Consider the following 144,179-nt stretch of genomic DNA (forward strand, 5'->3'; position numbering starts at 1 on the left):
ATATACACACACACACACACACACACACACACACAAAAGAACATGCATGTTTCCAATTACATTTTGGTTAAAAAAAAACAGCCTTACAAGCAAATTATAACACTTACAATAATTGGTAATAATATAAAGAGGTCAGCTCTGGGATGAAAAGAATTACCAGTAAACATTATAACAAGTAATGAGGATATTTGGTACCAAAGAATGTGCAGGATACCAAATAAATCGAGGTAGGTATAACATCACATTTCAAGCCATTTCTAACAATAGGATAAGTGGTAATAATTTAGAGTAAAGCTCTGGAGTAGAATAGACCATTATACTGTGTTGCATGATAGACTGCAATGTACCTAGTATAGAAATATAGGCTGCCACACAATCTTATATGTATTTTAAGTGGTGGAAGTACATTTACTCAAGTAGCCTACTGTAGCCTACTTAAGTTAGAATTTTGAGTTACTTGTACTTAGGTATTTCCATTTATGGTACTTTATACTTCTATTCCACTACATTTCAGAGGTAAAAAGTACAGTAAAAAAAAGGTAGCTCCACCAACTACCATATTAAATAATGCATGTTAATAAAAATCCAACAGCGGCGTTACCAACTGGGCAAAGCTCCAGGGCCCCTCACCCTCAGGAACCCTAAAAACACCAGGTTCATTGTGTGTTAGTTGGTTTGTGATCATTTTTGTAATTAAAATTTGGTTTGGAAATATACAGTTGCCTATACCCCTAAAGCACAAGCATCTAAAAATGATATGGGCCTTAAGGCTGGTTCTGGAGTATTACCTGTTTTGTCTACCAGGGGCCCTGTTTTAAAATGAACATGCTGGTCAAGCAAGGGGACAATAATGCCCACAGATAATTTTAGCTACCTAACAGATTAATCAAATTAATTCAAATTCTACTTTTTATTAATAATCTGAACAATTAATCAACTGCTTATTTAGTTCTTACACGTTGGCTACATGCATGCTCACCGACCTTATCAAACATGGAATCCACAAAGTGTGTGTCATCATCAAATAGATTCAAAAACATTCACTCACCAAAACAGATTATCGTCGTAAATAATTAAATACCCTCCATGTCAAATTGCATGCAAGGCCAGGCAAAACAAATTGTGTTTGTTTTTTTCCAGGGAAGACAGACTATCCCAGTAGGGAGCAGGGATGGAGGCTTATTGTGGCTGGAACATGCTGGCTATCCTTCAGCACTCTGGGTAAATGCTGGCAGTGTGACAATAGACCATCTTGAGCTGAGGAGGCTGTCACCTCAGCACTTATCAGGATGTAAATCTTCATGCTCTCTCTCTCTCTCTTAGACACATACACACACACACACACACACACACACACACACAAGAAGGTAACAATTCGGACAGCACACAAAATAAGTGATAGCCCATTCTTTTTCACTATCTCCACATCTGGCCTCTGCTGTGGGAGTGACAGTTCTCTTTAGATATCATCCAGCCTGAGAGCAGATAACAGCCTGTCTGAGTGCTACTTGTTACAGGATGAAGACACCCTCATCACACACACATGCAATCCCCATCTTCATAAATCTATGGTCTAATCTACTCCATCTCTGTAGGCACCACTCCCCTTCTAAGTACCTCCAGTTCACTCTCCGCTGATGAATAGCAATCAAGTGCCGCTTGTAGGTGAAAATATTACACAAACTGATATTTACATTTCAGTCATCATCACAACCCTCATGACAAACTCATGCGATCCCATTCTGTTGCACAGGGACACTTTGAGGTTGCAGAGGTGGCTTTCCTAACCAGCGTGTGTACCTTCTTCCCACTATCCCTCATCAAGGCAGAGCTATTATGTTCATCTCATAGCTTCATTTTTGGAATAGAAGACATGCTCATTGCATGACACTGGTGGCAGGACAGCAAAAAGAAACCACTTCCTAGCTGCATTTCAATGGCTTATCGTGACTTCTTTTAAGTAGTTATACTGTTATCTTGAGGTCTTCAGCTGCATTTAATTTCCATCCAATCAAAGTGCTGATTGCCAGATTCTGATATAGCTAAAATTATTTTGCACAAAGTGTTTACATTATTTGGTGTACCCTCTGTGACGCAGCACTGCACAGATGAAGTATGTGTGCGAGTGTGGATACAACTCCTTCCCCTCATGATCCTCGATCCAGGTAATTGCTAAAGGTATTTGAGTTTTCAACCCTGCCGGTCTTACCATCAAAGCTGTGGTAGACCTCAGAGAAATCCTTGCAGATCCACTTGTTTATTATCAGGAAATTCAATTGCACCTTTAAGAGTGTGTCAGGGAAGGAATGACACACTCAGGCAACATCTAGTGTAAATACAAGTTTATTAGGGATGAAAATGTTTCATGAGAAACAACAGGGAAAAACATTCACAGTACATTTCATCATTTCATCGCCCTAACATGGTGCACTGAAACACTGTCAACTTCAAAAACCCCATTGTTGCTCTGCACAAACATGGTGCCTCTTTACAAAAATACTTTCCTTAAGAAGGCGAAAAAAGATAAGGGGCACATTAGCAAAACTATTAATATTCTTTATCTCCCTTAATTTGATCAATACCTCAAAAACAGCAACAAGCCACAAATGTTAAGCAAACATTTCAATCTAATAGTCCCTAATGACTGCAATTGTGTAAATTGACGTGGAAGAACAATAACTCCTCTTGAGCACCAATGACATCTGCAGCTCTACACTTGCATAACATACAGTCAACTAGCCAGCGGCAAACTGAGGTCTAATGGTTAAAAAACACAATGTGAACACAAAACAGAAGGCAATTGGTCAGGTTTAGGATTAATGAGAGCTGACTGATGGTCTGTTAGACATCCTGTGGTCATTTCAGTCAAGGGTTATTGGTCAGATGAGGGTCCTCTGGAAAGTTATTGGTCGTTATATGGAGAGGTAGGATAGTTGTCATGGTCAATGTATTCGGTCCAAGGACAAAACTATAACAACTAACTTCTTACAGTACTTATTATAGATTTTAAAAGTAATGAAAACTGCTGCCCTGTCACCTCGTGACCTATTGTTCCTCAAACCTGGTACCAGGAAAACTTCTTACTAATTCTAAATCTACTGTATCAGGACCATCAAAACTGTGGAAGGTGAAGTGATTAACAGGATGGCAGCAATCCAACCTTAGTCAAAAATTAAAACCCGATGGACTAGGTTTCTGGTGATATAGTTATTGGTTAGTTAGGTGTAGAGTGGGAGCTACTGTCATTTTGTCAGTGATCTTTCAAGAATTACTTTCAATAATTAAGCGGTTTAACAGCAACCAGTCCATCTATATTTGTGCCCAATCTATCCAGATTGAGTTTAAAAGGGGAAGTTTTGGCACAAGTTTATGTTTATGGCAAAGGAAAAAAAGGGACAAGATTCATTTAGAAATGGATAATAATAACGTTGAACAATTCATGTATTCTGAATGTCATGACTAATTGAATGCAATGTTGCTTTAGACTCTTTACAAAACAGCTAGGTTAACATCTGGCCCTAGTTTACAAACAGTGATCCTTAATTTCCCTCTAGAAAAATAATGAGGACTCACATATTGGAGTGGATGGAGCCACATTCACTTAAAAAAGAAAGAAAAAAAACCACACTCCTTTACCGCAAAGACCAAAGGCTAGTCTCAGAGCACATGTACTGTAGCATCAGTACCACACAGGATGATGTGATGCACCTGGTTCAAAAACATCATAAAATCCATTCAGCTATCAGAGTGTCTGTTTGTGGGAGTAGTTACAGTCTTTACTAGCATTACATGACAGCTGTGGTCTCACACTTAAAAATAAAAAGCTAAGATCCATTTGGTTGATTGCCTTAAATGCTTGATAGACAAGGTTTGAATGGATCTTTAATGTTTTTGGATCCATGTGTGATTGCTGCACTAGAGGCATAGGTGGAGGTCACGAGTGAAAAGAAAAAAAGAAAATAGCTAGAGAAAAACTAGATTTCTAGATTTCTATAGTCAGCTATAGCTTCTAGAATGAGATTTTCTAGGTTTATAATAGTAATTAGACCGATACAAAAATCTCTCAATACCGTAAAAACGGGAACTGAAAGAACTTTACAAAAATGGTGCACTATCCTGCTTTTTTTCTTCTTACTTGTACAGAAAAATAAGGTGCAACATTAGCATTTGGGCGATTAAATCTATCAAAGGGAACAGCAAATTACCTTATAATAATAAAAGGAATCTCTGGAGAAAACGTTGGGGAAAACACCTAACAGTGTGGAAAAACATGAGTGCTTTAGTCTCATATCTCTTTCTTCTGGTTTTCACCTTTATAGCTCAGCTTTTGTTTCTTTTTAATTCCAATTCATCTCAAATTTTCTTTCAACTATTGACTATTTCCTAAAATATCTTAATAGAGAATTTTACAACAACATAATGCATCTACATTTCATTGTTGTTTTACATTAATATAGGTGTCTATAATGAAGATGACACTGTCGGTTGCTGCCCAGATTACACAGACCACATACATTTGTTGACATACCCTTCATTTATTATCTAGAAATAAAAGACATGCCTGTAAATCTGGATCTAACTACATCACTACAGTGGAAGCACTAATAGAAGAACTACAATATCTGCATTGCTTGGATCCTACTGCACAAGGGCTTTTTTTTTTTAAATTTAATTTGTATTTCTTTTATTCATAGATGATAGGAAGGGTGTGCCAAAAACATTTTGAAATCAGCTTTACTTAATTGGCTGAGTCACAATCGGACAAAGATCATCTTAATGTGGAGATATTTTTGGAAAAACTTTCATTGTCTTCGACCTTCCTCGCTCCATGTGTGCTCTAAGTGGAGGTGTCCGCCTTACTGGCTCTGGGACTCGCGGACCTTGGCTTGCAGGGCATCACAAGTCTTCTTGGCGTCGCCTAGCAACATCGCAGTGTTGGGCTTGTAGAAGATGGGGTTGTCAACAGCTGCGTATCCCACACCCAGAGAACGTTTCATTACAACCACCTGGAGTGGGAGGAAATACACACACACACACACACACACACACACACACACACACACACACACACACATTAGCCTCTAATTGGACAATTAGATGTAAAAATACTGAAGAAGCTTTTAAAAATAATTTTAAAATTCTGTTTCAAGCTATGCCAACTTTTCTGAAGTAAAACCAGAAATTCACCCTCATCCCTGGCATTCTCTCCTTCTCAACAACCTCTGTCTATTGACCATGGATCTAGAAATAATGCTGGGATGTTTGCAATTTAACAGCTGCTGTATTAACACATTTACATTGATTAAATAAAAAAATAAAAAATACTGAGCATCAATCAATTAAATTTAATTTAATTGATTAAATTAAATTTAATCAATTAAATTAAATTAGGTTTAATTAAACCTAATTAAATTATAACCTGAAACTCCTTCATAGTTTGTTTTGGACAACATGAATTCAATAAAGATGTTTGATTTCAACAAAAGTCCAAAGTTGTGTATAAAAAAAGTAGTTTGTGTCATGACTCATGTATGCATAACTGGGCACTTAGGAATGACTGTTTAAAAGCATTCGTGTGATTTTTTGTAAAACCCAAATTTTAGTCCTTGTGCGTTTTTATCTGTGCACCTGTAAGTGTGTGTGTGTGTGCATCCACATGAGTGTGTGTGGTTAGGTAGAATGTCCTCTTTGATTTCCCTGGGGGAAAGTGTGTGGAAACAAGTGGGAGCGCTGTATAAATCCCAGATCTCGGAGCGGTGCCAGTGGGATGCTCCGAATGTCGTCATTCCACAGCGACACAGCCACCACTAATGGGATCAGGATGGGACTGCACCTGGAACTGGAAAAATCTGTGTCTATGTATGCGAGCCTGAGTGTGTTTGAGTATGTACTTCTTTAGGTTTGTGTGCGTGTCTTCAAATGGAGGCCCCTCTACGGGTGTGGACTCCAACATTCAGTTGTGGCGATAAAAAGCAGGCCAGTTGTAAAATCTTCCATTCCTCTCCATCTTTTTGGGCTTTAGGACAACATCATTATCACACATGCATGTACCAGATGTCTCACCTGCTTAGACTTCCAGACCTCCAGAACAGGCATACCAGCAATGATAGAGTTAGGATCTTCCTGGGAGGCTGAGTTCACTGTGTCATTGGCACCGATCACCAGGACCAGGTCGGTTTCTGATTGGACACCCAACACATTTAAATCAGATAACAATGCTTTTACCTCATCTTTACGGGATTTATTAGTTTTGGCCTTTGACTCCATGACGTTATATCTTATCCAATCTTTCGCTTATCAACTCAAATTATATCACTTTAGTCTTGTTGTCACTGTCAGGTTACCAGGCAACCAGCGGAGACTCCAGGAAGTCCTAGCCAAGAAATAATTCCACAACCTAATTCCCCATAAAACCACAACTTGTCATTTTGATACTTTGATTTGAGTACAGCTTGAACAAATGATATATAATGTATTCATTTGTGAGCTTTAGCAATGCTGGTCAGCACATTGTTTTTTTTGTTTTTTTTGGACTGAGAGGACTAGCCGTTGTCTCTAGCTGCCAGTCTTTATACTGAGCAGATCACAATCTTGTCATCTAACTCTCGGCAAGAAAGCGAATAAGTCCATTTCCTAAAATGTCAAACTATTCTCTTAAAAAAGGTATACTATGTAACATTTCCACATTAAAAGGTTCTAAAAACGACTAGAACTATGTTATTTATTATTATAATATATCAAATTGTAATTATCCCAAATGTTTTCAACAATGTTAAAACCCAGAGAAGTCTGTAATTTGAATTTAGGTAACGGCCCATTTCTATTACATTTGGTTAGTGTTATCAGAGAAACAAGCTGAGAGAATGTAAGCGGCAGCTTGGCTTCCAGCCCCTCCGCCGACAAGCCAAACAGTGTCGGAGAAACACTGATTTTTAACGTGAAACTGCTTTATTCAGTATTTTTTTTACCAGTTTTTATAACCTGGTCCTTTGGTTTTGGAGAGGAGGGGACCACATTTGGCTCCTGGCAAAAACCTCATGAACAATGAATACTCAAGGAATTCTAACCGGGAGAAGCTGACTGCAATGACGACAATGGTGGTGAAGACAACAAATCCCAGATCCCAGATCCCAAGCTACTTCACAACATCACCAATCTGCGTCTTTTCTTATTGTTTTGATTGAGAGACCCCTAGCGGCAGATAAATGACATATTGTACGTTTAACTTCACTCTCTAAAAAGCTGAAGCAAAATCAAACATGTTGGGTCCCAGTAATTCTGGATGAATCAGTCAAGAAATTGATGGCAGGTACAGTATGTAAAAGACAAGAGAGGACTGGATCTTACCGGCAAAGTCTTCATTAATTTCCTCCATTTCCAGGACAATATCATATGGGACACCCGCTTCAGCCAACAGCACATTGAGCTGACCAGGCATACGGCCAGCCACAGGGTGAATACCAAACCTGTAAAAACAACATTTAATGAGTACTTTAACACGGTCCCTCCTCTAATCATGGAGAGGGGAGATCGGATCAAAATGAATGGAGTCGGGCAGAGAAAGAGACAATAAGATGGAGATTTTTCACAAGTGGAGTTGAGAGACGTTGTGTGATTATAGTCTGGTTACTCACACACTTCCTATTGCACTCCTTGACTATGTATTATTTGTTGAGTGTGTACGCATGTGTGTGACTGGATATACAAAGCTCTCAAACTCAATTAGCCATGTCATGTAATCAGGGTAGGAAATTACCACCAGCCACTGAATTCTGGTGGCTGGCTCTCTCTGACCGATTTGGAGATTTATTTTCTGTTATGTTGGACGAGTTTAGGCTGATTCAGAGTGAAAATGGTCTGTCGGTTCTGGGCCTTATTAGTGACTGTGGCTGCCGATTGAAAAAGTCCTTTTCTGCCCTTCATGTAAATCCATACCATTTACATGCATTAGAGGACAGTGGGAAGTTGCTTTGATCTTGGAGAGGGCAGCGGAAGTGTGTTGTGCTTCCGAACCTCATACGGTCAATAAACTGTAGTGTGTAAGGAAGAGAGTAAAACAGCATATGGTTCATTCAGACGGAGATAGATAGATAGATGCATTAAAATACAGAACAGAGAAAAATTGGAGAGAAAGAGTAAGAAATCAGGGTGAAGAGTTGATTTTCTGACCACCCACTTTCCTCTAATCAAGTACAAATGCTCTAAGTAGCAGCAGCTGCAACAGCCAGGATCAAACGACTGAGGCAGCACAATTACACAAGCTTCCGCTGTACCTTGTCCTTCCTCTACTCTCTTTCGCATTTCCCTTTTTTTTGTTCTTTCTCCACAAACAGGTCTCTTCCTATCTGTCCCATCTTCTTGTCATCAAGCCCAAAACCACTTCTTCTTCTTCCTTCATGGCTCAGCTTATATCTTGTAGTGGGTAAAAATGTGACTTTATTTCCTCCTCTTCTTAATCTACATGTACATCCATCTATACTGTATTATCTATCTACATATATAACTATCTAGCTATTCATCTGTAGAAATTACAGTTGACTGCTTATGAACACGCCTTGTACTACTTGTATTTCACAACTCTGTTTGCCTGAGAAACAGTAGTTACTGTAGTTTATCCCATGGACTGGGTGAATACTCAATTCTGATTGGCTGCAGTGTGTCCCTAAAAAAGTGTCATAGGACACCTACTAAAGGAGTTCAGGTGAAACGGACTATTTACCGTTCTAAATAATGCGTTACATTAAAAGAAAAAGAAAATGTAAATCTGATTTCCAACACTGTGTGGTGCTTCAGTGCAGTGTTGCCAACTTAGTGACTTTGTCGCTAGATTTAGTGACTTTTCAGACCCCCTAAGTAGCTTTTTTTTACCTGACTTTCTTGCCAGCATCTTTAAGCATTTTCACCAACTCAGCGATGGGGTACTGGGCCTTTGCAGCACAGAGTCCATAACCTGAAAGATTAAAACAACAGGTAAGAATTAGCGCCACGATTTACCTGTCCAAGACACATTTGTGATATCTGAGACAAAAACTCATGTTGTTACAGATACATTTTCTGATTTTATAGTAGTAAAATTATGATAGTAAACTATATATCTTCTAAGTCTTGTGAATATGTCACTCTCAGCTCTGGGAAATTGTGATGGGCATTTTTTGCTACATTTGACTGACAAAACGATTTATTGATTAATTGAGAAAATAATCTGAAGACTAGCTAATCGATAATAAAAATAATACCTTTAACTTTACCTAACCTTTACCAACCCAGAAATGGTGTAATATGCTCAACAGCACATAAAACAATGACAAGTATTAACCAAAAGTTACTATGCTAACAGCAACAACGCTAGTATTCGGGGCACAGGGAAAGTAAAAAAAATCCCTTATTATACCACTAAAAAGGCTCAAAATATCACCACACTTCTACGGTAGCATAATGAGGGTCCCTAAATGTTAACCGAAGCATTGAGAACATTGTAAGTGTACAAAAAAAGATAGATTATAAAGACAGTCGCGTTCTCGTATACAGGCGGCCGCCGTCTTGGGAGCTACGGTCTTTCTAAACTATCTTTTTAATAAACTGTCTGTACACTTACAATGTTCTCAACGCTTCGGTTAACATTTACGGACCCTCATTATGCTACCGTTGAAGTGTGGTGATATTTTGAGCCTTTTTAGTGGTATAATAAGCAATTTGTTTTTACTTTACCTGTGCCCCGAATACTAGCTAATCAGCGATCCGCGCTAGCTTGTTTCAAGCTACAAACACATTCGATTAGCATGAAAACATGTCCCAGAGAACGGCCGAGTGGGTACACGTCTGTTATTAACCCCGAGGTTCGTTGTGCGCCAGAATTGTCCTTTAAGGAAAGATTTACCATACTGAGGTGCCCTTAAGTAAAACATTATACATGCTCTGCACTGAGGCTGACCGCCCCTTACTGCAACTTTATTATGGTTTAATGACTATGTTATCGATGCTGTAAGAGTTCCAGATGATGGATTGAACGATAAATAAGACCAAAAAGTACTTCTCAAATATATATGTATTTCAACTAACCACTTTCTCTTACTGTGATACTTTAAATCATAATATTAACATTCAGATTACATTCAGCCTTTTAGAAGGGAACTGGCATTGAATTCTATACACAGTATATGCTTTTTTTCTCCAAGCCTCAGACTTCTTTCATGTTTAATATTGCTAGTGTGTGGGACTTGATTTTTATCAGAGCGTCACACACACAAACACACGTCAAACGGTCCAGTGGTGTTTACTAGCCTTGTCACAACAAACAGTCAGGATCTATCTTGTTACATCCCACCAGTCAAAATGACAAGGTTTCAAACTCAGCATAAAGAAAGGAGGAAAAAAAAACTCTACAAGAAACATTGTTGACTGTCTGCAGTGCAGCTTAAAAATGTAATGGTTTTCACCTTTTTTTTCCTCTCCATCACAGTTATTTCATTACTCGTGCTTCAAATATTCTCTCTGGAGTTTCTCCTGTAAGAAAAACAAGTGGACCTAGGGCATGCGGACATGGGCCAGACGAAGCCAGGAAAACACTTATGTTTATCAGGCAAAGTCTTAACCGTTTCCACAGATGTCAATCAGGCAAAGTGACTGTGACGGCTCCAATTAGGGAGACTGGTCAAAATGGAAAACAAGGGGGCTGACTGAAAGCCTGCGCTGGGTAACAATACTAGTCTGACTGCTCACTACAAGGGCGGAGAGAAGAACCATGCATTTATATGGTATGTGTTCTTAAGTCGATGTCGTTAGCAACAAATACCTGTATACATCAGCTGATGTGATGTGTTAACTTTTAATACATATACTTGTTATGTCACTTTATTGATGTCTGTACAAGAGCATATAAACTTTGCACTAATGTTTGATACAAATGTTGCAACTGCCGAGAGAATTAACAATGTACTGACAGATGTCTTTCAAATCTCTCAATTCATAAAATTACTTTGACTGGTTCTATTATGATTTGTTTCTACTTATTCTTAACCTCATATTTCACTGGTTCATGTTTTTCTATAATCCTCCAAAGAAATGTCTGGCATGTTAATATTGGTCTTGGTGGGGTGGTGTTTGTAGAACATTTTGAAAAAAGGCTAAAAAAGAAAATCATTTTATTTCCGCTCTATCATTTCTTCCACTCCTTCCAACTCAAAATGTCTTTGGTCTGTTTTTGGTTTCAGCTGTCAGACGTGTTCCTCTTTGTCTTCTGTTGGTCTCAAAAAAGGAAAAAAAATGTTTTTTTTGGATGCTGCTACATGGATCACTTATTTTCCACTTGTATTCTCTTCTCAACCATGTGACCACTTTAATCTCTCTAATAAATTAATAAATATCTGTATGTATGTGTGTGTGTGTGTGTGTGTGTGTGTGTCTGTCTGTCTTTGAAATATCTCATAAACCGTTTATTCAATCTACTTCCACTTGGTTTCCTGGGTAGCCAAAGAACTTGGGGTTTGGAATTTGGAGCAGTTTGAACAGCGTTGGATATTGGATAATAATAAACTGTGAATTAAACTACATGACTGCACAATAAAGGTTGAGAAAAAACGGTTCTGGAGAAAGCTACAAGCAACAATACCACAGGCCAAGCAATCGGGCCGTTCCAAACAAGCGCAATTTGAACGGGCACTGTACTAGTTCTTGTAAATTGCAGAGGCTTCCTCTCAAGAGTTCGTTTTTGTATATAAGCACTCAGCACTGTGACTGGAATCACCAATTTGCAGGCTGGATGCCTTTAGTCTGTGTTTACATGTACCCACGTGAGTAAAACAAATCTTTGGAACTTGGACCAGTCTGGCGAGAGGACTGACATGTCACCGGGCCACACAATGATGGTTTGAAGACAGCACCACCAAGGACCATCATAATAGTCCAAGTGGCAGGTTCAGACACGTATTTAAAGTAAAATATTGAAAACATGTAAAAAGAAGAAAAGCTTGTACCTGGAACAAAGTTAGGACCCGTGCTTTAACCCCGAAAAAGGAACTAGAAGCCCATTTTGTACGTAATATTTGAATTGTCAACATAAACCAAGCATACCCTCATTCCATCTCATTTTCCCTTGACCTTGCACATATACGCTGCACTGTAGAATGTCTATTTACCTGGGACTGACGACCACACAGAAACCTAAGAGTGTGTGTGTGTGTGTGTGTGTGTGTGTGTGTGTGTGACCACTCTACCATGACTTGTCAATTAGCCTAGCAAAATGGTGATGCAACATAGGTCAAGAAAGGGTTAAATAAACAGAACACACACTTCGCTTATGCTGAAAAAAAAAAAGACTGGCAAAGTCAAAGTACCATGTTTTTCCACTCACATACAAGCCCTCTGAAGTGTGTGTTCTTGTATTTGTGTGTATTTTGTGTTCTTACCTGGAGTGATGATTATGCTCTGGGCATCTTTAATCATGTCGACGGTCTGATCCACGTTGACCTCCGTGTGTGTCCCCGTGATCTCCATGGGCTTTCCTGTACCGGTGGAAGACGTGCCGTAACCTCCCAAGATCACGTTAGCCAGTGAACGGTTCATGGCCTGAGAGGGAAGAAACATATTCTGGATTTCTTTTTGTTTTTATGATTATATTACCTTTCGTTTTTACGTCATTGACTGCGTACAGCAAAACACAGCAATCAGAGGAAATTTAAAAGGGAAAATTCCTAAAAACACACATTTGTGACCTGAGATTTTAATTATAACAGATACTCTACAGTGGTAAAGTTAGAGTCCCTCCTGGTGGACAGGAGAGGAACAACCACATGAAACTGTCCTGATCTACAAAACGCATCAATTGACAGCAGTTTTGCAGAGATTCGGGGCAGCGGCAGTACAATGCATGTTTTTTTAAACTTGCGCTCCACTTACCACACACATAATATATGACAAAATGGCTCCGGAGGAGCCAATGAGAGCTCCGACAATGGTCAGCAGGTTGTTATTGAGCAGGAAGCCCTCAGCACACAGGGCCCAGCCCGAGTAACTGTTCAGTACGGTGATTACCACCGGCATGTCAGCGCCCCCAATAGCAGCTGTCAAGGTTACACCCTAAAGACGAGAAGAAGAAAACAGGAGAGGCGTTTCATCCACTGCTGTAATCAGATTATCTGTTTAATACAGTGAACGCCACAGCAAAAAAGATCTCTCCCTCCATAACAACTGGAACTTGCTAGCTTAGTGATGTACTGATTTTATTTTTATTTTTTTAAACACAACAATTTTTTTTCCACATGAGGAAAAAACAGCCTTTCCAGCTTCACTTACATTTTTCACAATCAAATTCACTTGTTCTCCATCGCTCTATCATCTGTGCAGGTTTTGTTTAACAAGGGCCAACTGTAGTTATCAAAGCAGCAGTGGTATCCAGGTGCACATCATAGATTGTTCTAGTTGACATACTGTAGCTTTATTTTTAGGAACTTGAGCAAGTGAAAGAACAGACTAACACGCACAAGAGATGATACATTATACTGTACTTTAAAGACTGATTAGAGATCAACTGAAATGATATTCTGCTAACCTCTCTAGGGATGCACTGATCACTTTTTCTGGGACTGACTCCAGTTGCTGATTTTCCAAGCAACACATGTACATATGCAAAGCAAGCAAAAAAATGAAATTGTAACACGTCACTTTTTTTCATCTTCTTTTTACAGTAGTTACATTAGTGTGTGCGTTCCGTTTGCTCTGCCTGGATTCACCTGATTAGAATCTATTTTCGGAATTGGAGATAAACTACCAAGGCCTATCAAGACTACAGTATATCTAATATATCAGTATATCTAATAAATTTTTTCTAGATTAAAAAAATTGCCAAAAAACGTATCACATTTATGTTGTTTTTGCTTCTCATCAAACAGTAAAAACTGATGTGTGAATCACTGATGGCCTGCCCTGATTGTGAAAGTAAACTTTCATGAAACATGTTTTGTCATTATTTAAGTTCTGATTACGATGACTCTGCAGCGATGGTCGGGGCCGAGCATTTTGAGGAGGAAAAGGAAAAAGTGGTGGATGGAGAAGAGAAAGAGGAGAAAAGTGGCAATCAGAGACATTCCTGTTCATCCCGTTGATTATGCCCAAGGAACAGGGCGACTGTTTAAGTGAGGGTTGGTGAGTGGTGCCTACAACACATTCTCACTCTCACTCACTTGGCATCACTTTTTGACTCTCTGGGTCGGAACGTACGTCATACGCGGAGTTTGCGGGGGGGCAGGGGGAGCACTGCCCCCCCCCCCGGCGGCTGAAGCGGGTAATTGCATTGTTTCATGGCATGACCAGATATTTTATAAATATTTTAAATAACACAAAACAACTAAATGGTGGTAGGTAATACATCTGATTTCATATAGGCCTACTGCTTTAGTAAAAAAAATATTTTTTCAGGGCTCTGGCTCTCACCTGAGACCATTGTAGACGCATATGCAGGATGCAAAAAACGAAAATTACCGTTGCACTAGTCTGGACATCTTACCGTGCCAACGTTGTAATAAAGGTTTCCTAAATGCCATGTATATAAATTTGCTGTCAACTTACTAATTGATTGCGCGTTTTGTGTAGATTTGGACTTTTATACGGTTTATTCCACATTGTTTAAACGGAGAAATGGATCTCCTGATCGCTGTGAATTACTGTGAAATCCGTGTCATTGGATTACGGCAAAATACGGATCTTTTTTTCTCAATGTGTCTTAACGTTTTATGGTGTGACTGCGCTTGGTTTCTGCGTTTGGATAGGCATCTCAACAGACTGGAGCTCCAACACTGATTGTTCACGGTTACATTTTAGTTGAATTTAAGTGTGGGGGCAGTTTGCCACCGTCTATCGCATTCCAAGACAGCCGTGCCATGATTGGATTTCATAAGGGCGAGTTGTCAAATTGTTACAATGTAAATAAAATCTTCTTTAAAAATAAACATATGTTTATTTAGCATGTTTGTTTTGTCCATATGTGCTCGTGCGGTGTTCCCCAAGTGGTAGGCCAGGTCTCAGCTTCTACAATGTTTTTTTGCCCCCCCTGGCTCAAATGTCAAACTACTTATGACGTACGTTTAACTGACATGCGGTACGAGTACGGGTTAGGTTTAGGAAAAGATCGTGGGTGGGGTTACAAAATGTACGTTTCAGTGACGCGCGGGACAAGAACGGGACACAAACCCCGGTCTCCTGGGTAAAAGACCTGTGATGATGAAAATTTGTTTAGATTAGATGAAAATATGGGAGGAGATAGGTTTACAAAGTTTTGCAATTTTTGCAAAAAAGTTGAGTGATGGACTTCAAAATTGCTACAAATCGCACTGATTAAGTTTGACATAGGACTGGACTTATGTGCAAAGTTTGATGAGTTATCGTGCATGGGAACATGGATTTCTTAGGAAGATGAAGAAGAAGAATAAGAATACTGGCAATAACAATAGGGTCCACGCAGCTTCGCTATTATAATAATAATAATAACAACAACTTTAATCTTCAATCCGTCAGTGTTTTTATGCATTATTTGATGTGTGTTCGAGTGCGTGCAGATAACTTTTTATGACATGATTAGGGGCTATTTGACTGCTACTGTACACGCAGAGTTAAGATATTTTGATACATCTTCTTTTTTTAATTTCCTTAACATGAAAGTCAAGGAAGTGTGACACTTTTTCAAAAGTTAAGCAAGACTTAACAATGGTGGAGACTAATATAATGAGTCAAATACAAGCAGGAACCTGGCAGTTTTACAAAGTCAAGCCTGTTTGCCACTATGGCTGCCAGACTATTAACAGCTCTCTGCTCAACGCTGACTAAATGTGCAAGAAGCCTCTTATTTTACTTTCTTTTTTTTTGTAAATCCCTTTTGCTTACTTTTTCCTCAGATATTACATCATAATCTCACTTCCAGCAGCATGTTTTATTTTACTCTTTTATGCCTTTTCCAATTTCTGGTGTTTATTGAGGTCAACATTCTTACACGTTCTGTCAGCATGTAAGAAAATTCCAAATCTGCAATATTTAAGTGCCGATATTTCTCTTGACCGGCCCAACTGAGTGCCAAAACAGACCGTAGATATACACACATGCCTCATACCATGACAGCGGAGAGAGCAGAGACTGATCCCAGACAAGTGAGGCCTGTAGTGTAACTGGGATCCAGCATGAAGGGAATCATTCCACCAATACTGCCGGCCATAAGAGTGCCGTTCAGAGCATGACGAGCAGGGAGCATCAGGGGAGCACTGTTCAGAATGCCTGCATGGAGAGAAGAAGTAGGGAGAGAAAATATTTAATACAAACACCCCTAAAAACTGCACGTAAACACTTGTGCCTTGCTAAAACAATTTCACAGCTGATTAATAAATAAATACAACAGCGGAAAAAAAGCTTGTATAGCGTTAGATTTATCCTTCAGCAGCCACCACTTGAGACTTGTCATTAACTGAATGTCATGTTCATGCATAATTTGCCCTCATTAAACACTTGCAGTCAACATGGAAATTAGAGTGTGGCTGCTAGGACTGGTGCCAGCACATGAACCCAATGAACTTCTCTTTTCCCTTCACAGCAGGCAGCAGTGGGCATGAAGCATCATACCTTCTTTTGTTGATAACGGCCAAGCTGACATAAAGGGAATATACTATTAATCCTGTTTTGAGTGAAGTTCACTCACATAAATAAATGCACTATGTTCATTTTATTATGCCTACATATTAAAGTGCAAAAGGAACTGCAGCTCACCTTAAGAAAACTGCTGTGGTTTTTAAAAAAAAAAACAATATAATAAAGAGAAGAGAGATAGACATTGTGGGAGCCAGAGCCAATCCAATTCCCAACAAAGGTTTTTGTAATGTATATCATGTAAAGTAAGCCCTATAAAGAGTCAAATACCAAACACATAATAGGCTACATTCGATGTGCTGTTTAGGCCTTCTCTTTGTCTACCTGTGTCATCAACTGTTTGATGAATGTGCTTTATAACACGATAATAGCATTAATGCAATGATGTCTGTGCATCAGCATACTGGAAGTGTACATGTTTGCTCTGCAGGGAATAATAAGTATATACACGACTGTGCTTCTCTCACCTTGCAGTTTGCCATATGCCACCAAAGAGCCACTGAAAGTGACTCCACCGATGAAGGTGCCAAGGTACGCGACTATCTTAGTGAGGTTGGCCGCAGGGTCTGTGGCGAAGTGCGGGTACTCGATCATGTATTCGGCCACACAGGTGAGCACGGCAGCCAGCCCCACCAAGCTGTGGAAGGCAGCCACCAGCTGGGGCAGGTCGGTGATCTGGATCTTCTTAGCAATGGCCAGGCCTAAAGGGGGGGGAGAGAGGGAGAGAGAGAGAGAGAGAGAGAGATAACAAATAAATAAAGCGCATCGGCCCTGAAAGACCCACACACTAACAACATGCAAATCACAAGCACGTGCACACACACTCAGAGGATTGCTGGGAAGTGGGTCCATCTGAGAAGCCAGGTGTTGCTGATGAGGCCAGTTCGGGGAAATTCCATGTTTGTGAGTGGGCCTACACTTTGTGTGTGTGCATGTCCTGCAGGAAGCCTTGCAATATGTTGCTGTATCTGGCAACGAGCATTACTGTCTGTGTGGATAGTTTAGTCTAAGGTTCTGCTTTGTTACTGGAACAATTAGCATTTAAATGATCAAACTGTTCTGATTGAGCGAGATGAAGTGAGTAATACATTCTGCTGACCATTTCGACAGACCTCCTGAGTCTGGCAGGGAGTTAGTCATGTTGTGTTTGGTGTAAACATCACAGAGATGTCTATGAGCTCTGCACACCTGCTGCTTCATCTGGCCAAGCTTGGAATACATGCACACACACACACGCACACACACACACACACACACACACACACACACACACACACACACACACACACACACACACACACACACACACACACACACACACACACACACACACACGCAATCTGCTGCAAAACAATTCTGCAAGTATTAAGAGTCTAGTATCTGCAAGTCTGCCCTCTCCTTCTTTTGACATAAATACACACAGACTCACCAGCAGTACCACCTACAGCCATGGCTGCACTCATCTGTGCCAGGAGCTCAGGACTCGGTTTGAGGGCACCCAGAGTGGCAATGATCCCCCCTGCGACTCCCATCATACCCAAAGCATTACCCAGACGGGCGGTGGACTGGTTGGAAAGGCCAGCCAGGGCACCAACACAGCACAGACCTGAGCCCAAATACATCATCTGGTAAGAGAAAGAGACAAAAAAAGAGAAAAAGAAAAAGGGGGTCATGGACGAGGACTGATGGGCCACAGGATGAGAAATAGGGACAAATGATTTCCTTGGAATGTCCTGTACTACATCTGGGAAAACACAGGGGGTATGGCATAAACATCCTCTCGCACCTGTTCAATGTTGTATCCAGACTGCAGAGCAGCAGCGTAGCCACCGACAAAGACACCACCAGGAAGCAGATAAAGGTAGTTATGCTCTGGAGGATCAGTGGGACGCTTAAACATGTCCAACATCTTCTTAGTCACCAGGAAACCACCTGGGTGAGACACAGAGAAAATAAAAACTCCTGTACTTACAGTGGCACAACATGAGATGTAAAAGCTGCTTTACAAAAAGGAGTAGTAATATATAAGAAAAACCTTTAAATGATAAAACTAAGTAGGAGTACGGGGTGTTGATGCAGGGATGTAAAAGGTAGGAAGTCGAGGCTCCTGAAGTACATGAAAAAATACTTATTTTTAGACAGCAGGTGTTTTAAAGCCAATAGCTAAAAACGGTTGCCAAGCCCAATAACCAATGTTAGGAATTTAATGAGTCTACTTTATGTCAGAGTAAATATTTCAAGTAGAAAACCTCAAAAGTGTCAAACTGGGACCAGACGGTGTCTCATTGCTTTACAGCAGGAGATCACATTTCCATGTGTATGTCTGCCTTTTTTCCCTGTGGCATGATTGTAGCAACGCGCACACACACATGCACCCATACGTACAAGGGTGAATCAGAGGCTAGCACCTGTTTCTCACCAGTAATTTTAGTCGTAGACTGTCCTAGTTAAAACATGTAACATAATCTGACTAATATTATTTTTGCTGACCAATCTAAGTCAATATATTAATATGGAGGAATGCTCATGTATTTTAACAATGCAAAGCCAGTATCCACTCATTTATTTTGATTATTTTGGGTTTTTTATACCCAGAATGGAAATGTCAGAGCATCGGCCAAAGTGATTAGAATTCTGCCTTAGGGGGCCATGAATGCAACAATTTTAAATGGCAATCAATTTTGTTGTTGAGACATCTACTTCGAAACCACTAATGTCGACCTCATCAAGTCAGGGGATCATTAAAGTAATTAGGACTCATCCGCTGGGAGCCATGAATGACAACCTTTCAAGGCAATCCATCCCATTATTGAGATATTTCAACCGGACAACTAACATTGCCATCAATAGAGCCACGCCATGATTGTGGCCAAACTTAAAGGAGCTGTACTTGAAATACTGAAAAGAAAAGTAGCCTGGGTATGCCTCCACACGCTCTCACAGACTGTTCCCCAACTTGTGAAATACAAAGGTTTTGTCGTGGCACTCTGCGTTTGATACCGATGCACAAGGCACTCACGCGCAGCTGGACCGGCTGCCAAACCAAAGAACAGAGAAACTCGGATTACAACACATACAGTAGCTTGACGCCATTACTGCACTATATCTTTACATAGCAAATATTTGTTTGCTGCTATATTAGTCTTCTGTATGTTGCGTACAGAACCTATCATGTGCCCCTGAAATCCCTAGTCATCCATTATTGCAGTCAAAACCTTTCAACAAAAGACTTACAGCTGGTCCTTTTCTAGCATGGATGTTATTTTATTTGAAATCACTTATAAAATCAGAGTTTTACTGATAACGCTGACGGCCTAGGCAATAACCGGAAAATATGGAATCTGATAGCGCAGATTAAAATTCGGATTGTGAGAAAGTGAACATATTATACTCAAAATATTCAACAGACCCAGGTGTTTTCCATGCATTCCCACATCTTACGGCTTGCAGAGACACAAAGGGAACAAGAAGCTACGGCCAGGGACCTGTTCCTCAAAACAGACCCACAGACTCAAAAATGTCAGGGTTTTATTGGAGCTAAATTTCACCATTGTGTTTTGTCCCTTTCCATGGAATGTTTTTTTCTGTTCCCAGGGGTTTATGGGCAATGTGGTAAACCGCTTAAAAATGTGCGTGTGGAAAGGAACCCATGTAGATGATCAAAAATGAAATTAAACTAGGTATGTCTATAAAGGCTGTGGTATTTTAGCATGCTTTGGTTAAGGGAAATCTAAAAGACTAATAGGTGGTTTGAACAGTAATGCCACAGAGCCTAGAGGGCCCTACATTTGTGGCAGGATTCACAGCCTTGCCTTGAACTTAAGAGATGTTGTGGTGCCCTGCATTGCTCACACATAGAACTTAAAGAAGCGTCAGTGGATTTTAACAAACAGGCTGAACTGATCCATTATGCAAGTTAACTATTCATTGAGTTGCATCAAAGTCTCCCCTGGTGTCTAGCTGTGAGCTAACAGGAGAAATTAAAGTTCATGCCTCAGCCCTGGAAGAACACTCTGTTTCCCAGGCCAATTAGAGAGTGATGAGTAGTATAATGACTTCAGGAACACTGTCATTATAATGGGAATTATTAAGGGTAATAGCAGGGATGAATGTGTGTGGTCCAAGCCAGAGCCACCGACTCTGGACTGAGCAGGTGGGTACAGAGGGCAGCTGCAAAACTTGGTTCGAAAGCATGTTATTGTACAATCAATATAAAACACTTTAATCGTTGCTGTAACTGGCAGGGATCACTGTGAGGTGTCTATGTGCGGGTGACTCACCAGCAATGTTGACCGAGGAGATGAAGGCAGCCAGCACAGCCAGTGTCTCAGCAGTAGTTGTTGGGGTGTAGCCACCTCCCATCAGGGACAGACCACCCACAGCCGTCAGACCTGCAGAACAAGGATATTTTAGTATTCATGAACCTCCACTTTGATTATACAGGACATTGCAACATTTGGTGAAGAAACATTAATTCAGTCATAAAAACAGTTCATATTAACATTATTGTTTAACATCTATAGACAATTTTTTTTCATTCTTCAGAAAACTCAGTCTGCTTTCCACATTGGAAAAAGACAGAAATAGGGAAGATTTGGAGATAAAAGGAGAAGGAGCGAGAAAGAGAGGGAGTGTGTGTTTACCAAAAGAGGCTCAGGAAACCTTGATAACATCAGCCCTGTAATGACTTACAGGCAGTAAGATGCAACACACAGCACCCCGGGAGCCTGCATTCACACGGAATTGTGTTTGAGTACAATTTAGGCTGAGTAGCAGGTAGAGAGTGTGTATGCGTGCATGTTTGTGCTTGAAATCAGTAGTGTTAGTTTGAATTTTAAATGAGGCAAATGCGAAGTTTAACCTTCTAACTAGTCTCCTTTTTTACTCTAACAAAGTCGCAAAGAAACCTGAAACCTGAAAGTGTGTCATGATGCCACTGATCATCAATTTTCTCCACAGGCTAATAATAATTAAGTTTTTTTGGGGCTGGCTCTAAAAGCGAGTCAGTCCTTGTAGAGCCCCATGTTAAAATGTCCAAACTTTACAGCAGAATTAAACATGTTTACAGTCTGGTACAAAAAACGGTAGCTAATTTCTCCGTTCATGACAACTGTATGGGCATGATTTTTTTTATTATAACTCACCGTTTAAATTCTATCAATGCTTGAAGTTATGCATAATTAAGGGCGTGTCACTTTGAGTGACAGGTGGCTGCTGACAACAGGAGACTGTAGGCTTAATTCGGTCTGCCTCAGCTCCATCCGCGCTACACCTCTTTGCCCATTTTTGGATTAGTCTGAGTCCTTTAATATTGGGTGTATCTGATACCGAGTCTAATACCTATATTTCCCTACTATAAATGTAGAACAAATATGTATCTGACACATTGAAATAACAGCTATAGCCTTCTCAATTCGGCACACCTTATTTTTCTTGAGCTACTTGATCAAAAAAAAAAAGAAGGTACAGTTACACCATTTAGGCAGAGATCAAAGGCAAGCCTGGCCACCACAACTAACAGATTAGCCAGAAAGAAAGCCAATAGGCATCAGTGGACACACGCACACGACAACTATGACACATACACACATAGAGATGCTGGGTGGGCCAACGTCCTGTAGGTGTAGGTGTGTGACAAACATCAGCTACCAGGCTACAGGCAGAGTGGGACAGTGAATCAGTGCTCTGAAGTAGATTAAAGCATTTCTAGCAGACACCAGATATAAAGATCTGCCTCAATGAGCCACTGGATATGAGACCAGTGTCTGAAGAATTTTAGATGACCCACCAGTCAGAGTCACTACTGGTTGTAACACTATAATCTCCCCATGAAGAATAGAATATAACTGTCCCTCACTAAATTCCAATATGATTCCCTAATGTCTGCAAGAGAGAGAGAGAGAGAGAGAGAGAGAGAGAGAGAGAGAGAGAGAGAGAGAGAGAGAGAGAGAGAGAGAGAGAGAGAGAGAGAGAGTGTGTGTGTGTGTGTGTGTGTGTGTGTGTGTGTGTGTGTGTGTGTGTGTGTGTGTGTGTGTCTTTACAATGCCTGGCACAACAACAGCGTTCCGTTGGTGTCACTGTTTCCATAACCACAGTTAGTCAGTGACAGAAATAATGAAGAAATATGAAGAAAAAAATACCTCCAACGGGAGACAAGGAGGAAAGGAAAACCGTCAAATTAACTTTAACATGTATTCATTTCTTTCATTCGCAATCTCGTATTCTACTGATATTCAGTGATGATCTCATCAATACAATTAAAGAAATCTCATTTTTGGATGGAATTTGACAAACTTGACAGTGTAACAGAAAATGAACTTTAAGAAGATATAACAGGGCAGATTGTAAAAGGGCACAGACCCAGAGGAACAAGTTAGATTGTGTGAAGACGGTAATGTGAAAACAGGGTATAGGTGTGTGTGCATGAGTAAACGAGCAAAGGACTGCCCTGACCCTCAAAGATCACCGACGGTGTGTTACTGCCTACCCCAGTGTGGGTCTTAAGAGTGATCAAAGCCACAAGAACACACACATGCACTTAGCTCTCTAACCTCTTAACCCCACTGTGTTAAGCTGCAGCCAACAATAAGGACACAATCTTTGTGTCCTTATGTGAATGTTTTATTTGGACTCTGCAGAGACTTGCTGGACCGATATGTGACATGTTTAATTCCTCTAGCTAGGTCTTTATTTGATGTTTAAATGTTTTATGCTTTGTTTGACATATTTTATTACTATTACTTACTACGTGTTAGATTTAATGGTGTTTTGTTACCAAATTTATTCTGTTTCATGTTTCACTCTGGTAGTAAATAATAATAAAGTTACAGTCTCCTCTATTACCTCCAGTTTACTGAATTTAATAAAAGTGTTAGTGTCTATGAGGAAATTGATGCTCTAATGTGTTGTTATTAATCTAAATTTACTCTTATCAAAGTTTGCAATTAAAAATAGTCCAAATCTATCTGAAGTCCGGAAACTTAAACTGGTCATATTGTAATTAATCCAGATGAATATATAAATTTAAGCAAACACGACAAAGGCAACTCCAAGCACTGATGTATTGAAAAATATCCATCATCCCATGTATTGCTATAAAGTTGTGACACTTGATCTTTGCTATAGATTTCAGATCATATCGTTTAACCCTACCTTGTGTCTGTGGCAAGTAGGTGCTGTGTACTGGATTGCATTTTACATAAAGGCGATTGTAAAAGAAACACTGAACACAACTAACCTGAGATAGCGTTGGTGACAGACATGAGTGGGGAGTGCAGAGCAGGAGTGACTCCCCACACTGTGTGGTATCCCACAATGCCAGCCAGACCGAAGGTGGTGACGATCTGAGTGAAGGCAGCGTTGGGAGCTGACAGACCCAGACCCAGCAGGGTGGCAGCGCCTGGTTAAAGAAAAAAAAAAAAAAAAAGAAAGCTACTGTTGAAACTTGAGCGCTTGTATATATGGGGGAAGATTATTATTTTTGTAATAATTTAAAAGCAATTGAGATAAATAACATTTAGTGTACAGTATATTTAGAACTAGAAATTGTTATTCCAGTACAGTGGTCCCCAACCTTTTTAGCTTATTACCCCATAACACAAAGGTAACTTCCACTTTCAAGCCTGTGTCCCAGGTTGAATATATCCATGCAGCGTAAGCCCAAAGAGAAGATAGAAAACTATCCAATACTTCACAAAGAAAGAGACAAAACTAGAAAGTCAGATTAAATATCTAATTTTTGTGTAGCAGAAAGGTTTTTTTTTTCTCCTCTTTCCTTTCCTGTTAGCATCTTTCAACCCCTTTGGTCTAACAGTAGCAGTTTAATTGGATCTAGATTATTTCCCCAACTATAACCACATTTTCTTTGACTGCAAGATGTGGTAGGCACTTGACCACCCATGATGTCCTTATTTCCTTTTATTTCAACAGACAGATATAATGAGCAATTAGTCTGTTACATGCCACCAGTGTCTGGTGTAAGAAAAAAAGTTATCAATATCCTCGAGAGTCAAACAAAAAATTATTAAAATGACTACATTACATGCCACGCTAATAAACAATGTAAGCAGCACGAAGCAAGTTCTCACTTTGACAGCTAACACCAGCAGCTGTGTGGTGGTGGTGTCGAGCACCTAAACAATGTGTGAACCGCATTAACTGCATGTGGCGCACTTACACAGAGCGCTGTGTGGCACCATGGGAACCACTTGCTACAGCAGTACTTCAAACACACACTCAGCGTGACACTATTTTTTACAATGCACACTTCCTGACACTAACAGGGTGTCTGTGTGTGTCACTTCTCACCTCCTGTGCACATTCCAGCAATAACCTTAAAAGCCAATTATTAGCCTATGCTTCACCTTCTGGTGGACCTCAACCTCCCTTAAGACCCATTGTAGACAATAAACAAGAATACAACTTGTAGATGAGCAAAGGTCTCAGATATAGCAGCTTCCTGATTTCTCTACTTCTTAGAAAATCTAAATGTAATGGCACATTCAACTAACCTCCAGTGTACATGCCAGCAGTAGTAAGTGTAGCCCTGAAGGGGGAGATTTGTGAAGCCTTCTCTTTCTGCAATTCCTGGACAGACTTGGGTTTAGGAGGAGCTGCAATCGGCACGTTGTTAGGCTGGGGAGCGGGGAACAGGTTCTGTCCATTCTGGAGGTGACAATAATTAGACAGAAAATGGTATGATGTTAAAAGGAGAAAGGGGAAAAAAGAACAAACAGAAAGCTCAATCAATCTTTCCTAACCACTAATATTAATGGTTCGGCTTGTCTGCAGTTTATTCCCTGATCTCATCACCTGATGGTGTACAATGTCCTCTGTTGCATTTGTAAATCTGTGAAACATTAGACAATGCTGTCAAGATCAAAGTAAGCAAACTAATGATCAGTAAGCACAGTAAGTAATATCTGCATTGCAGCATCATTTATAAGATATGTGACCATTATAGCGATCAGATATGGGTCAAATTATGGAAATATATTAGTTTGCACCAAAATAATGAACACAGCTGGACTTAGATTTATTACAGCAAAGATAGTCTGGCATTGCCAGACCTTCCTCCACACGCTGCAGAGGACAGTCTGGCTAGTCCACACAGCATTCCGGGATGGGAGAAAAACAAGCTATGGTTTACTGGCATGTCTTTAAACCACAATCGTCATGGGTGGCGCTAAGCTCCGCATGGAGCGGCTGCAAAATCGCCTCAGGAAGGAACTTGTTTTGGTGGAACATGTGTACGTTCAAAAGTTGTTAAGTCATGCGAGAGAAAACTCAGATTGGACAGATAGTCTAGCTAGCTGTCTCAATTTACCATGCAAAGATCTGAGGAGCAGTTAACCATAGTCCTCAGAAAACCACCGGAGTTTAAAACCCCAACACAAAGAAAGCGGAAGGAAACGGACATCGGCGAAAATACACTGGAGCAATCCCGGAAGTGGAACGTCGTGGATATAGACTACAGCAAAGATAATATCTCCAAAATATAACAATGATCTATAATATAGACATATACTGTAAATGATGTGGGTCCACCTCACTGAAAAAAAAAAATGGATATTGAAGAAAGGCTGCTACTGATATCCACTTTTTTTTTTTACATTAACACATAAAACAAAAACAAACATTTTGATACAAATCCCTTACATTTGCAGAACAGTGACCCAGATATGTTGACCGGGACATTTAACATTTGAAAAATGAACTTTAAGTTGGTGACACATTGACAGCAAGCTTTTAATTTTAATGAGCTGACAAATACTTGTTTGGAGACATTTTTGTTTTGGAGTAGCAAGACTCAAAGTTGGACAGATTAACTCATAATTAAGTCATTAAAAACAAATCAAAGAATTATCAAAAGCGATAATAAAATTATGCCAATGTTAGAGCAGTATTGAAGAATAGTAGTAGTATTTACTAGTTAACTTATTAGTAGTAATTTACTGCTACATTTAAATTGTCACAATATTAGGAACATTTGAGTCAAATTATCTGAAGATTATCAAGAACCCATTTCTAATTGATTAAATAAATAATTGCAACAATAAATCTAAAGTAAGGCGTATGTAAGAAGCACAATATTTTATATTAGAGGTATCAAAGGTATCTTTTCTATGTCTTCTTTATTCCGTGTGAATGTGGTTGTATCTTTGTTATCATCATTATTATTGATGCCATATTCTTCACTGTTAATACTCAAACATGGATTAAAAGGTTTATGTTTATTGGGACATCACTCTGTTGGCAACTCTAAAAGGTGCTCTGAATAGAAAGTGTAAGAAGAAAAGATTGTGTTTTTAGGGTGACATCTAGTGACAGTGAAAGGGACCTGCGGGACATTTTGAATGATTTTCTCTATGACTGCAAGGATCCTCAGATTTTTGTCTGTGCTGTGTATCAGCTGAGAAATGTGTGTGATATCTCAGCTTTAGACATACATGCATGTTTGTTCGGATGCTGGCCACACTGGATGTCATACCTGCATGACAACAGATCCCCTTATGACGTGATCCATGGTCCCGTAGTCAAACACTTCCTTCACATTGAAGTAAAAGTTGTCCTTGTCTGGGCTGATTGCCCGCATCAACTTAGTGATGTTGTTGGAGTACAGAGTGCTGGACTGTGTCGGCAAACGGCTGGGCAGGTCTGTGTAGCCGATATGGGTCACTCCCTAAAAAAAAAAAGAGAAAAAAAAAAGAAAGAAATATAATAATAATAAATACAAGACAATACTACAACAACATAAACTAAAACACCTTGGCAGTGTTTCCCCTAGGTGGACTACTTAAGCCTGGAGGGTGGGTTTCGCTACCACCACAGCAAATTTAAGACTTTAAAAGTTTCTTTAAATATGTATCAGTTACTTTTCGAAATCCGCATGAACCACTCTTCACATCGGCATTAATTGAATCCACCGCAGAGCACTTCTTTAAAAAGACACTACGCCACTTTTGAAGCAGGTTCGCATGTTACTCACGTTATTTCCTTACAAGCAATGTAGCATTTAAAAGGCTTTTTTTTGTTTGTTTTTACGGAGTCCGGTGCAGTGATCACTCCACATGAAACGCTACATTACATCACTTCCACTTCACGGAGAACAATGAGGGCACAACATCATCACTGATCTGTTTTAACCAAAAATTCTCTGGTCCAGCTCAGCTAAAAACACAACACAGAGTCCGTCAGCACGTTAGCGTCATTCACTAACGTTGTCACACCTGTTTGTAACTGGTAGGCTACCGGCAACGTTTCAACAGATTTAGCAGTTTTGATAGAAATAAATAAATAGATAACACACTCGACTGTCCTGTTGTTACAGATGGGAACTAACCACAAACAGTTTGCTCGTTCATGGACTCACGGCAGTGCATCGCTACAGTACGAATATAGGGGAAATACAATGATTTGGCGTTATTTTTGTACAAGCCCGCCAGGCTTGTACAATTATAGGGGAAACACTGCTTGGTCTTTTTGGTATGGGTGTGAGTATGTGCGCTGACCTTGTGTACTGACAGCTCTCCAGGTACTGTGGTCTCAATGTTTCCTCCAGCCTCAGCAGCCAAGTCCACCACCACTGACCCATCTTTCATGCTCTCTACCATTGGTTTGGTGATCAGGATGGGTGCACGCTTACCTGCAATGTTACAATGGAAACACAGACATCAAGGCATTATACATACTTTCCCAAGAAGTGAAACTTATTCACTACAGCTCCTGTGGATACATGGCCATACAATGTACAAAAACTACTGAAAACACAGTAATGGAACAAATGTGAAACTGTTGTAAAATATTTTTCTGGTAAAGTTATTTTTAATGGTCAATATTCCGTGACTGATGCTTTTTATTTCTAAATTCTCTGACTACCTGCCCAGAATACATGTCTCACATTCTGTAATATTCCAGATATTCCCCGTCCTTTCGTTTGCTTGCCTCGGTATTGTGTCCTTCACTTTTTACATTTGCAGTCAGCGTTTACGCTGTGTGCGAGTCTGTGTTTCAGTGCATACCTGGGATAAGAGCAGTGGTGATGACAATGTCCACATCCTGACACTGTTTGGCAAACAGCTTCATCTCTGCCTCTATGAACTCCTTTGACATTTCCTTGGCATAGCCTCCCTGACCCTCTCCTGACTCCTTAAAGTCCACCTCCAGCGGCTCTGCGCCCAGAGATTTAAACTGCTCCAAAGCTGCAGCTCTGGGAGAGGGGGGATAGGTTATTTCTTAGTCAGGCATAAGGAAAATATCTCTGCATGACTGGTAATGCAGGAATAACATTGTTTGTCCTTAAACTGCACACATAGACATACACAGACCACGGTTGCTGATGGAAAAATTGACAGACTTCTTTATTAAAAAAATGTAAGTCTGTCTGGCATTCAAGCAGTGTTTGTTGCCCCAGGACTGGAATTTTAAGGATTATAATCTACAGCAATCAAATCACGTGGAAATAATATTGTTGTCACTCCTTCATTATCATCATTGTACCAAAACACTTTAACGTGATTGTCTTGATTAGTTTCTTTAAAGGCTTTTAATTAAGAGGGTTTGCTATGATTACATGCACATGCACAGCACATCACATGCTGCCATTGCAGATGTCAATCCGATCTGATTTAACAAATCTGATCATATTAGCAGGTGAACAAGACAATTATGTCATTTAATTCAGCACTTGTGCTCAAATAAAATCTTTGAAAGCCTTTTGCAATTCAGACATACAGTACAATATTAAAAACACACCTGGTATCAAATCCTCTGACAATGGCTCCCATGGCCCTGGCCGAACCAGCTGCTGCCAACCCAGCCACACCACCTCCAATGATCAGAACCTATTCACATTCACATGCATGACATAGTTTGGGATGGCCGGTACAGTGATTTAGCATGTTAAAAATGGCAGACACATTCACCCTTACAGTACAGTACAGTACTTAATACTTCTATTCTTTGCCAATAAAAGAAACGCTAACTACAGAAAACACACACTCATACTACACACCTTTGCAGGTGGCACTTTCCCAGCTGCTGTGATTTGTCCAGTGAAAAAGCGACCAAAGTTGTTTGCTGCCAGCACAACTGCCTTGTATCTAAAATGACAGAGAGGAACACAGAACATGCAAGTAAAACATCAAGCAATATGAATCAATATGTATGAACTGTACATGTTTAAACATGTCTAATTAAAGCTTTAGTGTGTAGTTTTTGTCTCCCCCATGAGAAATTCATATCTATATGTACGCAGTTGTTAGTAGCCACAGAGGACACGGAGGATTAAAAAAACATCATGGACTCTTTAGAAGCGGTAATTATGTTCACTTGAGTTTCTGCGCTGGAAAGTCACCGGACGACACAATCTTCTGAACATAGCCATACTGAGAAATACAGAGATAGTTGTGTGGAGCTGATAGTCTTAATTAGCTTTGTAGCAACTCGTTTGGCAATGGCTTGAATGTAACGGACGTTCATTAATATCAAAAAGTTACGCCCTAAAGCTTTAAGACATGATTGTTAATACAGTATGTGAACACACATAAAAGTACAGTATCTATCTTAGATAGAAAATCACATCAGTGAGTCATTCAAGTAGACACGATTCCTCTTGAAGGCACCGTGTACATACCCTGCGATGTTTGCCATGGAGCTCAGTGCATCGAAACCCTGGGCGATGGTGACTCGGGGCACCTGGTCCATAGCCAGGACGGTGGCCTTCTTCTGGGACAACATGTCCATCAGCTCAGGGTTCTGAGCTGGGTAGATGAAGCTGATTAAAGTGGCGGCGTCCTTCATCATCTCCACCTCATGGACACCCAAGTCAGGGTTGAAAATGGGAGCACGAACCTGGAGAGCAGATATATTGTTTTTAAAAAGATCAGGACAGGGGGAATATGAGAGGGAAAACTAAATATTCCACTAAAAGATGTAACTGTAAAAGAAGCAAAGTGTGAAAGGACATCCAATGCAGATTATGCATGAATCTATCTGCAGTAAATCCACTAACCCTTACCTTATTTACCACCTTCTCCCTCTCTCTCTCTCTAGCCTTAGTGAACTAGCAAACATCCCACCACTCATTCTCCCCCACACTTAAATCCTACCTTAACCAGCACATCAGATGCCAAGACATCTTTAATGTCTTTAATTGTTGCTCCAGCCTGGGCGTACTGTTCATCAGGAAACTTGGAAGGCTCTCCGGCTCCAGACTCCACGACGACGTTGAAGCCCTGTTTGATGAGCGCATGGACACCAGCGGGAGAAAGCGCCACACGACGTTCATTCTGGAAGATTTCTTTGGGTACACCGACTGTGAGTTGTTTGTAGGCAATACCTGCAGAGGCAAAGAGAAACAGTACAGGAGCATATTACATCAGTGACAGCTGTTATAGCCATTCATTTATTCAAAACATTCCAAAACAGATACACAAACAATAAACAGGATACTGTATAGTTATTTTGTTGATTGAATAGATAATTGCAACTATTGCAGCTTTTCTCTTTCACAAGTCGGAGCTCATAATTTAAGAAATAGGAGATCATTTGAGAAAAATATCTAATTATGAACATCTTAACAGCACAGAGGAAAATACTCTCTCAGGCAGACACCTCTGCAGCTCCAAGGACAATCTCCTCAGGAAATGGGCCATGAGCAGAGTTAAAACTGGGTGTACCAAGAATACTGTACTGTATGTGCAATGGCCTTTGTAGGCACACAGACAAGGTCAGTGTCCAGCAACAACAGTAAGAGTCTACAGTCATATTAGTTAGGGGTATTTATCATTTTGGGACCATAAATGTCTCTGTACAAAATGTAATGGCAATCCATCCTATCGGCTTGTTTTTAAGAGAACACAGTCTTGACAAATGTTTAACTGAACAACTGGCATTGCTATCTCTAGAGCCCCAGGCCAGCTTGTCATTATTTAAAGTCAGATAGTAAGATACAGACACAATGTCGTTTTCAATATACAAGTAGAAAGCTTATATTTGCGGTCCAAGAGCAAGGCACCGAACTCCCAACTGTTTGGGGCGCCTTTCAATGGGCAGCCCCCTCCCGTTAATGTATAAGTCCTGTTTGCATGTGTGTGTGTGTGTGTGTGTGTGTATAATAACAGTGTGCAAACATCGAATTTTCCCTCTGGGATTAGTAAAGCATGTCTTCTATAAAAAAGATACAATGATTATGACAAAGACAATGAACTATTATTATTTTCAGCCAGTACATTGTGTGTCGTTTTTAGTATTCAGGTCTAGTGTCCAAGCGACAGGCAGGTCACATGTTGTTTCAGCTCCTATGGAAAATTCCACTGCAGCTCTTTCCCTCCGTCTCCTGGTCTATACATAAACACACAAGGTTCTGACAGGCTGCCTTTCCTCTCACCCTGCTGTGGTGACCCATCCTCTAGTAACCTTTGTTTAACAAAAAGCTCCACAACACAAGACAGCCAAAACACTGGTTGCCAGCTATTTGATTATTACATTTCTATAAACCAAGAGTCACCAAATGCCACTGTATGCACTGTGTGTCCCATTTGTTTCTGCTAACAAAGTCAGCACTCAGGTAGCAATCAGTTGAAGATATACATACATTGTAATGGTAAAAAAAACACCTAAAATGAAATCCACAATGTACCTTTAGGGCCATGCACACAATGTGAAGAAAGAAAACGCATTCCCGTCATTTATTTCAATGAGGGTACTGTACACAGAGGGGTACAACTGATTCTCACTATGCACACCCCCACTAATGCACAGTTGGTGCCCTGTTTTCGGGTCAAATGCCTGGAAAAACACACAGAACTAGGTAGGTAGCATTTGCTAACCAATAAGCATAATTACTGTATTTATGTCATAACAATAGTCCCACAAACAAATAGTACATCTAAGCTGGTAGTGCTCGCAAGATTGAGAATGGCAGTAACAGTTTGTTCATAAAGCACAGTCTCACATGGACACACTGCCTCAGTCTATAGTACTGTATGTCTATAGGCTCCCTAGAGGTCATAGCATAAGCACGTCTGTATCTGCTCTTGGAGCATGTAAGCTAATACTTGTGTGCCCAGAATAGACGCTTCCAGCTGTTTTTGGCGCTAGCTAAACTGCAGGAATGTGGGCATGAACCAGGAGACAAGCACCCCTTAAACACATACATGAACCCAGCTCACACAGACATGAAACACCTGCAACCAGCTGGTACTGACACACACACACACACACACACACACACACACACACACACACACACACACACACACACACACACACACACACACACACACACACACACACACACACACACGCCTTCTGCCAGGTTACTGTGTACAGCGTGAGGGCATGGTAAATGGAGAATAATGCCTGAGGGTGACATTGGGGCTGAAAGTAAATGCAGGTAGTGCCTCTAGAATACATTTTTAAGAGGAGGGTAAAGGAAAGATGTCCTCTGTTTGCTTTTATTTACCTCTACTGGGCCTAAACAGGGGCTTACCTTCTTCAAAACAATTACAATGAAGAAGAATTAAAAAGCAAGAAGCATGACAGTGACAGATTTGTGTCCCCAGTTGCCAAGGCCAGCGAAGCACAATGGTATGAATGAGCATATGCGTCTGTCCACTCTAATGCTGAATTTCTAAGCTCTGTCATTGTTCATGTAATGAGTATGTTGCCACCTGCCATCATGTTGCACCTGATACACAAGTACATGAGAATGCACACAGAAGCTACAGGTGGCATTGCTTTAATGTGGCTCAGTAGTAGTAGTAGTAGTAAACCATGGATCTATAAACCTTCAATAGCTGGGTTAAAGTGTGTTAAAGTTAGAGTCCAAGAGGAGCAAAATGTGCCTGGTATCCATGAAATAAACCATCCCTTTATGATCTCAATTACTTTTAGATAAACACTACCTTGAATACAGACAAGGCTACACCATTGACCTCTGCTGGTGTGACCCCAGTGACACTCAGAGCAGTGGGATATACGTCAGTGTCCTGGGCCTGTGACTACGACAGCTAATCAAAGGTGCAGCCAGATTTGTCCCACATGCTGTGGTCCAAGATGGTTAACCCCACTGGGAACCACATGTGCTCACTCAATTAGAAGCGAAAGGCTGCTGTCGTAGAAGCAAACGCTTGGTCACTGGTTTGACCTGTCTGTTGTTTTTTTACCTCAGTCAAATTTTCCTTCCCACAGTGGCTTACGCCGCTGAAGACAATGGTGTCATCGAGATACGATAACACAATGTCTGGCCCACCGAACATAAAGTCCAAATTCTCATCATCTAGATTTGTTTTTTAGATTGACATATCAGCCATAAAAAAGGAGCTAAGTCATGGGATACGTGGTTATGTAACTGCTCGAACATTCCCAATTTTGTACCTGAGCATTTTCTCTCGAAAGTTAGAAAGAAGTACACTACATGCTGGTTTTTATACTTATTGGTGCCATCATCCCCTTTCAGTTACTATGGAAAATATATAATGTTAGCCAATAAGCCACTAGTAATTGCTGCAACTAATGTAAGAAAAAAAATAATAAAAATAAAAAATAAATAAATACCGTTACCTTTTTCCCAGAGCCCAAGGTGACATAATCAAATTGCTTGCTTTCTCCGATCAACAGTCAAAAACCCCAAAAGAGATTAATTGTACAACGATATAAAACTGAGAAAATTAGTGAATCTTCACAATTGAGAAGCTGGAACCACAGAATATTTGGCATTTTTGATGATTAACGATTATTTTCTTATCAAAACATTTGCCAATCACATAAAGTACAGTAGAGTAAAACTTAAACAATTAAAGTGGTCACTTAAGAGCTACTAACTTATCAGGTTAACTTATTAGCCAGGTGAGCAATCAAAAAAGGAACATTTTAACACATTTCCAGTCTATAGTATCATACTCATCACTTACAGTCATGTGAAAAAATTCACCCATGCTAAAGTTGACTAAAAAGAGGAATAAAAAAAGCATCTTTAGGAAATTGAGCTTAATGCCTTAATTAAAAAAATGAGGAAAAATCCAACCTTTAAGGACACCAATTTTCTTTGTGAATGAATAATGTATCGTAAATGAATAAATGTTCTTCCTTAAAATACAGGGGGCATAAGTAAGTACACCCCTATGTTAGGTGAAATAAGAGCCCTGAACACAACACTCACACAGGCTGCTTGTTTTTCTTTTAGTCTCTTTAAATGGGTTTATGCTAGTCTTAATAATTGGTAAATCGTTCATATAATTTTCTTTTCTAAAAATGTAAAGATTTGCTGCTTAAATTTCATGGATCCAGGATACTATGCATCCTGATAAAGTTCCCTTGGCCTTTGGAATTAAAATAGCCCCACATCATCACATACCCTTCATCATACCTAGAGATTGGCATGGGGTACTTTCCATAAAATCATCTCTCAATGCAAATCAATTTTTATTTCAATTCATTATAAAAATTGAAATACATTCAAATGTATTTATTTACGATACATTATTCATTCACAAAGAAAATTGGTGTCCTTAAAGATTGGATTTTTACTAATTTTTTTAATTAAGGCATGAAGATCAATTTCCTAAAGATGATTTTTTCATTCCTCTTTTTAGTCAACTTAAGCATGGGTGTCCTAATTTGTTCACATGACTGTATATAGGGCAGCATTTCATCTAGAGTTGATGCTAATCTTATTAGGTTATAGTTTGCCAACCAATGCATGCATGTTGCCAATAAATCAAAAGTCCAAAACTTGGTAGGCTATCAGAATATTTAAGTTTCAAATAGTTGTATTTGCTCAAGGACAGCTGGAAAAGATTTAAATGCTCCATCACAACCTCTATGCTTTCTACGTATGTTGTACATATAACATATATGTTGTTATTGACCATTTGTCACACTGTAGAGATTGCAAGATCATGTAACATCAGTGGAGATCTTTGCAACAACATTGTGTTGCTTTCTACTGAAAGAAATCTCAGTTTTCAGGCATTGTCTTAATTGTAATGATGTTACTCTACCATTTGTAAACAAAATGTAAAATTATTATTTGCAGTAACGTAGCATTAGATGGTTTCTGTAAATGGTTCTATTACGTTGTCCATGTCAAATCACAGTGTGTGTGCATCGTGCGTTACCTGGACTGGCACATCGTCCGAGAGCTTGGTGGGTCCTGAAAAAGCGAAGGCCTGATGATTTGATAGCACTGCCGCTCTGCAGCTTTACACAGGAAACACCGCTGAACAAAGGTGCCGAGCAGGTGGCCGCCACAACACGTAGGAGGCTTGCCATGGTGCACACACAACCGACACTCAAACACCAGGAGGAGCTCAACAGGGCAGACAGCACCCCTCCTGGGAAAGAGACAGATGAAAGATAAGGGCACCGGCAGACAGAGAGGGGAGGGGATTATAGGTAAAGAGGAATAACAGGAGGATGAAATTGTGTGAAAGAGAGGGAAAATATCTCTATTCATCATTGTCAGTTTTCAATTTAATTGCAAATACTCTCACATTTGAAAAAGTATGTACTATAAGTTGCGTCCACAAGTTCCACAGAAATATGTCCTACAGTGTCCCCTTGTGCCCTTGTGTAAGTACACACAACCTATGTTTATGCAACAGGTCACACACTTCCCTACATGCATTTACCAAAATCCACACATTTCTGGCTGTTGGAGACCCATTATGAATCTGGCCATGGTATTTGCTCCAATGCAGGCATATGTGCAATTTGGTCCCATTTTCAAGGATTAAAAAAAAAATGCATAATTTACACACCTCTACATTAACATAATGACGAACAGCCTTCTTTAAATTGCAGCCTACTGAATGACTCTGAGGCAGTAAACAGCATGAGGGACAGCGTGTTTACTTTAAAGGCAAACAATGGAACTGGGATAGACTGGTTAGGGTTTAAATTAGAACAGTGCAAAGTAAAGAGGCCATGTTAGTTAAAAGGTGAAAAACAGACATTGATTTAAGAGGGAAACTCAAATTAAAACTGAATTGAAAATAATAAACACCACTCCTCATTAGTGCTGAAACTAGAGCTGAAATGGTGAGTCAATTAATTGAAAATGTTGCATAATAATACATTTTGATAATCGATTAATCATTAAGGTCGTTTATCAAGAAAAAATACCTGTCATTTGCTGGTTCCAGCATCTCTAAAATAAGAATTTAACTTTTAAAAACTAAACAATTAATTGACTAAATTGCAAAACTAGTTTAATCAATTGGTGATAAAAGATAATTGTCAGTTGCAGCCCTGGAAGGCATTTCCCACTCTGCAAATTAGCACAAAGGCCCAATAAAATCTTAAGAGTATGTGAATCAACTAACGCCACTAATGGAGCCTTAGTGGCAGAACTGACCTACTTGGTAGAATGTTATGTAGATGAGTCAAAGGATCAATAAATCATTACATCTAATCAGTATAAGCATAGGCCGCTATCATTTCAAAGCAATGAACCTAGCAATGAATCTAACCCTCTGTCAGCATTTTGAAAGTTTCAAAGTAGGTTGTCAATTATGTCATGTCAATTAGTTTTGAATATTAGTCTGTCAGAAAATAGTGAAAGTGGGTCCAAGTTGATGTCTTAAAATAACTTGTTTTGCTGAACAAAGAAACCAAAACCCAAATATATTTAATTTAAAATCATAAAAAATTAAGCAGCAAATCTTTACATTTTTAGAAAAGAAAATTATATGAACGATTTACCAATTATTAAGACTAGCATAAACCCATTTAAAGAGACTAAAAGAAAAACAAGCAGCCTGTGTGAGTGTTGTGTTCAGGGCTCTTATTTCAAGTCAGAAAAAAACTGATGCTGCCACATCACCAAAAAGTATCGCGGTCTAAAAATATGAATTACACAGATTCAGTTATCATTTTGCCAACACTATAAAGTTGGTTGGCTCATAAAAATGGATGAACACGGCATCATATTGCAAACGCTTGGTGATTTGTCCTGAATGGATTGAACCTGGGTCAGGACTGAACGGCTTTCATAAACATCTGGCTAACGTGTCTTTAACGTCTATGACCCATTAGGTGCTCGGTGACGTTTATAAACACTGTTACCAGACAGTTGTCATTTTGTCTGGGAAATGTAGCCGGGGTCAAAAGCTAACATTTAAGCTAACTTTAGCTGGCAGCTAATACAGATCTGTCTCGTGCATGAAGGCGAAGTATGACTCAAAAAGCCCCCTACACAAGCACAGAATGGCAAACGGAAACAAATGCACAATGAAAAGTGAGAGTGGGAAGGTTAGCGGCAGACAACTCGACTGACCTTTGCAAACAGTCCTAGCTCTGCTCAGCACAGGCGAACTCTCTGTCGACCCGGAAGATGTCTGGTGAAAGCAGCCGACATGAGAGTATTATGGGATCATATGAGAAGATGCATCATAGGATATCCGATGACTTTGTATGTGCTGTCACTGATGAGGCATAACAAAAACATACACATTGAAGCCTACACAACAGTTTACTCATTTATTTAATTAATTGACAGTAACATTAATGTTCAAATGTTGTATTATCACAAACAAATCAGTTACAGTAAAGGCAGTTCATTTAGGCACACGTTTTGTTTAAAAAACTTTGTTGGAAGCATTATGCACGGCGAGTAGATCTCTAAATAGAAAAACCATGCAAATACATATTCGATGATGAAAAAATTGATTAATAAAGCATACAGTATACGTGTATTTTACTATATCAGGAATGACGTCCCAAAACGTACTGAAGATGCAACTCTATATACTTCCACTGAGGAGCGCTCTTTTACCATTGTATATTCAGCATTGCACTGTGGGATACAATTTGGTCTGTCAATCTTTTTTTAGGATCCATTTTCCTTCTACACTAAAGCTTAAAAATATGACTTGCACATGGACTTACATCTGAATATGCCTGTTAAGAGGGCATGGGGCAATGCAACATCCATCCACTCATCCATTATCTATACCATTTTATCCTTTGCACATGGGATTGGATATATCTGTTCACACTGGGTGAGAGATTAACATGTTGACAGGGTCTGATGGTATGGAAATAAAGCAGGACCCACCTTAAACTACTTATTTTTCTTTTTAAATACTTTATTTTCATTTTCTCATAACAGTCACACAATACACTAGACAAAACAGCATAAAAAAAAGCAGAAACAGATGGCGAAAAGAAACAAAGAAACTAAAATACATACATACACACACACACACACACACACACACACACACACACACACACACACACACACACACACACACACCAGAGTATCAGAGTACAAAATCAAAGCTTTCTCAGATTAAGGGCGTGGCATAGCAGCAGTTTATTTTGCCCAGTTGCTAATCCAGGCTTGCAGATATGTACAAACATGTTTGATTACACATTTTCTGGAAATACATTTTCCCTTTTCAATATGTTTTGATATTCCAAAGGAACTACATCTACTGATAGGCCTACAAACAACATACAATGGGCATTTTTCTGGGAACATTTTTGGGGGAGGTATATGCGCCTAAAAGCTTGTTTGATGGAAATTTCTTTGTATTTTTTTAATAGAAGTACAGTAACAGTAACATAATATAATGATAAGTTTATTTTTAACTTTGTTTACCAAAATTGTACACTATGTTAAAACATACTTAAAGTATGTGTTTTTTCTACCTGTACCTTTAGAATAGTCGTCATTTTCTCTTATAATGCACCTGTGATACGCTCCATTTAGTGTACTGGTATGTCCTATAATATTATTGTTAGCTGCCATTAGTTGTAATTGTGTGATTTACAGTATATCCTTTTAACTAAATGTATTATATATGTATACAAATAGATCTTCACTTTGCACAGCATCCCCACCCTAATTCCCTTTTTGAACACCTGGCCCTCATTTTGGGAAGTGTAACTGATGCAGATAATCATACACACACTGTGTGAGATCCAGTGTTTTCAGTCATTTGGACGGTGGTGTGAGGTCACTGGAAAGGGTGCTTTAGACGTCGTTGCGCAGTATGTGTATTCTAAAGCAGTGGTTCTCAAACTTTTTTTCAATAATGTACCCCCTTTGAATTGTGTTTTTAAGCCAAGTACCCCCTGACCAACGCAAAACATTTTTGTTAGCAAAGAAAGTCTATATAAAGAGGAACAATACAGTGTCGGCAGTGATAGATTTACTAAACAACACCAACCTTGTAACTGAAAAATCATTTAAATGCTACATTTCAAATGTTCAGAATCCATCACGTAATTCATTCATTATTATAGCATAATTATTTTAGGAATTATTCATGACATATTTTTAAATGAGCATTTTGCAAAAATCTCACGTACCCTCTGCAGTACTCCAAAGGGAACAAACATTTGAGAAACACTTTTCCAAAGCATCACTTCATTATAAACAGATGTGGGCTAGTAGGATATCTGAACTGTTACTTTCACATGTTTCTGGATGCTTTATAACTTCCATGATACATAATGAAATAGAATATAAGGTCACTGAAGTGGAGCCCATTCTCTCCTCTCCAGCACCATTACACAATGTGTTTGCTGAATTGTCACATGCATGTTGCCTCGTTCCTCCAGTGCTGATGTGCTATAAATGTTTTACTTTTGAGGGACAGATTGCGTTTTTGTATCTGTGCTTGTAGAGACACATAGAAGGTGGTTGGCTTCCTTTTAACTGTAAATCTTGAATATGAGGAACAGGAGCAATGCGTTATTTCTTTATCTTATTATCAGCATATCTATTCACTCTGCACCAGCACATCCCTTCACTTACTGTACAGTACGATATATGAACTGTGTATACATGATATATACTCTCTTTCTCACACACACATACTGATCATCTGGTTCTCTTTATCAGGCTCAGAGAGTGGAATGCATTGTTGTTACGCCTGGTTCTCATTTCAGCGTTTCACCCTGAAGACGGCTCTTCTAATTGCATTGGCTTTGCTTGATTGCTTTTGCTTTTCTTTTTCTCCTATTGTTCTCTCTTCATTTCTTTTTCTTCCTCAGTGATTAAAACTATAAATGTAACCAACACACGTTGTGAGGTCAGGGAGCAGGTGGATGAACATTTCTGATCATAACGCCCCTTAACAGTCATAGTTTTCAGTAATTTCAAAGTGTGTAACACTACCTGTCTGTGTACCTTGCTCTGTTAAGTATATGCATGTGTTTATATCATATCATTCATTGCATATCCATCTTTTATTCTAAAAAAAACTCTCCTCTTTTCCTTGAGGCCATGTGTGCTGTCCATGTTATTTTGAAAATCAAGGATAGAATGAAGACCCTTTACAATTGTCAAATAATGTTGATTGACTGTTGAATGTTGGATTATTGTACATCAGAGGCCATCAAAATTTGGATGTATGGTGACTGACCCTGGCCTTACATAAAAAGGAGTAAACAATAGGATCATGGATCAATCCTATTCCCATTCCCATATGGATTTTATCAGAACTCACTCATCTCACTGCTGCTGTCAACTTCATTTTAGTTTTTGCTTCATGTTTGTGCTCTGAGATTAGATTGTTCCCTTAGTTGTACCCCTATAAAGCTCCACATTTTGGAAATAAGTGATTACTTACTTTAAAAAGGCTGTACATTAAAGAGTTAAGTTTATGGTTCTAAGTTTGTGGAGCCATGTGGTCTTATGATGATAACAGCTGTTTAAAGTGACAATTCTAGGTCTGATTCCTGGTGGGAACTGACAGTACACATGGTTGTGAATAAGTGATAGATTCAGACTTTGGTTAAGATTTTAGTTGGTGGAGCATTTATGGGGCAGTAGTGGGAGGGATGATCACCTTTTTCCTTGCAGAAAGTCTTCAGGGTTAACTCGCCTGCGGGCACATTTGCCACATAAGCCCAACTTTGAACTGGTGTGAACTTTCCTAGACTTGCGGCATCCATTAGCCTGTCTGGGTTATTTATGGTTGAGGAGGCCATTTCCCTTCATTAAAAAGCTTTAACTCCCGTTGAACAAATGGCTTTAAAGTGAACTGCTTTCACTCTAATCTCTCACTTTAACCCCTTTATTCTGTCGATGCTCAGTTTTTCTTGTTTTTTACCCCTCCTCCATGTGCGAGGCAGCCTACAATAGTCAGTGCCAGTCTCTGATGGATGGTGACAAATGTTGAAATAAAAAACACTGTCAAATCTTCACCAGGTGTAATAATGCAAGGAATTTGAAGCAAGCAAGTCTTTTTTTTTTTTAAATGGACAGTAAAGTCACCCCCAGTCAGCTGGGGGACAAAGCAGTACCACACACAAAGTGTGTGTGAGTGTGTGGTGTGAGATTTTGAGAGAGAGAGAGAGAGAGAGAGAGAGAGAGAGAGAGAGAGAGAGAGAGAGAGATTTTTTTCAGCAAGAAAATGCTTTGAAGTCCCAGAAAATTCCAGGAGTTTCCTGTTAACGATCCTGGTGTATAACGTGAACCAGGAGTGTGTGTGTGTGTGTGTGTGTGTGTGTGTGTTTGAAGGAGAGGGAAGTCTCCCCAGTCAGTCTCTCTCTCTGGTGAGAGGGGTTAACATCACTGCAGTCTTTGCTGTCCTTTTACCTTCGAGATTCATGTCAGATTTGGTCCACCTGTTTCTTTTAAGGACACCGAATTCTTCGGCCTTTAATGGGGTTCTGAATTTGGATTCAACATATGGAAATTTCTCAGTTTTGTGCCAGTTGATCTAGAGCTTTTAAACTCCTAAATCACTTTTGAATCCATCTTGTCTGTTTCAGATGCACCACTGATGCCTACGATCTAGCACGAATGCATTTTTTAATCAGAGGGGGATTTGTGGGCCGCTAACCAGTTCCAGCTGATCAACAAACCAACCACTCAACAGTCAGTCAGTAAGGATGTTTCATTTCTATAAGTCACACTTGCCTCTGCTGTTGTTTGCTGCTCTGTGGAGCCTCAGCTACCCAAGTTTGCTTACCGCCTGGCCGGGCATCAGTCGCAGCAAGCCCAAGGATCAGCTGGACCCTAATGTGCGGGACTGGGGAGACTATTCAGACCTGCCTCTGGGGATTGAGCAGGGGTTGGGGTTGGACGAAGAACATGGAGTTGGAGAGTCCTCATCAAGCCTGGCTACGGAGCTGGATTTCCTGGCTGACTTTGCAGGCAAGACAAATGTACTGATCAGCTGATGTATCTACTTGTCTGTTTACCTGATTACAGTACTGTACCTCCACCCCCTTTACTCCACTCCAGGTAAAAAGCGACTGTGGGTGATAACAGCCCCATCACACAATGACCACTACCTTCGTTTGATGGAGAAACAGCTGGAAGACATGGAACAGGTACTGTACTGATTTATTTTACACCCGTTGGAGATTATCTTTCTATTCTGTTTCATTTTCTTTGGGAAATATACAAAGGAATTTCACTAAAAGCAGTCCCCTTTCTATCTGTTCTGTAACTCCTTTTCTTTCTTTCTTTTGTGTCTCTCCCGGACTCTCTCAGAAAGGGCTCAACTGCCGTCTAGCAGAAAGAGACACATTCATCATCACCATCATCCAGAATGCCATGATGGAAGGTCGAATCCAGAAAACAACTCTCCAAGGAGACGCCACAGTGGAGAGCCTGGACCCTGACACAGTTAGCAAACTGCTGCACTACCTGGAGCTCACCAGCCAGGTAAGCTGTTAGTATCTTGACAAGATATAAGCATGTTACAGACATTGAATTATTTATTTTAATTCAATTGACATTTAGTTTTCATACTGTACCAATTGTTTCAGGAGCAAGGGTTCACCATGCTGGTTCTGAAGAAGAACCTTCGGGTCAGTGAGCGCTTCCCCTATGCGGTCCGTGTTGAGGCAGTTTTGGAGCTCATTGATCATTTCCCCATGAGGAAGCTGGAGAAGATGACAAGAAAAGGATCCAATTTGAGGTTCCATTATAACACTAATAGAGAACGGAGGAAGAATTTCACAAGTTCATTTAGTCCACTTTCAATTTTAAATTGGTGCTTTTTGTAGGAAGAATGACCATAATTTCAAAGTTTGGAAAACTATGTTTTTATTTTATTTAGGTGTAAAATCACTAAAAAGAAGGTTGTGATGAAAAGGAAAAAGATGAAGAAGAAGATGGTACTGAGCCCTCAGAGGCAAGGGAATATGACTTCGGTTGTGGCATTACAAAGAAAACCTCCCCTGGACAAAAAAGCTGTCCTGAAGAGTAAAATCCAGGATATACTGAGTGGACGGTCGAGGTTTGTTATCCGTACGGTGCCTGCTGTGGGGTCCACGAAGGGAAAGGCCTCGACCAGTGGTGGCGGAGCCGCTTCTAATGGACAGGAAAGAGTGCACAGTCCTACATCTGTGTCAAAGAGCAATGAAGAAATGAAGAAAGACAGGTGCTATCTTCATATTTATGCTCAATTTTTCAAACAGACGTTAGAGTGCGGATGTTTGATTGATTTTAAACCCTGTTTAGATTTTGTGTTCCCATCTGGTCTGTCGTGCTTCCTCATCCCCTTTTTTTTTAGTGCTGGATGAACATCAAAGTAATTTCTTTTTTCTGTTCTACTGCAGGCCTGACGCCACTGTTGAAGAAGGGAAAAACAGTGAAGATAAAAAAGGGCAAAATGTAAAGGATGCCACACAGGAAAAACAGAGCTCTAAGAAGAAGGGTAAAGGGAAAAAAGGTAGGAAAGGGAACGGAAGAGGGAAAAAGTCCAACAGAGAGGCCAGTGAGAATGATAAAACAGCGCTGAAGAAGTTTTTGGACAGTTTAAAGGGGAAAAGAAGGTTAATGGTGAGAACTTTCTCTTTTTGCATCCTGTTGTCTACATTTTTCTCCCTGTCTTTTATCTCTAATCCTGTTGTACATCCACATTATAAATGCATGCAAAGATGCAAGGACCTTTAAGACATCTGCGCCTCCCTATCATTCATTTGAAGCGATGTATATCTGTGTGTGTTGTCCTGGTACTAGTTGATCTCAACGCCCAGCAGAGATGCAACACTGTACATCCAGCAGAAAGACGACAGCGAGAAACATCACTGTGAACTTGCTATTAGGATGATCACCGTGGCGACCATTGTAGGAGGCGGAAGTGACGCCACGCTCACGCTGCAACACCACCAGCTCGGTATGCAGTATGGAGTGTTTGTACACAAACAAATTTGCATCTAAAACATTTGGTTAGGTTCTCTCTAGTTCATCTCAAGCAGATGTTTTTACACATATAACTACTGTTGGAATATCCTGAACCAAAAGAGGAACACGTAATTATTTAACCAAGGCGTAACCAAAAGCAAATATGTTGCTTCCATAGTTAAAGCAGTGGAGGTTGATTCAATAGGTCTGAAACAGTGAATTTCTTCCCTCTTGTATTTGTTGTAAAAAGAATATCATAATGGTGTTTTTTAAGCTTCATCCTCTTTACTTTACTTCAATTTATTTTCAAAACAAGCAGCTATCGTCTGCTTTGTGATTGTGCTGCCAACATTTGTTATTATATATTATATATATACTTCCAAGAGAGGCAGCAGCTGAACAGCAGCCATTTCAATGGAAAACAAGACTCTACAGCCATGCTAGCGCCTCTGAGGGTGCACTAAAACACACACAGTGGTACTTTGAGCTAAATGATAACACATCTTATTGTGTTATCATGCCAACTTTTGCTAAATTAGCAGGAAACAAACTACAGCTACTACAGCTGAGGCTGATGGGAATGTCGTTTGTTTTGTCGGTATTTGGTCATAAACCAAAGTACTGGAAATCAGACGTGCAATAAATACTGTCCTCCAAGGTTATATGGTTCAAACATTGTTCAGAGGTGGTGATTCAACTTGATAGTGTTTTGTGTCATAGTTATTGTCGTTTATCGTTGGTTATACTGGGTTACATTACACTAAGGTGTCCCCTGGTATTTTGTCTGCACCCTTTATATCCATGCAGACACATTTATTAATTTATTTTGTGTGTTTCAGAGTCGGAGCCTCCACTCAGTGACCAATCAGAACATTTCTCAGATTCAGGCCTGGCCTCTGTGTTGAGAGCAGAGCTCGGCCTGTCGTCCTCTGACCTCTTCTCCATGACCGTCACAGACTACGACATTAAGCCCAATGTATGAGTCTCATCTGCACTTTTTCTCTCTTCTTATATGGATTTGATAAGGGATAAGGGTTTAGTGGTCCTGTTGTTGTCTGTTGTCTATGGTCTGTTGTCTGTCTGTCTATCTGATGAGCTGTATGGTGCAAGATGAATTTCCGAAAGGATCAATAAATGTCTATCTAGACTTGTTTCTCTGTTGTTGTTTTTTTGCCTAATTAGCTTTTATCTTTCCCTTAGAGAGTCTTTGAGGCTCCTCCATCAAGTACTGCTCTGTTCGAGTACATTGACAACTTTCCCTCAAGGCGCTCAGAAAAAGAAAAGGAAAGGAGGAGTCCTCCGTCCTGCTCCAATGGCAAGCAAAAGCCTGGAGCTGAGAATTCACTGCTCAGGTACTGTACTGTAATCCAGTGCTAATTATTACCTAATACTACAACAAGACAAACAACATATGGAGCCTCTTCAGGTATCATGTAACAGTCACATAATACTGACGTATAGACCAACATTTAAACTTAAAGCACTGTTTCTATGGATGTTTAGGTTCATGTCTAAGAGGAGACTGCTGGTCATCTCTGCTCCGTCTGAGGACGACTACTCCTTCCAACAGCAGCATTCTGCTCTCAGTGGACAGGAATGTCACCTGGGTCAGGAACACGCCAAACATACATCTGCTAAACAATAAACCGTCTGTCTGCTCTGTAGTTTTTTGGCGCAATATGAAAATGTTACAACAGAGCCACGTTTCTTCTCTGACATTCAAACCAACACTGTGTTTGCCTTATTTGGCAGAATTACATAATGTACAGAAGTGTATGCATAATTTGTACTATAATATTTTCTTATTTATACTATGAAACACTGTATTATGCAACCTGCACACTGTATTATGCTGCCTCCTGACTACCTGATTTGTGGGTCTTTCTGCAGGCATTCGCCACTTTGCCATGTTGAAGCTGACTGGAACTGGAGACAAAGCGTCAGGAACGGTTGAACTATTTCCCCTTAATGGTGAGTCACAGTAATGTGAGGCAGTGCAGGTACATGGGACTGTGATGGAAACTGTACCTGTATTGTCAATGTTGTGTATATTATTGTAAATATACAGAGACATGCCCAACATTTTTTAATTTAAGGTTAAACTGAGTTGTCTTTTTAAATCCCCTTTTAAGGTGTTTTCTAAAGTGCAACAACTTACTTTTCACCTTGTCACTCTTCCTCCAGGTCGTAGTCAGAGTGAAGTTGAGCCGTTATCCCGTGACATGGTCAACAATCTGAGAGAACAGCTGAAGATCAGTAAGGACTATTTCAGCATGCTGGTTGTGGGGAAGGATAGCGATGTCAAGGCATGGTTCCCATCACCCATGTGGTCCCTGGATAGCATCTATGACCTGGTGGACTCCATGGAGCTACGCCTCCAGGAGGAGAAGCTGCAGAAGAAACTGGGGATCCACTGCCCTGAGGACAGAGGGAGAGGAGGCAGTGAGGGGGGGCATTATCACGGCTATGATGAAGACGGGGCCGAGGAGACGTACTTGTATCACCAGTCAGAGGAATGATGAGAAAGAAGGAGGAAGAAGATTCAGTGGAGTGAAGAAGAGCAACCTGAATTCTTGAGATGACTACGCAAATACATGAACACACAAAAGCAAGTTAATACGTAAACTCATCTTCAGGACTCACAGGTCCAGGACTCACAGACCCACAATTATAAGATGAATATTTTCTGTTAATACGTAATACGTTTGAAAAGCAGTGCAGAACATATTAGAATGTTTCATTCAAGAAAGTCTTAATAAAAGCATATGTGCACCCTTCAACTGATTTTTAGAAAACGTGGTGTTATTGTTTGCTGATTATAGCAACAGTTTGACAAGAAGAAGGTCCATCCAAGGCCGAGCAGATTGTGCTTTTTGGCAACACTTCTGTCCACTCTTTTTCAAACACATTCACAAAAATAGAAAGCCGAACATGTGCTTTTTTTTAAAAGAGCTGCTGTCTTCAGGGTCAGTAAAACAAAGAGTTGTTGATGCTGGATTCGTAACATGCCTCAGGACATCCTTTTATAACAGTTCTTAAAAAAACAACCATTATTTAACCTTCTGCAAAGGCTTTCAGTACTTCACAAAAAACATACCATCAGTGGAACCAAAAACAGTTTTTGGTTTTATACATTTATCTACAAACAAACACACAAACATTATTTTATAATAAGGAGAGTGTGATTCATATAGACATAGACCAGGGGTCAGTAACCTTTACTACCAAAAGAGCCATTTTTGGCCATGAAAATGAAAATGTCAACATTATTAAAAAGGTCTAAATGAGCATTTATAAATATGGTGATGTTTGTTGCCTTTTTTATTACCGGGTCTTTTGACCGTTTGATCCAATTCTTAAAAGCAAAACATTTGCTCTGCTTTGCTTTCTGCACCCGTTCTGAAATCACTCTCTTTCTCTCATCCCCAGCCGGATACTTTTGAGCAAAAGTAGTGTGCTTTTTCTGGAGATTTCTTTCAATGTTACTCTTTTTGGATTTGGAATCCATAGCTAAACTATGGAAACTATTGAGGTTCGTCAAAATTTAGAGGATAAGGCTTTAGACATATACTAATATATACCATATACCATATAGACATATATGACGCACATTTTAGTCCACTGAAATGTTATGTAAATAGAGAATGTAAGAATCATTTTAGGTCTTTAACCATGATAATTGAAAACTGAAATGTCATTGTAAAATAAAATGTTATTCATTTCCAAATGGTTTTTTGTCAAAGCCACAGGGAGCCACTGGAGAGGGGAAAAAGACTTATGTGGCTTCGGAGACAAAGGTTCCAGACCCCTGACATAGACCAATCCAGGGCCCAGTAGAGACAGTAGTGAACAGTCATGACATGGCAGTACTGTAAATATATCCTAAAGCAATGCTAATTAAAAATCCTCAAGATGAGAAGATACGCAGACTCAGTTCAGGGGAAATATATGGGTAAGAAAATGAGCAGCAAACACGACACATGCCTAAATGTGGATGTTAGCATCTGTTAGTGGAACAGCATTTTACAGTAAAATGCAGAAGTCGTAATTGTAGGTTTGGAAACACTCTGTTAGGCAAATAACATCAAAATAACAAGATAACCCGTACATGAACGTATTGATGCTAATGATCACATTTGCATGTTGGTGTAATGTACCTCCCACAGTTCAAATGAATGGCAGCCAGACAGGGTAGACGCAAATTGTGTCACATTACAGATGATGAATGGTGGGGACTGGGGAAAGATCCTGGTGAGTGCCTTCCACCCAGTGCATCCTGGGAGAATCTGCACGCCACAACCTGTTGTGAGCCTTGGTTGGTTTATGTGGGTAAATGTTACTTATTTGTCACCACCTTCTCTCATAACCCTAAACTATACATTTCTGTTACATAGACAGGAAAACAGTCATGTCTAATGGAGCAATGTTTTTACTTTTTAAGTAAAAAAGCTGTTATATAAATTAGGGCTGTCAAACGATTAATTTTTTGTTAACTGCGATTAATCGCTGAATATCTATAGTTAATCACAATTAATCGCATGTTTTATCACATTTCACATATAACAATTCTATTATTTTGCATTTCAGAACTGTTTTTTAAGTACATATTAACAATGGAAAGCAATTCTTACCAGTGTCTCTTGATTGGGGATCAAATAAATGCAAAGAAAGTTACTTTATGAACTTGACTTTAAGATTTGTATTTATTTATTATTTCACCCATTTCGCAAGAGCAGTAGTAATTTTTTTGATTTTTTGTTTCATCCACAGGTCAGCAACTAGCACTCTCCAAAGTAGTGCTTTCCCTGAGCCCGCTAGCATCAACATGAGTCACGTTAACTGTACTATGCTTAGCTCGTAGGTGGTAGCTCGAGCTTGACATGCTTCGGTGATATTTTAATTCGGCTTTACACAATGTGCATATGGCTTTTGACTTGTCTACTGAGCCGTCCGGGAGTTTTGGAAAATAAAAACGGTTGCTGCGGGGCCCCGGTGTTGCTGACTAATCTTTCCGACACACAGTGTTGCAGGCGTACATACTGAGGTCTTCCCGTCAATTAGTCAACAATCCAGGACACGAGGGGGGCATCCACCTGCATCGCTGTCAGTTTGTCACCCAGAAGAACCGGCCTGATGGTGTCAAAAGCACTGGAAAAGTCAAAGAACGTGACCCTCACAGTGTTTGCCTGTTTATCCAGGTGTGTGTACATACGGTTTAGCAGGTAGATGATGTTGTCCTCAACTTCGTCTGGGCTGGTAGGCGAACTGGAGTGGGTCCAGGTGTGGGCTGACCATGGGCCGGAGCTGCTGCAGGATGAGTCTCTCCAGGGTCTTCATAATGTGGGATGTCAGAGCAATCGGTCTGTAGTCCTTGGTGCCACTTGGACGCAGGGACTTTGGCACAGGAACGAGGCAGGACGTCTTCCACAGCACGGGGACCACTTGGAGAGTCAGGCTCATGCTGAAGGACTCCACTCAGCTGGGGGGTACAGGCCTTGACCACCCTGGGGCTCACACCATCAGGGCCTGCAGCTTTCCCTGTGTTGAGTCCTTCTTTTTACCAAGTCAGCTGTGAAGCACATTGTCGTGGTAACCAGTGGAGTTGCTGTTCTGAAGAGGGCAATTAAAGATGATGTCCTTGGGGGGAGGAGTAGGACCGCCACTGGAGGAGGAAGAGCAGATAGGAGGGGGAGGGGGTGTAGTGGTTTGGTCTCTGAGTTGACTCTGGAAGTCGACAGGCTGGGGGGTGCAGTTAAACCTGTTAAAAAACAGGTTCATGCCCTATCGACTCCTTCCTCAATCCCATTGTCAGCTGACCAAAAACCAGTGATGGTTCTCATGCCCTTCCACACCTCTCTTGCATTGTTTTGCTGGAGTTTCCACTCCAGCTTCCTCCTATATTTCTCTTTGGCCTCTCTTATCTTCAGTTTCAGATCCACCTGGATCTTTTTTAGCTCCTCCCTATTACCAGCTCTAAAAGCCCTCTTCTTCCCGTTTAAAATGTCCTCAATGTCCCTTGTTACCGAAAGTATTTAAAGTGTTTAATATGGTTGCTAAGGAACAAGTCCCACAGTGGTTTTTCTGTTGACGTGCCACAGAGTGAGTGGGCATCAGTTGTTGAGCACAGAGGAAAAGTGAAGGGAGTTTGCCAGGTATAGGCAAATTCATGAGATCAAAATACACAGATAACAGAGACTGGGAGACTCGCAGCCCCATTAAAACACACATTCTACCAAGAGAGGAAGTAGTCAAGTAGTCTGCTGATATCACTGACCGAACTGGAGTGTACATCCTCCCCACATACAGACACACACACACACACACACACACACACACACACACACACACACACACACACACTTAATGCTTTGTCACCATCTTTGTCATTCACTTTATCTTGTGCCTTTCTCTCTCTTCGTCTCTTTGACCTCAACAGAAACTCACACAGATACACTGAACAAACACACTCTGCACCACTTACACTGCACCATTTACACCTAGCAGAGGTGCCTGGGATTGCTGTTCTCAGTATGGTGAGTACAACTTAACTGTCAACTAAAAGTATTTAAAAATCACTTTGTAGATATAAGAATTACTCTGGAGTACCTTGGTATGATGTAATGAAAGAAAGCTGGATACTATGAGTATTTTATTTGCAACAACACCTTCAAGTAGCCATTCATTCTTGTACCTATGAAATTGACAGTGTAATTTGTTTGAGCAAGTTACTGCATGTATGATTATTGATTATTATATTAAAATGCATTCAACAGAACTTCACTAAAAAGTCACTGTATCGATTTGTGGGCTTTTATTAATCCTAATATAGTGTTTAAGACACAAGATTATTTTAATTTAATTTTATGATTTTGTTTCATTTCTAAAAACAGAAGCCACCATTTATTGTGTGTATGTGTTTGCGTGTGTGTGTGTGTGTGGTTTTGTGTCATCTACATTGTGTAAGACAACTTTGGCCTCCACTTTTCATCACATAGAAATCATGGTTCCTCTTTGCTTTGACCAGAAGATCTCTTTCTCTCATTCTTTTCTCTGCAAGTCATATTACTTTAAATAGCCTATACTTGTGTTTAATAACTGCATATACAATAGCATTTGAATTAATATTTGCAATAACAGGGGAACTAGCTAAACACCTAACCATCCAGTGGCTAAAGTATTGTTCTCAACATAACAATACTGTGGTTTTAACTTCTCCACATGAATTTACACATAATAAAAGTGCCTGTGCACTAAAACTATGAACTGTATACAGGGTAAACCAACTCTAAACCTGTGCTTATCCAGAATGTACAGTGTGCTGCCTGACACATAGCTGAAACTAATGCAGTCTGCAATAAATCCTATCTAAACACTTTTCACAGCTATACTGTTTCAGAAGACTGAAGTTTATTGTCACTTTGACTGCAGTTTGGGGTTTTGTTTAGATGTGTTGCATTATTCTGAGAGGTCTTACAGGATTTTGACTTGCAACTTCACAAACATTTAGAGAAGTGGTAATTGCAACTGGCAGGACATATTGGGGATTTTTTTGTTCACTGCGATTGACAAACTTTCCTCTGATTTCGTATGCAGCCACATCATGTCAGGCTTTATGATAACACCCTGCGTAATGCCACCACTGCAAAATGTTACTGGCACCATTATAGGAACACTTCAGCCAAAGCCTATGCTTTCAGCACCAGTGGTGAAAGAAGTATTCAGATCCTTTACTTAAGTAAAAGTTAAAAGTACAACTAAAAGCCCTGCATTGAAAATGTTACTTAAGTAAAAGTATGTATCATGAGGGAAAAGTGTTCTAAAAGTATTAAAAGTAAAAGTACTCAATGCAGAAAAATCCAATCAAAACAGTGCTGTCAATCAGCTAAGTGTTTAATCGGCTAACCATTTCAGCTATACTTGTAGGCCTGTATATTGTTGGCTAGTTTAATTTATAATAAAACATTGTATTTTATAAACTACAGTACATGTGTTTTGTGTGCAAAAATCTTAATTTGTAAAGTAACTAGTAACTAAAGCTGGCAGATTAATGTATTGGAGTAAAAAGTACAATATTTCTCTCTGAAATTTAGTGGAGTAGATGTAGAAAGTGGTATGAAAAGAAAAGACTTAAGTAAAGTGCAAGTACCTCAAATCTGTACTTAAGTACACTACTTAGTAAATGTACTTAGTTACATTCCACCACTGTCCAGCACCAAATACGGAACCTTGGTTGGCTTGAAAGGTGGTTGATTTAAAATAAAGGTTGGCAGTGGCCTTCTCAACAACACACACAGTGTCACAGTGGAATAAAAAAATATCAAAACTTCTAAAAACAAATCCTCCAACATCACTCGCTTCTCCATTGACCATTCGTGTGTCCAGTATGCTATAAGATATTTTGGAGCTATAACTAACTGAATAGACGCAGTGCTATATTTTGGATGATGGTTGGATAGATGAGTGGACAGCGGAGAAGTCCAGTCTGCAAAGCTGCAACATGTTCAAACTGTACATTGCTTTTCCAACAATATCTGCTCGTAGTAATGATTCATATTTTTTATGTTTTGGCAAGTTAAGGTTATGAAAAGATAAGTATTTATCTTAAGTATTTCACCAAAACCATAATGCCATATTCTTCTATGCCATATAAGAAGAAAAAAACCCATAATAAACATAATTTTTAGGAGACATGGTCGGTAGAAGACGATATTAGTTATACTAATAAGCTTGACTTGGCTTTTCCATCACTCATTAATGTCATACTGAGATCATTCTAGACAATAACACACAGTAGCTTCTTCTTTTTTCTGGCAACTGAATGGTTTGGTGTACTGTAAGTGTGACTTTTTCTTTTACAATATTCTAACTGGTTTTTGAATATTGAATAAGATCTGACATTCACTGTGGTGTAACATCCCATTTAGCTTCATGCAGTACATTTATACTTTCTGTTGTACCGTCCCCCCCCCCCACCGCTTTCACTGCTCTGCTGTAGGAATAGCATGCTGCTCTTATCTACACTTCCTGGTATGGTGCTGACTCTAGTCAAACCTGCCTCATTATAATAGGTGTGACTGCTGCTTGGTCAGTTCATTGTAGCACACAGCTGCATGACCAAGCTGTTTGAATGCGTCCATGTGTGCCTTAGCCAAAGCAACACAATATATTTCTTATTATAGACTTCTTTTCAGTGTAATAAACAATCAAATTGCAATAATACACTATAAACCATCATTAATATCCCTCCCTCTTCTTCAACAATACCTGACAAAACTACTTTTTGTTCACCTACACTGAAGAATGTGCAAAGCCATCTATTTTATAGTACTTCCTACTTAATGTATTACAATTTGCTTCAAAGTGTTGTTTAACCTTTATCTAACGTTGTCTTTTGAGATATCTTATTTGCTTTTTATTTATACATTTTAATATAATGTGAGGAATGCATTTCATCTATGTATAGGCTACATTATCCAAATAATAGAAATAGTTTCCATAGCATAGAAAATAGCTTTTATTTAGATAAATGAAGGAAATTGTAGATTACAGGACATTCCTTTAGTGGTTTATGAGTGGCCTAGAGAAAAGAGAGAAACAGATACAACTACACACCACACACTGGGTCAATTGGAACCCAATTTGGGTCAATCTAGCACCGATCCAGTACCCATGAGCATAAAAACCACTGGGTCACCGATCACACTCAAAATAAATGACTTTGACCCAGTTTTAGTTATTTACATGATTTCCATTGGGTTATTCAGCCACACCAATATGTGGTTATTTTGACACAGTAACAATGTCATATTTATGTACCATGTGTATGTACTATATACTGTATGGGGAAGCAGTATGTGCTCGCAGCAGCAGATGTGCGCTTCAAATGTTTTTATGTCTATGACATAACATACCCCAAGCAATGTTAATTTGTGTATCTGTACTGTGAATTGGAGCCACTCCAAATTTTTGGAGATTTTCAAATGGGTTCTTTCTTGGCCCATGCTATGGCCTTCCACATGAAAATCAGGCCAGTTTTTCCGTAATTCTGCTGACAAACAGACAAACTCCTTGGAGGAGGTAATAAGTAACCACAGAGGGAGCCGGAGTTACATTAATTGGAAATACCCTGATAGGAAGGTATTTTAAAGTTGTGCAACTCTCTGTTCCTATGTGAACTTTCATGTCAGTCTAAGGATTTGTGAATTTTGTTTGCTTTTATTCCTCTTTTGCTTTGTCAAGCAGTTTCTGTTTCTTTTTTAGGACTTTTGTTTGCTGAAGTCATTTTCCATTCTGGCATGCACAGCACATCCTAATCTTATTTTTAATTCTGATTTTGTATTCTGATTATTAACTCTACTTCTGATCCTCTTCCGTTCTTCCTAGGAAAACAAAGCCGATGTAAAGGCCATGATGGCTCGCTTCCAAGCGAGTGGGGCGAGCATAGACGAGACTTCTTCCACACCGGCTGGACGCATCAAACAACCCCTGCACCCCACCCTCTCCTCCGGCCCGAACATACAGACAAGAAAACCGGTATTGGAGAGCCTCTCAGGCAGTGCGATAAATATTCCTCCAAAACCCACTTTTCTGAAAAATACAGTATCAACTAAAAGTGACACAGAGGCACATGAACCAAACAAAGCTAAAGCCCTGGCTAGCCTGTTTGAAAACCCCCAGGGTGACACCAACACCAGCAAAAAACCTTTCATTGTTAATAAACCCTTGAAGCCACCTTTGCAGGCTCCTGAAGCTAACGGCCCTCTACAGAAGCCCCCTCTCAGCAAGCCCTTCCTGAGCTCCACCACGTCTGACCCCAAACCTGCCTTTCCTAAACCCTCTCCAGCATTCAACTCCAAGCCCAGCTGGGTGAAAAAAGACAGTGGTGGAGGTTTACCACAAAAACGAAGCAGCAGCTTTGTAAAATTAAGGCAGCAAAATGAAGAATCTGCAGGAGCTGGCACTAACACTGCTAACACTCCAACAAACTACACTTTTAAGCCGCCCCCCAACTTCAAGACTGTTCAGAATAACAAGGAGACGGATAGTGGCATGAAAGCAGACGAAGCCAACAAACCGCCCCTCACTGGCACTAACTCAGTCTCTCCTCCAATACCTTTAGCCGGTAAAAAAACTAGCATCAAAAAACCTCCGAAGCCTTCTCCTCAGACTAGCAGCATTATCAGTGATACCACTTCAGGCCCCAAGTGTAACCCCCTCCCCAACAGTTTAGCTTTGGGCCCTGCTCCTGCCAAGCCCAATCGACCCCCCAATGTCAACCTGGAGAGCTTTAGAAGAGGTGCTGTGGCCTCTGATAATGGTAAGTAGGACTTAATTAACAGTATTTTTAGTTTGTTTAATAGTGACACCATAGACGAACAAAACTACTGATTATGATAAGAAGTAACAACCAATTCAGTGAGTGAATATACATATCAGTATTTACACAAATCAGTCCTCACTGTAGTGCAATGCTTTACATAGTCTAATTAATTAAACTATGTTTAACTAATTAAAATGTAGCCTGAAGCCCCACACAAAAATAATAACAACTTCACACTCTCAAAGGTCTCAAAGATGTGTGATCGCACTTTGTGTCACAGCAGGCATTCTTCATTAAGATTCAGCAGAAAAGTTCTTGCTTTTACCTTTGCATGTTACAAAGAGCTCTGTTACATGCGGCCTTTATTGGTATAAAGTATAAAGTATAAATCGAAACCACTACTTCATGAATTGGTAAAGTTTGGGCCTTGAAACTGAACAGATTTCAATCTAAAAAAATAACTGCAGAGTTCTGAACTGTAGAAGACACGTTACTACTGGAATGAACTGTAACACATTTGAAGTTAGAGACACTATGTCCTCTTGCAGTGATAGTGTCATTTGTGAAGACTAGATGCCATTAAGAAGACTGAAGACATACGTTTTGATTTGGTGAATTTAGTGGTTTAACAACCTGATTCTTATGATCATATACATTTTTATAGTCAATATCTGTAGGCTTGATGTAAAGGGAAGTAGAATTATATTCCTGAAACTGTGGAGAACTCTTTGAAACCCAAATTTGACTTTCATAAAATGTACCAGATAATATATATTGACTGAAAAAAAGAAAAAAAGAAAGGTTGCTGATTTATCTGGCTCTAATCTTTTGGATATGTAATTTGCTCTCAGCTCTCTCCTGCAAAATACATATTGACCTGAATAACTAAATCTTACGTAACTGACTAATTAAACACCTTAGCTCTTCCAAATTGAATGAAACATCATGTAATGGTTTACAGAAAAAAAAGAGTCTAAAGTATACATTTTATTGCTTTTTCTCTATAAATCTCCTTTCTATCTAATTTATAACCATTAAGAAGGCAACATACTGAACAAATCACTTTATTCGCTGGAAAATAGAGTTTTAGTAGAGTGATTCTGCCAGCCAGCAGGTACACACATGTGGCCCCACAGGCAGGAACACTTCAACTACATCTGGCTGCATTCACATCATTTGTTTTCCATTTGTTATGATATGTCTTTGGTCCCAATCGATATGCAACAAATACACCAATTCAAACACTGCAAAGGATTTCAACATAATTTCTCTAAACTCTCTGAAAGCTAGTTTTAAAAGATTAAATGGCAGTAAACAGTTTGCAGCTCTTGTTACAGTCAGATAAAAGGGGTTCCTCATACAATATTTTGTTGTATATCCTCTCTGTCACCATCAGTGCTAATTTTGACAGACTTTTTGAATGCGTTTCAGAAGCGTGAAAAGGAATTCACAAGTTTATGTGGTTTCAGTGGCATTAGCAATGCGTCACCTGCAGTTGTTTTGCAGAGTGCACTTTTGGTTATCTGACCAAGCAGCAATACAAACACCTTCTGCTTTTGCATGATAGCTTTAAAAGTCAATTATTCTTAGCATTTTAAGATATGTTCATGTAGCATTTGAATTTGCCTTTTGTACATTCTGTACACAATTTGTGCAAGTTGCACAGAAGTGGCTGTAAAACTGTTACATGCTATAGATAAGACACCAAAGTCACAGAAACACACTTGGTTCCTCTATTTCACCAAGTTCCCTGTCCAGTTTCTCCTTTCTCCTTCCTCCTCGCTATCCGCTCTGACAGCCGAGTTTGTTTTACCACATGAGGAAGTAAGTTCCAGCAAAAAGGCATAGTTTCGAGTGAGAGGCTCGGTTTTTAGACACACACCTGATCTGAATTGATTTTTAGTCAGAGGTAAGGGATGGCTGTTGGCTAAAACGCAGAAGACCAAAAATAACAGTTTGGATGTTGATTTGATTTCTTTACTGTAAACTTTAACCACAGTTTGTGAATTAATTACCGGTACATTCATTCAAGTACAATACTTATTTACAATTTTGAGGTACTTGTACTTGAGTATTTCCATATTTTGCTACTTTATAATAATTCTACTAATTTCTACTTCTTACTCCACTAGTTACTTTGCAGACTGCAAAGTATTAAAATGAAATCATTCAACTGTATATAAAGTAGTTAAAATCAGCTCCACCAGTGGAAAGCTGCTCACACTGTAATGCATCACTGATCATAATTCAATAATATAAGATATAACACTGACAGGGGTGGCATGGTGGTGCAGTGGTTAGCACTGTCACATCACAGAAAGAGGGTTGCAGGTTTGAACTCGCTGGTTGGCTTGGGTCCTTCTGTATGAAATTTGCATGCTCTCTGTGTTTTGCCGTGGTTTCCCCACAGCCCAAAGACATGCAGGTTAGGTTAATTATTGACTCTAAATTGCCTGTAGGTGTGAATGGGAGCATGAATGGTTGTTTTGTGATTAACTGGTCCAGGGTGTACCCCACCTCTCGCCCGATGTCAGCTGGGATTGGCTCCAGCCCCCCTGACTGTGAACAGGATAAACTGTTACATATAATGAATGGATGGATGGATAGATAGATACCACTGACATGCGCCTATTTTGCGCCATTATGAGTATTTCCACTTTTGATTCCCCTTACCCAATTTTTCTGATAATTGATTTGAAACACAGAACGTGTACAGTAATGGAGTATTTTCACACTGTCACATTGTTTGTTGGGGCCTGTCTGACTTGAGGTTTCTTTTTGCATGGGCATCTACGCTAGTTACCCCTCTGGGGATTGATAAAGTTATCTATCCATCTATTTATCTATAGCTACATATACAGTCATTGAAGGGTAAAGACACTTACAGTAAATTGTCTATTTTAACACCATGTGTTTTTGTTACAGGTCCTGGCACCTTTAAGAAACCCATTCTCCCACCTCCTCTGGCCCCTCACCTAAGTAACCATGTGACCCCGACTACCCCTCCGCCAGCACTTCCTAGTCTGCCCCCACAACACCCTGGAGCCATGTAACCCACATTCATGCACACACAAACACAGTTACAAATGTATATACAGTATGTCTTCTGGATAAAGCTTCTCCTGTTAACAAAAGGTAAATCCTGACTGTCCTTTTCAGGATCCAGCAAGATGAGTTCTATGATGATGTTGATGAATTCAAGAGTGCTCCTCCACCTCTACCACCATCTTCAGGTTCAGTAATGTTCACTATTTGATTCATATCTAATCAAATGTGATGTGTCGTGATGTGGCAAGGCGTTTATGTACAGTATTTACCACCACAGGAAGACAGAAAAGGACTGTGTGATGCTGAACATTGTACCAATATTTACATATCAGAAGACACATACATGGAACTATATTAGTCAGTATATCTTGGCTGTGAATAGTCTGTCTTACTGTTACCAACGTTTTACCTACTTTGGGGTGGTTATCTTGGTAATTTGCATATGATATACTATATGGCTAAAACTGTGCAGTTTGTTTTGTAGTTTCTATCAATAGTTGTCAAGACAGTTTAGTTCTCGTTGTGTGAAACTTAAAAACATAAATGTTGTTTTTACATGATTCAGAATGGAGATAAAAAGTTTGAGAAACTCTCTGTGACTGTTACTGAAGTAATAAAAATAGTCAGATATGAAGTACAAGTTGGATCATGATGATCGTAGCTATTCCGCAAGGGTCAAAATATCTTGTAATGTAGATTTGTTGTTTCTCTTTAGGTCACCCAAGTCAGAGGGCAAAGGTGAGACATGCTGATTTACTAACATAAATACAGATTTACATGCAGTTACATGTGCAGGTGCAGACACAATAAGATAAGAACATGCACGTGTGCTCATGAAGACACTAGAGGTGTTCAGCACATTTTCTCCCAATTTCTTTTCAATTTTCAAAGTGAACAACTGACTACTGCAGCACTATTAACCTTATTTAAAAAGCGCTTGTATAGACTAGTTTTGTACTAAACTGAAAGTGACATCTTGGACTACAACTACAACAGACTGAACTGAAGACAATAGCATCAGTGCTGAACTTTGGACCGTATGAATAGTGACGCATTCACTTACTGACATACGTAGCTTAGAGGAAAGAATTAACAAACTGCAGTCAGTGACTACGAATCTTTAATCTTAACCAAACAAAGTCTTTCAATCAGCAAAGTGATTTCCTAATTTCAACCTCTAAAGGAGATGTGACTAATGCATTTAGTGGTGCAGTATGTAGCAGCATGTAGTGAAAACATACAGCAACAGTACAGTAAGTAAATAGCAAGAAAGAAAAGATGAGTACTGTAAATGACAATAACTTTTGTGTGGTAAGTATATGTTAGATTGACCTCAGAACAAAGTATCAGGGATGTGTGAATGACAAATGTTGGATCAGTGCATTTAGGCCCTCTGCAAAGAAACAGCAGTGGAAATTTCCGCCTATGCAATTATAAAGAGGAATACGAAAAATAGAAAAGAATATTGAAGAAAATATGCATTAAAGGGGAACTATGCAGTTTTGTTATCTTAATTTACCTTAACTGAACAGCTTCGGAGTCAATGGAATGGTTAAATGACTTTTTTTCGGGTTGAATGGTGGTCGTCTCGCTCCCCCCTATCGCCTGTGAGAGGAAAAACCACCCTCGCAACTTTGGGCCGGCGAGGCGCCGGCCTCAGCGCCAGGAAGTATTGTGTGATATCAGGTCTCGCGATGTAACAAATTGCTTCACGGCACTGCACACATACGCCCATTCAGGAACCGGCGTACAAGGTAACAATGGAGCTTTTCACACTATCATCATGGCTGAGCCGGCAAAAAAGAAGCAGAAAGTTGGGAAAGTATTGTCGGAGGAACAGAGAAAGAGGAAACGGCAGACTGACCGAGAGCTACCGAATATCTATTCTGAAGCTGTAGGAGGAGCTCTATAGAGAAACCTGGGAGCAAAAAGCGAGAAATCAGTGAAGAAATGGCCAAAACTGCATAGCGCCCCTTTAAATATGTCTTTAAAAAGTTCTGCAGAGGTGAAAAGGATGAAAAAGTATGTAGTGTATGATGTATGAAAATGAACTAATTACTGCTGAACTAATGCTGTTTTTATTCGCGTGTTCTCCGGCCCAGGAGGAAAATGATGGCGATGATGATGACGGAGAGATGTATGAGGATCTTGATGAACGATGGTGAGAGAGTGTTCTTCATTAAATCTTTACCTGTTTATCCAACACACTGATTTCAATATTGTAAGTACATGTTTAACAATTTACTGAGCACCCTCACTCAAGTGTTAGTTTTAATCCCAGTTCAGCTGTGTTCTTGTCTAACTTCACTAACACTACTCTCTGGTGGTTGTTTTGCAACACTACAAGAAGTCATTCATTCTCACTCGCATGTACTTTCAGTTGATGAATTTTAATTTGTGTTTTCTGGTATTGTTTGTGTTTTGCACTTTTGGAAAAGCCCATCTAGTGATGTGCTGCCAGTGTTGGGAAGGATACTTTCAAAACGTATTCCATTACAGAGTACAGAATACATGCCCAAAAATGTAATTTGTAACGTATTCCGTTACGTTACTCAATCTGAGTAACGTATTCTGAATACTTGGATTACTTCCACATTGAATTGCATTTTATAAGTAGGAATGCGGCCATCACATACAGCTTACTAAACAGGCCTATTCTGGTGTGTTCTTCTGTTCCAACTGGTTGAATGTGTACCTAAACAAGCAGATCGATTTTTAGTGAGAATGTAAAGTCACACGTCAACTATAAAATAGGAAGGTGAACAGTAAAACTACAGTAGACGACTACCCTTGGCTAATTAAAAAAAATAACTTACTTTAAGATGCTAAGTAATTTGGACGCTGAAAGGAGGTTGGTTGCTGGCAAGCAGAGGTTGCACTGCACATTTATATTTCGTTCTCCCTGTTCTTTATTTATTGTGAAATGCTGTTTGAATTTCCAAGATAGAAATGCATTCCTGCCCTGGCTCTGTTGTGCTGGTTCCGGCTCCATCTCTACCATCTGTCAGTGATCACGCAAATAGCTAATTTTTTCGTTTTCATATTGGGGCTTCTGGGAAATGCATGGAGTTGCCTTAATTTATTCAGAGAGTGAATAAACTCGTGAAACAGAGAAGTATCGTCATGTAATCCACTGATTTCAACAATGTAACTGTATTCTAAATACCAACTATTTAAATTGTAACTGTAACAGAATACAGTTACTCATAATTTGTTTTCTGAATACGTAACGCTGGTACATGTATTCCGTTACTCCCCAACACTGTGTGCTGCAAATTAGCATAGGCTAAGATACTATGATAAATTCCATTATAAGAAATGATCCCAATTAAATAGATTAACTGGGTATTTTTAAGATAGTGTAGTGTAGTCTTTTGTATTTTGTCATTCAGCCAATCGGTCATGTTGACATTTATTTAGCTGTTCTCTTTCTTAAAAATATGCTGTGTAATCTCAGGAGCCACATCTTGCAAGTGCATTTGTTTATCAATCTGTCACAATTTATAATTTACTGTCTATTATCAACTCTCTCTCGATCCCAAAAGGGAAGAGATTGAACAAAAACAAGAAAAGAAGAAAGAGAAAGACGAGAAGGAGGAGAAAAAACGACTGGAGGCTGAGAAGAAGGAGCAGAAGGAACGTGAGAAGAAGGAACAAGATGCCAGAAAGAAGTTCAAAGTGAGCAAACAAGACTAAATATGAAGCTAGACCCTTAAAAAGTGACAAATATATTGTTCTGTCAAAAGCATGTCATACTGTGGCCGGGTTGACTCAGTGAGTAGAGCAGGCGCACATATACTGAGAGGTTTATTCCTTGACGCAGAGGTCCAGGGGTTCGAATCCGACCTGTGACAATTTCCTGCATCTCTTTCTAACCTAGTTGTTCTATCAATTAAAGGTGGAAACCCCCAACAAAAAAAAAGCATGTCATATAAATAAATGTTACAATCTCTTTTTTTTTGTTGTCTGTGTGCATTTGCATATGTGTTTTTGCATGGCTGTGTGTGTTAGTTGGTTGGTCCCCTGGAAGTCGTCCACCAAGGGAAAGCCCGGTTGGATTGCCGAAGCAGTAAGACTGACCTTGCTCTGAAGCAGGGACAAAGCCTGGACATCATCCGTGTCCAGGGCAACCCAGAGGGAAAATGGTTGGGACGTACGCAGGATGGATCCAGTAAGTTCACACATTTATCATTGTTATTATCATTCATCTTCACTTCTTCATGTTTGCCTTTGCTTCATCTTTCACCTGTCTTCTTCTTTTTGGCCATCACATCCTTCCAGTCCCCTCTGCGACTACAGGATAAGACTTTTATTACATCTCTTATTAAAAACAAAAAAAACATTTATGACAAAGGAAGCTGTTAACTAACAATTAATTGTGGAGAAGGGGTGGGATTAAATACTTCCTTCACTCACTGACCTTTTCTGTTTTCTTTTACATGTTTGAAATAAATTTCAATCAGTCAATCTTGTCCTTATTATCGTTTATTTTTTTATATATTCTCATTTTTTATCAAATAGTCTATATTTGAGCTTCAAACATGCAATAAATCACACTCGACATCCTAACTAAAGACAATAAATCAACTCAATATTTCACTTTGCTCTTTGTTTCTAACAGTTGGTTATGTGAAGACCACGTCAGTGGAAATTGACTTTAACACTCTGAAAAGTCATGCTCAGCAGACATACGACCCTGAGGTATACGATGACATCGACGTGGTGTCTCCTGATAATAGGTACTGATTATACCTGTTTTTTATATTTATATATATATGTGTTATATATGCTAACTCTACATCAGCTAGTTTCACAGATGAGTTGCACTTTTGTAAGAATGGAGACAAGTAAAATCATGGGAGCCACTAGTACCAGATGTGTTTTTTCTCATTATAAACTGCCAATAAAAAAACCCTCAGTTATGCAACACATCCATGTAGACAGTAGTTGGAAATATTTAACCATTGTCCTTGAAAAAAATCTAACATTTCTGTCAGTTTGGTATATTGAATGGCACCCAGTACTACAGTTCTGACATATTCAGGAAGCTTTGTTGTTGCAATGTAAATATCAAATTTCTCTCTCTCTCTCTCTCTCTCTCTCTCTCTCTCTCTCTCTCTCTCTACAGTGGGATGAAAAGACCAGGAGGTATGCGTAAAACCTCACAATAATATTAAGTAATTTCATTAAACTTAGTTACAATCTTTCCCTTCAGTTAATGTCAATGTTGTTTCACGGAGTTAAACATGTCACTAATTACATCATGTATTTGCTGTTGTCCTGTAGTTGTTCTACCCCCGCTACCAGGAGACGAAGGAGAAATATATGATGATGTTATTGATCCAAACCTGGACGTCAGGTGAGAACTTACTTGTTTAAATGGGTAAATTGAATATGAGTACAATATGCTTGTGATGGATACACAGGAAAGTTACCAAAATAAAAAAAGTAAACAGAAAAAGAAATGCAGGTTTTTTTCATCCTTGGTTGGCTCTTTAGTCCAGACTCCAGGTCTTATTCAACGAAGCCTCGTGGCTTCCTGTGGATGTTTGACCGGAACAGACGTCTTGCCAGCACTAAAGAGTAAAATACACTCAGTAGTAAGACTGACCAATCACAGATCTACTGTCCACTCCCTAATCTTTCAGCCGTCACTCCTCCCTTTCAACATTTAAACAATTCCTCTCAGATGAATTTGCTTTTTGATGTTGATTTTCTCCCCAGATCAGATCAAAACCTTCACCTCTTACTGAATAACACCGAAGGATGCTAATAATAATAAATAGCAAACTGAAATCAAAGTGTTGTTTCTATGATTACAATCAGTGCAGCTGATCTATGACTTTACTAATCTTCTCGAGACATTTGCATGACTGTAATTGATGTATGACTGTTGACTTAATCAAAGAATCAGGATACCATCTGCTGCTAACACCCTCAAGTATACTAACTAAAATATTGTGTTGCAATTCATGAATATCATTTCTCATTTGGGCTGCTTTGAATCAACTTTTCATTTTTGATATTGTCATGATATAAATTATGTAAAATTTTGATTTTTCTTCTGTTGTACCAGAGTGCCTCCACCCAGCCAGTTTACTGCAGAGGGGAATTCAGGTATCACTCACTGTTATATGCTACCATGTTTTGAGTGAGAAAAAAAAGTATTATATATATATATATATATATATATATATATATATATATATATATATCCTTTTCTCTAATAAAAGCAAATAGACATATGCTGGTTTAAATTTCCAGACTGACTTTAGGAAAACAAACTCTAAATGAATGCAGAAGTTTTAGTCTTATGCAACTGGCCTTTGGTCATTTATTTACCCAAAACAGTCCTTGGTCCTTAGTTGGCATTGTTAAAGCGAGACTACAGTATGTCACTATTGAAAGAAGACCTAACACATTTTCCCTTTTACAAATAAGAAGTTGAATTCATAAGCAATAAAATACACTCTTGCTCCATACAATACACACAATGGTGTTGCTTTTTTTGGTCTGTCATGACCAGTAGCTCATAATGGCTAATGTATTAGACTTTAGACAGACATTGTTGAACAACTGCCATTACTGAGTCACTTTGTATGACTCTTCTCTGTTTCTGTCATGCTACATTTAAGCTTATACAATTATACTGTCATTGTAGATTGTAGCCACAATGGCTGGTGTTCAGCTAAAGTTACATATTCTCACTTTAAATAATTACACTTTGCATTTGATCTCATAAGTGAAGTTTGTACTTATGGCTTTTATGGCATTATGGCTTGTAAACCTCACTAGCCAAAATGCAAACACACACCTTCTCTTTACATCCTTTACGATCGATTTTTGTAGTCTGATTAAAATGTGTCCCCTCTTAATGTTAGGTGTCTTAAAGTAAAAAAAATTTTTACATCACCGACTTCTTCTTCAACGTGTTATCACAGATCAGCCAGGAGCAGCGATTGATGAGGAGCTATACGACGATATTGACTCTCAAAATGTGCCTCCCCTTCCTCCCATCAGCAGGTACATTTGCATCAATCTTAAAACAAAATAACCTTACAATAACGTCCATTCAGATCCATGTGTTCAAGTGTGTTTTAAAAAATGTCAGACTCAGGAGACATATTGTGGTTGACAAAAACAAATAAAAAAAGTGACCAAAGAATCGTTTGTTTTTGCTCTCCAGCCTTCCACCCCTGAAAGGCAAAAGCAAGACTGAAGAGATGGACTCAAAGAAGCAGAAAAAGTTTGAGAAAGAGGAGAAGGACTTCAGAAAAAAGTTTAAAGTTTGTCGCTCCTTAATGTCTTTAAGCATGTTTATCAGTTACCAGGATCTGCTGAAAAACTTAGAACAGCTCTATAGTGCATATATAGTACAGTTAGTATTTTTCAAATTTAAAAGCTACTGCTTTAAAAGCTAATACTTCAACAACAATTTGAATATAAATTCATTAGGATATTAAGTATAATCATCGTAGTGAATATATGGTCAAACTTAATAACTTTTTTTCATACATTAAAAACTAACATGCCATCATCAACAGGGTTGATTATAAGACTTAGGTGCAGCACCGAGCCGTTTTGGGCAGCACCTAAGTCGAATGAATGTAAAATCAATGTGAGCATCAAAACTAACAACATTTTACTGAGATCTAATGGTTGTAGTTGGTCCCCAGTGGACTTATTTAGCAAGTTTTATCTTTAAACTTTTGAGCGTTATTTATTTATTGTCTCCTCTAGCGTTTCCAATGTTTTTAGACACAGATATGGTGATAATAGTGGTCCAAAATGATGTCAAATTGCATTTTTTTATTTTTTTTATTGAAAAACATCCTTGAGGGATTTACCCTTAAACCCCTTCACCAATATGCACACCCAAGTCTTTCACCAACCCAGGGAAATCTCTGATCAAGAATGTAAAAATAAAATGTATACACAGTCACAATATTGATGATGTAATTCTCTTTCAGTATGAGGGTGGGATAAAGGTGCTGTACCAGGTGACCATCGCCCCAACCCTTACTAACAAGAAGTGGGGTGTGAAGGAGCTTCCGGTCAAAGCAGGAGAGACACTGGACGTCATTGTTAAAGACGTGGATAACAAACTCATCTGTCGGAACGAGGAGGGCAAGTGTGAGTATCTGCTGCTTGTTATGGTTTGTGTTTGCAAAGACAATAAATCAATACATGTGATCAAGGTTTCTACACTAAAGCTTTTTCATTCTTTGCACCACAAAAGTGGACCATCCCAAGTCTAAAATCTGCCTATGTGTATTTTACAGTTGGTTATGTTTCGACCGGCCACATTGTAACGGAGTGAGTACCAAAAACATGTACATGTACACACACACACACACACACACACACACACACACACACACACACACACACACACACACACACACACACACACACACACACACACACACACACACACACACACACACACACACACACACACACACACACAGACTTACCAAAATGCTGTACTGATCGTTTCGTTTTTTGTGTTTACAGCGATGGTGATATCTACGATGATATTGGAGATGGTATGTTTTCAGTGAATCTTTTCATCAGTTCATACAAATATATAATTTGTAAATATCCACACAGTAGACCTAAATCACCATTTATAATAGAGATAACCTTTTTAATCAATGTTATATTTTCTTTTCAGATTGCGTATATGACAACGATTAGAAACATCCTGCACTAGGTGTATTGTTTTACACCGATATTGTTCATGTTATTTATTATGTGTATTGATAATATACATCTGGAGCTGCTTTTTGTTAGCCTGATAATCAGACCAAATTATCATCTTTCCCTTCATTATTTATCAATCAACATTTGAATCTGGAATCAGGCTAGCTTTAATTACTTTGAACAATGTGATCCTTTCAAAATTGTATTTCTTCAAACAACAACAAAACAATTTGATGGGGTTATGTTACTTGCAGCATTTTAACAAAGTGGGAAACATTTGTTAGAACAACAGTATTTGCAAATCTCCACAGCACTGTATTTACATGTTTGCTTCTACTGTGTTTTGCATTTCATAGGAATAGCTACATGTTGTTCATTACTTGCTAATGTCCATGATATGATACTGTATGTACATTGCATTGCTATCTGTAAACTAACTCTGATGCCTTTGCCCCAAGTTTCAACATGTAAACGAAACAACTGTTTCAGTTCCAAACTTCCTCAATAATACTGTACATACAATTATGAAATGCAATTTTAGAGAAAGAAAATGTTTGTTTTTCTCTACACATCTTAGTTTGTAAAAGCATAAATGGTATAGAGAGAGTGCTCCTGTTCTATGAGTATATCTCACAACAACAATTACCATACACAGTTGTGTGATGTTTTTAAACTTGGGTAACTTCTGTGCTGGTGTATGAGATGTGTGAGGATGAAGGAAGACCATTTTAACTGGATTTTTTCCAAGTCAAAAAAAATCAGCAGCAAAGAATTTGCAACTCCTCAATCATGACCTTCTCTGTGCAGTTTCTGTGCAAGAAGAGAATCAGCAGCATCTAGTGGCAGCTATCAGGAACTACAACAATAGCAAACTTCACACTTCAAGTAGTTTAATTTTTGCTGTCAATTTATGGTTATTGATACAACACTATAGAGATAGAGATACGACTTAAGAACAATAAATGGTATACCTACCCAAACTTACTAAGTTTCAACTTACATGAAGCGCTTAAACGATTAGTTGATTACTTTATTGCTCGATCAACAGAAAATAAATCAGCAACAATAATAATGATCAAATAATTGGTTCAGTCACTTTTCAAGCAAAAGTACAAAAAATGTTATGTAAAGGAGTTTTTTTCCTGCTTTTCCATGTTTTCATATCATTGCAAACTGAATCGGTTTTGGACTATTGGACGGACAAAACAAGAAATTTGAATAAAGTGCGATGGATATTTTTTGTAAAAATGTCTTGATTAATTGAGAAAATAATCAGCAGATCATTAATTTCAAAATAATATTTGGTTGGATGTTTAGTTGTTTCCACAGCTTTACCAAAATGAAGTGGTGCCACAGTTGTTGCTTTAGTCCATTGTTTGGAGTTAAAAACAAAGAAGAAAAGAAAAAGCACTGAAAATAATATATATTTCGTAAAAATTACGTTTGGCTAATATGCACCTCCGGTGGTTTTAACTGAAATCCATGATTAGCTAAGTAAAGAAAAGAAGAAAAGAATAAAGACTTCCGCCCGGCCCCCGGCCCCCGGACGTCACTTCCTCGCTTCACCATGGTACCTCCAGTCGCAGTGTCGCCGCTCATCAAGGTAACGTTAATATTAATAACACACATTATTTGACCTGAATATTGTCATTGCTGTGATGTATTACATTTAAAGTGAACACATTCATTTGAAACGAAAGCTTTCATTTTTAGATATGTAGCTATCGGTGGACTGGCCGTTAATGTCAGTTGCTATAGTAGCATGTTAGCTAATGTTTGCTAGCGATGACATTGACAGGCTGTTCAGGTGAACATTCAACAGCAGCGGTAACTTATAATCTGGAGCTTCTGCGTCAGTCTAATGCAAAGTTCGTGATTATCATTAACGTGACTAGCTAGTTGTAGAGCTGCAGTAATTCCAGTGTGTCATTTCATGTTATCTCTCAGCTAGCTAATACTGTTTAAAAGTGAGTCACATGAGATGCAGTGGAGTTCTTAAATATTGTTAAAGAAATTAACTATTTAAAGTTGTTTTGCTGACATGTCTTACTTAGTTAGATTAGCTGGTTAGTAAAAGTTGCTTCACTAGTTAACACGTTTGAATCACTTATTTCAGACGGCCAGGTGGTCTGCTCTGCTGCTAGGCGTGTTCTATGGCAAACAGAGGTTCGGTAAGTTCATGTCTGCGCATGCGCCAGTAGTGTTTGTCAATGTCCAAACTCCAAGGGCAACAGGCAGACAGAAGGGAGGGACTAGTAAAGTTCCTTTCATATACATGTTTTTAATAGTCTTATTTAGTCCAAAAAACATAAACCAGTGCCAGCCCTACATACATACATTAAACAGTCCTTGTATAACTAGTAAAAATAATAAGAAAATCCATCTGTCTGACAAAGCCCTGCTCTGATCTTTAAAGTATATAAAGTATGAAGCTTCTATAATTATACTGTAACTGTACTTCTTTCTACCTTAACGTGTGCTCATGATGCTGGACTCCTCTGTCATTAGGATATTTTGCACACTGCGTAAAGCTACAATAAATGTTCCAGGTTTGTTTTGCAATAATGATTGGTTGTGTTGTTTTTCTTGTTCAGATTACCTAAAGCCCATTGCTGAGGAGGAGAAGAGGGTTGAGGAAGTGGAGAAGAAGGCCAGAGAGGAGCAGGAGCGCATCTACAAACAACTGTCTGAAGGTAAAACAGGACCACACTCTTGGTTCCTTCTATTTAACTGTCTGTCACACAAACATTACTTTTATTGTTGTTTATTCAAATGAGGCATCCCACATTTCAACATTATATCCACAAAATGTTCTATTAACATGTTTTCCCCATTTCTCTCTCCTTTCTGCAGCCAATTCTGACACCATCCTCCAATGAACGGTCTCTGGACCTGTTAAGTTATGTTCCAAACTCAATAAAAACAAAACATATTTTTCATGTAATAATCAGTTATTTGTGTTTTTTTTGTGGGGGTTTATCTTCATACTAAAATAGCAAATCAAAGTAGTTAATCTAATTTAATCAAGAAGGCCTTCTTTAAAACAATTCACTGTGTGTGTGTGTGTGTGTGTGTGTGTGTGTGTGTGTGTGTGTGTTCCAGTAGGAGATTAGCCTGGGGGAAGAGCATGCATGGTTGTAATCCTGGACTAGTTAAGCAGCAAATCCAGGATTGAGGTCAGGGACCAGTAGTAGAAAGTGCAGTGTGGACAGACATGTTTCCTCAATACTCTTGTGTGTTGTGTAATATTGTAACCTTCATTATGTACTCTACATTACCTCATAGCATTATATAGTACATGCTATTGCATTATAATTGTGATGGCCAAGTGGCTGAAAATTAGGTTTTTAAAACATTCCATGTTGCTACATGTAACTCAAACAAAATGAAATTAGTTTTTAATAATTCAAACTAGTTTCCTGTGAGTGTGCTTAGTCAGCGAATAGTGAGTTAAACAGTAATTATTATAAAGTCATTTTAGTTTGTAAGCAAGTTTCAGTAAGGCAGGCAATTAATTCACTCAGTTACCTCATAAAAATACATTTGCTTTATTTGGATCATCATTGTACACATGGAACAAATGAGGCAAGCTTTAAAATACTGACCATGAAGTAAATTGAAGTCTATTTATTTAATTTATTTAGTTAGGGCAATTATTGCCTAATATTACATGGTTATCTCTGATACATTCACTTTCTTTCCATATGTGGAATACTTAAATGAATAAATGGAGGCAAGCATGATTAAAAAACAAATTTCAATCATTTAAGGGGATAAGAAATTAATTGATGACTCATTTGCCAGTGCTTACAAATCACACTACAGAAAATAAGCATCTATGTTTCAACTAGAAAAATATATTTTTTATATTTACAGGGAGGAAGGAAGTATGTACAAGTCATTACAAGAAGCTGTTCTTTTGTCTCAAACAGCTCTGTCTGCAGAATTTGTTATTGCAGATGCCTGATAGACTAGTGGTTTACACGGTTGCCTCACAATAGTCCTGAATCACCAGGTCATTGACCTGATTTTTTTTGTGTGGAGTTTGCATGTTCTCCATGTGTGTGTTCCGTTTCCTCTCACATCAAAACACATTATTGTCAGCTATTATAAATACTATCGTTGCATTCGGACAAGACACAGGCCTCAGAACTGAAAAGTAAAGTTAATCTGATCTGGAACCAACTAATTTCCAGAGTTTTAAAAATGTTCTTATTTAATAAGACATCTTTAAGTGTATATTCATAAAACATAACATTCTCAGCTACTCAGATGTACATATGTACAGTATGAAGGCATCATGAGTAAGCAACTACAGGCTTGTCTGCGGACTGTAAAGCTAAATTTCTAAGCCATCGCCTTAAATATTTATACTTTTTCACAAATATGCATTTTTTACTGTAGCAGTCTCGAGCTTGCCATCTACCTTTGGCTCTGTAATCAAGGTAAACAAACTCTCATTTGTAAATGGTAAGTGACTGGAAGGAGTGAACATGAAATGATCAATTTGAAATATATGTACAGTAGTTCAATTACTGTATAGTTCTATCTACTGATTTTCTAGATTTACATTCTGAAGCCCTACATTAATATTACATTAATGTACAATATGCAGTATGTTTGAAAACAGAGCTCCAAACATGATATCCAATCTCCGGTGACCTGGGCTTTGCAGCAAAGAATTATTACATCCTGTACATGAGTATCACTTCACTACACAGATGTATGTACAAGTTGTATCCTCTCATTTTGCTTTGTTTCAAAACTACATTAAAGAAACGGTCAAAATAAATGTATGTTTGTCCAACAAGCATGCACGCATGCATGCACGTCTGTTTCTGTTGTTCCTCAGAGAAATTTTTTGTCAAGATGTGGGAGTGTCCTGCCTTGTTCTGAATTCATATTTTGGCTCACCTGGATGAAACATTGCTCTTCCTCTTCCTTGTTTAGGTTTTTCATTTCTGATCGGAACCAGTTATTTTGAAGAAATACTACGGAGCTGTGCATTTACTCACACTTATGTCTTCCTGACTTTATTTCATTTTCTTCCTTGGTGGTGAGATGGGCTGGCTGGCTTTGGTGCTCAGGTAATTCTTAAGTTGTCTGCACTTCCACAGTTTTTTGACCTTTTAGCATACAGAGCAGGTCTTGGAGCCTTCACCGGTGTTGTTTGAAGTAGCTGGTAAGACAAAGACATCAAAGAAAAGAGTCAATATATTTGTGGATCTTTAATATTCTGTATAGCAATTAGGCTTGTTTTTGTGTTTTGGCTAACCCAATAACTTTTTAGGTTCAGTGTTCCTGGTACTCCACATAGAATCACACTTAAAAAAGGCCATCAGCTGGTACAACATACCATGCAATAACACGTGAAATAACTGTAAGATTGAGCAAACACCATTGCAGCAGTTCGAATACATTTCAGAGTTGTGCGATAAGTCAAAAGAATCACTGCACCTTTACTGACTTTGGCTGCCTCTTTAGCAGCCTTCTCCTCCTCTAGGGCTTTGAGTGTAGCCTCATACTCTTCTTTTTTAGCATTCCACTCCTTCCTGTTATTTAGGATGCCGTCCAGCATGGGCTGGATTTGTGGGTGGAAGCGAGAAAACTCCTGAGAGGAAAGTGAGTCAAAGAATAGGATAAAAGATTTGGTTAGTGGTTTGTTCACACTTGTTGATGAAAAAAAAGTCAGGAGATTGCTTTTATTTTGTCAGACCTGCAGAAAACCTCCAATTATATACAAATCTATATAAATGATTTGCTTTAGGTAAACTGAAAAGGACCATGTACTGTGTAATTCATCTGTCAAAATGCAACATTAAACATTACCTTGTAGACAAATGTGCAGACGAAGTCAATGAAACCACACTGTAGCTTTGGAAGTTCTGGTGCATGGTTCCTGTCCATCATGGGCTGGTGGGCAGGCAGAAAGGGTTTGAGGCACTCAAAAATATCATGTCGACATCCCGGAAATCAATACTAACAGCAACAGGGAGTAGTTTCTTGTTACTAAACACCTGCCTAACATCAACCATTTTCTTCTGGTTTCTGACAAGATTACATTTTCTTCTGGCGAGTTCATGTTTTTAACATTGCTGTGTTAGGAAGCCTAATGAGCACAATGTCGGAAATGATGGAGTCACTTCAATCAGGGCTCAATCAACACATGATATCTGTGAAGCTGTAGGTTGGTTAAAGATTTTATAATATATTGGGTTCTGTATTTACTGACCCACAACATATGTATCAGTGGCACACCCCTTGCTGCTGCATATGTCGCCACTGGATAGTCCAAAGTTACTAGGTAACAGCAACACAACAAGCAAATATACTACAAAACATATATTTCATATGATAGGGAATGAATCAGCATTTACTTTAATAATTTATTTCCTCATTTTAGTATTTTTTACAGCAAAAATAGCCAAAATGATCAGGTTCCAGCTTTTCCAGTGTGAGCATCTGTTTTATATAATTTTATAAGAAATATTTTTGAGTTTTGGACTGTTTGTCCCATAGAAGTAGACATTGTGATGGATAGCGTTCACTATTTACTGAAATTTCATACACTAAATGATTAATCAAGAAAATAATTGTCCTACCACACCATAGATAGCCTACACTGTTTTCCTTTTCATTTACTCATACTATTACAGTATGTGCTTATATGTGCTGTACATATCCACATTTCCACATGGATAAAAATAAACAGATATTCACTATAACTTTTGTAAACTCACAATAGGTTGTTGCTCCAGAACTGTCCTCTCCAGGTCACCCTGCTCCCAAAACTCTGCTGCTACAGACAAGGCAACCTGAAAGATACACACAGATACACACTCATCTGTTGAAAAAGCAAATCACAAACACTTATTATAATGTATATTTATTAGAATTGTGTGCTTCTCACCCTGCTCTGCACCTCCCAAGGCTTGGTGATAGCTGACAAGTCGCATGCGGTCATCATCATGGCCCTGAAATAGAAAAGATTTACAGAGAAAGAACAACAACAAAGAACTACGTACATGCTTGTTGTACTCACATGACGATTTCTTTTCTGGTTGTTTCTAGAGACATGAAGTCCACCCACTTCTTTTCATCCTCATATGTGTGTGAAAGGTCCACAATCTTCTGGAACATGGTTCTTTTCCTATCAGGGTACGAGGAGAGGAGCTAATTAACTATTTATCAGTATGTATTTTTACAGTGTAAAGTTTCAGAGAACAAGCAAAACAAGTAGAGTGAGAGATTGTGCTGACTTGAAATAAAGAGCCAGGTCAGTGGCGATGATGGCGATGTCCATGAGATGAATCACATGTTCTACCTGTCGCCTGTTAAGGTTCTGGTAGATATTCAGTGACTGCAGATGAGATGAGAGAGATGGGCAGTTAGTGACTGCTGAAATATCTTCCTCGTCACATCCTCCACAGTATAAGTAAGGTGAAGTTATTCTCTAGTTCATTTCTTCTTTCTCACCTCGTCAGCTAAGAGGAACTTTCCAAACTCTAGATGGTGTCGTTCCAAGATGGATGAGCCATGTAGCTTGGCCAGCGGGTTGCCAGATCTGTCGGCATGAATACAAATTCCTTAGATATGACATAACAGAATTAAAGACGATACCAACAACTGTCACTATCAGTTTCAAGTATAAGGCTTCAGTATTGGCATATGGCAGACTTTATGGGTTGTTTAAAGGATTATACCAAAGTGACGGCATGTATTGGCCCAATTCCTACAAATTGTCAAAACATAGTCATGCCATCATTTATTATTATATCCCATCACAATATATTGAACTTTGAAAGACTTGAAACTTGCTTGAAATAGAATGGCTTAAGATGCATTAAAAAGCTTTGAAAAGACATTGAAAAATTACTAACTAATAACTAACATTCATATAGAAAGTGATTTTTTCCGAGCTACACGTGAGGACATGAATGCATCATTAGTATAGACTAATTTATTATACTATTTATGTATGTATATACACATAACTGCATCTTCATTGTAAATATAATAGTTTTCTTACAGCATACAATGATTATTTAGCAGTAGTATGGCACTAAGACACAGCAGTGTTATGATTGTGCCTCTCTGTAGGCAGCTGGTTTTCTGTATACCATGCTATGGATATAGTTTTGCAAAGTGTAGGTGGGGTTATTTTTTCTATAGTTCCCAACAGCACTTACTTGACTTGGTACAAGTTGTTGGTCCCTCTGTGATCAATATCATGCAGGAAGCCTGCAGTTATCATGGCCATTACCTCCAAGTCTGTGTAGTACCGCTTCAGCATTCCCGTCTGAGACACACACAAAGTGGTCAAACAAAGAACATTTTGCAGAACAAACATAATGGTGCTTACAAAAATCTAAATAGTTTCTATTGTAAGTAGAGTAAAAATGAATAGTACCGTTAAGAGTGTGAACATGGTCTGTCCCACGTTAAAGCCATGACGCCAGTTGTGGTAGGTGATCTTTCTGTAGCCTTTATGGACCGAGTACATGAAACGAACCAGCACCTGAGAGGAGAGAATTGCTTAATCACAAAGACTAATCACAAAGTGCTTTATAAAAAAAGAATGTATAATAATGTTGTATGAGTGTGTAGATCACCTCTTGAGGGATCTGGAACTTCTTGACCACCCCAACCTCATAGTACATCTGGATGCCGCACTTCACCAGTTCCATCTCTGTGCAGTTAAAATCCGAAAAGTGGAACTCGTAGATCTCAAACTTCTTAATAAGTTGAGGTAGGTCTTTTTTCTAAGAAGAAACAAAAGCAGTGTAAGATAAAAAAGAGTACACAGCCCATTCATGCCAGTGGCAGTTCTGCTTGAATGTAAGAAAAACTGAGAAATTATGTTCTCGTAACTAAAGTGTAACACTCCCAAATATTGGAATTACTCAAGTCTTCCTCCTCTTTTAAAGAGTTGGTGTTACCTACTGTAGGGGAAAATAAATTATAGATGATTTTCAGTGTTACCAGGATAGCTAGGAGCTCCTCCTCTTCACACTCTCTGGGTTCAAGGCCATAGACATCTCTGGTGTTCTGGGAGAGATGAGAAAAACACTCAAGTTGTAAGTATGGATTGACTAAATAGTGAGCACAAGCAAGTACCGAGGTAGTCATACTGAAAACAAAGTGTAACATGAATGCTGATCCATTTCTGTTGTCGCTAGTTTGAATTTGAAATAACTTCTTTCGAACAAGTGCTGTGATGACAAATCGTAGAAAAGCTTGAATGTGCTAGTGCACACTGGAATTTTTGATAAATCTAAACCTTCTCTGAATATCCAATATTTAAAATGAATTAACAATGAAAACAAAATGATAAGTACTGACCAGGATATTCTGAATCTCATCCTCCCGACATTTGACATGGTAGAGCACCATGTCCTGAGCGATGTCTTTACGATTCTCCAGCTTGTTCATCTTGTCGTAAGTGTCAGTGTTCAAAGCTGACCAGCCCAGGAACTGGGTCAAAGCCTGAGAAACAGGGATCAGTATCAGTACAATATGTAGTAGTAATGTAGTAATGAGGAGGATTCACAGACAAAGTCCAAATTAAAAAAGCTTGGTAGACTTTTCTTAACCACATCATACCAAGATGAACTAAATCAAAGTTTCTAAATTTCAAAACAAGCATTTAATTATGTGATGTAGTTCAGTGGTCAAATACCTCCATGAGCTGCTCATCCTGATCATCAAAAGGCTTTCCATCTTTTCGGTTGTAAAAAGTGGCCACACCAACTATCTCTTCTTTTTTGTTGACGATTGGCAGAGAGAGAACATTTTTTATGGTCCATCCACTGCTGTCGAGTGGCTCTGTCTAAAACATTGGAACAACAAGCAAAATCATTTGATTCATCTCTGAATATACCTGGACTAACTTAGCTCTGGGGAGCTTATTCCCCGGAGTCCTTATGTTTTTTTCGCCCCGCAGTTTTCCTTTGATTAGGGTGGCACCTAAATCATGGTTGCAGCTGTCGCCGTAGTCCTGCTCCGTGCCCTGCTATGCCCTGCTACACCCTGCTACACCCTGCAGTGCCCTGCTATGCCCTGCAGTGCCCTGCTATGCCCTGCTAAGCCCTGCTACGCCCTGCCATGCCCTGCAGTGCCATGCTACGCCATGAACTACAACAACTACTATTTCTAGTCATAGTTCCATTATCTTTATTGTGACTATAATTGCCACTGTTCCTCACACCCCCAACCGGCACCGTCAGACACCGCCTACCAAGAGCCTGGGTCTGTCCGAGGTTTCTCCCTAAAAGGAAGTTTTCCTCATCACTTGAGGTTTCTGCCTAAAAGGGAGTTTTTCCTCGCCACTGTTGCACTAAATGCTGGCTCTTGGGGGAATTACTGAATTGTTGGGTCTTTGTAAATTATAGAGTGTGGTCTAGACCTACTCTATCTGTAAAGTGTCTTGAGATAACTCTTGTTATGATTTGATACTATAAATAAAATTGAATTGAATTTTACCTTTCAGCTGAGTTTAGCTGTCGCTTACCTGGAACTGGAACGTCTCGTCAGCAGCTGCATTCATTATGTTGCAAATCTGAGAAGCAGAGATGAAATCAGATTGATCAAGGTGGAAGATGTGCAAATACATTTATTTGGTTTCTAACGCATTCAACAGCTTGTAGTAATGTAATGGGAAAATAACTCACAAAACCACTCTCAGCAACATAAGTAGGAAGGCCACTACTCAAGGCCCAATGATCTGGAGTCGGATTGCTGTGTGATAGAAGGGCAGGACGACAAGTTAGCAGACATGAGCACAGATTGTGTCCAAACTGTGCTCTGCTCTCTGATGTGTTATTAATGTTTTTAAATTGAGTAACATGGTGCATAAATATACCCATTTTACTTCAAGCCCTGTTCCCCCAAATTACTTACTTACTTATTTAACTATTTTAACTATGGGGGATGTTTTGGTATTTGGTTGTCATATTAATCCATGACCCCATTTTGAATAAATTTTTAGACTAAAGCAAACTGTCAAATGAAAAATAAATGTACTTACGGTATTACTTTGATGTCTTCTTTTCCGTGTAGTATATAGTCAATCACTTTGTAGAAAATTATCTCCTGGAGGAAAAATAAAACACAGAGATTTGGTTTAAAACTGTTAAAACAGGAAAAAAAGACCAAGCAGAGTGTTGATAATAATGTTAGATTCATTAAATAAAAGAATGTACCCTGCCATCAGGAGTGACAGGACCAGAGTAAGGTGCCTGATCGCCCATCAACACTGGCCAAATATCAAAGAACTCCTGGAGGAAGATGGACACAACAATTCAGAGAAACAAATCAGCACCTCATGGTAACAAACACATGGCTACAACACAATGGGATATTACGGGCAAAGACACAGAAAGACACGGTACCTTCTCCTTTGTCATGTCTAGTAAACCGACAGAGTAGCGGTCACAGTTGAGGTAGGCTCGGACTGTGTACAAGGCTTTGTGAAACTGTCGCTCAATGTCTGTCAGCTCTTCAAACACCTTGTTGGCAGACCACAGCAGCAGCTAGGAAACACACACGTGCAGCAGTCAGTTCATGCAGTGTACATGCAGTCATTCTGTATTTGAATAGAGTGTAAAGCCAAACTCTTGAGAGTGACTTCTGTCAGAATATGTGCAGGTCCTTTACCTGTCCTTTACGGGTCTCACAGTTGTGGAGGTAACTCAGGTGGTAGATCTTCAAATTCAAAGTGGCAATTTTCAGATACTTTAAAAAAAGCTAAACGGACAAACAAGTGAAAAGACAGCCATATAAGAAAATGATATGATACAGTGTCTGGACAAAATTTCTGATTAGGTAACATACAAGATTTGACAGAATACAGAATACAACATGTGGGGATGTGGCTCGAAGGTGTTTTTTGCCCCCAACGGCTCCTTCCAGGCAGCGCTGCGACCGCTGCCTCCAAGGCACCTAACCCTAACCTTAACCATAACCCTAACCATAACCACAACCATAACCATTGACTAATTGACTTCAAGGCAGTGCTGCGACCGTTGACTTCAAGGCACCTAACCCTAACCCTAACCATAACCAGTGCCTAATCCTAGTGCCTTCCAGGCAGCGCTGCCTGGAAGGAGCCGTTGGGGGCAAAAAACACCGATAAACGGGGATGTGTGAGGATGTAGGATACAGCGTAATCTTATTCACTGCAAAAAGATAGGCTTTACAGTACATAAAGTTGGGTGCTTTTTAAAAACACAATAAGCCCTTAAAGTGTCCCAACAATCTGGATCACTCAAGCTTTTTGCTCGTTGCAGAAAATAATGAGCAAGTAAGTAAATGTAAGTAAAGCATTTCCATCACAGTGTGGACTTCAGAATCATAATTCAGCCTTATGACAAAACTGAGGCAAATGAAATGTGTGAACTGTGATTTACAGTTGTTCTTTGACAAATCACGGAACGTTGTCGTCATTTTTTCTCCAACCTGCTTTTTCTTTTCATTGTTTCTTCCATTATGTGTTTATATTAGACTTACATCACAAGACTACAAACAGACAAACATGCATTTTTCAAGTTTATTAAAAGGCCATTATGCCAGAGATGTTTGAATATATTTAATGGGTTAATTTAAAAGGTGATGAGGATATTCAGGCAGATAACCCTGGCAAATACAACAACAATGTAAAAATTCATCTTTATACAATCTTTATGAACATTTCCTACTCAAGTGTATATAAATATCTTGATTTCTGCATCATCATTCAGATAATATATGCTACTGAACTTTTATTTATTTACTTTTGCTAATGATATCATACCCTGTCATATAGTTACATGCTGTTAATACAGGCATTAACCTGCTGTAGATCTATAACTGACTTGACCACCTTGATCTTATTTCCATTTTGAAGCTTAGTTTGCTCCTAATTGGGATTAATGACGTATAATGAACACACACTGGTCCCATTCGTAAAGACCTTAATGATCTACCAGTCAGCCCAGAGGGAATTCCCTCCCAACTGTAATGATACACTGATGGCAGTTGTCTTTGAGAGTTATCAACTAAGTTTGAGATAGTCTAAAAGGTTAAAGAAGAGCCACAATCAAAATCTGGCAGAAACAGATTTGGTACAATAGTTTTTGTTGAAGAAACTGTGATTTGGCAAGGCCGCTGACTATATATGTGCTTAGCTGTGTGTGTGTGTGTGTGTGTGTGTGTGTGTGTGTGTGTGTGTGTGTGTGTGTGTGTGTGCGTTTTGTGTATGAGTGTTGGGTTGGGACTCACATCTTCATCTTCAGCAGTGAAATGTGGTCCTGTGGTCTTGTTTAGAGCCATGATCACAGCCACCATGTCTTTGCCATTGAGGATGGGCATAGCCAAAATGTTCCGGGTATTGTATCCTGTGAGATCGTCGACAAATGAGCTGAAGTGCTGGCTCTAAGACACAGAAAATACACATTTTGAGTATATATAAAGTATTCTTGCAGGAATTTCATTACCTGCTTTCATTACTATTACTACATAGTGCATACATTAAAAAAAAATATTTGAAGAAGAAATGTGGTCCAAAATTACAGTTATTGCTCGTATACAGTTAAGTTCTCTAACTTGATATACTGTCATACTTTTCATTTAGTATATTGTAGAGTGTCATACTTTTCATTTAGTATATTGTAGAGTGTCATACTTTTCATTTAGTATATTGTAGAGTGTAGATTCATGAGTAGATTTATTAGAGGTCAATGGTGTCCCTAACCTTCATGATATAATGACATTAATTGCCTTTAAATTAATACTTTATGAAGTAGAATGTCTCTGCTTTTGAATACCAGGTGGTAGGTAGGTACTGTAGTTCTAGGCCTCTAAAGTATTACAATTTGGACTAAAACCAAGACCATCATTGTAACAGTAACCCAGATGACAAATCACTTGACAATAATCCCTTTGGAAAAGTACATACAATCATTATACTGAACTGCAAGATGTTTTTTACATGATTTACAAAAGCAAAATGTCCCACAACCATAAGATTAACCTGCTGTTTCCCACTGCTTGAGGTGATTTCATTATGAAACTACAGTATTTATTTGAACACAACACATATTATGTATGTAGTTTGGTTTGTATGGAGACAGTGTAAAGTAAAGTAGTTTTGATCTGTTTTGGATTCCTGCTGACTGCTGACTAAATGCCAGAGACGTCTAATCCACAGCTAGAGCAGAGGCTGATGGGATCTGGAAATAAATGGATTATGTCTGACAAAGGGATTTATACTCTCACTTGGTCAAGTATAGAGATACGGGTCACTAACTCTTCCTTTACATGTCTGCAGCCATCAGCCAGGTTTTAAGTATAATGCAATTCATGAAAACATATAGATTCAGTAAGGACATGTCTGTTGTCGACACTTTACATTTGTACAATAACAGGCAGCAGTAAAAACATTGACGACCCCCTTGAAAATGAGATGTTTCATCTCTAGGGGTTTATACTGTAATTCAATTTTTAAATAGAAATATAATAATACACCAAAATATTGTTTAGTTGTTTACTTAATAAAACAGAGGAGTGGGTGCTAATGCTACATACACTTTGTTTTACATATAGGCTGCCCAATACAGTGCCTTAACTCCAGTGCATTATTAATAACCACCTAATAAATTAAAGCTGCATTAGAGCATAAAATATTACTTCCAGATTGCATATATTGTATTCAAACTACTAGCTAATTTTCTATAATGGGGAGATGCACAATTCAGTTGTCATGGATGCCATAGCCTCATTGCCTTTTTCAAATATGCACTATGAACACTTGTCCATCTGCAACATGCTATTTTAAGGATTTTAAGGGACGTCATATTACCTTAGCAACATGCTAGCCATCCTTAGTTTTGATCGTCACAGACCCAATTTTTTTAATTGCCCAAAATTGTCCTATAGAACCAGATATATATTAAGGGAAATATACCACAGTATGGAAGGTACTGTATGGCATAGTCTTGCTACAGCTTGTTTTCACTAAGATGTAGATTTACTCTTACATCCTTATTTTTACTTGTCTGCATGTCACATTTAATAATGAATTAATTACGCCCCTCTAACGAAGTACAATGGCGTTCATAAAACATACTTGCTTACTATGAGATTAAGATGTAATTGTTAAGAGAAACATTTAATTATTAGTTAAAACCACGTTGTGTGGGAGTTAAAGATTGAAGGCTGTGGCGCCATCTGGTGGTAGTATCATGAATGGTACTGTGAAAGACGGCAGTGCAGATATGCTCAACATCTGCACCCCATCCAGGTAGAGCTTCATCATTCTAATTTTAGGATTACGGTTTATCGGCGCATTTTTCCCCACTAACCTCTGTGACATCTTTCACATTAACAGTCTTCTTGGTCAGGGCCACGTGGCCGACTATTCCCATGTCCAGCGGATAAACGATCTCAGAGTCGGGTGGCACCACACAGTCCTCCAACTCTGCCTCTGTGTTGACATTGAAGAGCCTTGTGGCAAGCTCTCCAATGCCGTTTCGCTGCCGGTACATAAACAAGCTGCACCGATCTGCGTGGATGAGCGCACTGATTCTCTTCAGGATCTTGAAGACCACCTTTTCCACGTTGATGTTCTCCTGCATGTCTTTGATCAGGTCGTACATGATTTGGCTTTCTTCAACCTTGAAACAGAGCAGAAAATAGTCCCATTTTAGAGAAGATTAGGACCTTCATAATAAGTACAGAAGTTAGCCAGAAGTTACATTGTATATAGATAGATTTATGTGGGGTAACTCATGGCAAGGTGTGGTCAATAGTCTCAACCGGTTCTCTTTTGTTTTTACTGTAATAAACATGTAGTGAAATAGAGATATATATTTACCTGACTGAGCTCCTGGAACTGGCTGAAGTCAATCTGTTTCTCTGGGAGTCCTGATGCCTTTGATATGGAGGCAGCGCTCATCTTCTTGGCAAAGTACTCTTTAGCAAATGCAGGGTTCCCCTTGAGGAACTTTTCCACGTCTTCCTTTTGCACACCCATGGTTCCTTCTTCCTCCTCTTCAACCAAATGTTCCTGTCTTCTCCCTCTTCAGCTCAGTGATGGCGCTCCCACTCGGTCCAACGCTTCCCTGAACAAGCTACTTCCAACTTCTCTAAATAGAAATAAAAGAAAAAAGAATAAGCAAAACAAAGCACCCAGCTCCCAGATTATCCAGTTAATCCCCTTAAGGAAAAAAAGGAGAGAAAAACAAGCAAATCTTACCCAGGTAATACACACAAAGGGGGAAAACAGAAGTGGACACATTCAAATGCAGGTAAAAAATAATCCCCCTGTAAGTGGGATGAGCGGACTGAGTGAGGGAGAGCCCTGAGGAGAAGGCAGAGGGCTGAATCCAAACAATCCATCTGTCATCAGCAGATAGTGCTGAAGGTTAGCAGGGATCTGACTATGCTAAACTTGTCAGCTGATCATCTAGTAACAGATATGTGGGCCAAATTATCCAGCCCCCAGTGTGCTTCAGTACCTTGTAAATCTGCAGACAAGACAGGCTACTGCATGTAAAACACCAATATTACATTTCAACACGATGCTGTTGTGCAACAACATAACCCTCTTTCTTTTCAATGCACTCTTTCATTTTCAATTTAAGGGTTACATCCAATTAGCAAGTCTTTTACACACATGTCAAATGGAAATAACATTGAATAATTTATATGTATGCTTAAATTAAAATGTATATAGCTTTCTTAGTCTTAAATAAATATGCACAAAGACAAGCAAAGCTAAAAATGAAACTAATTAGCAATCAGCAATTACATTATTATAATATGACATATCTAGATAATCTTGGTGCGGTTATATTAACTTAAACCCTACAAGCAGTCAAGAATAACACTTGCCAAGACATCTTAGGCAGGTTTTGTGTACTCTTAAAGACAGAGAAATCAAAATGTAGGAACACCTGTATTTCCGATACATTATATACATATAAATAATAAATAAATAAATACACATAAATTCATATTGAATGATAGAAAGGTATAAGAAACAAATATGTACGTTCATAAGTATTTTTAAATTATTATTATTATTTTATCCTTTGTCTTCCATATTATTTTTTAGTTTGTTATGTATCATCTCCAGTATACTGTTTCTGTCTGTCTCTCTCACACATGCAGGTGTACCTGTACAAACTCTTTAAGTCCTTATTAAACAAGGCCTCCTCTGGCATAAGCCCTATTTAGTTAGGACACTAGCTGATTATCTCAGCACCCCAACTATCTGTCTCTTTCCACATGCAATTTTGTATGCCGTCTACCTGCAGTCCCCTTCTAAATTGTCACAGTAATTACTGTCATTATCATGTTTAAGAGAAATATGGCTAATGTCCTGAGAAGACTGAGGGAGTAAAGCCAGCAAGAAGCTAGACACTGATCTACTGTCAGCAAAAAACACACAAAGACACAACGTTGGAAATAGGAGATGTTTTGTGCTTCTGTAAGAAAGTGAATCATTTCATTCAGAGCAGGGAGGACCTAGCCTATAATAAGCTTCCGAACATCTTAAACAATCTGCTTCCAATAGATTACGGCAGGTAGAGAGAGAGAGAGTGTGTGTGTGTGTGTGTGTGTGTGTGTGTGTGTGTGTGTGTGTGTGTGTGTGTGTGTGTGTGTGTGTGTGTGTGTGTGTGTGTGTGTGTGTGACATAGAGTGAGTGAGGGAAGGTATAGTGATTTATGTTGGTCAGTTGGTTAAGTATGCATTTGATGCAAAAAGAGCAGTTACAGTACAGTGACCAAAAACTGTTTCATGATTATTATACGTATGGGCATGTTTTGTCAGTGTTATTCAATGATGGACTTGAATTCTGGATTGTCGTGGATTTAGTGTTGTACGCATATGGACTCGACTGGTTGTACGTCACTACTACTCAAAATAATAATACTTAGCCTACTAGTTGCAATGCTGACATTTACCACAAGATGGCAGCAGACCCCATATTGTAGCACACCCCGGGTCATGAAGAGATAATACATGATAATCAATAAATATATTAACACATAAAGTGTGGTTGACTGACATTCATACTCTTCTGGTAGTTTATAATTTTGTATGTGAATTGTATGTCTTTAGTCCATATAGTGCTGGGCTGCAGCAGATGCTGAAGGTGTGCTCTCAGTGTGGCCTTGATTATGACATAAAGTATAATGCAAAGAAAAGCCACATAATGATAGTTAGAAGCGACGAGGACAGGAAATCAACTTTTCCGACCTTTTATTTGTCAGATAGTCCTCTTGCTGTGTGTGAGGAAATTAAATATTTAGGTCATGTCATATCTGATGACTGGACGGATGACAAAGACCTCTACCGACAAATTTACTCTCAAGCTAACATGCTTATAAGGAGGTTGTCTATGTGCTCTGACTCTGTGAAGTGCTCTCTGTTTAGAACCTACATCACACCGCTATATACTGCTCAAAAAGAGTATGCAGAGGCTCAAGGTAGCATACGATGATGCAATGAGGCTGCTGCTCCGTGTCCCTAGGTGGCATAGTGCCAGTCATTTGTTTGTGTCCACTAGAGTGCCTACTTGTGAGGCACTCTTGACAACTGATGTTTAGTTTTATGTGTCGCCTGGACAAGTCAGAGAACCACATAATTGAAGCTCTAGTCAGCCCTCTGAAAAGCTGTTATAGATACACTTCTAGGTTAATATGGCATTGGTGCAATAGCCTGTATATCCTATAGGCTAATATGCAATTTTTATGTATTTTTGTATCTCCTTTTTATACTATGTATAATGTATGATGTGTTATATGGACCTGTGTCTGCAATAAAGCTTTATATATTATAGCTGACAGTTCCTAAATAGATCATTAGGATGGTCAGCAGAGGGTGTGTTAGCCTTGCCCCAGGTCAGCCAATCAAATCTAGCTGATAATCATGACCTGAGGCTTGGAGCATGCTCTGTGGATGATGCAACACGTGTCCTCAGATCAAGAGTTAATTTAGATCAATGGTTTTGCAGGAACAATAGAACTCATCATCAATTTCTTTACAATAAACAACCTCAAGAATTGAGGTACAGTATAGGGCCACAGACTTGTATATGCTCCCATATTAACCTTCACATTTTTGAATTTAGGAATGTAAAATATAATATGGTGTATGGTAAGTCTATTTTGGTCGATGATCCATTTCAGGCCATCGAGTTGGATTCAAGTGCAGCACTGTGGCGAAAATAGGTTGTCTATCTTGATTGGCTTGTCTTACTGTGTCCTCACTGAGGAGACATTATCAGTGTGGTGAGTCTTTTGTGTATAAAAAGCAACGTATTAAAGAACTTTAATTAAGCAAAGAAAAATGCACAATAAAAGAACAAAGCTACACATGAAGAAGAGTTAATCCAGGAAATGAGTTTATCTCAGCAGAGAGAAAGATTAATTTGCTAATAAAGCAAATTGAAATTGAGAGAGAGAGAGAGAGAGAGAGAGAGAGAGAGAGAGAGAGAGAGAGAGAAAGTGCATAAGTGCATTCATGCATGAAAATGTATATTTATATTGATTCCTTTTCCTACATTTAATAGAGGTTCTGATCTTTGGTGTGTTATAAAAGCCTTCCCAAACATAGTCAAGCTCTTATCTAACTGTATTATCAGTGTTGATGTTATTATAAGCGGATCATCCCATTATTTGGAAAGTTTTGACACACTTACAGGCTACTTCTCAGAGGATTGACCACTGATTACTCACCCACGAGATAACAAAAGAACTACTCTAATTTTATTTACTCTCTGGTGGTGGTGTGAGATAATGTTCTTATTCTTAAACTGTGCTGAATTTACCAAACACTTAAACCCCATACAGTATAACTTTAACAGTAGTATATGTCTTTATATGTGTCTGTGTACATGTAAGAATGTAAATATATATGCATTGCCATTATTAATAATTATATCCATATTCATATTTTTTACTATGAATATTAATATCAGTATTTTTTATTTTGACATCCTTGACAATGTGTAATGATGGAGACTCTCCATCATGAAACATTGTCAAGGTTATAACCACTAATGTAGTTTTTTTTGAAGCACTTCTAGGGTTGTATTTATGTATCTATTTATTGTGGCACCTTGAGTAAGTAAGTAAGTAAGTAAGTAAAGTGTATTTCTAGAGCACAGCTTAGACGGTCCAAAGTGCTGCACAAAAAGCAGGTGCTGTATAAAAAGAACATTAACGTGTAAATAAAAAGTAGAAAGAGAACATACCAACGACAACAACAAACAGCAATTCACAAATCCAAACTGTGTCAGAGTGTGCAGATAAACAGGATCTTCTATGTCTATGTCAACTTGACAGAGCATAGCTTTTATTAGTCTGTGGAGACATTATCTAATCTCAAATATTTGTTTTCTGTGGTGAGTGCCAAGAAACTGTGATTGGTGGGGAGGGTTTAAAGCCTTTATATTATCTAGCCATATGTACTGATACATTTATTGATTCATCATCGGCACCAAGGAAAAACAACAACTTAAAAGTGAATGGACATTTTTTTTGGTCTAAATTTAAAGCTCCTTAATAGGACATTTAATGGGAATATTTGGTCCTTTTAGGCCCAAGTGTTATTAAATAGTTTAGCTTTGTGGATCCTACGCAGGCTTGGAAGTTTTTCAAGTTTAGTTTTAAAAGTGGATTTGTGCCTTTTACACCAGTGTGGCACTTTGCCATAAACTTCGAACCTTCAAACAGATTTTTCTTAACAGATATTGATTTATATATTCGTTTTGTCTGCAAACATGACAGTACTATAACCTGCCAAATCAAACAATGAAAATCCATTTCTTGTCACATTGGTGTTATGGCATCTAACCTTTTTAATTGGCACAAAACGTCTTCCTTGTATAATAATTGTGACGCAGATAAATGCGTTTATAAAATGATTTTTTTGGCATGTATAAGTCATATGAGTATTTCCTTAATAATCAAGACATCAGATAACAAAGCTCAGAAGTATCTGTTACTACCGTGTAGGCCTTTTTCTTTAGGTAAGTAAAGATTTCATTTTGTGTAAAGTCAAATACTTCATTTATGCCGTATACTGTGCCATGCATGCATTCAAATTCAGTTTGTGTGCATGCACCTGCATCTGCTCAGATATCCACGTGCCTTTTTGTTTGCTTCCAATCAGTCACATAAAGGTCTGGTTGTTGTTATAGTATATCTTGGGCAGGTTTTAACATGGAAGCCAGATTACGGTAAGTATTTCAACCCAACAGGATTACCTCCAGATTTAAGCACCTTATTTAGTTCCAAGCAATGAAAATCAGCCAGCTTGTCTGTGGAGTGTGTATATAAAGACCGCCTCACACACCACAAGACCCAATCTGCTGGATAACCTAAACAGAAGAAGACTTTCAATTACTGTTGCTTCTTTGACTCAAAACAGGTAAAACACTGACATTTACCCTGTATTTAGGTACTAGCTTGTGTATTTTCTTCAAATTGTATCAGTAGAAATCAGCGAAAGCTACAGTATCTGAGATTGTGTTTTCTGAAAGTGTTTTGTGCACTTAAACTTTCTGTTCTGTTAACTGTAACTGTTGAAATTAGAGATTTGATAATCACTGGCTTGAGTAAAGTGCTACTATTTTCTTTATCATGTCAAATGACGCAATATATTGTTGAGGCATTTTTTATGTTAGTATACAAGACATCAGGGATGGTGGACAATTTTTTCCTGAGACCTAGTTTTGTGTCAAATAATGATACTTCAGCAACCATGTAGAAATAATCCCAGCATCTGTTTACACTGATATGCATGCTCATTATAGAATGGGATCCTCTAAGGTGGCCTTGCTGCTGGTCTTGCTGTCCTGTGTAGAGCGCTGTCTGTCTGCCTCCTGTGTCGTTGACAGCTTCACAGTCAAAGGGGACTTTGACCCCAAGAGGGTGAGTGAATTGTAACGCACAAAAAGCATGCATGTTGAAAAAAGTAATTGAACATCATTTTTGACTTGTCTTTTTCCTTCCTTTTAATCGCAGTATGCAGGAAAGTGGTATGCACTGCAGAAAAAAGACCCAGAGGGCCTGTTTCTGCAGGACAACATCTCCGCTGAGTACACCATTGATGATGACGGCTCCATGACCGCCTCCTCCAAGGGGCGTGTCACTCTGTTTGGGTAAATCAAGTGACTGTTTGTACTCACAGGGATGACTTTTTACCCTGCCTTATCCACTCATTAAATACAGATAAGATTAAATTATCCAAACGCAAAACCAAGGTAAAGGGTACACTTGGTCACAAAGACCTTCTTGACTTCCTAGGATAAGGATCTAGGATCTCAAATATGATGTTTCCAGGGTCATCAGTTAGGAACAGGTGTAGAAGCAGAAGCACATTCTGAACAGCATTAGCTACAAACCGGGTTGTATGTGTATTATGAAGGATTAGGAAGGAATTAAGCTTGAACAGGTGGATTTTTACACAGGAATTTGGGCTTGAATGCATTTTTACAAACAAACTAACAGCTGATTTAGCCGTTAATGACATGGACTGAAAGCAATCTAAACGTTATTTGGAGAAATTGTAAAATATACTGTACGTATATACTGTACATTGCAATGAATTAAGGTTTACACAGTTAAAGGTTCCTGTAATTGCAAGACAGGGACAATGATATTGGCTAAAGACTGTTCACTTGTTGCTCTTTGATACTAACGTGTGTTTGTATCATCACGTTGCAGCTTCTGGGTTGTGTGTGCTGACATGGCTGCCCAGTACTCTGTCCCCGACCAGGCCAACCCCGGCAAGATGTTCATGAACTACCAGGGACTTGCCAGCTACCTGTCCAGTGGAGGTCAGCTGTGCACACATATCCCCCTCACATCCCTCTTATACCTCCTCATATCTCTTTACACTCACTAACCTCTCTCTTCCTTTCCAACCAGGTGACAACTACTGGGTCATCGACACCGACTACGAGAACTACGCCCTCACCTACGCCTGTCGCACCCTGAAGGAAGATGGCAGCTGCGATGACGGCTACGCCATTGTCTTCTCCAGGAACCCCCGTGGCCTGCCCCCCGCCATCCAGCGCATCATCCGGCAGAAACAGGAAGACATCTGCATGGCCGGAGAGTTTCAGCCTGTCCTGCAGTCTGGAGCCTGCTAAAGAGAAAGGGAGCAGGAATGAGTGTGAAGCCAGCTAGTTGCAGTCTTAGAAGCTTGAAAGCAAGAAGAGGGAGAATGAAAAGAGTGTATGTGACATATATGTGGGAGTAATAATGTGAATGGACAGAAGCAACAAAAAAAGAATGAGAGGAGGAAAAACGTGAGAAATAAATAAGCGAAGACAGTGAAAAACCTGCATATGTCCCATCAGGGTTCCAAGATTTCCTTCTGTTTTTTTAATCCATTTTCTCCTCCATCACTCTATGTCCATCCATTTTTTTGTCCAAGGAAAATGTTACTGCTGCTGCTGCGGTGTATTAAGTGAATTTGAAAGATAAAAATTAAAGATATTTTTCTAAACAATATCTAAACAATGTTGTCATTTTTGTGTCGTAAAGAAGTTATATTTCATTTTTAAAACATGTATATGTGACTGTATATACATCCCCTAGTAGTTAAAAAAAAGCATAAAGCTCTTTGAAGCATACAAACACATTTGTCAGCAGTTAAGGCTTGAAAACCTGTTTGCACTTTCGCCATGTAAGTGGCTGTGATCCCTCCTGAGCTCAAGAGAATGCTGCCAAACAACACAAGACGCATGGAGCAGTAATAAGCTTACTGGTGGTCAGATGTTCAGAGACCTTAGTCCTATTATACTACCTCACCTAGGCCACCAAGCATTCTCCAGGGGTCAAGGACCATATCAGGAGCCTCAGCTTTCTAAAAAAGGAAGACTGTCTTTATACTCACAGGTAAGAAAATGCTCAAATGTATTTTTGAATGGAAATGAGGTAATCTATACACAATACAAAACAGCTAAACCCAAACAATATGTTATACTTCTGTCATGATTAGAGCATACATGTCGTCATATTCTTGAATTTCGCGCTAGACAAACAGTAAAGGAAACTAACATTACATAGGCATCACTTTGGATAGAGAAACAAATCAAACAAATTATTTTTACAACAACAATTTACATTTTATGATCTCACCTTTACTGCAGACCCAGACTTGTCACGTAAATAGTTCCACAAGCTTGAGATAATAATTTAAGTGGATTTATGGTCTGGTGAGGCTTGAGGTAAACTCAAATACCCCATGTCTGGAAAATGCCAGCGTTAGGGTTTGTGGTCTTATAATGGTCTTCTTCATAGCAGCCTAACAAAGCTAAAGTGACAGACAAAATTCTACTTGTTATTCATAAGAAATGCTGATTCAATCTAATCTAGTGTTATTCAGTATATTCTGTCTATCAAGAAAGTGGCTTTCCTCTCATACTGTCCCATTATTTACAAGTCTCTGAGGGAGAAGGGTTTTTACTGTCCAAACAGACTGTGTCATCGTCATTTCAAACAGAAATAATGAACATCCTGTTTAAACACACTACCTTACATGTATATACAATTGTACAGTACATTGTGAATGTTTGCAATAGCTGCCTTTACTAAATAATTTAATCAGTCAATCAATTAATTACGTGTAAGATCACCATTAGACATGGTCTCAGTGCACTTTACAATTAAAGGAACACAGAGATAACAGACAGCAGCGAAACAATTGAACAGCATTAAAGCAGTGATAATAATACAAAACCAGCAACATAAGAGAAGAAGTGAAAAGGTTTGTTTGTGAAGGACGCAGAAAGGATGGTGTGTTATGGTTGGCTATAGTATAATAAGTAGATGTGGGTTTTCAATCTAGATTTAAAAATGTCAGCTGAGTGAGCTTCTTTAACATGTAGTGGGAGGCCATTCCACAGATGAGGGGCACAGTAGGAGAATGCTCTATAACCAACCGATTTTCTGTTGGAATGAGGAATGACCAGGAGACCAGAATCAGAGGGGGCGGAGAGAGCAAGCTGGTGTATATGGTGTAATAAATACATTTTATAGTGATTGCTGCAATAAGATTAGTCCACTAGATGGCACATGGCCATCTAGTCTTGGTTTGCCATATGGCAAACCACATCAAACACCGAACACAGCCCTTTTGGCCTTAAAGTCGTATTAGTCATAGTGTATGATTAATATATAGGCCTACATTTGTCATAGTTTCTATTAATAGTCAGTCATTTTCATGTTTGATCATTTGGTGTTGATAAACTTACTTATTTGATAAGTAACAGTTCAGATAAGTTCAGTGACAGCTGGTCACCAACAATAAACAATGAGGCCTGCTACTTGATTATTTATACTGAGTATAAGTTTCTATTTTACATTACATTCTTTATTTATCATGTGGATTGCATGAGGTGCCAGTGCTCTGGAAGAGATGCATTTCAATGCTGTTTTTAAAAGTGCAGGGCTCCATGTCCTTTAGAATAAACAGGTGAATGGACGGAGGGCGTAGGGCACTGACAGATAATTGGTGCTATTGTGTTTGTGTTGTGGGCTCAGGGTGGGGATGAGATTGGATCTGACTGAGGGTTTTTTGTAGTAGCTTTAAAATGTCACCATGTTCTTGTTCACATAACCAATAAAGGAGTAACACAAGGAAGCAGTAAGGATAACATAATTCTAGATTACAGTTTCATTTAAAACTTTGTATGTGTTGGGATCTTCTAAATGGTGCCTGAACGCAGCATCTGAATTTTGGAGGTGTGCCTGTTTTTGAAACATCACCAGACCGCCTAATCCAATTATCTGTCTGGAGAAAACAGAGGAAAGACAGAAGGTGACTGCCTGTGTACTCTACCTGCCGCCATTTAAAGATTTGTGAAAACATGAACAAGCTTCTGCTTGTGGATCGGGCTCAATGTGCAGCTCCTTTTTTTAAAGAAATTTCCTCTGTAAACCTATTGTTTAGGAAACAAAGGTGCCTGCAGCAACAAACTGTTGTTGCCAGCAACATTTCTTATTGTTGTCTCAATATGTACCAAGTTCTCTAAATCTTTATGTGATTATGCGCAAATAATCTTGTATTCGGTCTCAGCCTTCAGACTTATTTCTACTACCTAGGTGATTGGATGCTAAGGATTGAGATGATGCAACCTGTTCCCAGTGCAGCTTTCTTTGTTTCAGGAATGAGTATACTGTTATAAACAACATCATTTATCAAGTCCTAAATACTGTTCGTACAGACCAAAGACAGATGTAATGCCATAGGTTCACTCTCAATGGTAGGAGTTTGGCATTCATCACACAGACACTTACCACTTGAGGAAAATTGTTCCTTTAAAGGGGGTACAGAGGGCATTCTCATTTTCTAAAATAGACACCTTCAGGGGTCAGTTGATTAAAAAGGTAGATGTGCAAGGCATTACAATAATAAATACTGCTGATACTGTTACTGCTGTTATTATGATGGGCGTGTGTTATTGACAAAGTCTTCTTTAGCATCATGATCACAGGGCACCAGTGTGAGACATTTCTCAGTTTCTTCTCGCTTACTTTATTAACCACCTGTCTCTCTGTTTGTGCTCGGTCTGACTCACCTGACTCTCTGTCTGTGTTTTTATGACTCTTTGAGTCGTCCGACCAAGAAACAGGGGGGGGCGGGTAGGTTCTTGACAAATCTGTCTAACTGCTCTGTAAACAGACCGTGCCTTTATTTATTTTAAATGTCTGGGGACAACAAGGTGCTCATGAGGATAACCTGAGGCTGGAGTCAACAGTGTTTCAGGATTCACATTTAGTCCTTACATCCAAAATAAGGCACCATTTTCTACACAGGATGTGTTTTTTTGTTTTTGTTTTTTAAAGGTCTCCAAATTTAATTAAATCTAAAATGCCAGTTTCACTTTATGTTGTGGGGCTTTAAGACCACTGCCTTTTGAATGTATGATGTGTGATCTCAGGTAGCCTGTTGATATGTTGTTGTTGTTGTTGTTGTACGTTCAGCTGGTCCAATCATTTATCACGTTTGCTTTGTAAACAACAAAAAGTTTGAAAATTGCAAAAACCTGCTTGGCAGAAGTGTAGAGTGGTTGATCAATAGCAAAGTGTTTTGCAATTGTTTTTGCCATGTCAATGTGAACAAACATTTTGGTTTTCTTTTGACTTTTGTTCATGAGGATTTTTGGAGCATGGTGACCCCGGTCAAAAAGGTCATGACCCTAATTAATAGAGTTGATGGAAGTCACAGTGGGGTTATTGTGTGTGCCCAGGACGTGCTCTTTAAGGGAGCATCAAATATATTAGAGTATCTCAAGTGGAGCAGAGACAAAATAAACCTGTGTTGAAAAACCAAAACTGTCAGTCATTTTAGATAATTTCTCTGACAAAGTAGAGACACAAATCTTATACATTGAAAATGGGACATTAGTGGGGGGAAGGGATGGGGATGGTCATGGAAGGTTTAAAAGTAAGAAAAAAAAATCTATATAGATGAGCACAATATTTTAACAGTTTTTTAAGAGTAAGAAATGAAGCAGCCTGTAGTTTGTGGTTTGCTATATTCACAAACGTTTAATTAATCTTCTATATCAGCCAGTTATAGGAATTATTTATAGGGTGGTGGGGCCCCCCATCACCCTCTTTGTCTTCCTAAATGTCAAGAACTATTGAATAGATTACCATGAAATGGTCCCCATAGGATGAATCCTACTGATTATGATGGTCCCCTGATGTTTCTTCTAACTCTATCATCAAGTAAAATGTGTAAAATATTTTGTTTAGTGCTAATTAGCTAATATTAGCATGCCAACACATTAACCTAAAATGGCAAACATGGTAAACATTATACCTGCTAAACATCAGCACCTTAGCATTGTCATTGTTAGCATGGTGATGTTGGCATTTTAATAAAAAAAACTGCTGTGCCATAAGTATTTATTCTATTCTTAAAGGTAAAGTCAAGACATTTTTTATGCAACTAGATCAACACCGAAGAAACTCAGAGCAGGTTTCACTGACATAACAGCCCAAAAACAAAGTCCATTTCGGCATTTGTTGATTTCAGTATAAAAGCCATAAAATGTTCATTTTGAGTGACATAAGAATGATGGGGTAAACATTCCATGAATTAAAGAAACTTTATTTAGACAGCGTACAAACACAGCAAAGACAATTAAATGAATAAAACTCAGTAACATTTTTGTAAAAGGAGTAAAAGTATGTATTATCTTACTAAAGTTGTTCACACTAAGTAATAAATATCTTGTTAAAGTACAGTAAACAGCATTTTATTAGTAAAACAGTATGAAGATGGCTATTAGTCAGTTACTCTCACACAAAAACACACATTTCTATTCTAAATTGGATTAAGCATGCATAGCTATAGTAGTACTGGACATACAGTATATGTTTGTGGCATTTTCTCCAGAAACAATTGATTGAACAAAGTGTCACTAATAACTCAACTGTGAGAAAACATTCCTCTGAAAACACAAAACATTCACAGTCGTGTAATTTCCCCTCAAAAATTCTAAACAATATTTTCTCTGTTGCAAGAATAAATGACACTCTTCTCCCTCTCTTTTTTTGTTTTGCATATCCCTGTCTCATTTGTCATCCGTTACTATCTGTTCTCTCCTTTTCCCTTCTTATTTCTTGGTCTCCTCGATCTGCTCCACCTCGCTGGATTCGTCCACCACTTTGCCGTTGACCATCGTCTGAGTCACCACCTTCACAATCTTCCTGGTGCGAACATCAGGCTCCTCTGCACGGACAGAGATGAGATCAAATGAGATGGGAAGGGATGATATGGAAGAGGAGAGAGGAGAGGAGAAATGAATGATTTTAGAATGAGATTAGTTTTACAGTAAATGGGATCACATGAGACTTACACAGGTGAGAAAGTAAGCTGCGATTAAAAGAGATGACACGTGATGAGATGGAGAAGAGAAAAGTTTGATGATATGAGATTAAATAAAAAGAAAATAGAAGAAAAAAGATAAAACAATTTGAAGCGTGAAGATGAGATCATATGACAAAAATATTAAATAATACAGTGTGAGAAGAGATACGATGAGGTGGAAGAGATGCAATGAGAGAAAACATTAGAAGTAGTGAGATGAGCAGGGAAATTACAGGTTCCATATTGTAAGAAGTGAGATTTCCATGTCTATTTTGATTGTAAAGCATGTTGAGGTGCTATAAAAATACTGTGAAAGAATCAAAACGCTAAATCGACAGAAGAATGCACACAGCCCGTATTCAGAAACGGGGCCTTTAAATGATACAGGAGTTCTGTATGGTTGTGATGTCATAACTATACTAAATTTATTTATAGGTAGAAAAGTGCCCCTATAGTGCTGTTACAGTCATTCCCTGGCTGCAATGACGGTGCAGAGACTCAGAGAGTGTAGATGCAGAGGACAAGGAAATGCTGACCAATCAGAGCAGGCTGGGCTTTTTCAGGAGAGGGGCTTAAAGAGACAGGTGCTAAAACAGAGGGTTTCAGACAGAGGGTGAGTACAGGTATGTTCAGACGGACCGTATGAAAAAAATAATGTGTTTTTTGTAAACATGTTTTAGTAAAAACCCCAAAATACAAGTATGAACCTTAAAATGAGCATAAGATGGGACCTATAAAATGAGATGAGTCTTTTTAATCTCATATTCCTCTGTACTTTGTGTTGAATCATGTGCCTGAGTAGGGCCTCCTCAGTCCCTGCTCTGTCTCCGTTTTATTTCTCCTGATGTAGTGTGTTTTCAGTTTGATGGGTTGCACGCTGAACTTCTATGTGTATGAACTGTAACAAATAAGATGTTGTGTCAGACAGCTTCAGATGAAGGACGATGTACAATTCTCACTATTCAACTCTCCTGTCTCGCGGGACTCTTAAAGGCGTCACAGCCATTTTTTGTGTTGTCTTTATGTTGAACATTAAACACCAAAACACCTCAAGCGTGTTAATCCAGCTGCAAGGCATGAGTCAATTGGATTAAAAGACAGTTACAACATTTCTCCACCCACATTTGTTGCTATAGGAGTTAAGCTGTTAGCGGTGGTTGCATTGTTTTGAGGTCCATAAAACAATCATTAGTCCTGGGCCACCTGGGTGTGTAAGTTTGTGTCTGCCTGTCAGTTTCACTTTAACTCTGTCAAATTACAACATAAACATTTGTGAATAGTTTGCTTTACTTATCTCCATCATTACTGCTTTAGTCACACTGTACCTCCCTGCTGTTTCCTTCAGGTTGTAATAAAATGCATTCAGAATAAATGAATGATCAGTGAGATGATCATCTTTGCTGTGCTGATGTACTATTACTGTGCGTGGAAGTCATTCTGATGTTCTGACATTGTGACCTTTTTTTAATCAGTTAAATATCAGAAGCCAAGTACTCACTTTTTGGTGGAGGAGGAACTTCCTTGACTCTGAGGGGCAGAAAGGAAACATGTCAGAATGAATAGCTTTAAATTGACTTGAAAACAAGACAATAACTTAGGAATAGATCAGGAAATGCGCTTGTTCAAGCGGTATTGACGGTTGCCTGGCTATTTAAAAATGGCAGGTTTGTGCAGGATGTCCTGTGTCGCACTAATGACGGTGCTCTCTGACCAATCAGTGGCCTGCAGTGTTTTAGTCTCGCATTGCCAGACGCTCCTCCACAGCTCTTCGAAGGAAGGTCTGGCTAGTACACACAGCATTCTGGGATAGGAGAAAAACGTGCTCTGGTTTATTGGCATTTCTTTAAACCAATCACAATCGTCTTGGGCGGCTTTAAGCACCGGACACAATGACGGTGCCGCTGCAAAATAGCCTCGGGAAGGAACTTGTTTTGGTGGAACATGTGTACGTTCAAGTTGTTTTAGTCGTGCAACAGAAAACTCAGATTGGACAGATAGTCTAGCTAGCCGTCTCAATTTACCCTGCAGAGATCTGAGGAGCAGTTAACCATAGTCCTCATAGATTGACCAGAGTTTAAAATGCCAACACAAAGAAAGCAGAAGGTGACTGACATCTGGCCTGAAATGAGGGACATCCGGCGGAATTTCCGGCGGCACCTGAACATGTGGTATGCCGTACTATGTGATGGAAATGCAGCATCAGTTCAGCTCTCATCCAGTCATGAGGATGGTGAAAACTCACGTCTCCTCTCCCTCCAGGAGGCGCCTGTAGGTTGCGATCTCCATCTCCAGGTTCTGCTTGATGCGGAGGAGCTGCTCGTAGTCGGTCTTGGTGCGCTGCATATCCAGCCTGAGCTGGGAGAGGTCGTCTTCCAGCTGGCTCAGGGTGGCCTGCAGCCGCTCCATCTCAGCAGAGTATTTCTGACCTGTCTCACCCAGGTTACCTTCCAGCGCTGCTATCTGAGGAGAGAAGTGAAAATAATGACAGCTGACCTAACTTATCCACATACCTGGGTCTAATATTACCATTGTGTGCTTTTAATGTTGCCCATAATCATATCAGTTTATAAGTTAAATGACAGGTGACCTAGTAAATGTCCCAAAATTATTCAGAATTCTGTTATGTTAGCTGGTATTAAAAATTGATGCTTTTCAACCTCCTCACATTTCCTTAGAGGGTGTTTTTCAGTAGAACTCAAAGCTCAGTGTCTCTTGATTCTGAAATTACTTCCCAAAACCATTATCAACAAATACCTGAGAGCTGACAAGGCTTTGGCATCCAAAACAAACATTCACTGCTCAGACACGATTAGCCTACCAATCTCACCATCGAAACTCACCCCCGTACAGTTTAGCAACTGAATCCACTATGTCCTCGTACGGCTTATCAGCGTGGGAGAACATGTTTACTGTCAACACAGGATTAAGAAAGCGAAAAACAAAGAAATTCTCAGACGTTGATGTCAAGTTCAACAAACAAGTGTCACTGAGACTGAATCTCAAGTACTGTAAGGATTTTCTGTGTTGGTATTCGACAAATCCCTTCTAAACCCACTCTTTCTTTAACACAATTGCGGCTTTGTGAAAAGGTAATACTCATAACCATATTTCAAAATCATGGTTGTGGTGTTTGCACTGCCTTATAGGTATTAGGTTTTGTTTTCACTGCTCCAAATGGAGAAATATTACACATTTATTTTCAAACCAACACACAACCATGTAAGGCTTCAGCAGTTTTCTTTCAACAAATTATTCCAAAGTGGAAAACCCCCCGTCTTTTTACGTCTCTTGTGTGTGTTCATGGGATCATTTGCTCCACTTGTCACCTCCCTCCTCAGGTGTAGCCGCTCACCTGTTTGTGCAGCCCCTCAAGCTCCACCTCCAGGGTCTGCAGGAAGCGCTGCCTATCGATCAGCTCGCTCTGAGCTCCTCTCAGAGCCTCGTTGCTCTCCTTCACCTCGTTCTGCACATTCTCCAGCTACACAAAATAAACACAGGAATGCACACTCACATGGAATGCATGTACTGTACTATGTGTGTCTAACCTTGTCTCGGCCATTTGATAAAAACTTTGATATATAGGATTTCACTGCCAGGTGTAACTAACTGACAAACGATTTTAGTGTAGAGATGAAATGATTTTTAAATCAAAAACAGTGAAAAATATTCTCTCAAAGGAAGGAGGATTTGCTCCTTTAAAAAAAAAAGATATCTTTGCGTTTTGGATATTTAAAGACACCATGGCCTCTTAGAAGTTGTGATGGGCATTGTTTCCCTATTTTTGGACATACACCAAAAAAAAATAAAAAATCTTTAATGACAAAAGTCTTTAGTTGCAGTCCTATTTCAATAAATCAGCTGAGCGCTCTCTGCCCTCACCTTCTTGCGGTACCATTGCTCCGCTTGGTCCTTGTTCTTTTTGACAATCCCCTCATACTGGGAGCGCAGTTCAGACAGAATGGTGCCCAGTTCTGGCCCGCTGGCCGAGTCCACCTCCACATTCACTTCATCTTTGGCAATACGGGACTTCATCTGCTCTAGTTCCTGCGGGTGGGGTGGAGGGGGGGGGAGTATGTGAGTAATGAATACTCATGTGTATTTGTGAATGAAAAGAACACTGCATTGTGTCACTGCTACATAAACGTTGTTTACAAAAAAATGGTACCATATGTGTGAATATACAAATGACATATGGAACCAGGGATAGTCTTGTGAATCCGACACCGCAGGGTGGCAGAGAGGATGTGAGGACATCTTCATAATTTAGATTTTCTCCATTAATAGTTGATGATGCAGAGCTCACCTTACCTCTGCTTACTTACAATCACACACACACACACACACACACACACACACACACACACACACACACACACACACACACACACACACACACAATCTCTTTCACTCTCGATCTTTGTGACATTGTGTCATGTCACATTTGTTTATAACCATCTGAGGTCTGAGGGTATTTTCATAAAAAACGATCCCCATGTATTTCATATTAAAATGTTCAGAACAAACTCAGCTTTCCGTATAGTAAGGCCCACATTTTTTTCCAGAGCATTGTGTAAAGAGATAATTAGGCGCTAAAGCTGAAACGTTGATGTTCACTTTTTCAAATTCCTTAAATCTCTTTTGAAAATAAACTTTAACTTATGGTGTGTTGTGCGAATTGTTTCAGTGCTTGAAATGAGTTTACCAAAGTCTTAAGTTCACAAAGTACTGTAATAAATGATTAAAATAGTAAAAAAAATGTCGGAAATGAAACCGGTTTTAATGATATTGAAATAAAAAAATGTCCAGCCTCTGCTGGACAATAAAGTTCAATTATATAATTTATTGTTTTCATTGTATCCTTGCTTGGGAAGGAGAAGCATGCGTGATCTAGTCTCATTTAGTCAAATTCATTTTCAATATCTGCAGTAGGTCATGTATTGGCTCGGTGCAGTTTTATTCACATCTTGTTTCAGTAAGCAGGAGATCAGTCCTTCTCTTGATGAGAGGAGGTAAACTTATCTTAGTTTCTTATCCCCCCCAGAGGACAGTAGTCCGGATGCCTCGGATCAGCTGATTGGGCAGAAAGAGAAGGTTTGGGAAACCAGATCTACCTGCTTCTTTTGTCTATAGTAACCAGAGGACCACCTCTCTCTCTTCCCCCCTCCCCACACATTATTTTCTGTCCGGTTAGGCTCTAAATAAGACCTCTTGAGTCCACTAAACTGGGTTAGCCCGATATATCAAACAACTTGTTGTTTGTGAGTGCAGGTTGTAGAATAAAAGAAAGGGCCATGAAAATGAGATCAGGCAAATGTCGAGTAACAGAGAAGTAATTTTGATAACAGCGTGTTACTGTAAAAGACCTGCAGAGATGTGGGCAAAGAAGAAAAGAGAAGGGATAAGAAACTAGTACCGGCAGACAGCTTTAAGACAGATTTACCTCCTCATGGTTTTTCTTGAGGAAGTAAAGTTCTTCTTTCAGGCTGTCCAGATCTCCCCTCAGGGAGGCGATGATCTGCTCGTGGTCCGTCTTGGCCTTTTTCAGAGCAACACAGTCTCGCTCCACAGACTGACACATCACCAGCTCAGTCTCCCACCTAAGTAAAGTCCAGATAAATGGAGAGAAAGGCAGAAAAATATAATATTTATTCACTTTCTTTTTAACTGCAATAGAAAGTGCCTAATAAAGTTACATCTAAACTTGAAAGCTCTGTCTGCAAAAAAGAAGAAAAGCATTCGTATTGATCTAGTTCCATCTCATGATGACATCTCTTTGCAAAACGTTCATTAAACAAAATACTCAAGACTTTACAGGGGAAAAGTAGGAAATGAATGGTTGAAGCAAAAATTTAAGTATTATGATGTTTTTCTAATAGGAATTTGCATTAAATACCTCAACAGTTCAGCCAATATCACACTAAAACGTAACACATACTTAACATTTTAGTATTAATTTAATGCTCCCATGCCACACAGTTATTACTAATGTGCGCTACTGCATGAAGCAGATGTATAAACCTCAATCAAAGACAATGATTAAACTCTAACGGGCTCAGTAAATAATGTAAAAAAAGAGACTAAGACAACCAAAAACAGTCTCAGTTGTTCATCTTCATCCTGTAATCATGAATCACTCACTTGATTCTGAAGTCATCAGCAGCCAGTTTAGCATTATCAATCTCTAACATGAGACGAGCATTTTCCAAGGTCCTCTTCCTCACCTAACAAATATTGACGGGGAGAAACAATGTTATGATAGACATCAACGTCCTTTATTAAAGTCATACAGAAGTCATGTGCATTTGGTGCTTCATGTATTGTGTTCACATGTTTATATTCGTTAATACTGGCAGTGAAAGTACCAGTGTTACAAAAGACAAATAAAAAGTTGAATCCTTATCCAATAAGGTAACACATTCCATCTTCATTAAACTGTAACTTTTTTCTGTTTGGTCAAAATAGGCAGAAATAATGACTTCACTCAGGCTCTGGTTGGTACAACTCAAAGATTAAGTGTAGGTGTAATTCTGCCTCTGATGAATCTAATGATGCAGTTCCTGCTAAAAGATCATATGTCCACATTTGCATGAATGTTTTGTCTCTGTAAAATAACCAATGTCATCATAACGTTGAGCTTTGTTCATGAAAACAGAACTTGCAATCTGGCTGCCGGTCTGTGTGACGTACAGTGTGTCTGGTGTGGTTCCATGGCCCTTCATGCCTACCTCTTGCTCAACAGCATGAGCTTGGGCCATCATGGAATCAAGGTCATGGCCTTTGGGAATGCGGTCGAGCATCAGCTTCTTGATCTTGGCCTCCAGGTCTGCATTGGAGCGCTCCAGTGAACGCACCTGGAGGAAGACAAAGAGAGAGAAACAGTTTAATGATCAGAGTGTTTCAGCTTGCCACTAGTGGTGTCAGATCCTTGTCTGCATGGTGTCAAATGGAGATACACCCATCACCCATTTGGCTGCTGACCAACAGTATAACAGTGCTGCTACTGTTTTATAAATCACACCTTGTCCAGGTAGTTGGCCAGACGGCTGTTGAGACTCTGCATGGCTTCCTTATCGTTGACGCTGTTGCCGTGCAGGCCATTAAGTTGCAGGCTGGTTGGCCCATTGAGATCCTGGCTGACGGAGGCCGAACGGCTCAGCGGGCTAGCTGCAGCGAAAGACACCGACGCACGGGAGCGGGCGCGGCCAGTGTCCATCAGAGAACGACTGGAAAAGGAGGGCTGACGGTTCATAGAGAAGCTCCTCACCGACATGCTGGAGGCCATGATGGGTGGCTGTGAGGACACAAAGATGGAAATGTTGGTGAACTTGTAAAGACAAAATGGAGGCAAGACATGACGAGAGAAACCCAAGCACAATTACACATGTTACATCCATCACAGCTACTAAGGGCTTATCACTCTGAATAGAGAGTGGATGGATTTTCAAATTACAGCTATAAGGTCATAAGGAAAATACATAACTTCAAATGCAAGACTGTTTGACTTATTGCAGCAGTTTAAAGCTAGTGTTACATGACATCTGGCTGTGGAAAAGCTCTTTTGTGGCCCTTAAGCAAATGTGTTTTATTCTAGCATTTGGCTAGACTTACATACAAGTAGGGCCTTAGATTCAAGACGACTGAACGCCCCACTGAAAATGATGAAAGGAGTCTTTTCAAGGAGTGTACGTATGGCCGGCTAGTGGCTTTTAAAATGAACCATCTGCATTGAAGAAATGACTGACTTTACAGTCAGAGCCACTTCAGTCTGTTCGTCTCGGCTCTGTTCAAATGCAACTTCAACTCAAGTCAGTGTAAAATCAAAATGTAAATGAGCACAGCTCAACCCTGGGTCAAAGGAGAGCCTCTCAACGGGACTGAGAACGCTCTCATATAGTCTATTACTATGATAATGAAGTGCATTTTATATTCAAGAAGAGACTAATAGAGTATTCATAAAAACATAAAGTGAGGAGATAAAAAGTGGCTTCACAAAATAGCTTTCTTAAAGGTTTAGACTAATGGAGAAGTGGTTAAATGTTATAAAAGATTATGAAAGTTATGTTTCTATTCAAATCCAGTTCACACGCAAATCATTTTTTTTAGTGAAGTAACTTTGTTTACTGTAAATACCTAGTATTTTCTTCCCTACTTTTTAACCTCAGTTAAGTTTAACAGGTGTTCATTACTTTCTGGACTTCATCAAGTGTGACTAGTTAGTGTATAGATCGATGTCAAACATATACAGGACAGTATCTTTGTGTGTGTGTGTGTGTGTGTGTGTGTGTGTGTGTGTGTGTGTGTGTGTGTGTTTCTGTAGATTAGCAGTCAAGGGAACCTCTCTGTCTCTCTGTCACTTGATCCTTGCAACACCGTTCCCACAAGACTACAAAGGACCCAGCAGGAGACAGACGGCCCTTGTTCAGATGAAAGATATAGCTTGGGAAAATGATCGGGAAAATATTCAGAGTGAATTCCAGTGACACAAGGAGACACTTTGTTCAGCAGGAAATGGCCTTTCATTTCATTCGTTTTTTGTTTAGATCACCTTGTCATTAGCTGACAAATTGTTGTGATGACAACCGTTGAATGAAAGTGAACAGAAAGATAAGATTAATTTCCTAGAAAGTGGTAGACGCTTTTTCTTCCAAATGCTTATTTTTGTTCATAATGTCAACTATTAAACTTAATAAATTGTTGGAAATTACTTAAATCATCAATTCTAATAAATCTAATTGCAATAACCCCTTAAAAAGCATCCTACTCACCAGGGTTTTCTTCAGATAGATGCACAGTGGGATCCAGAGGAATACAGGAGACTCTGTGCTGCTGATGCTACAGGACAGGTGAGCTTATATGCAGGTGTGCAGGAAGTGGGAGGAGCTAACTGTGAACAGGAGGTGTGTTTACTGCACCTGAAGGTCTTGAGAAAGGTAGATGTGGAGTCTTGTGGTTAAACTGTAACATACATTTCCATTTTACCTGCCTACTGTTGAGGTGCACTAAGCTGAGAAACTCCATAGTACCTTTATTATGAGGAGGCAGTGACAGAATAGGTATTGTAGGTCTGAGCTTGGCTTCAGAGCTTGGCTTGAATTTGTACTTAATACTCTTTATTTCATTTTTTTCATTTTTTAACCTTCGTCCATTGTCCTGATGTCTAAAATACTTACTTGAAACAGTAATTTGTGTCTGATATGGTTTAAAAAAAATTCCATTTACCAGATTAAATTCACCAAGGATCTATGAACATACAAATATTGTTCATTTCAATAGGTTGCTGGGCACAAGATATCTTCTGTCTGTTTTTAGTGTATGTGCACTGGAGGTTTTAAGTTTTCACATCACACGTGTGTACATTTCTTATTTGGACCATGATTGGCTTCCTAGTTGTGATGTCACAAAACCCTGCACGTGTGAAACTCAGATTTAAGGTAAACAAACCTTTTCCTCCCTCAACAGATGAATGTGAAGCAAGCCTTCCAAGGATAAATGGACATACTGTAACATAATGGGGACTTTAAACAATGGGGGCAGAGCAACAAACTGTAGACCATAGACATTTCATCACCCTATAAAGTTGATATGGTAAACATGAAACAACCTTCTGTTAACACATCCTGGAGACACGCATCAACATAACCATTCGGAGTCATCTTTCAAGCCACCAACTCCAGAGAGAAATAGTTGCTAAATGCTCAAAGAGGTGAGAGTGAACCACAACAGTAAAACTGTGGGTTGTAAAATCAAAACAATGAGCTGAAAGATGCCAAAACGCTTTGTAGGAGAACTGCAGAGTTGTGTGACAATTCTCTTTGGATTCGTCGCTATGAGAGACCCCTTTCACACTATTATGAAAATATAGGGTAGTGCAGGTTTGAATACTAAACCAACATATTCTTTCAAAAGATATTCAGTCAGGGATGCTGACAGTTCTCAGCTTCCACCTCGCAGCATCACTGATCCCAAGAAAGCATGCCCTCTCATGTATCTGTGCTGTTAAATATCTCATTATCATCACCATCCTTTTACTGTTTGTATGTGGGTGGGTGGAGCCCTGCCAAGCTTAAAGCTACTTATGTACATATTAGATTTTGCATACTTTATTATTTTTTTCATATTTTTATTGTAATTCTCTTAATTTCTATATTTATGTCTCTTGAATTTTGCAATACTTGCTTTTATTGTTGTGTGTGGGTTGGTGGAGCCCTGCCTGCAGTTCCCTGAAGCACTCCTGTCATCTCGCTGCAACCTGACCCTCCTACCGGTTGGAGATAAAATATTCAACAAGTAGCTCACAGAGAAAGAAAACCTGCTGGCCGTAGCACTGTGAAACAAACGTGGTGTAAACTCATAATAGTTTACATACAGACACAACATATATCAAAGCTTACGCCCTGAAACACTCCAATAAATGTGTCATCGTTAATGAAGTTGTAACTTTAAAGATGACGCTGTATTTGAGCGCCAGGGAAGAAATTTAGACTGACCAAATGCTTATTGTCATTTATTTACTCTCTACACACACATACACGTGTGTAACTAACACATGCTGCTGTGGTCAATATTTACTGACGACACACACACACACACACACACACACACACACACACACACACACACACACACACACACTCTCATGCTAAACAGCAGGACTGATTCAATTATTCAATTCAATTATGTAACTATAACTCTTTGAACTTTGTCGATGCAAATTCTTGTAGAAACATGACGTGTCATATCAAAAATGTTTGTGTGTGTGTTTCCCACGTATTGTCATATTCAAATTCAAGTGAGTATTCCATGTGTCCGTCTGCATTGCAAATGTCTCTATTTGCATCCACAGACATTTTGCATTTAGTTCCTACGAGTTGTGTTGGCACGTTGGCACACATTGGTTCATTCTCTTGCTCGGTAATTAACGCGTGGCATCGGTGTAGATGCGTGCTTAAAAACCAAAACTATTGTTGCTCAAAAAAATTGTCCAAAAGGTGAAACTTAAAGTTTGATATGATCAGTTTATTTCAAAATGATAACTAAACTAATCAAACAATAATGGTTCTCCTTTTCCTCTTACCACGTTATCACCGCATACACTGAGTCTGACCTCGCTGTGCGAAACACAGCTGTACCAATTAGGCCACATTTAAATACACTTTTTCCACCCACAGCGTCATGCGCTGGTTGCCCATGAAATACCTCCAACATGTTGTATTTGAACAAAAAACCGAATAGCTATATTATTCTTATATGACTTTATGACATGTATCTGTGTCCTTACAATTTACAAGCTGCAACATGTGGTGCTCTGATGAAGGATTGTTTGCCAAAAACACATCATCCTAAGAAGTGAAAAATGGTAACCTGAGGCTGTGCTATTAATATGTTGTGCTTTTGAACTGCTGCTCTCCTTATATTTTGCTGTGACTTAAGCAGTGAATCTCTTGCATCTTATAATAAATAATTATTTCTTTGTATGCCACTTTTTCATTACAAACAATCAATAAAATCAAAGGTGCATGAATAAAATCAACAATGTGCAGCGTATAGAACATAATAAGATGCCGAGCATAAAAGATTTAAAAATGATTGACAAAAAATCTGCTTTAAGAAGTCATTTAAATGTAATTAAAGGAAAAATAATGATCAAATGTAGTGGTAATGTTGTCCTAAGAGATGGAAAGGGACAACAGGGCAAAGTTGAAGTGGGTTAGATGATAGACCTGAAGGGACAGAGAATGATACAAAACAAAAAACACATCTGTATTTTATTACTGCAAATCTTCATTGGTTCAAAATGTTGCCAGTGCCCTCGGTGCATATTCCCATCAGACCACACATCATTCACCAGGCAGTGATCTCCGGCTGAACAGCTGTAATCTATCTCCATTCTGTGGTGAAGGCTGATCTGTACAGGCCAAGTGCAGAACAAAGCAGGTACCAGGACCTCCCAAAAGAGGGCAGCAACAAGCTGTCCTACTGTAGTGCTACTGTAGCTTTAGCCTTGTTATCCCAACAGATTGTCTCAATTGGATTTTCCATGTTTTTGAGTGCTTGGCAAATTATATTATATTCTTTTAACCCCTTAATATTTAGTATTGTGTTTTTACTTCCACTAAAATCAGAATCATTATCAAGTAGGTTTTCACATACAAAGGATTTGCTTTGGTGTTTTGGTGCATAACATCAACATTGTAAAATAAAATAGAATTAACAATAAAAGCAAGTATTGCAAAAATCAAGTGATAAATACACCACACATAGAAGACGAGAAGAGAATTACAATAACAATATGAAAAATACTATAAAGGTAGGCAAAATCTGATATATATATAAATAGCTTTACAGTTGGAAAATTAATTCACACACATTTGCACGTACAATATAAACAGTATAAATTATGTATCCAATTGCTTTAGCTCCTCATTGAAACTTTATAAAGTTCTGTAGATCTGAACAAAGTTTGTTAGAATGTATCTACTTACAGGCTACTGCATGTGGAGGGGTTATATAAAGAGACATGTAAACAAGGCGTATTTGCACTTTGCACCAAAACTACCACTAAACATGACGTGCACATCATCCCGACATGAGATCAATCATGATCGAGCTGAAACTTAATCAACTTTTCCTCTCACTGTCACTTTCTCTTTCTTTTCACTTTCTCTCCTTCGGCCAGTGTGGATCAGAGTTTGGTTGTTAAAAAAATAAACAGGTGATTAGACTGGCAGGATGTCAGGATACTAAGTATGACCCCACTTGACCCCTCATGACCCCTGTCACAAGCGATCATGTGACCACACCAGCAAAATGCACACACCAGCAGAGAAAAGTGCAAACACTGTGGTACTGAAGACATCCAGGGTCAGGTCATCACTCTCATAATATTACAAAATACTAAACTACACAGACAGGAGAATTATATGGTTTATTTGGATGATGAAAAATGTAAAGTTCACTCCAAAATCAGCATGACAGTTTAGGACATGACACAAACACAATTTTTTTAAATAAGCAGGTAGTCTGCAGGATGTTGCTGTTAGTTAGTGCAACATGATGCAGAGGGATGCAGCAACAAAGTCATAACAAAGCACAACTATGACAGGCAGAGCAAATAAAATAAAAGCATTTAAAACACCAGACATGCGGAAACAGATTTTACGTTTGAAGTATCAGGTAAAGGGCTTCTTGGAGAAACAAACTTAAAATGCTTTCAGTATCATGCTGTGCAACATCCTCGCTACTCTGGCCATGAACATGACTGACACCTCTCAATAATCATTTTGCTTGTGAAGTGATTGCTTCCTGTTACTATTCTGCTGGCAGGACTCACTCGCGTTCATGTTGGCTGGCTGACAGACAGGCAAACAAACACAGACACACAGAGAGGCTAACAGACAGACAGACAGACAGACAGACAGAGCCAGAGATGAGCAAGTAGCCAAAGAAGAATCCGTTCATTTCACAACTTTGTGTATTGAGTCTTCATCTGCAGCGTAACTATTAATGTTTTGGGTGTCAGAAATATGGTTGAAAACAGCTTTTCTGTGAGTCTGCAGAGCACTAACCTAAAAAAATGGAGTTGCATTTGGAGTTGATTGGTGCGAGGAATGGCCTCCTTTTCTAATGGAAAGCCAATTCAAGTTCAAGCCCAAAGTTCAATCAAAGATTTTGGGAGCTGATCCAAGTGAGTAAGTGAGACAGCAGAAACAAATAGCATTGCATGTCCTGTGAACAATGCATCGCCAAAATGACAACTTTTTATGAGCTAAGTCAAAATGTCTGCTGAGAAAAAAGGCTCAAGTGATGATGTTGGTATTAACCTGTGTACTTCTTCTGTATTTATTATCAATTGACTGCTGTCTCTGTGAGCCAAATTAGGCTTTGGAGATATTAAAGCGTTATTCTACTCCACAGATGTACTGTATGTATGAAATCACTTACATTTTTTAAAGAAAATCTTAGTCGGATCACTGCAGATCATAGAAGTATGACATCATATCTTAAAGCTTTTCAATTGGCTGAGCTACTAGTCCTCAATGACTGTACTATGACTCCTTCAGACTGGTTTGAACCTTTAGATGATGCATGCTGGAAAAGAGGAAGGTTAGACATTTCTTAAAGTGTGATCAACTCTGGAGATTAAAGGCAGATTGAATTATGCATAAAGCAATCTGCAATCTGCTTACAATCACTTGTTTTTATTTCAAATAATTAATGCAATCCCATCTAATTTCACAACACTAGTATATTATTGAGAAAATCTTACTGTAGATTATTTGAGGCAGCAACAAGTTGCACATGCAATCAAGCTGTGATCTCAACTGCAGTCTGTTATTTTCTCTCTCTCTCTCCCAACTCAACATTTCTACAGTGTTTCTGCCGCCTCTGCTTCGTTCCTCACAGTTCCCCATCAAAAGTTTATATCTAAGATGACAATTGTTCGTTTTTCCACCAATCTAAGGACTCCACTCCAGACCCTGATTGATGCAATCTAGGCCCCAAGTCACCGTTTGATGGGCGGACGTCAGTACACCAGCCATTCTCTGATAAGAAGATAAGAATCTGCAGCGGAGAAATTACACACCGGTAACAACATGTGAGCAGCTCTGGAGGTCAGCACCTGCACTCGCGCTTTCTTTTCCTTTACTTTAACTATACGTTTTTTTCCCCCTTCCTCCATTTGGGTTTTTCTCCCCCCTCCTACCTGACTGCAGGTTGCTTTTGTGTAATGGAAACACATCAGACCGCTCAGTATGTGTGTGGAGATTATTATCAGAAGGGTTGGTAATATTTAAGATATAAATCTATATGCATAGCTGGTGGGTGTATGGAAAGTTGAAAGGGAAAGAGTGCTTTGTGTGTGTGTGTGTGTGTGTGTGTGTGTGTGTGTGTGTGTGTGTGTGTGTGTGTGTGTGTGTGTGTGTGTGTGTGTGTGTGTGTGTGTGTGTGTGTGTGTGTGTGTGTGTGTGTTGTGTGTGTGTTAACCCTTATTTAAAGCTCCATTGTGTAATGTTTTGAGTTGATTCTTAGCAAAAAAAAAAACTTTGTTCTTTCACAAATATGTGCTCATTCATGTGTAATTACTTCCACCAACTAAGTATTCTCTTAAGTGTAGAATCTGCCATTCAGAATCATTCAGAAAACATAGTCGCTCGTATGTTTTCTGCCATGTTGCGCCTCCATCTTTAAAATACATTGGCCAAAGAGGGACATACCTCCGCCTTTCGCGCTTTTACACTCAGTGGCACCGTGATGAATGCCAGGGGGAGATTACTCGATCTGCCGGCAGATTTGAAAGCCTGTTGAAGATGGAGGACCACGCTGATACTTTACTAACATTAGCTTGCATTCATTTGGGAACCTGATAGCTGATGTTAGCAATGAAATGGTACCAAAATAACGATAACGTAAAACTATTATTACACTGGAAGGAACACTCACGGACGAAGTACTTCTTGGAATAATATGGCCACCGTAAGAGTTAAAACGTGATCGGAATGGGAGGGGCTAGAAAGTAATATTCAGTTGGTTGTCATATACAATTTCCCCGCTAGATGGGAGAAATTCTTACACAATGTAGCTTTAAGATGAAAACGCCACTAAGAGCACACTCTTATCCTGTTCCCAGCCCGGGGAAGCAGCAGCAGAAGCAGGGAGAGTAGCACCCTTGGGAGCTGCTTAGTGGTGCAACTACAGTCCTGTGGACAGCTGAGCCGATGTAGCAGTTATGTGAGTATGGTGCCTTGCTCAGTGGCCCCTCAAAAGTAATTGTAGAAAACCGTTTCTCACAAACTTCCCACTGTGAGAGTGGCTCTAGTTTGAAGTCACTGACTACGACTGGAAGCAAAGCAGGCAACTGCCCAGGAGCCCTCAAAGTACCTATTTTTACCTGGTTTTGTTGATTTGATTAATTTGAGATTAGAAAATAATTTAAAGGCCCTAAAAACCTATTTCCTTAATCAGCTTCTTACTATGAGCGATGGAGTCATACATGAACATGATACTTTCTGCCAAAGTTGGAACAGTTTTGTTTTGTTTTTAAATGAGAGATTTCTGATATGTAGTTTTTTCGCACTGGTTTAAGTGGGTAGGAACAGGAGTTTAGAAAAGGAGATGTCATATGTCTCTGTGCACCAATCAGGATTTAGCTAATTTGTTTTGGGCATTTCTGCCTTTAATTGATAGGACAACTGAGATATGAAAGGGGAGAGAGAGGGGAAAGACATGCAGGAAACCGTCACAGGTCGGACTCGAAGCCTGGACCTTCTGCGTTGAGGAATAAACCTCTACATCTGATGACACTATTTCCGAGCAATGAGTTTGATTGTTAATGGTTTAATCATATGTTGTGTTGTTGAGAAATACTAATAATTTCTTAAGATTTGACACCATGTTTTTATTGCATGATGAGAGACTAAAGATCTAGTAAAACCATTGTGGTCAGAAAAAAAGGACACTTTGTCTGTCTTTTAATAAACGGGTTGTTTTAAAGTGGGTTCTTCAGTGTAAAGAATGCTAAATAACACACACGCACGTATATACAGTAAATATATACTGTGGGTTATAGCTTCCTTTTGAATCACAATTTTCTGCCCAGTAAACACAAAAAAATATAAATAATTTTGATCAGTTTTTGTCATCTTAAAATCTTTCTTTTTTTATGTGAAAGTGACTGTGGCTGAGGCTCTAAACCAGACAAGACACACAAGACAATAACGACACAGCTCTGTGATCCGTCGGTCATGTGATCATTGGATGTTTGTTTTCAGGGAGAGAGCTCAAAATCCGATGTTGCTCAGCTTTCCTTCATTTGGTCCCATTAACGGCTGGCAGCACTCTTGTTTTTCCGTTGTTGTTGAAAGAAGCCCTTTCATATTCATATTCCATGTTCTTGGTCTGCACTGTGGTTGTGTGTGTTCGTGTGCATGCATGTGTATCTGTGAGTGTGAGTGTTTTCAGGAAAGACTCCATAAAGTATGCCCTCCAAAATATGAGTTAAATGGACAAAAAAAATGAACTAAAACAGGAGGGTTGTCAGTGCTGTGGGTTAAATACTAATCTGGTAAGTATAGGTGATCATTAGCAGCATGGAAACAGGAAAAATGCTTGTCATTTTAACACAGTCCCTAATGAACAGCTATTAGTATAATGACATAATTCTAACTTACAAAGACCCGTGACTAATGTTAAAAGTACATGAAACTGAACTAATCTTTAATGAGCATATGTGGTGTGAAGTAGCCTAAATTTGGAAAAATCACACTGAATTTATTACTCTTTTTGATTTTGTCCAAATTTTGTAAATGAAATAAGAAAAGCCTGATATACACAATTCAGCTTTAAAAAATAAAAAATGTGTCAAGATAAAGACTTAAAGGTGAGTGTCATTGGGGGGCAGCAAACTTTAAATGCAGTTAATTCGGTATAGCCTACAAGCAGGAATTAATACTTGAATTAAGAATATTTTCTAATGAATGACATGTTTTGTCACTTCTGTTTGAATGTGACGTATTAACAATTAGCCTATACCTGAGCCTGATTAAAATAAATACCCCTTTAACAGTTAAAGGGCTTGTCCTGCTAGATGTTACTGTGTCAATTTTGACAACAGGAAAATAAAAGAGTAATTTTTTTAGCACTGACTGAGTGACATGATACGTTTCAGTGCTTCTTGTTTTAAGTAAGTTGTTGATCAATATGCCCAGCGTGTGCGATGAATATGCACGAGGCGTCCGCCGTGGCGGCCCGGTAATTGCCGGTCGTCAGGGGTGGCAGGCACGGTAATTTGCATCTTGGGGATCCTGCAATCAGCGTTCTATTCATTAGCGCGCCAGCCGCTTCATCTGCTGGCCACTCAGAGCTGCCAATCTCCCCTCGGCAGCCAAAGCATTTGAAAAAAAACAGAAAGGAAAAGTTTCAATTACAAGCCTGCGAGTAGTGGTGTAACAAGTATTAAACCCTATATTTAGGGTGTTTAATGCAGGTGATTGACTGCTACAGCATTGTGAAAGAGATTTGGGGGAAAAGCTAAATGAAACAACCATAATCTCATGTATTTTATATAACCTTTATCTCGGGGTGACTGTCTGCATTCACAGGGGGGAGAGGACGGTGGCCACGACATCTATGCCCGTCTCAAGTGGGCCTTCAGCGCTTCCATTGAAACAGAGGGGGGAAGGGTTACATGAAAGAAAAAATTGTATGCCTCTATAAGAGAACACTGGCACTCAAGGCTATTGTCTCATGAAAATTACACACAGTGGGCAGGCTATAGGCTAACACTGGGAATCTATCATTTTCTTTGCAACAATAATGCAATGATTTCCAGTCTGATACCAGCGTATCGCTGCATATGACACATTTATCAAAGCAGGGAGGGACAGTTAGCTGATATATGAGGGCGACACACACACACACACACACACACACACACACACACACACACACACACACACACACACACACACACACACACACACACACACACACACACACACACACACACACACACACACACACACACACTTTTTTCTTTCTCTCCTCTCAGCCTATCCTCATAAATAAATCTGACAGCTCGTATGTGGACATACAAGACTCACTTTTATTTCCTGTATCCTGTTTGTGCTGTTTCCCTTGTGCTTTATTTCTTATTTTTTTACCCTTACTTTTGAAGAGGATGCACAACTGTTGAAGCTTTATCCTGATGGCTTGTGTGTGTGTGTGTGTGTGTGTGTGTGTGTGTGTGTGTGTGTGTGTGTGTGTGTGTGTGTGTGTAACGCTGTGAATCTTCTATTGTTTTGCAGTGTTGCTGTTTCCTGCATCATAAATCTACATGAACACACAATAATATATATATATATATATATATATATATATATATATATATATATATATATATATATATATATAATTTAATAACACAAAATAACACAATTATGCACAAAACCTACAACAGATGCAGATACAAAAAAATAAGTAATATATATATACAGATGCTAATAATAACAACTAATAATACACCTATACATGAGCACATTTGCAAATAAACAGGCACAAACACACACCACTCTGCATACACAGCTTTGCCCTGCCATTGTCTTATAGAGGAAGCCTGTGAGTGGAGGAGGTCGAATCATGTCCTAAGCTGAAGGAGAACGCAGGGCAAGAGGGGGCCGATGGAGAGAAAACACCAGGATGGAGAGACAAGGCTGAAAGGAGGCAAAGGAGGAAGAGGAAGATCAAAAAGAGGAGGAGGCAAGATGTTGTTTCCGAAAAAATTCAGATCCTTACTGACAGGGAGTTTGACCAGCTGTAAGTAAAGCAGTTTGAATCTGAGGTGATTTGAGGAGCTGAGGTTATACGCATAAGAGGGTCTTTTGTATCAAGCAAATTAGGGTTTTGTGTTCTAATATGCATTTATTTGAAGATCATCAAAAAAAAAAACTTAAATGTCAGTCTATATTTTACATAGCTCAGTATTGTCTCTCTCTCACTCACACACACACACACACACACACACACACACACACACACACACACACACACACACACACACACACACACACACACACACACACACACACACACAAGTTTGTAAGACTCTGATGGTTTAATAATAGTGTCTGCTAACTGGATAGAAATACTTTTAATTGGCACGGAGCTATTTGACTGATTAAAGCCACCACATCAACCTATGTGTGTTTAAGTGTGAGTGTGTGATTCATACATGATTTATATGGTCATAAAGAGCTGACAGCTGCCATGGTTGATATGTGAAGGCTGAAACAGAAACAAAGCAGACAGTAGTCAAATTAAAAGAATATTAGATTTTTGTTGAAGGTTTTAGAGTCGTTTGGAAAGAAAAAGATCTGAATACAGGGTCTGAATACAGTAGGAAGGGGTTAAACACAGAACCGCCTGGTCAGCTTTTCTTTTTGTGATTTCAGCCCAATTAAAGTGTAAATATGTGCCTTGTGAACACAAGTAAGAGAAGCATGTTTTACTGTAATACAGATAAAAGTTGACAGTTTAGTAATCGTGTGAATCGAGTTTGAGCATCGTGGATGATGAGTGTGTACGTTTATTTTAATTTCTATCAAATACTGACTCATATCAAGGCCATTTCTACAGTGAATATGTTTCTAATTTCAGTTGCAGTTCTACCGATGGCAATGCCAGTCGGTCGGTCCACCACTTTGGTCCAGGCTGAAATATGTATCTTATTATCTATCGCTTAACTTTTCATCTAAAATCTCAATACAAACTCATAACCACAGGCATATGAAATTGCCTTACAATGCACTGCATAACATTTAGATGATATATGGTTATAAGGAGACAGATTCATAACAGTAACAGCTACCTCTTTGTTGTCTTTGCACCGCACCCCTATACTGTATCACTGAAACTCAAAACTAAAAGCAACCTATTTCTGTAATCACTGAAACAACATCAATGATTCGACATGTCTCTGTCACATGTAGCACCTCTCCCAATTCTGCTTCTTTGCTGTGCTATTGCAACTGAACTCTCTCTTTCTATAACACACACACACATGCACGCACGCACGCACACGCAAGCACGCACACACACACACACACACACACACACACACACACACACACACACACACACACACACACACACACACACACACACACACACACACACACACACAGAGTAACTCCCTTTCTCCAAATGACTGAAATAACACTATTACTCTTGCCATCATCATGTCAAAACCCTTTTCAGTGTCAGTCTGTCTCACCCAGCATGGATGACCAGACCTGCAGCTGTCAAAATTCCACAAAAAATAATAAAGACTCCTCGAGACCCAAGAAGAAGAGAGGAGCAGTTGAAAGGTAAGGTGAATTCCAGGGAAGTAAACTCTGGGAATTTATGACGCTCCTTGTCCGATTTAGAACAACAACCTCTTCTTTTTCTGAGAGGTGTGAGCAGTACGCCAGCACCGTCGCGCCTTCCTGGACCTGAAAAGAAAGAAAGCCTGTGGAGCCCTCTGAAACCACGGCAACCTCACAGCCCTGCCCACAGAGATACCTTGACACGCACCTGTCAAAGACGTCAATATGTTTTGTGTGCACGTACACAGTGAGAGACTGAGGGGGGACAGGAAGTGTGAGTGAGTGGAGTGTGCAGTGCAGCTCTGTGGGTGGCAAAGGAGAGGGATCACTGGATTTGACAGGAGCTATTTGACTAATCCAAAACAACAGCTGTAAGGTAGGGATGAGGGGATGAAGGGGAGGAGGAGGTGGAGGGGAGGTACAGGAAGTGAAGAGGGGAGGAGGGCTGTCAGTTAAGGAGGAGGATTTTGGGAGAAAGTGAATTATGGAAATGGTATATGAAAATGAATTCCGCATGTAAGCCCTGAGGGGGAAGAGAACCTAAAACACCACAAATAGAAAAAGAAAATGTTGGACATGACGAAAAGAGGCGGGTGAGGTGATGTTAGATCTGCAGAACTGTGACTGGGAAGGAGACAAAGGGGGGAGAGAGGAAAAAGGGAGACGTGGTCGAACCTAACAGGGTATCGCTGGGTTGCATCCATTAACTTCTACACAGGGGGTTGTATCAGCACACATGGCAACACAGGTGAGAATGATTTCACTCACACATACACACGCCACCCTCACGCATACACCGGCCTTCATTACACATCTGGTTGAGTTTTATTGAGGGAAGCTGCATTGGGGTGGTCCTTGCCCCTCTAACAGTTCTGTCCTGTTAACACGGCAGGCCACGGAGAGTCCATCACCCTGCGGGGCCGCATCTTAACATCTTAACATCTCTCTGTGCAGATTAGCAACACTCACAGCTCAGTGTAGCAGTGCAAATAAATGCTGTGCAAACATGGGGGCTGGTGGAAAGAGGCTGTTTTGCCTCTTTTTTTATAAGGAAAACAAAGGTCATGATTTCAAGTAATAGTTCGACATTTAGGGAAATGCACTCGTTTCCTATCTTGCCAAGAGTTAGATGAGAAGATCAATACCACTCTCATGTCTGTCTGTTTAAAAATTTAAAAATCCATGAAATTATGGAATCAACTTTCACAGTTATGCTGATGATACGCAGCTGTACATCTCCATGTCTTCTGATGACACAAGACCAATGGATGCTCTTTTTAACTGTATTTCAGATATAAAATCCTTGATGACAGAAAACTTTTTACAGCTTAACCAGGACAAAACTAAAGTTTTAATCATCGGTCCTGAGGCTCAGAGAGAGAAACCCCAAACCAAACTGCAGGAATTTTCCTTAAATCCATCATCACAAGTGAAAAACCTGGGCGTCATTTTTGACTCTGAGCTTGGGTTTATCCCACATACACAACTAAAATAGGTTTTTATCACCTCAAAAATATAGCCAGAGTCCACCCTATTCTCTCTCGGGCCAATACAGAGATGCTGATGCATACTTTTATCACAAGTCGCATTGACTACTGTAATGCCCTGCTTTCTGGTCTTCCCAAAAAGAGTATCTCCCCTCTCTAAATGTTACAGAACTCAGCTGTTTGTATGCTGACGAAGACAGAACAGACAGAAGACAGACAGAAGGCAGGCACACATTACGCCGGTTTTAAAATCATTGCATTGGCTCCCAGTGTGTTTCAGGATCGATTTTAAGATTCTCTTACTGGTTTTTAAAATCTCTTAATGGTCTTGGGCCTTCTTATCTTTTGGAACTTACTTTTACCCTATGAGCCTTCGCGGACCCTGAGGTCTTCCGGTAATGGCCTTTTGATTATTCCCAAAATCCGGACACACACTCACGGAGAGGTGTCGTTCCAGTCAGTACTACGGCCCCTGTCTGTGGAACAGCCTGCCGGAGGACCTCAGGGCTGCAGAGAATGTTCAGATTTTTAAGAGCAGGCTCAAGACCCACCTTTTTAACTTAGCTTTTCTGTGCTCAGCCACATGTTAGTTTTATTGTGTGTATGAGAGAGGGTGTGTGTGGATGTTGGTGGTGGGTGTGTGTCTGTGGGTGTCTGGGGATGCATTTATGTGATGGGAGGTGGGGGGGGCAATTGCTTTTAACTCTAAAGCACTTTGTGCTACATTTTACATGTATGAAAAGTGCTCTATAAATAAAGTTTGATTGATTGATTGATTGAAAATATACGGCTACACTCTGCAGCCTGTTAGCTTAGCTTAGCATAACGATTGGAAACAGTTATGGACCGTTCGGTATTTATGGAATGGACCACCGGAGGAAAATAGGGGAGGGTCATGTCTTTTTATTCTTTGCTGAGGGGAGGGTCATCCAACATTTGCTACCAGATGGGTCTGACCCATGGATGTATTAAGAGTTTGCTGTGGGGCAGGGGGAGCTGCCCCCTGGTGGCTGAAACGGATAATTGCATTGTTTAAAAAAATGATGATCAGACATGACATGATCAGATATTTTATAAATATCTTAAATAACACAAAACAACTAAATGGTGGTAGGTAATACATCTGATTTCATATACAGCTTTAGTAAAAAAGCAGGACGTAAAATGACTGTTGTTAGTCTGGACATCTTACCGTGCCAAGGTTGCAATAAAGGTTTCCTAAATGCCACATTTGATGTCAGCTTATTAATTAATTGCGGGTTTTGTGTAGATTTTGACTTTTATACGTTTATTCCACTTTGTTTAAACGGAGAAGTGGATGAAGCCTAGTGACGAGTCCATAGCAACCAGTTTGTGTGTTGAATGTTACCCAGAGTGCCTTGCTGAATGGTCTCAATATTTTATTGTTTTATTTCAAGTGAATACTAGTTTACTAGAGGAGAGTAACTTAGTATTTGAAGTAATGCAGTAATGCAGGAAGTGTGCATTTAGTTTCCATGCTTATTTTGTTTCCACAACAATGTTAGTGAGTAAATCTACTGAAATGGCCACCACACCATAACAGAGGAGTGTGATGCGTCAGATGAGAATGTAAGGGTTTAGTCACATATGTCATTGCTTTTTAAAAAAACAATGGGAATCTGTATATTTGCCAAAGTGCAAGCCAGTCCAGAAGGTATTGATACATTGCTGGGGGAGGGTCATGCCTTTTTTCCAAATTGTTTTGGCGAGGAGAGGGTCATGTCTTTTTTGGCTAAAGGTCCCAAAACTCCTCCGGTGGCCCCTTAAATAAATAACAAACAGTCCCTTATAAACACATTATATTTTATTTGTTAATTAGTGTTATTGTTGCATAAAACCCCAACTTTTATGGAGCGGAGCCCTCAGCATTGGGTCCCCTTCATTTGTTTTTGACTTTATTGGATAGTTAACTGTAGCTACTGACAGGAGACATGAAGAGCGATAAAAAAAAGAGGGGAGCAACATGTAAAAGTAAATGTAGAAGTTCCAAACAACAACCAGTACAGATCAATGATGAAGCCTGTGTGAGAAGTGTCGTCAGCTGCAGTCCTCGCATGCCTACTTCATACTTTCCTCAAATAAATTCAGTTCATAAATACTGGCATGTGTCAGACAAAATGTTAGGGCACTGTAGTTTTAACTAAACTTTACCCAAACAGGAGTAAATAGTGCATTTGTAGAGGACTATTTTCACCTGTGGAATTGGTGCACTGGTGAGTATTTACAGCAGCAGGATGGCGTAGTATGTGGGATTGATTCAAAACAAACTACAGACATATCACCCAGTGCGACGGTGTGGCTCATTACAGTGATTTGACAGAGATGTGCCTTGTTTCTGTATCCACAGGTGATAAATGGTCCATTGCATTCTGGTTTGTGCTGAATTATCGAGTAATATCACTTAATGTATGCATGTATATTTTCATCTTTGCTGTTCTTCATGGCATGAATGTGAAAAAACAAACATGGGGTTTAACTGAAATCCAGACCCATCTGCATACCGAGACAGAGGTCTGCGATCTGCGGTTATGTCTATTTCGTCTGCTGAGGTTACGTTGGTTCTGCTCAGGGATTTGGCTGTGAAGCCCAGTTCCTGTGGCTTCAGACCAAACCAAGAACAGAAACCCTTTTCCTTGCATATCTTCTCTAGATGTCTGGCTTCTCTCATCTCTCTGCTGCTCAGTGTCTCCTGGATCCCGTTCCAGGAACCGTGAGAGCAAAATGGGCTTCTTCTTCTCTACTTCCATCGCTGTGGTATCGCTGAAGTATCTGAGGGTTTCGCTGAGGTATTCTGAAGCATCACTTTGATGGGATCAGGCCATGTTTGGTCATGAATGTGGTTTTTGGGGCGAAGAGACGTGAATGAAAGGGAATGAAAACTGACAGGGTAAAACACTTGAGGGTGAAGGGCTGATGGAGTGGACGGCTTTGGCCAGACCAATGCAGCCAATATAACTATCCAGGTGTTCTGTTCTCTTTGGCCGGAGCTCTGACAAAATGAACAACTGTCTGCATGTCAGTAATCTGATATATTAAGAAGAAACACACACATACTATATTTGCACACATGCTTAGAAGAAGATAAAGACAGCATGAAGTCATAGAGCTTTTATTTGAGAAAGCTTATTTCCTGAAAAAAACATTCTCAAATCAGCTTCAAGAAAACACCTGAAAGTCTGAATTTATTAAAATCCGATTGCATTATTTCATTGCATTTAACTGGGTCATTGTTTTAAATGCTAAACTTATTTTATAACTCTAATTTAGACCCTTTAAAATAATGATCCATTTCCTTCACATACACCCTCTTAACCTCCCCGTTAAATCTGGAGGTCTAGACCTGAACTCCTCTTTTAAGTCACTTTGGGAACTTTAAACACGCCTTCATGTCTGATTGGGTCTCAGTTCTTTGGTAACTTATACAAAGCAGCTTCTGCACTGTGTGTGTGTGTGTGTGTGTGTGTGTGTGTGTGTGTGTGTGTGTGTGTGTGTGTGTGTGTGTGTGTGTGTGTGTGTGTGTGTGTGTGTGTGTGTGTGTGTGTGTGTGTGTGTGTGTGTGTGTGTGTGTGTGTGTGTGTGTGTGTGTGTGTGTGTGTGTGTGTGCGTGTGTGTGCGCGCTCACGACTGCATCTTGGACCTAAGTAGCAACAGATGCTGCGCTGACCTCAGAGGCTTCCTGGAAACGCAAATTTGTCAAAATGAAGCAGGAAAAAGAGAGAGCAGCAGTTTAGGTAAATGTAACATATAGGACACACACACACACACACACACACACACACACATAAACGCAGCACAGGCACACTTGTACATATGCCCCTTCACATACTGAACACACACACCAAGTCTAGGGTCTTGTTACAAGGGATGTACAGAGTGGATAATCACAAATACACACACAGTATCAAAAAGAGCGAAATGTATACACGCACGCACGCATGCACGCACGCACACACACACACACACACACACACACACACACCAGTACTGTAAGTACATTGCTTATGTCGATTTACATGGACTAACCGATTTATCACACAGAATATGTCAAATAGTGAAGAGCTGAGCAAGAGTACAAATCAATTTGGATCTATTCACTTGCAACTTGGAAGGTAAAAAATGTCTTGAGGAGCCAATATTGATTTTTGTGAAGCCAGACCAGATTTTAAAGACATAACAACTAAAGATGATAAAACAATATTTATTCTAGCTGACCATGTAATCTGAATGGCCAAAGGGAGACAAACATTTTTCAAAATACAGACACGCCTAAAAGTAAGAAGAAGAAGAAGAAGAAGAAGAAGAAGAAGAAGAAGAAGAAGAAGAAGAAGAAGAAGAAAAAGAAAAAAGGAAAACGAGATCTCCTCACCTAACCCCCCGAAAAAGAAAACAACTAAATAAATCTGTGCAGCTGAAATGTTATCTCCAGAAGAGATAAAAATTAAGCTGCATAGTGTAGTTGTTGATAAAGAACAATTTCCTGCTGATGTAATGACAGAGCATTTGAAACACAGCTTGTAAAACAAATCATGTTCTTTCTTTGGCTTCATTCCAGAGGGTAGTTTTTAGAGCGATAACACCAAATTATTCGCTCACTGAGAACCACATTGCCCTCTCAAACATCTCTCCTTTTCTTACTTTCTTCAGCACCGGAAGCAATCACGCTATCTTTGCGACGAACAAGCAGCCTGACCGCATAATATCACCTCTTTAGGAAAACAAGAGGAAACGCGTGCCAGTTGCTCTCACATGTGATCAATTATTTTACGGTGAAATCGGGCTGTGGGGGAAAAATTTTCAGCCATTAGCCCTTTAGTGCAGGGATCATACTGAGGGTAATAGTGACTAAACACAGAATAAACACATTTGGCTAATAGGTCATTCGAACCTGAAGAGGAGAAGGTAGGCCTGTTGATTGGCCACAAGGTTGTTGTAAGTTCTTGCATTAGCTAAATGTGCATTTACACTCACTCAGAAATGCACAAACACATGCACAGTAATGAACAAAACAACACCTACTAGAATTTATTGTCAGGACTGTCACAGGCGATTATAGCAACTATTGTAAATCACAATTAAAGTGAGTCATGCAGCTGACCAGCAATTAGTAGTGTGTGTGTCAGCTTTAATAGAGCTTTCATGGCAACACAAGGCAGTTTAAGACTGTATTAGTCAAATTCCTAAAAAAGTCTTAAAAACTAGGTAATTTGTCAAGAATTTGTCAATCAATGTGTCACTTTACTACCATTACCAACATATTTTTTTTAAAGGATTACATTTCAAATTACATACATGCATATCATATTCACAACATATCACATAAACATGTACATATACTGTACACTACTAGTGGAAGAAGTGTCCATATCCTTTGTTAAAAGTAGCAATAACACAGTATAACAATGTTTTATTACACGTAAAAGTCCTATAATATATGGATCTTGTCAGCGTTATTGATAATAATATTATGTCATTGTATTATGTTAAAGTGCTCAAATTGGCTTTTCCCCTGTCCTTTATTGTGTTATATATCTTTTTGTGCATGTTATAGGTTTACAAAGTGAAAAAGCCCAAAGTCAGCCCAAAGGGACTTACCATCTCCAACAGAAAACACTGTTCACAAACTGCTCCAAACAGCTCTATTGTAATCCAGCCTTTACTTCCGTGACGAACATGCATCACTTTGTAACATGTTATAATGCTCGCCTAGCTGCTAGCGTGACACTCCCTCATGCTCTGCAACTGACTAGCTAGCAGTACTTAACTGTGCATGTGCGACTCTTAACAAAGACAAAGAAAACAGAGAGCTCAACACAGGGTGAAAAGAGGAGCTGCAGCAATGTGCAGTACAACAAATATATAGTGTTTTCTGAAAATGAAACCACATAAACCTATTCTGGTACAACCTCTATTTATTTATCTATCTATACAATTATGAACCTGAAAATGAGCATAATATGTTAATAATAAATAATAAATAATGTATTATATTATCATTAGCTACAGTGGAATAAGTATTTAGATCCTTTACTTAAGTAAAAATAACAATACTACACTATAATGAATACTCAATTACAAGTAAAAGTACTGCATTCAAAAATCAAATAAGTAGAGGAGTATTATTTTCAGCAAAATATAAGTATCAAAAGTAAAAGCATTCATTAGGCAGACTGGGACATATCAGTGTTATATTATTATATTATTGGATTATTATTATTGATGCATTAAGATGTGAGATGTACTTTGTTGTTGTTGCTAGTTGAGGTGGAGATACAGCTGCTTTGTATACTCTTAAGTGGTGTATTCTATAAGAAAGCATAATGTTTCATAAACTGATCATATGTCTTGTATGTCAAATCTTAATCTGAAAAGTAACTAGTAATTACAAGCCTAGTTGTTAAATAAATGTAGTGGCGTAAAAAAATTCCCTCTGCAACATAGTAGCATAAAATATTCAAGTAAAGTACAAGTACTTCAAAACTGTACTTTAGCAGAATTCTTGAGTAAAAAAAAAGTATTACTATAATAAATCCAATACTGACATACACATCTCTACATAGTTTACCATGTATTGCAAGTATAACCAAAGTATTGACCAATCGACAATCGCTAAAATATGTTCATCGAGTCCAATCAATTTTTACATCATTGTTGTTCATTTGTCCACTCTGTATGTACACTCTCTCTCTCTCTCTCTCTCTCTCTCTCTCTCTCTCTCTCTCTCTCTCTCTCACACACACACACACACACACACACACACACACACACACACACACACACACAGCTTCAGGCGCTGCATGAGCAGGGTGAAACTTAGCTGCTTACCTAATTAACACAGGCTGAAGGTTTCCCGCTCTAACTCCAGCACCTTTAACCTCAACATAAGAACCAGGTACTCACCAGAAAACCTCGACACCGGAGCTCACAGCAGCAAATACAGTACAACCACTTTCATTAAATATGGTCTTTGTACTTTTTCTATTTATAGTATATCTGTGTTTTTTCCATCCAGGAGCCAATGATGTATGCAGAATCATCATTCTTCACAAACCCTGATTTTTTTCTACATGGTCTGCTTACACAGGATTCGTCCTCAGAATCGTGAGATTTTTTACAGCAGAGTGTGACTATACTTTTTTAAACATATTTGTTTTTACTGAAAAAGTTGAGGAACACATTGGCCGTTCTCTCTCTCTCTCTCTCTCGCTCTCTCTCTCTCTCTCTCTCTCTCTCTCTCTCTCTCTCTCTCTCGCTCTCTCTCTCTCTCTCTCTCTCTTCCCATCAGCCTCTCTTGTCTTTCCCCGCCTCTCTCTTTCCCTGCCTCTGTTTATTCTTCTGGCGGTGCAACAGGCCCCAGAGCCCAGAGGCAAGTCATGTTCTCAGGGAAACGGCAACTCTCCACAGAGCTGATATCAAAATAGTTTAAAATGTGAATTGTCTGATAGTTCCCAGTGAGCACAGAGCTGAGCCAAACACTTCCAGATCCCCCTGCCAGCAGAATGTAAACAGAGCCGGGGGCTGGGAGAGAGCAAGTCAACCTGTTGTGTTCTTGTCATACAGCAAGCTCAGATTTTTTTTTTTCCAAGTTAAAAGTAGTGTTTTGTTTTTTCTCAAAAAGTCATGGGTGTGCAGGTGGTGACTCTTGATGGGGAAATATTTTGTCAGATCTAGAATAGTGATATGAACCAGACGTCAGCAACATTATTTCTTTATGTCTAAAATTAACAACAGTGAGAAAACAATGTTGTAATTTTGATACAATGTTGTATAAGATTAGCTTTGTCGGATGCTGCCTATGTAAAAGCAATGTCCCCAATGTCGTATCCAATCTCTCTCCCTGCCTGCTCTCTAATATCTGTCTAATGAATCTAATGAGGTAAAATGCCCGCCCCCTCCACCTCAAAAATATTCTTATGAACAGAAAGGTAAAGATCATTTTTGGAGGCTTGTTTCTGAGATAATGCACATACAATGTCGATAGTACCCTACTGTAGTTTGTTAGCCAGTAGTTTTTTTGCCCGATTGGGTAACACTTTACTTTAACTCGCCCTATTCGGCATTCATAGGCAGTATACTGTGCAAACATTTAAATGGTTAGTATCACACAATAATGTAGTTGTACATAGATGTATATTGTCATTCATTATTTGTTCATACACCAGCCTCCACTTACGGGTGCCCACAGGTGTAGTTATTACTGTTGACATATAGATTAATAAACACAGCTTATAGTGTGTAATAAACCATGTACTGCTAATAAATGCTAAATAGAGGGACTTAAAGTAAAATGTTGCCCAAACTGGTAATAACATAACAATAATAACCAGGAATGCATAGCTACAACAGAAGAGTTTTGCACATAAAATGCACAAAGGTTGGTACAGCATCCAAAGTTAAAGGGGTAAAATTGGAATGCTCAGATTTATCGTCAACATCCCATTTAAAAAAAACCTGTTTGGATAAAAAACACTTCTCTTACTCTCAGATCATATTGAAGTTAATATAACTTTGCTCCCCACAGCTCGTGAAAGGTGCACTGAACAACATATGTAATAGTATGTCTGGACTGTTTGAGAGGGAAATCACCTCAGTTAGGTGTTTCCTTAGAGAAACACCAAAACAGAGAACCCATTATAGAGGAGAAAAAATGTCCTTGGCATTCTATTAAATATGAAAATGTGTGCGTGAAAAATGAAAACGAAATGTATTAGTTTGATGACAGTCGTACACCGCAGGAAATGTCATGACCTTAAAGTGTAAATATAAAATCCTGTATGTGTGAAATCTCAACTTTAATTTTCATGCCACAGATGATCTGTGTTGAGAATCTAAACTCCCCTGAACATGGAAAATTCAATCCTCTTCACTAGTTTGCTAAAAAAAAACAACCTTGAAACATATAGCCTAATTTTATTTATTCTGTGTTTGTGTGTGGAAAGTGTCTAACCTTATACTGTATATTGTCAGTGCATTTGTGATTTGTGGTTTTTAAGATGTATTATTTCTGTGTATTTGTGCAAGCGTGCCTGCATGCTGAAAGAAAAATAAATCTTGCATAATGCTTGATTTGCACCTTCATTTGTTTGCCTGCATGTTTGTTTGCACTGGCATTCAGTACAGGTTTGTCAAGTAGCTGGAGATGCCAGCAAGTAGTTACACAATGTAATGTATGAAATAAATTATATTATCATCATCATCATCATCATCATCATCATGTTCAGGATAACGATGTGTGTGTGTGAGGTAGATGAAGAATTTTCTCAGCTTTTAGGGCATTCTTATAGTGATTTTTATCTATTTGTTTATTTATTAAATGAACTTTACATCTACATCACCTTATTTTTAATCCTTTTTATATTTGCTCTTATTACTAAAACCTTATCTTATTAACTCAATTCCTTTCTTCCTGTGTCATCCTATGCTAATATATTTTTGTATTATTGACAAAGAAAATATTACTCATCTCGTTCCTTACAATGATATGTCACTTTGTAATTCACTTTAATGCATAAAATGTCAAACACAAATGTGCTGTTTACATCGATGCAACATCTCTAATGTTTGACTCTCAACACGACTAAATGAACATTAAAATTAAAAAAATAAAAACTGCAAATAAAAAAAATAAAAAAATAAATATGTTCCTGAGCATGTCTGCTTGATGGGGGGTTTGTAGGCTTTGCCTGAATAAGCACTGGAACTTTCCAGCATTTCTTTTCCTTTTTTATTTATTTTTTGTCTGTGTTGTTTTCTCAGTATTGCAATGCATCACTTGACATTACCCAAGCAAGTTTGAGTTGCAGCGCATCAGCTGAAAGCAATTTGGTCCGGAGCGCAGCTGCCAGGCGGATAAGACTTTCCTTCTTTCGCTTACTTTGAAATGTTCCTTTTTTTTTTTCAACATCCAAAATACACAAGGCAGCCAAATTGCTGACATGTGTGAGAGGGGCAGCAAGACTCCTGCATTCTTTCATGCCCCACTATGCAAAATTCCACATTGTTTATTTAAAGAACACTGAACACTTTAGCACTATTAAGAAACATGTCATATAGTAAACTAAAGGTTTCCTCTCAGGAAAAATCCCTGTCAGTTTATTTTTCTTTTGCAAAAAGTTATTTTAGTTTTGACTCACAAACTGCCTGCATTCACAATTAAGTAACAGTGTTGTAGCTCTGCTTGTGTAGTGCAGGACGCTAACAGGCTCGGTAAACCTGGAAGTGGGGTGATTATTTATGTGTTGAGGCGTGGACGTGTGAGATGGGAGGACTGGACTGTCTCTTTCGCACTACCTCACAGTGACCCAAACAAGACAAAGAAGACTGAGAAGTGAGAAAAGGTGGTGTTTCCTTTATTTCTGCCTGGCCTTGGCTTCCTTTAAATTCAACTTAAAAATAAAATATATTCAAAATACATTATCTGTCTCTGAAAAGATGTGCTTGGGCTGCAGCCTTTAGGGGAAAAAAATAAAACATGATTCAATATGGCCTCAACACCTACGACAAAGAAATGTAGCTCTCCCTGTGGCTTATTGTGGACTGCAGACATTTAGGGAACATAAGAGTTTGCTTTTAATGCATGATAGGGTTGAGAGAAAAATTAAAGATGACAAGTGAGGGCCATACTGTGACACACTATGATCTGAGTGGAAAGAAAAGAGCAAGACAGAGGGGATGTAAGGTCTGAGAGACACAGGATAAAGGGCAAAGCCTGACATGTAAACCTGCAACGACAGCCAGAAGACAGCCTGTGCGTCAGTGTAGTTGTGGGTGGGAGGAGGGCGTGGAGGGAGGGAAAGAGAGAGAGACGGGAGGGCCCGTTGTGAGTGATAGCCCACCAGGGCCTCAGAGTAGCCCGACGCTGGGAACAGCTAACTTACCTTGACATGCGTAGGAAACCCAAGACTCTCTGAGCCCTCTGTCAGATAGGAGCCACCCAGAGGAGACCCGCCACAACTGTGTAGCCCGAGCCTCTGTGCGTCCTTTTTAACTAGCTTTGTTTAGATGAGCGCACGGCGGAGGAATGCTTCAGTATACCTTGCAGAAACCACAAGCACAACAGCATTAGAGCGACATCAGCTTTCCAGTGCATGGGAATAAGTCAACTCTGGCTACTAGCAGGATTATAACTGCTGGCTGGAGTTCGGTGTGTGTGTGTGTGTGTGTGTGTGTGTGTGTGTGTGTGTGTGTGTGTGTGTGTGTGTGTGTGTGTGTGTGTCAGCTGGTCTGTGCACTGTGAGTGTGCATACTATATACTATATGGAATGGATATATCCTTCAGTAAAAGTCCCTTTGATGCTGTGGTACTGTCAAAAAGATAAGGTTTAACAAGAGTAAAGTGACTGCCCAGTCCTCAGCAGAGCTGTGGACCTGCGAGTTGAGATTTGTCTGTAGTGATACTTGACTCACTTGAGACTTGGCTGCCAAAATTGATTTGATTCAAGACTTAAAAGCAAAAGGTTTCAAATTTCAAGTCATGACTTAGTAAATTAGACAATTTTAGGCGGGCCTTGCATAGCGATACGGCTTGAATATTGAATTATTGAGCCATTGCATTGAAAGGATTCATGTTAAACTTTTTCAAAGTCAAAATGATGTGTTAATAAAATAAATGAACATTGTACATGCTGCCTTACTGTCACACTGTTATTGCTTACTGGGACACTTGAATAGAGCAGAGCCATCGTTAATGTCATTGGTAACACCTGTGCTTTTCCTTCTATAACAAGTCAAAATGTCTGCTGCAAAAAGGGCCTATAGCCATGCTTTTAGCTGTCACTCATTTTAGTAGATAGTATAAAAACTATTAGAGCAAAATTCTTAGCCTTTTTACTTGATTTGATGGAAGCTAACAGAGTAACACTAATACAATATATAAAACACAATCATCTAATTATGGGAACTGTGTTGTAGCATATCATTTATTGTTCACAAGTCCACACTAAAGAATGATATATGATACCTACTTTCTTACCTCTTTGCCTCTACAAAGAGAAGAACAAGACAAATGCACATACTGTATGTGTACATAAATCAAAGGAAAGCATGAGTAAAGGGGTGGATGTGCATATACATTCCAATTTGGCTGGGTTCAACCTATTTTGCTGACAGAAAAGTTTTTGTTTTTTTGCAAAAGCCCTGAAACAGTCTGAGATAAAGCAAATGAGGAGAGGAGAGGAGAGGAGAGAAAAAGGATTGGATGTTGGCACGCAGGGAAAGGCAGTCTGCGGTAGACTTGTAAATAGCCAGAGGGACAGAGGGATGGAGGAATGGAGCTATCAGCAGAGAAGTGATGAAGGTCTGGGATCAGGCCAAGATAAACACAGGCCAGCCCAGAAGGAGCTGCACCACACACACACACACACACACACACACACACACACACACACACACACACACACACACACACACACACACACACACACACACACACACACACACACGGTGCAGAAGCTGCTTTGTATAAGTAATGTTACTCATACACACATGTAAAAAAAATGCACAAACACTTAAGGCTGCGTGGAGCACTTTACAATTATCATACACCCACAACAAACACATCTACACAAACACAGTCATGCACACACACACACAAACGAGCGCGGACACACACACACACACACAAACAGTGTACTGTAAGGCTCCCAGACCACAACTTCTTGAGTGTTAAGCTGTGTGACAACAGCATGAGCTGTCATTTAGACATCTCGTTTCATCACATACTTCACATTAGTCCATTTGCTAAGATAATAGAATAAACACGCAGTGAAAATAAATGGCTGTAGTTTTATTTTTAAACACATGGCATAGGCAGTAGTGGTTGAGCCCTCAGAAAACCTCTTTTAATGGCTTGATGGAGTCATTTAAAATACTACTCCATGCCTTACAATGAGAACAAACTTAAACGGTAAATTCTCAAAGACAAAAATGCCAGCTGTGTCCTGTAGATTTAATCACACATGGTGGGAAGATATTTGTCACGACGGTTACTGTAATGTGCGTGTCACGTGTCCGTGAGTGTGTGACTGAGCTTCATTAGTGTGCTGTGAAGCGAGAGAACTCCTGCTCTGTCTTGTCTTTGACCAACTAACACCTTGAGTGAAACCTTAAAATTTGCTAAATGTTATCTTAAGCGCAGCATTGAGAGGCGTTTGGCAAAACTTCAGCATGAAAGAGCGGTTGTGAAGCGTGTCTGGCTGGAATGCAAAACACAAGTCATGGTCATCACTCTGTCACCATACAGATATAAGACTTTGAGGACCTACGGTCTATGTGTATGTGTGTGTTCCTGCTTGATAAATTTAAGCAACCACTTTTCCCCAATTGCTATGGGAATATGTATTAAGTGTGAAGCAGGATTATTGATAAAGACAAACCATTTTCAACAAAGATAAATTAATATAGAATTATTTAAAGCAGCTACAATCTATATATTTTATAATAACAATGGATCAAATGACTAGGTATGATGTAGTCTCACATTGCCAGACCTTCCTCCACAGCGCCATGGAGGAGGTTCTGGCTAGTTCACACAGCATTCTGGGATGGACTACAACATGTAGTCTAGCTAGCTGTCTCGATGTATCCTGCAGAGATCTGAGGAGCAGTTAACCATAGCCCTCATAAAAGAGGTGAAGAGTGAAATCTAGCGGAATTTCCGGCAGCAACGGGGCAATCCCAGAAGTGGTACGTCATGGATATAGACTAGGTATAATATGACAGGGGTCCCATAGACATATTCCCATAGACAATTATGACCCAAATCTGCAATTCACCTCAGCTCTACAGAGCTTTATAGCATCTTCCAGCTCATTGTTTTGGTTTTCCTGCCCCAACTTTACTCTTTTGGTTCACTCTCTCAGCGCTTTGTCAACCTTGTTTGCAGCCGCAGCAGGCAGCTGTCAGCTGTCAGAGAAAAATCTCTACAAGAAGACTTACAACACCTACCCAGCGCTAAATGGCGGACAGACAGAAGTAAGCAGCATGCTAGTAAACATAGTTAAGCATTTAGCAGCCAAAGAGCCAGATATTTCTCTCAGGGGTTAGTGGAGAGCAAAAAACGAGCTAAAAGCAATGTGAATACTGGATTTACATTTATTGGGTGGCCAGAAACACGACTCCAAATGAATGCTAAAGTGGCTCTGTATCTGCTGGATATATAAATAGGAAACTGTTGACTAACAAGTTTGCCATATTGATGTAAATGGTGATAAGTCAGTGTTGTGTTCACAGCTTATTTCCACTTCCTCAGCTATTACAGGTTTAAAACTAAATTTAAAGGATCCCATAAATATTCTTGGGCCTCTCCCATCGAGTCTATTTTATCATTATCAAAATAGCTCAAGTCCAGTTTGAGTTAAAAGAGCATTAGCAATTCAGCTCAAAACAGCTTTATAAACACAAAATTATTATATTTAAAATTATTATATACAATATATTTTCTTTCTTTTCTAATTATCCGCTACATCTCTGACTTTGGCAAATAGTGAGATTGCTTAGCGCCCGGGTACACCAGATAGTGGCACAGCAAATCTCATTTGCACATCCTCACAAACTAGGCGGTGCTGGTCTTACTCGGCTGAGATGTTCTGTCTCGTGTAAATGTGCCTGCATGGATTTCTCAGAAAACACAAAGATTAAAAACAATGTATAAGTGAGCACATGTGCATGTGTGTGAGTGCGGTTACCCTTTTGAAGGTCTCTGCGTATTAATCTCCATGAGTGGTGGCCGTGGATGCAGTGGTGGTACTTGTGGCTTGTGGCTGTGTTTTATACATAGAGCAACCTGCATGGCAGTTCAAAGCCACCCTGCGCAGTACGAGGGGATGAGAGGAGACATGAAAGCGGCACTCAACAACGTCTACAGTCTTAAGATCACAGAGCGACATGGCAAGGAAGGCGCACCAACATAAACAAATCAAACACACCTACATTTTAGAGTTTGTCAAATCAAGTGCACCCACATGTTGGTGGTTCTTAAGAGGTTTCCAGGACTGGGAAGTGCACTGTAGTGTTACTGTTACTAAAGAAATGCATTAGTAATGTATTCCAGAAAATGGGAATTTTCTTGATAGGATTTCAGAGAATTTATGGAAGAGAAAAAAAAAATGAAACATCTATACCAGCTACGACTGCTGGTGCTCATCACCACTTCAAACATTTATTTTATTATGTCGAACCTCACGCTGAACAATGGGAATATTGACAGTCATGTGTTATGAACAAGCCGGGTTGTTTGAGTATTTTATCGCGTCGGGCTCCCAGGCGGGCTGTAGCTTTGTGAAAGCGCTGTATTGTATTTCTTTCCTGTGCCAGAGCCCGTTTCCTGTGGCGGTGCCGTGTCAAACGATGACCCTCTGCTTCCTGCAAGTCGCATGGAGACAGGCCTGCCACGAGCCCTGGGGCCTCACCGTCAACCAATGAACAACCTCCGAGCCCCTACGCTATCTGCCTGCTTTCAAGTCATTTCCCACCTTGCCCTTTTTGGATATCACTTATTCCTAGCCCTGCCTTTGTTTCCCTTAATTCCTTACCTCCCTCTAACTCTTCCTTAATTTCTCTCCTTTCATCCCTCTTCTACCTACCTTCTTCTTCCCCAACTTCTATATTTTCTTACTTGCCACCTCCTGTCTGTCCTCGCCCCCTTCTCCTCCATGTTTCCTTCTGTCCACACCTCCTTTCCCTTCTCCCTTTGTCCCGCTGTCCAGGTCAGAAGAGGGTCTGTGAGGCATTTCCTGTGCAAGCCGCAGGTCTAGACCACACCTTGCGAGGGGATTTCTGCAACCACTGCCAGTGACACACTATAGAAACAAGGAGACATGTACCCTCATGCCTGCATACATATACAGAGCTACTGTACACACTGGAAATATAGATATTTTAGCAATTGGCTGAGACTATGTACAGTTGAAATGCTGTCTGTGGGATAATGTTGAAAACATGCAGTACAGAAAACACATTCAACATGAATTATATCAATGCTACATCTAGAATAAGCAACAACAAAAATGTGTATTTTTACATTTTCTGAATAAAATCACAGTGACAGTTAACCGAAAGCTGTCGCCCTCTATGATTGATAAGTCAAGTCCCTGTGTTTTTGTGCACTGAAACAAGGCGTTTTCACATCATATGCAAACACCCTAGGGCCACATCTCTGCTATTAGAGTATGTGAAAGTCAAATCATGCTTTATTACTGGTCCCCAAAGAAATCAACCGCATGGCACATAGGTTAAAGGCTCAACCTGCCTGACGTTTGTAGTGGAGCAAATCAAATCACGACTACTAGTATTGTTTTTAAAACAGCTGATATGTGTGCTGACTCAAAATCTGAGCTTTTATGGTTACTTATACTTGGACAAAAGTCTCTGTAGTACGTGAGTGCATGCATGTGCATTGGCACAGTCCACTACGTTCCACAGGTCAGCATGTCTTCGAATTGGCTTCTCGTCTCCTTCAATTTCAGGTCACGAGTACACACGTGTGTCGGCAGCAATAACACACTTTTACTGTGGATCTCCGAAATGACTCCTGTAGTCTTCTTCCAGTCCAGGTCAGAGGCAGGAAGTGAGCTGGGAGAAAAGGAGGAAGCAGAAGCAGCTCTCTCTGGCTGCAGGTAATGACCCTGTATCTTGACCTCCAACCTCACCCTCCATCAGTCTGAAAATACACACTGACAAAACACAGATGTGCAAACACGGTGGTGTTGCCTACAATTATTTTGCAGATACTGAAGGAACTGTGTCTGGCAACTTAAAGCCTATACATAGCTGATCTTTCTAACGTTAGGAAATCCTTTTAATGTTTTAAGGCAACTCAGTCTTTAATAGATCAATAAAGACAATCAAATCCAGAATTATAATTTATCTTTTTATTTGACAGCAACAATAACAGCATGTTGCATTTGTTCACTTATTACATTTACAGAAGTGGTCAGGAAAGCTGTATGATTCATGGACTTTGTTCACACAATCCATTTGTCCTGCCTTTATCAAAGTGTTTGACGAAGCTGGAGGTACAGCCAATGAAGAGACTGTTAGGACATGAGCCCTGTCCAAAACCAACCCGCAGACCTCACACATTTAAAAAAAAAAAAGGTGCAGTCTGCATTAAACCTTTTGGAGTATAATTGATGTGTCAATGGTCACAAGTAGTCTTGATGTTTTTGGACAGAGCCCATGGCTTTGGATGGTGACCGACTGGAGCTGCCTCACCAGTTCCAGAAGAATAACCTGCTGCCATACTTGGAAGGCTCCAGTTTTCCCTCGATGGTTGGGTTGGGCTCAGGACGTGGTCTAGAATGGTAGGGGTTCTCAGGGAGGGCCCGTTGGGTCTCCACTTTGGTCACCTAGGAAAGAAAAGGAACATGCACCCCATGACTTGTCAGACATACAGAGTGAAAACATGTTGAAGTACCAGCGCCCTGCGAGGACGTTTTGGTGGACATGCTCAGTTTTAGGGGCTTGATTCTTCTTGAAATTGTGATCAATACAACTGACTTGAAACACAAATTCCTTATATGTTAGGGAATTGTACATGTATAGTGTGCCAATATCCGACTGGACGGTAAAAATTACAACTACTTGAAGTCTGGTAAAACCTGAGACCAATATCCAATAATCGAAGAATAAGCAGACTTTTCGTTTACTCCCATCCTCTCAAACAAGTCTTTTCCATTTGTTCTATATAGCTGAGCAACCAGAGAAACTCGGCCAGTGAGTCAACCTGGACATTTTTTATACCCATGAAATGGGCATAAGGTTAATTACAGCCATTCACAGATTCCCAGGTTTGTCCAAGTGTCTTTTCAAAGACTACAGAAATAAATGTCCAAAATTCTATAGTCAGGATCAGTTGTTGGTCTTGTTCTTTTGCTGCTACCTCATTAGTGCTTGCAGGGCATTATACAAGCCCCTAAAACTGGCAATTTTATAAAAAGAAAAACCTTGCTGCTCAAAACTGTAGCTGAATGGAGACACTACGTAGATGCAATCAGAGCCTCTTGCACAGCACATCATTTGCCAGAATAGAGCCCATCAACCCAGCTGCTCACATTGTAAATGCAGTCAATTCTTCCCAAGTCTCACCTTAGACAGGTCTCCCAGCTCGGGTCTCTGCCACCCCAGCTTATCAAGGACGCAGCTGTCGAAGGCTTGCTGCTTCTGACGGCAATGGCGCAGTTCCGACAAGTTGGAATAATCCAGACAGGTCCAGTACTCTGTGAAGGACTCGGCACAGTTTCCCTTGATTTGTCTACAAGAAAGAGTGCAAATGGAGAATTGAGTCAAACTGAATCAAATATGCATGAATAAAATTAAAACAGTCCAGAAAACTCAGTTACTATGCATGCGCTGGAACTCTTACCCTTAAAACGTTTATTATAATATGTTTAAAGAGATAATGTGACTCAGGAGATGGGATAAAAGTAACATTTAATAAAAATGATATACGGTGTTCCTACACCTTTTCCAAAGTCAAGCATTTTCAAGGTGCATTTTCAAGCTTTTGCAGCACCTTACAGATGTTGTAAATAAAACCCTGTATATAATAAGCATTGGAAAGATTTCTAAATAATTCACAGTTCATCATCCGCGCCTGAACTGCTCAGATCCAAAATTCACAATCCGACCACGTCAAAAACCTTCATTAAATTGAGGTTTAGGACATCTAAAAAAAAACATCTCAGGTTTCCATAACAAGAACTTTCTGAACCGGTGATGTGAATGAAATGCTCCTAAAAAAGGTGTCTGGCAGTTGCCAGAAGCACCGAAGAATCAAACCAGATCCTGGGTGCAATTACAGCTTTTGGCAAATCTTTCCTCATTAAAATAATTACAGGTATTGGTCTTTCACAGTAACTCTCAGTTTATCTTTGGGGTCAGAGTGTCAGTTGTTTGTGTTTTTTGAGAACCAGAAGCAACACACACACACACACACACACACACACACACACACACACACACACACACACACTTCCAACGTCTAAAACTAAAACACAGACACAGCAGAGTGAAAAACCCCAGACCACTTCACCAAATAGCCCCCAATGACAGTGTTATAGACACAATAAACTCTGTACTTTACTTATTGATTGGTTCTTATTCAATAGCCAAAAATGCAAGGAAACCAATTATTAATAAATTCTTGAAACAAATAAAAAAAAATTGTGAAGATAATAAAATTAAAAAGCTTTGCAGGAATAAATACTGACTCAACAAGATAGTGCAGATGATCAGCTGTAAGATTAGTACTATGAAACAGAACACTTACACAATGAAACTGGCATCGTCCCAGAAAAGTTGAAATTATTAAAGGTCTTACCAAAAAAACTGTTGTGGGTATTTTTGACTTTTCTTAAAAATCCAGCTTTGTCATGACATGAAGCATTAACTAACTCACCATACAAAGTGCAAGCAGATGTCTTTAACCATCATATGAAACCTTTAGTTCTACTCAAAGCCTAACCCACTGTGCAGGGTGTTATTGTTGTGTTTGTGTGTGGAAAAAGGCCTTCACCTTCATTTTACCCTTACTCTTAACTTTAAATCGCAAACCATTCTACTTGGCCAGGGAAGACTGGCATCTTCATCTCGCTGCCGCCAAAAGCCAATGGAATGCAAAACGTATTAACAGGAATAGGAAACTGTATAATTAACAACTGTAACCTCTGGAAGAACAGCTGTCTGACTATTCGCAACTTCAGAGCACATTTTCTACCGACATGTCCATCACAAAGGAGGAAATGCAAAATCTCTCGACCACAAAACCTCTTTTGACAAAGGTTTCAAAATGGTCTCTCAAACTCCGTACCCATCAGCTGGCTCCAAAGTTCATCCACATCTTCAATCACTCGCTGACCACAGGTTTTGCAGATGACACCACTGTGGCAGCCTTCATCTCCAAAACTGCATTAAATATGTCTAATCACTAGGTTTCTAATCTATCCACTGTTACCTACACATCTGATGAATTAACTCGGTTTTTTTAACTGAGTGTGTAAACTAGGGCTGTCCCAAACGATTATTTTTTAAACAATTAATCTAGTGATTTTTTTTTCGATTAGTCGACTAATCTAACGACTAATTTTTCAATTAGCGATTATTTTCAATTAGCGATTATTTTCCCATTGCTCAATTAACAATTTACACAAAACTAATTTCAATAAGATTCAAGTCTCTATTTATTAAAATTGTTTAACACTGCACTGTTCAAGTAAAATGAATTTGTAGTGCAACCTGAAGCCAGATGTAGGCTATCAATCCAACAGCAAAATAAAGTCACTTTCAGGAGGAATACAAAAATAAAAACTTAAAGTAAACCAAGTGTTTTTGCAAGTGCAAAAAGAGTAGCCTGTATTTGCTTTTTTTTTTTACAGTAGTAAGTAAAATAATGAATAAGCTCTTGTTTAACATCCAAACTCTTTTCCCTTTAATCTTACAGTAAAAAAAAAGTGCAGTTTTAGCAACATATGAAATCAGATGTATCAAATAAAGCCAACATAAGGCAAGTTGCAGAGTGTCTAATATAACAGTCTGTAATCGATTGGGTCACTCATGATGATGGTAAACCAAAAAAATAACACTGCTGACTGACAGCGTTTGATGGTGCTTAATGTTAAGTCATAGCGGGGCATTAAAATGAATCAATGGACTAACGTACCGTTGGGCTACTACTGGGAACACATTCCATGTCACTTTGTTGATAATCACACACGTCTACAGTGCACGTTGTGTCCGAGCCCAGCCCAACACACTAACTGGAATTATGAGCCCGAGCCCGTTTTAACCCAACAATTTTTTAATACGTGGGCCGTTATAAAGGACTCATGAGATATCTGAAACAATCTGGCCTGGTTGCGCAATTTGCATTTGCATTTGATGCATGCATGCAATGATGCATTTGACAAAGTCTACAGACTACCACGTTGTTGTTGGCATTAAGAGTAAAATACTCCCACACTTTAGAAGACCGTGTGCAAGCATTTTTCTCAATGTGTTGTTGAACTCGCGAGGAATCCATACTTACCCTGTTGCTGGAGGCAGCCGGTTATTTATAGATTTCTACGCGTGACGCAAATTATTTGCGTTCACACATTTATGTAATCGATTACGTCGACAAATCGTCCCATCCCTAGTGTAAACCTTCTTAAACGACTGTTTCAGACATTGTGTCTCTGTGTACCAGGAGTATTTGTTGCCAGAAAGATTGAGGAAAGGAAAAAAAAAAAAAAAAAACTGGGTGTGCGTTACCTGAAGAAGTTGAGTGCACATTCGTTGACTTTCCTCCCTTCTTCTAGACACTTTCTGGGGTCCTTCTCCTCCCAGCGGCAGAGCATGAACTCCTTGTTGGGTTTGTCACACTGGGAGCCATAATGGTGGGCAGCAGCCTTCAGCACCGCAGAGGAGACATTGATCTGGACAAAAACAGGGACAGGCACATGGGAAACAATGAGACTGGGTAAAATAATAATTCATTGCCAAATAGTAGATGCACTAAGACATTTTTTGAGATTTATTTTGTGTATCCTGACACTTGTTGATATTGGTGACCTCATAAAAGAGTTTAAAGTATGTGTTTGATCGAATATTGTGGATCAATTTAATGTTCATCCAGTGCAGAGACATAATCAGTAAAAGCTTGATTTATTGTTGCGCGGAGGCTCTATGTAGAGCTTTTGCCGTAACCTACGTAAGTGGCCTGAAGTTTATACTTGTGCGTTGGTGTGTGCGTCGATCTCTTTAGGAGAATAGCAGGGCCGGCGTGTGTGTGGGGAGTGTGTGGTAGAGCGAGTGAGAGAGTGAGAGTGATTAGCTTCGGAGCGGGTACCCACTCTAGAGGCATAGTGAGAGAAACAAAGTGTCTCCCCTGTGCTTTCTGACCACGGTGGGAAATCTTCAGCAGGAAAAGTTAACCCTCTCCTTGGTTTCATGTTGTTTATGGAAAAGGAGAACCTGAAAAAGGGCTGGAAATCACCAACGATTTCCCGAATCGATTCACAATCGGATTAAATTTCCGATTTGATTTAAATTGTCGATTAGATATCAATTAGGTTAAAGAAATGTCAGTTACAATATCAACTTTGCATGGATATAAAAGAGTTTCTTAGAGTACTTCTGCTCTAAATTGTACAAGCAAGAAGCAACCCTCAAATATGTTTTATAATGCACCAGGTTAATGTTTACATTAAGAAGTGGCCCCCGAAAAGGTTGTTTAAAGTACCTTTTACTTATACATCCATGGTGAAAAGGCATATATTAAAAAAATCGACTTCGGAACTTTGTTAATCGATATCAGTTCACTAAAACAAAGATCAATTTTAATTGGAGAAACAATTATTTTAACCCAGCCCTAGTGATAAGAGGTAGCGATGAGGTCTGAGGCATTTCTTAGGGGATAACCATTTATTTTTCAGTCCAGCATCTCTTTAAATTATCTCCAACTACAAGGCTGTTTCTAGGTGCTTGGACTGTGTTGATCTGTAATACTCCTTTTCAACACAGAAGTGACAGAAATGTTTTACAAATTTTTTTACAAAACTTTCTTAAGAAAATAAAAACAATGTATGAGGTCCTTGGCAATACGACAACCAGTTATATTTCAAATACAAAAAAAAATAGCACAGTAGCATGAAGTTGCTAAAAGGGAAGTAAAGGTTTGCATTGCATTGTAATTCTAAAACAATTTATCAAACTACAGAATTTACAAGAAACTTTTACATGCACATATTTTATGCTTGATATATTAACCCATATTAGTGTTGGAACACAAGCTGCTGCCAGCTAACAACGGTCTTCCAAGGACAAGTTCAATGTGGCAAATAACATAAACCGGCCAAAGGGTTGTTTAGGGACAGCCACTGTAAAGTTACTGTTGCCATATGGGGTAAATTAAAGAGGTAATGCAGACTATTTAGAGTGCGATACAACGTTAATGATGGTTAACAATGTCTGCTATTTAATGCTGCCAAGGTGTATATATCATAGAGATGCCGGGAAATTCACCAGCTTCAGTTGCATTTAGAATTATTCGCTAGTGGATTTATTACGTTATCAATCTAGGTTATGTAACTAAGTAACTTCCGCAATGTGAAGGCAGGTAACACCAGCGGCAAAAGTTATAAACTACTGAGCAGATCTTGAAAAATACAGCAGCTATCGTTAGCTAGTAACGTTAGCTTGTTAGCTAGCATGTTCTGTCTTACTATGATTTCCTTTCAAGCTAAACAATAAACACTGCTCACCTCATCCACGTTCAGCTCCTGCAGTGAGGGAGCATCCAGTTTTGTGGGCATGGCTGGCTGGGTGCAATAAAACTAACTCAGAAAATCAAATACCGCTGCTGAAAAAAACATTCAAGGTCCTCGTCTGACTCCAGGACGAACGACGAGGCCGCAGAGAAGGTCAGTTTACTGAGCCTGCTGCTGTCAGCTGGGGAGCGCGTTCTGATGACGCGACAGAGCGCGAGCAAACCCAGAGCCGCTGGCGCATGCGCAGTTAAGGAGCTGTAAAAAGAGAATAAGTTGGATACATTTTGTTATTTGTTTTGTCAAGTTTCATTTCGAAAATGTTAAAATGATAAAACTGTTACTTACAATCGAACAATTGCTCTTCATGTTGAACAGTTGAAGTTGTAGTCTGGCTCGGCTCTCTGTTGCCATGGTAACGGTACACTTGGCCGTTGTGCAGTCTTGCCCCAGTCGATAAATCCCTGGTTTGTGTGCTTGTTTGTTTATTTTGAGAAGACAGGGTGCTAGAAAGTCAATGTAGTAATGGAGCTCACCGGAAGCAGTTACAAAGGAGATATAAAAAATGGCAGGTAAATGTCTGTTTCGTAACCCTATACAGCAGGATATACAACACATAAATATATATAACGTTACACACCGTTGATTCATGTTTGCTGTGCTAACGTTATGAAGAGCAAAAGTTGTCAAAGCACTGCGTGACAATCTCTTTTCTACCTCAGGATGGATGGAAAAGGAGAGTACACCTTTCCCACAGAGACAACGTATGAGGGAGAGATGAAAGATGGGATGTTCCATGGCAAAGGAGTGCTACACTTTCCAAATGGAAGTAAATATGAGGCCACCTGGGAAAACGGCATAGCTAAACAGGTGAGGAGTAGTGTGTGTGTGTCTGCATGCATGTGTGTTTCACATTGGTTATAGTTGATATTACATCTGGTCCCTTTTAGCAATCACTCACCATTATTGTCATAGTTATTAGGTTTCTCTCCTTTTTTCCTGCACAAAGCTACAGTCTCTCCTGCTCTAATTCATTCTTTCATGGGCTTTTGCCACAACAGTGATCACTCCAATTATTATCATTATTTCAGTTGTGGTTCATTTGAAATGGTAGCAGCTCTAAACCATGACTAATCGTGGCACAGACTACCCTGCACCTGCATCCATGCCAGCCCAAGAAAATCTAATTCAAAATAGACCTAAACCATCCTGCTCTGGAAATGATATCTGGTAGCTCATAGCTCACTCTGAAACTTGCATATCTCACTTTACAATCTGCCTGGGGGTTGAGTATCCTGCATTATTCTTTTTCCTATTTTAGTGAACAAATTAAACAAGCATTTTAAAGGATCATTAGCCTATCCTAAAAGGTTGATATCCACTGCGTACATATGTGTATAAGAAACTCTCAACTTCAGGAATAAATGTTTTATTAGAAATCTTGTGGTTGAGGTGTAAATGTCACTGCAACTGTTTTATCTAAACTTCATCAAAAAGTGCTTTGAAATAAAAGAGCCAAAAACAACCAACATAAGACTAACAGCAACCTCGAATTATGTCTTACGCAAGTAAATAGAATTTATTTTTACTGCACACATTTTGACACAGCATAGCAGCAAAAGCACAGGTGTAATTGATAACATTAATCAAGGCTGTATTCCACAGGTGTTCCAGGACCAAGGTACTGTGCATGCTGGCTCACTGATGTGGTTTAATGGGACGCTTACGTGAAGCTGAAGCATCGTTAATGTTATAACTTAAACCTGTGCTTCTCCTGCATGACTGGTCTGTGAGAAAGGTCTATCGAGAAGACATGCTAAATCTAGCATGCCTTGTAGTACAAATTTACCCATTAAACATTGGTCTTTCTCTTCTGAATTTATATTTGATCCC

The 144,179-nt window shown here is 39.3% G+C and overlaps 8 protein-coding genes across 9 annotated transcripts in view; 4 read left to right on the forward strand and 4 right to left on the reverse strand.

Moving 5' to 3' along the window:
* Positions 1-2,325: 2,325 nt before the first annotated feature.
* Positions 2,326-37,989, reverse strand: nnt (nicotinamide nucleotide transhydrogenase). The gene is made up of 22 exons (XM_078270977.1): positions 37,904-37,989; positions 35,745-35,960; positions 30,732-30,961; positions 30,257-30,474; positions 29,636-29,723; positions 29,377-29,465; positions 28,644-28,831; positions 28,134-28,267; positions 27,113-27,304; positions 25,134-25,287; positions 23,861-24,022; positions 20,904-21,014; positions 18,410-18,555; positions 18,053-18,248; positions 17,091-17,324; positions 16,097-16,257; positions 12,895-13,074; positions 12,405-12,564; positions 8,869-8,950; positions 7,348-7,466; positions 6,064-6,179; positions 2,326-5,006 (listed from the first exon to the last, which is right to left on the reverse strand). The coding sequence occupies exons 2-22, from the start codon at positions 35,896-35,898 to the stop codon at positions 4,857-4,859; spliced, it is 3,264 nt and encodes a 1,087-aa protein (XP_078127103.1). The 5' UTR covers positions 35,899-35,960; positions 37,904-37,989; the 3' UTR covers positions 2,326-4,856.
* Positions 37,990-42,120: 4,131 nt separating this feature from the next.
* Positions 42,121-48,187, forward strand: ccdc80l2 (coiled-coil domain containing 80 like 2). The gene is made up of 12 exons (XM_078270996.1): positions 42,121-42,742; positions 42,833-42,921; positions 43,085-43,258; positions 43,363-43,514; positions 43,656-43,979; positions 44,158-44,380; positions 44,561-44,717; positions 45,565-45,701; positions 45,926-46,077; positions 46,229-46,332; positions 46,616-46,696; positions 46,910-48,187. The coding sequence occupies exons 1-12, from the start codon at positions 42,478-42,480 to the stop codon at positions 47,242-47,244; spliced, it is 2,193 nt and encodes a 730-aa protein (XP_078127122.1). The 5' UTR covers positions 42,121-42,477; the 3' UTR covers positions 47,245-48,187.
* Positions 48,188-50,990: 2,803 nt separating this feature from the next.
* Positions 50,991-69,047, forward strand: fyb1b (FYN binding protein 1 b). Of its 2 annotated transcripts, XM_078270994.1 has the most exons (19): positions 50,991-51,258; positions 55,109-56,042; positions 58,971-59,094; positions 59,205-59,278; positions 59,809-59,831; positions 61,196-61,254; positions 62,639-62,771; positions 63,105-63,264; positions 63,715-63,832; positions 64,222-64,241; positions 64,380-64,452; positions 64,593-64,676; positions 65,170-65,210; positions 66,035-66,116; positions 66,280-66,379; positions 67,064-67,226; positions 67,376-67,409; positions 67,611-67,642; positions 67,771-69,047. In XM_078270994.1, the coding sequence occupies exons 1-19, from the start codon at positions 51,256-51,258 to the stop codon at positions 67,791-67,793; spliced, it is 2,280 nt and encodes a 759-aa protein (XP_078127120.1). In that variant the 5' UTR covers positions 50,991-51,255; the 3' UTR covers positions 67,794-69,047. The 2 variants fall into 2 exon arrangements, with proteins under 2 accessions (XP_078127120.1, XP_078127121.1); XM_078270995.1 differs by lacking the exon at positions 64,593-64,676 and having other exon boundaries at positions 50,993-51,258.
* Positions 69,048-72,928: 3,881 nt separating this feature from the next.
* On the reverse strand, positions 72,929-83,808 carry LOC144531696 (rod cGMP-specific 3',5'-cyclic phosphodiesterase subunit beta-like). Its single transcript, XM_078271954.1, has 23 exons — positions 83,650-83,808; positions 83,138-83,449; positions 81,057-81,209; positions 79,455-79,544; positions 79,190-79,330; positions 79,001-79,075; positions 78,826-78,890; positions 78,470-78,536; positions 78,310-78,357; positions 77,479-77,628; positions 77,142-77,285; positions 76,782-76,847; positions 76,412-76,561; positions 76,210-76,317; positions 75,989-76,098; positions 75,276-75,363; positions 75,059-75,159; positions 74,842-74,949; positions 74,710-74,773; positions 74,540-74,614; positions 73,629-73,712; positions 73,257-73,410; positions 72,929-72,978 (listed from the first exon to the last, which is right to left on the reverse strand). The coding sequence occupies exons 1-23, from the start codon at positions 83,806-83,808 to the stop codon at positions 72,929-72,931; spliced, it is 2,562 nt and encodes an 853-aa protein (XP_078128080.1).
* A 5,289-nt stretch (positions 83,809-89,097) lies between these two features.
* rbp4l (retinol binding protein 4, like) lies at positions 89,098-91,248 on the forward strand. The gene is made up of 5 exons (XM_078271539.1): positions 89,098-89,216; positions 89,602-89,719; positions 89,813-89,949; positions 90,515-90,627; positions 90,719-91,248. The coding sequence occupies exons 2-5, from the start codon at positions 89,603-89,605 to the stop codon at positions 90,940-90,942; spliced, it is 591 nt and encodes a 196-aa protein (XP_078127665.1). The 5' UTR covers positions 89,098-89,216; position 89,602; the 3' UTR covers positions 90,943-91,248.
* Positions 91,249-95,902: 4,654 nt separating this feature from the next.
* On the reverse strand, positions 95,903-105,530 carry LOC144531539 (keratin, type I cytoskeletal 18). The gene is made up of 10 exons (XM_078271740.1): positions 105,446-105,530; positions 103,699-103,971; positions 103,406-103,531; positions 102,819-102,901; positions 102,121-102,277; positions 100,560-100,724; positions 100,033-100,158; positions 98,923-99,140; positions 98,179-98,207; positions 95,903-96,542 (listed from the first exon to the last, which is right to left on the reverse strand). Exons 2-10 carry the CDS (start codon positions 103,960-103,962, stop codon positions 96,427-96,429), a joined length of 1,284 nt encoding a protein of 427 aa, XP_078127866.1. The 5' UTR covers positions 103,963-103,971; positions 105,446-105,530; the 3' UTR covers positions 95,903-96,426.
* Positions 105,531-135,899: 30,369 nt separating this feature from the next.
* Positions 135,900-142,481, reverse strand: ndufa8 (NADH:ubiquinone oxidoreductase subunit A8). Its single transcript, XM_078272021.1, has 4 exons — positions 142,284-142,481; positions 140,293-140,456; positions 137,131-137,296; positions 135,900-136,391 (listed from the first exon to the last, which is right to left on the reverse strand). The coding sequence occupies exons 1-4, from the start codon at positions 142,332-142,334 to the stop codon at positions 136,254-136,256; spliced, it is 519 nt and encodes a 172-aa protein (XP_078128147.1). The 5' UTR covers positions 142,335-142,481; the 3' UTR covers positions 135,900-136,253.
* Positions 142,482-142,567: 86 nt separating this feature from the next.
* Positions 142,568-144,179, forward strand: part of morn5 (MORN repeat containing 5) — a 13,330-nt gene continuing 11,718 nt past the window's right edge. The window contains exons 1-2 of the mRNA XM_078272074.1: positions 142,568-142,858; positions 143,009-143,156. Of these exons, the coding sequence (XP_078128200.1) occupies positions 142,812-142,858; positions 143,009-143,156 (195 nt within the window). The 5' untranslated portion in view covers positions 142,568-142,811. The remainder of the gene's footprint in view (positions 142,859-143,008; positions 143,157-144,179) is intronic.

Source organism: Sander vitreus, chromosome 16, assembly GCF_031162955.1.
Source record: "Sander vitreus isolate 19-12246 chromosome 16, sanVit1, whole genome shotgun sequence".
Lineage (NCBI taxonomy): Eukaryota > Metazoa > Chordata > Actinopteri > Perciformes > Percidae > Sander > Sander vitreus.

Bases quoted from the DNA above. Each gene is read 5' to 3' on its own strand.
- fyb1b (XM_078270994.1), top strand. The intron at 61,255-62,638 runs GTGAGAGAGTGT...CGATCCCAAAAG, and splicing joins GAGGATCTTGATGAACGATG to GGAAGAGATTGAACAAAAAC. The intron at 62,772-63,104 runs GTGAGCAAACAA...TGTGTGTGTTAG, and splicing joins ATGCCAGAAAGAAGTTCAAA to TTGGTTGGTCCCCTGGAAGT.
- nnt (XM_078270977.1), bottom strand. From the start codon at position 35,898: ATGGCAAGCCTCCTACGTGTTGTGGCGGCCACCTGCTCGGCACCTTTG. The intron at 29,466-29,635 runs GTGTGTAGTATG...GAATGTGAATAG, and splicing joins GGAAAGTGCCACCTGCAAAG to GTTCTGATCATTGGAGGTGG. The intron at 8,951-12,404 runs GTAAGAACACAA...TTAATCTTTCAG, and splicing joins GAGCATAATCATCACTCCAG to GTTATGGACTCTGTGCTGCA.
- ccdc80l2 (XM_078270996.1), top strand. From the start codon at position 42,478: ATGTTTCATTTCTATAAGTCACACTTGCCTCTGCTGTTGTTTGCTGCT. The intron at 42,743-42,832 runs GCAAGACAAATG...ACTCCACTCCAG, and splicing joins TTTCCTGGCTGACTTTGCAG to GTAAAAAGCGACTGTGGGTG. The intron at 46,333-46,615 runs GTCAGGAACACG...GTCTTTCTGCAG, and splicing joins TGGACAGGAATGTCACCTGG to GCATTCGCCACTTTGCCATG.
- LOC144531539 (XM_078271740.1), bottom strand. From the start codon at position 103,962: ATGGCCTCCAGCATGTCGGTGAGGAGCTTCTCTATGAACCGTCAGCCC. The intron at 103,532-103,698 runs GTGTGATTTATA...GTCTTCCTCCAG, and splicing joins TGGCCAACTACCTGGACAAG to GTGCGTTCACTGGAGCGCTC. The intron at 102,902-103,405 runs GTAGGCATGAAG...AATATTTGTTAG, and splicing joins CTCATGCTGTTGAGCAAGAG to GTGAGGAAGAGGACCTTGGA.
- rbp4l (XM_078271539.1), top strand. From the start codon at position 89,603: ATGGGATCCTCTAAGGTGGCCTTGCTGCTGGTCTTGCTGTCCTGTGTA. The intron at 89,720-89,812 runs GTGAGTGAATTG...TTTTAATCGCAG, and splicing joins GGGACTTTGACCCCAAGAGG to TATGCAGGAAAGTGGTATGC. The intron at 90,628-90,718 runs GTCAGCTGTGCA...CTTTCCAACCAG, and splicing joins CAGCTACCTGTCCAGTGGAG to GTGACAACTACTGGGTCATC.
- LOC144531696 (XM_078271954.1), bottom strand. From the start codon at position 83,808: ATGGGTGTGCAAAAGGAAGACGTGGAAAAGTTCCTCAAGGGGAACCCT. The intron at 77,629-78,309 runs GTAAGCGACAGC...CCAATGTTTTAG, and splicing joins ACGAGACGTTCCAGTTCCAG to ACAGAGCCACTCGACAGCAG. The intron at 76,562-76,781 runs GTAACACTGAAA...GTTTCTTCTTAG, and splicing joins AGGAGCTCCTAGCTATCCTG to AAAAAAGACCTACCTCAACT.
- ndufa8 (XM_078272021.1), bottom strand. From the start codon at position 142,334: ATGCCCACAAAACTGGATGCTCCCTCACTGCAGGAGCTGAACGTGGAT. The intron at 140,457-142,283 runs GTGAGCAGTGTT...GTTTTTGTCCAG, and splicing joins AGGAGCTGAACGTGGATGAG to ATCAATGTCTCCTCTGCGGT. The intron at 136,392-137,130 runs GTGAGACTTGGG...TTTCTTTCCTAG, and splicing joins AGCTGGGAGACCTGTCTAAG to GTGACCAAAGTGGAGACCCA.